Raw genomic sequence first — 144,179 nt, 5'->3', positions numbered from 1 at the left:
CAGTGATGTGTCTAGTAAGAAGTTGCTATGGCCGATGTCAAAGAGGTTGCTGCTTGTCTTCTAGGATTTTGTTGGTTTCCTGTCTCACATTTAGATCCTTCATCCATTTTGAATTTGTTTGTGTATGATGTAAGCAAGTGGTCCAGGTTCATTCTGCATGCTGTTGTCCCATCTTCCCATACCATCTGTTAAAGACAGTGTCTTTTTTCCATTGGATATTCTTTCCTGCTTTGCCTAAGATTAGTTGACCATTAGTTGTGGGTCCATTTCTGGGTCTTTAACCTGTTCCATTGATCTGTGTGTCTATTTTTGTGCCCTTCCCATATAGTCTTGATGACTACAGCTTTGCAATACAGCTTTATGTTTGGATTTATGATGCCTCCTGCTTGGCTTTTCTTTTTCAAGACTCCTTTGGCATGGGAATCTCTCCTTTCAGCTGTAATTTCCTCAAATAAACCTTCTGCCCCTTTTTCCTCTCCTTCTGGGAGTCCTATGATATAAATGTTCTTATATTTCAGGAAGTTGCTGTGTTCCCTAAGTCTGCATTCATGATTCAATATCTTTCTTTCCACCTTCAGCTTAATTGTTTTTCACAGTTTTATCTTCTATATCATTTATTCATTCCTCTGCTTCTTCCATCCTTGTGGTCATTACCTCCAGTTGGTTTTGCATCTCAGTCATAGTATTTTTTACTTCAGCCTGACTAGTTTTTATGACTTCTATCTCTGTAGTAAGGGGTTGCCTGGTGTCCTCTATGCTTTTCTCAAGCCCAGGTAATATCCTTATTATTATTGTTTTAAATTTTGGATCAAGTATATTACTTATATTTGTTTCGATTAGATTCATGGCCATGAACTTTTCTCATTCTTTTTTGGGGGATAAATTCCTCCCTCTTGGCATTTTGTCTAGGTTTTTGCTTTCTGTGTATTAGGAAAACCTGTTATGTTTCCTGCTCCTGAGAGTAATGGCTTTATTAAGAAGAGGTCATACACTGTCTAGTGCCTCCTGCTTCAGGAAATGTTTCTGGTGTATGATCTGCTGCTGTGCTTTGGCTGCTCTTTCCCTCAGGTCAGTCCTCTGCAGAGTTTCTCCTTGCCTGCAGTGGGGAGGGTTTGAACCTTTTCCAGAGTCTGGTGAGTTTTAACTAGGCGCACTCTGGTTTGCTTGTTAAAAGAGGCCTGCTGATATTTCCACTAGAGCTGAAGCTTTGCACACTCTATAGTCCATAGACATGCTGCGTGTTGGGGGTTTGTGCTGGTGTTCTGGGGGAGGGGCCTGTTACTCTAGTTCTCAGGCACACTTGCCCTAGTAAAGAGGCACCTGCAGAGCACAGAGAGGTAGAGCTTGGTGTGAGCAGCCCTAGCCTCCAGTGTTGACACTGTGCTGTTCACTGAAGTCAGTCTGTGCTATTGGGTGGGGGAGAAAAATGGCACCAGGCCTCTCCTTCCCCAAAGAGTGAAGTTTGCACCCCCCCTTCTGTCTGAGAAGCCCTCCCAGAAGAGCAATCTCCTTTCCTGTGTCCCAGACATCCCTCATATTTGTGCCTTCATTCTGTCTTCATCTGGGCCATCTGCCTGCCTGGCCATGCAGGGCACCTGTGTTTTATTCCAGGCAGGCCAGGTGAATTCCCAAACTCCAAACTTTAGGGACCTGGCATGATGTGAACACATGCTTTGGGGGAGGGTCTCACCTCGCTGGGGCTGGTGCTGGTTTGTCCCAAGGCAGTTGCAGGAGCTTAAAGTTTGGAGTAAAACACAACAAAAATCTGGTGTCTAGGTTAGCCACACTCAGCAGATGTCTCCGCCCCTATGCTAAGGAATGGGGCAGTGCTATTGTGCCTGCTCGCTCTTTTGTCCCCTGAGATGCCTGCCCTTCCCAGATGTGATCCAAGAAGGGAGAACTCTCTCTCCCCGTCCATACCAGGGGATCCTCAGATTGCACCCTCCACTCCTGAGCCTCTGCCCTCCTCCACAGGAGCACTGCGGTACCTGCTGGGCTCAATACTAGCCAAGGCACTGACTTCTGACATCCAGCCTTTGAGCTCTGCTGGTTGAAAAACTGATGATAATCAGCCTGTCTGGTTTTCCTAGTCAATGACTTTGGGGAAGTGTTTACGTTGTGTGATCCCCCATATGCTGTCCTCCCTGTCTCTCGCTCACCTCTCTCCATGATCAGGGCTCAAGTCAATTTGATTAATAGATCAGTCACAAGAACATAGAAGAGTAGAAGAAACTCCCTATGCCCTACACCCAACAAACTCCCCAAATGGAAGATTAGCTATTTGGTCCTTATTGAGGATGTGTGCTTCTCATTCTAAGTTCATAACCATTCTAACTGCATGACAAATGTCTCAAAGCTAATGAGTAGGAAAAAGGAACCTGCTAAGTTATGGCAACAGTTTCCTCCTCTTTATTTTTTTATGTATGTCTTTAAGTTTTTTTTATCTCCACACCCATATGAGGCTTGAACTCACAACCCTGAGATCAAGAGTTACATGTTTCACCAAATAAGCCAGACAGGCACCCCATACTTCCTGCTCTTTAAAAACAATGATGAATATGACCTGAAACAAAAGGCTCTACTTCTCACTTCTGGCCTCTGAAGCCTGAGAAAAGCAGGGTATGGACTTCTGACCTATTAACCCTACCAAGTTCGTAAACTTGAATTCAAACAAAAACAAAATGTTTTCTATTCATTGGAGAAGGAAACAGCTCTAGAAGACATTTGTTGCTCAACTCATAAATATTTAATTAAATCCAAGAGTGATTATTTGGGATAAACTCGGAATAAATGAGCTATATAATAAACAATGAATAAATCTATCATCTTAAAATATTTCTGCTCACCCACCTCAAGCCCCCTTAGCCAATTGGATTTGCTTTCACTTCTCTTCCTGGCCCTACTGCCAAATTTTGTTCCCAACCTGCTACTTAAGCTTTCAATTTCCTTCATCCCTGCTACTTACTCCTACAACCTTAAACAAAACCAAACAAAACCAAAAACAAACAGGCCAAAACCATCACCCCTGCTTTCCCTTCAAAATAATCCAAGTGACTCCAACCCTGCTGCCCACCATCTGACTTTCCTGCTAGGCCCACACCCCACACCCACAACTGGCCTGTTGGAAGAGTTTACCTTTATTTCCTCCTATTTTAACAGAAACCAAGCTATCTTGATAATACTTCATGCCTGACTGCCTTTTCTTATGAAATCCCTACCGTCTACTCCTACTTTTTTTATGATAGAAGAGAAATTTATATCCTGTTGTGCCTTTAAACCCATCAATCTACTTTCATTTAAAGTCTTTCCAACCCTAGATTTAATTACTTCCAGAATATAAACACACAGTCCATATGGCTCTTATGATCACATTTGCTCTCCAATTTTTTTCTTTTTTTTTTTTTCTTTCTTTTTGTCTCAAGGAATCCATCTTCTCAGCTGAAGCTGGGATAATCTTTCTAAATTGCATATCTGATTATATTATTTCCCACTTTGAAACTGTTTAATGATTCTCTGTAACCTATTGGGTAAATTCTAATCCTCTCACATGCTTGGAAGTCACTTATTATGGCATTGTTCTAATTTTACTTTCTGCCATGTTCTACTCAAAATTTCATACCTTTCACTCCAGCCATGCCAAACTGCAGTCCATCCACATCTACATTCAGGGGTCTGCTTCTGCCCAACACCTTCCAGGGTAATTGATAATCCTCTCCATTTCGACACACACATCGGGGAAGCCCGTTTTTCACTTTTTAGGTGTCATAAGTATTTTCTACTATGTGTGTCATGCCACAAAAATTCCAGTATGACTGCGGCAAGAACAGAGTATATCTGGGGATGGATGGCTGGTTCATGGCTTTTCAACTATATGTGATCTGACCGGGGTGGTAGCCAGAACTCTCTTAGGGCCACGAGTTCTCTGAGCCTCCTGGACCAGAGTGTGACACATGGGTATTTTAATAACTGGCACCACCTTAAGTTGGTATTATTTAAACTATGGTTCAGTAATTATTTAGTAAAATGGGAAGAAGATGATCTTTAGTAATAAAAAAATGTGTTAAATTATGTTAAAACTTGTAATATGGGATTCCTGATATCATCATGAGTATTCCCATCACCCTAGCTAATACTGTTTGCAATATATCACATACTGATAAGTACGTTATATCCATTATTTCCTTTGTTCCTCAGACTATTTAATTCTACTCTTACCGCACTTCAAGTCACACCTCCACTCACTTCTGCTATTTCTAATCACCCTAACCTGCCATACTTCTCCTTTTCGATAGCAATCACATTCTAATGTATCGTTTATCTATTTATGGTGCCTACTGCTCTTTTTCTGTCTTTTCTTTACAGAATATAAATTCCACAAGGCATCACGCTTTAAAAAAAGTTCTACCCGATTGTAAAAGCACGTAGTAGGAATTCTATAAATATTTGCTTCTCTAGTAGCCAAAGTTCTATGAAATACACAATATTTTTTTAATACACAATATTTTTAAATCATTTTACAGTAAGGAAATTGAGACACAGAGAAGTTAGCATATACAGCCTCTTTCTTGGAAGACTCAGATTTTGGAGTATTCCAGAATCTACTTTCTTAACATCACACGGAAAGTAACATAGCAATTTATTTGGAATTATCATCCGTCTTGCTCACAAAGGCTAGCAGCCCCTTTTACAGATACAGTCATTGAATATTATTTAAAAACTCATGAAAACATCAAATATTGTTTAGGAAACTTTATTTCTGGTTTTTATGTTCCAAAGAGTGCTTCCCTTTTTAACATTGTTTATATTGTCTCTTTAGGTTTTATTTGTCTCTGTTGTGGTGGTAATTTTCCAAACCAGGAAACTATTTTGGGAGTATATTTAGGGTGTTTAAATTTAGATAATAAACTAAATTGCTTGTTCCAGGCAACGGAGTCATGCTTTCTATGGTTTCAGAATTCTAACTGCCAAATACAAAGGATTGTCAGCCAGATGGTTCTTTTTGGTGGTTACTGTCAGAGCTTTTAGCAACATGCATTCCCATGTCACAAATATCTCCACAGAGACAGGATACAACCAGCAAGGGCCAGTGAGTTCATTTTTTCTAAAGGATGTCAGCATATAAATGCACCAGGATGAAACTAATACGGATTTTTTTCTACTAAAGAAAAACATATTCCTCCTGTGTCTTCTCTATTCTCAATACTTCACCATAATACTACTTCACTTGTGACATCAGGTGCATGGGTTTTCCGCACACTAAGCAATTTTGCGACACCAGCTGGATACCTGACGATTCGATTTAATCCTGACACTATCTACCTGGTGATAGTGTCAGATCCCTACTTTAAGGGGTCATTCCTACCAGATTGCTCCCCACCCCACTTAGATGCCAATCACAAGTCCAGGTCGTCACCTGTGCTTCTGACCTATTGGTATAAATTGGAGGTCCCTAGGACACCCTCCTAAGGTTCCATTAATTTGCTACTCAGGAAATCACTTTACTTACTGGATTGCCAGTGTATTATAAAAGGATATAACTCAGAAACAGCCAAATGGGAGGTATGTTGGAAGGGGTGAGGACGTTCCATGCCTTCTCCGGCACCACCTACCTGCATTTCCACGTGTTCACCACCCCCAGATGCTCTTGGACCCAGTCCTTTGTTGCTTGTTTTTTTATGGCAGCTTCATTACATAGGAACAATTGATTAAATCATTGACCATTGATGATTGAACTCAATCTCTAACCCCTCCCTTCTTCCCTGAAGTCAGGTGGTGGGGCTGTAAGTTCCAACCCCATTGTAGAAAAAAAACCCACTGTGCTGGGAAATTGATAACATTGTTTGCTTTCTGGATAACTGTAAGGAATTATTCCAGCACTACTTTGATATACTGTGTCTGACCCTGTTCAGTGAACACAGATGTGGAGAGCTCTGAGGAGAGCTTTAAAAATGGATAGTCACATATAAATTGTGAGCCTTGAGAGGTGAAGCCATTCAAGTGGCAAAGTGGCCCCTAGAAGCAGAATGAGCTGTGTCCGGGAAAGCTTGAAGTTTGGCTTTAAGGTCAGAAGTGTACCACTTTTGAAAGGGTGTCTCCAAGGGCGCATCAAATATCTATTTTGGCCTGGTGGCAAAAGGCCAAGTGTCAGAGTATAATATTTGATCAAAGTGGAAGCCAAAGCTTGTTATGAGTACCATGGAATGTATTTGGATGCTGGAGAGAAAAAAAATTAGATATTTTGGGTAAACCAAAACAGTGTAACAGTTATTGCAAATACATCATGAAAATGTAATAGTCAAACATTTAATATTTACTGATCTCACACAGGAACAAAAATTTATCAAGATTTTATCAGCGCTGTCAGCTGCTGGACTGTTCCTCTGGCTTTTGGGCTGCCTCTGTGTGACACTTAAGAGATCTTCATTTTTGACCGAGGTCAGGAAAGCAAGCAACTACATTTTTTCTTACCAATTTCATTCTTCATATGTCTTATAATAATTTATTATATTACAATTGATGATACTTTATCATGAATGTCACATAGGATTTGGAAGTTTTTACCTCTTTTTGTCAAGCTCAAAGTGACAGCATTGACGTTCTTCTTTCTATTCTGCTTTGGTGAATTCCTCAAGGACTTGTGTAAAAACATAGTGGCCTAAAGGAAATAAAATAATTCAATACAGCTAAGAAAGATCTTTTTGTTTAACACAATAAGTGCTATTCCAGAACAATTCTCACTCTGATGCAAACTATTGTTTTGCCTTGTATAATGATTTAATTTCATTAGATGTTTGTTGGTTGGAAAATTATGTTTTCCTTAAAGTTGTCCTTATTATGCACTGTCAATATTTAATATTAACTGTCAAACTATTTCCCTACTTATTTAAATATTCAAACATTTTTGTACATACAATCAATAGGTTTAACAATGACTTATCACCGTAATACACATAAAGCATATTTGTAATAATACGTGTGTAGTATATATCCTTCAACAGACTGATAGAATCTTAATATAAAGCACATAAGGAGACTTTTCACCGAGTTGCATCTAGAATATCTACTGCCCATATTTAAAAGAAAATGTTCAGCAGTCAGTATACACTCCCATATTTAAAAGAAAAACTTCAGTAGTGACTCTACATTTCAACAACATTCTTTTTTCTTTACATTACCATCATTGTTATTTGGATTAGATGTGATCACATATAGCCTTGAGACATGCCAGAAATTATACTGCAAGAGGCATTCAGCTATTTGGCCTTTTACCAGACAAGGCTGAAAAGCAAATTATGATCAAGTACTGAGGCTACTAGGTGCATCTCTGGTATCTGTACCACTGAAATGGTAAAAAGGGGCTGGAGGGGAGTTGCTCTATTGTGAAATCGAATGTGATAGTGTTTCCGGGACACATGAACGGGGGTAGGTGCATGCATTCCTGGTCTGGGTGCATTGTCAGAAGTAGTAATGAATGGAAGGATGTCAGTTGTAGGCACATCACCAGAGACCCCCTGGGCCCTGCTCAGCATTTTGTAAGTGCACCCTAATTGTTTGGATTATCCGTTGACAGGTTCTAGGTAAGTAGTCATCAAATATTGTTTACCATGAATCTTTTTACTTTGGTAGAAATAAAAAAATAATAGCCTTAGTCACGACTCCCTTTTAGACATGCACCCAAATAGTGTTCAGAACCACCTGTGACCTCTGGGAGCAGAATGTTAGGTTCTATGTGTATAACTGTTAATTTCTTCCACCTTCCCCATGAGTCAGGGTGTTAAAAATACCATCTCTTCCAATCATTCTAAAAGCCCATATTACTCATAAAAGATAGGAATTGCATAATAAGCTTTACATTGACTTTATATTTCCCTCCCATATGAACTCTGAAGTTTGGAATAAGGGCAGCCCTGGGAGGGTTGGGAGGCTGTAGAGGAAGGACTCACGAGAGGGAAAACATCTCCAGCAGAACTTTGCCTAATTAGCCTTCAAGGATTACTACCTCCTGGAGCCAGTAGGCTTGATCCTCTCTTGGGATCATATTTTAGGTGGGTAGGAGGTGGCAGGGAATAGAATGTGGCCACAAACTAGACTTAGTAAATGGCATGATAAAGGAAACATAGATTTACAGCAAAATACCTGAGCTCCCCTCCAGCCCCTTTGGAGGACCAGGCACCCTCATCAACCAGACAGACCAGTGATGGAATTGCAGGCCCCAGGAGGCAAGAGCTAAGGCAGAGAGTCCTGATCTCCAGAGGGCCAAGGATATCATTATTAGAGACCACTCAGGGATTTGGATGGAAATAAAGAGCCATGTGCCCAAGGGACTCAGGAATACCTGAATTATGCCTTGCCAAATACACCCTATCTTCTTTGTCATCACTCTATCCCCTCCCCTGCTCCCTTGTGTGGCTCCCTCACAGGGAGATGTAGGATCAGGAAATTACCCTCGCTAGTGCTTGGCCTCTCATTTCCTTGAGTTCCACAGCTCCAGTGACATTCTCCTCACTCAGCACCTTTTCCAATGGCCATCCTAGACTTGGTCATTACCCAGAACTCTTCTACTCGAAGAATAAAGAATTCAGATATGCCATTCTATGACTACAACCTTTTGTCTTTCCAGTTTGGTCATCCCTAATAGTTTCCTGCCATTGAACTTGTTTCTCCCCACAACATCACTATCTATCAGCCACTCTTTGGACTAAGGGTCAATGCACCATTTCAGTCTTGCTTAATATCTTAAGCTGCTTTGTCTTTTGGCCCCTTTGTTATATTCATCTAACAAAATCCAAGCCTTAAATGAATCAGGGCTCTGCTGTTTTAATCAGCAGAGGTCCTGGGGAAAAAAAAAAAAAAAAAAGCCCTTAACATTAGCCAGATTGGTACCACTATAAATTGATGTCTACCGGCTTCACCAGGGCCCTCAACTCTTTTCAATAAGGTTGCTCTTAATAGTTTCTATAACACTCTCAACGCTTTTTTTCCTTTCTTGAGATGCAGACCTTATTTCTTCCCTCTCTTTGAGGAAGTGTTCTTACCTCCTACTTAAGTGGGAAAACAGAAGCCGTAACATATACCTCATATACAACCAAACAGCATCCAGACCTGTTCTTCCCTTTTCCCCCCATGCCCATCCTCCCATCTGAGGTCATTTTCAGCAACTGAGTTCTGAATCTCATCCATAGAGTTCTGAATCCCATCCACTATGGCTTTCTCAGGAGAACCATGTTACTCTCCTGTGCCAATCTCCTCCACACTACACTGTCTAGTGCAACCAATCTACCCTTTAACCTGATGCACCACTCCAGCTACTGCCCTCTGTCTTTACTCTCTTTAGCAGCCAAATACAATTTTTGTTAGTCTTTAAAATTATACCAGTGTTTTCATTATGTATATATAAAGTTATGGTCATTATATATAAAAAGACACTCATATTACATGAGTATAAAATGCCAAATAAATACTCTCTCTTCCCAGACTTCCCTCACATATATATCCAGGAGATAACCACTACGAAATTGTGCATATATGCATGTAATGGACATGGGTGCATAAGAATTTCTTACGGGGGGGGGCACCTGGGTGGCTCAGTCAGTTAGTGTCGGACTCTTGGTTTCGGCTCAGGTCATGATCTCAGGGTTGTGAGAGTGAGCCCCAACTCAGGCTCTGTGCTCTGTAAGGAGTCTGCTTAAAGATTCCCTCCCTCTGGCCCTCCCCCCACTTGCATGTGCACTCTCTGTCTCTCTCTAAAATAAGTAAATAATGATAAATAATGATAAATAAATAAAAGCATTTCTTACATGAATCGAATCATAGGATACATGCTGTTCTGCAACATGCTTTTTTCATTTTATGTATTTTAGATATCTTTCCACAGCAGTACATATAAATACATCTCATTCTTAATGTCTGCGCTAAATTTTAACTGTTTTTTTTAATATTCACAGCTCTGTCTTCAGAGACTGTAACAGTGCCCAGCACGTAGTAGATACTCTGTGAATATTGGTGAATGAGTGAATAAATTCCACTGTTTATAAGCACATCGTATTGGAAACTCAGTCCTCTGTTGATATTTGGATTATCTTCAGTGCTATCTTTATTGCTATCATCGGTAGACTTGGCTTTGCTCCACGCAAGACCATTCCTCCTCTATTGAAGCCTCGGGCTCCTTAGATCCTCCTGACTTTCTCTGCCTGGACTCCTGTGCCCATGCTCGTTAAAATAGGCTCTGCTTCCTCTGTGATCAGCCAAGAGATTGCCCTTAATTGGCATCAACAAGAAACCCAAGAGGAGTAAGCACGTATGATTATGTCGGTTTTGGAGGAAATTTGTGTAGTCACACATGTGGTACTCGTTAGTGTGGGTCACCAGTGATTCTGATTCCTCGCCTTCCAGGCACATAGTAGGATTGTTCTTCCCTGTTTCCTTTAAAGTGACTTGCTTTTTCCAGTAAAATGTGCAGTCTTCTTAAAGAGCCTCTTAAAGAGAGGCCCATGTTCCAGATATATGACTCTTCATAAGGGTGGTCATGTCATGTTCCCTGTCCCCCGTGGCAGAGGCTCATTTTGCGTGGGTCCCAGTGCAGATCCCACCTCACTCTCTGCGATGCCTGCCAACACGAGGTGGGCATTTAGCATTAGTAAGAAATACATCTTGTTTTTAAAGCCCCTGAGACTTGGGGATTTTTTGCTATGGGAATAAACCTAGCTCCTCCCAACTAATGCACATAGCGAAGGAACACACTGGGTGCTGTACAGCTTCTGAAGGCATCCTGTAGGGCCACTGCTTTATTTCTTCCCCCAAGGCTGGGCTGGGCACTCCGGGCACCTCCCATGGGGCCCATGTTCCAGATATATGACTCTTTTTTAAAAATATTTTACTTATTTATTTGAGAGAGAGAGAGAGAGAGAGAGAAGAGAGAGAGAGAGAGCACAAGCAGGGAGGAGAGGGAGAAGCAGGCTCCACACTTGAGCAGGGAGCCCTACATGGGGCTCCATCCCAGGACCCTGAGATCATGACCTGAGCTGAAGGCAGACACTTAACTCACTGAGCCCTCCGGGCACCCCAATATATGACTATTCTTTTAAGTGCAGTCCATCCATAGCCTCTGTGACTGACTTTTTCTGATAAACATGTTCTCTATCCACTGCTACTTCTCTTCAAAACATTGTTATCTCAACAAGTCTATTACACATTTCTCTCTCAGAGAAATTGCAAAAAGACAAAATATAACAGTTATTTTCAGGCATATTCTTATCTCCCCCATCACCCTCACCCAGAACAACAGTTCCACCAGGGCCCTGCACGTAATGTCTCTGAAACTCGTTTCCTGTTCCCTCGCTGGACCTGGTTCGTCACTGCCATGGGGAAATCCAGTCACTTGGGGGACTCCTGTTCCGCCCAGTACAGAGAGAAACTCCTTGGTATCAGAGGTTCTGTAACAACAGTAGAACAAACGTTTCATCACACCTCCTTTCCATCCCCACTCACATCCTGAGCCCAGGTCTCCCTCCCTGTGACTGGAAATAATGTGTTGGGTGAGTACCTCTTCAAGGTCTGTCAATTTTGCCTGAGTAGTCTACCACAAAGGCCACACCAACCACCATTTGAACAAAATAATAAAAAGTAAATTATTTCATGTGCGACAGCCCCAACTGGTTCTTTGTAAGCTGAATGTGTCCCATATATAATGAGCCCCATGAAATGCCTGGGGCTGATACTCGACAGATCTGGGGCAAATACTTGAAAACTGCCAGATTGATAACTGCAACCCTTTCTGTGCTTTAGCTTAACAAACTGCTAGCAAATTACCAGGGTATTTTGATTGGCCTTTGCAGCAAAACAATCCTAAAATTTAGTCCCCTAAAAAAACTACTTATACTCAAGGATACTTCCTGGTGGTCTTTCTGGTATGGCTCAGGCTCTCCTGGTCTTGGTTAGACTAGCTCATGTATCTGTGGTCAGTTGGTGAGTTAGCTGGGGACAGGCTCGTCCCAGTGGCCCACTCACGTGTCTGGCAATTGGCCGCTCTCAGTTGAGCAAAGAAGGGGAACCTGTCTTTCCCCACCCTGCAGGTTAGCCTGGGCTTATTCACATGGTGGTGAACATGGGGTTCTAAGAGCAGCAGCAGGGCAATAATCCTCATGCCTAATGATTTGCAAGACTGCTTACATCATATTTGCTATTTTTGTCCCGTTGGTCAAATCAAATCAAAGGCAGCCCAAACCCTCAAAGGGTGAAGAAAGACTCTACCTCTAATAGGAGGGATTATTAAGGATGTGAATACAGTGACAGAAAGCAGCCATGGCCATTTTTAAAATTAATTTATTATTATTTTTTTGCCATCTGCCATAAAGAAGGTGGTCTCCATCCCAGGCCTCAGGCTTCCTCTGCAGATTTCCTGCTGAGAGGTGGTGAATCCACTCAGTATATTCATTCCACTCTCACTAGGACCCTTCAGAGGCCTAAGTCACTGCTGCCTCATACCCAGTTCCACAAATCTGCACTGGTGTTCATAGCACTAAGCGGCTATTCTCTATGACTTGGGATAAAAGTCTGTCACTCACACAGTCATCAAAATTGATTTTGAATCAATAACTTGATATTCAAAGTTTTGGTAAACTCACCATTACTATGTACATTTTCAATAGCTGGAGGAATTAGAGCAGTGAGGAATTTTAATTTCTATTACCTCCTCACTTACGATACTGGCATTCCTGTAATATTTCACATTCTACTTTTAGATAAATACACTTCTCTCTTTTATTTGGCATTACATTCTCTGCACATTTCTCCTTTAATGGCTTCCAGATTCCAAGGTACATTTTAAAAAGTTAAACATGCCCCTAAAAATATGAAAACATTAACACATATTTGTTAGCATTTACATTGTAGAAAACCTAGAATTGCATTATATAATACAGTAGACATTAGCCATAGGTGGCTATTGAACACCTGAAATGTGGCTAGCTCAAATTTAGATGTTCTGTGAATAAAAAAAATATAAACTGAATTTTGAAGATAGGAAAAGAATGTTAAATATCACATTAATACTTTTATGTTGGTTACATGGTAATGTGAGAATATTTTTGCAAATTTGGGGTTAAAGAAAATATATTATTAAAGTTAATATCACTTGTTGATTTTTATTTTTCTTCATGTAACTAATACAAAATTATACAAAGTAGCTCACTCTCATTCTCAGAACTTATTTCAGAATTTAATCTAGGAAAAATAAAGGTGAAGTGCTATATATTAATACCAAATTATATTTGCAAACAAAACATTATCAAAGATAAAGTTTATTACATAATGATAAAGGGGGTCAGTTCATCAAGAAAACATACAAATTCTAAACATTGGTGCCCCTAGTAATAGAGCTACAGAATACATAAAGCAAAAAATGAAAGCTGAATGGAAAAATATATGAATCCACAATTAGAGTTGGGAATTTTGATATTCCTCTCTCAATAATTGGTAGTTCAAGTAGACAGAAAATCAGCAAAGATAGAGAAGACTAGCAGCCAACTTGACCTAACTGGCATTTATAGGAAATGCCATTCAACAGCAGCAAAATACACAAGTATTTTTCAAGTGCACATGGAACCTTAGAAAGATCACATTCTGAGCTTTAAAACATGTACACATTTTAAAAGGATTCAAATCACACAGAACATGTTGTCATACTGGAATTAAGTTAGACATCCTATAACAAAAGTACACTTGGAAAAGACCTTCAAATACTTGGAAATTAAAAAACACACTTCTAAGTAACCCATGGATCAACGAAGATATTGGAAAGGAAATTAGAAAGTATTTTGTACTGAATGAAATTGTAGCACAACGTATTGAAATTTGTGGAATGCCAGTATTGAGGTTCTCACAGTGAAATTTATAGTATTAACTGCTTATATTTGAAAAGAAGAGGGGCACCTGGGTGGCTCCGTCAGTTAAGCACCCCGTCTCGATTTAAGCTTAGGTCATGATCTCAGGGTTGTGAGATCAAGCTCTGTGTTGGACTCTGGGCATGAAGCCTGTTAGAAGTCTCTTTCTCCCTCTCCCTCTACCCCTCAACCTCATCTCCATCTCTCTCTCTCTCTAAGAGAAGAAAGAAAGAAAGAAAGAAAGAAAGAAAGAAAGAAAGAAAGAAAGAAAGAAAGAAAGAAAGAAAGAAAGAAAAAGAATGACCGACTTATGTCAATGACTTCAGCGTCTATCTTAAGAAACTAGGATCAGAGGACCCAATTAAGGGATGCCTGGCTGGCTCAGTTGGTAGAGCACACAACTCTTGATCTCAGGGTTCTGAGTTTGAGCCTCATGTTGGGTGTAAAGATTGCTTAAAGATAAAATTAAAAAAAAAATAAAACCTGATTAAACCCAAAGTAAGCAGAAGAGATAACAATCACAGCAGAAACCAATGAAATGGCAAAGAGAAAAATAAATTGAATACAAAAGCTGGTTCTTTGAGAAGATGAACAAAATTGGTAAACCTATAGCCAGGCTGCTCAGAAGGAAAAAAGAGAGAGAGAGGAGAAGCTATGAATTAGCAACATCAGGAATGAGCATCACTACAGATTCCGCAACTACGAAAAGGATAAGGAAATCATCATTATGAAAATTAGTAAGGTAAATGCTACAGCATGTTACGTGAGTGTGGACAGAAAAGAAGTCTCCCACACAGTGAAGTAAAGTGATTCTAGAGCAACTTTCCTGAGCGTAGATCCAAGAGAAAGCCCCAAGCAGTATCATAAAGAGACACGTACAAGGATATTCACCACAGGGTTGTATGGGGTCCAGGGGAGTTGAAGGGAGCTAAGAGCTCATCACAAAGGAAGTGAATAGGCAAATGTAGGAGATACAGGTGTGGAATATTATGCCGCATTCAGGAGCAAGGACCATGAGAAACATATTCACATCCCAAACCTGTATGCGTGTTTGAGGGCATCTATCTTGAATTAAAGTGGGTTCCTGGAATTAAAGCAGGAAATGGGAATGGCAATCAAGAGATAAGAAAAGGCAGAGGGATGTTTACAGTCACCACAGATAACAGTTTCCTGTGAGCTAAGGAATATGCACCTGGTGTCCAGAAAGAGGGAAATAATCGCCTGAACACTACCAGGTAAACCCATTGCCCTTTACAACCACTAGGATATAATGAAATGAAAAGGAAACTTAACTCACTTTAGGAAGTAGACTTGTGCAGGGCACTCATATTATATGACATAGATATCCTAATGAAAACTAGGACAAGGAAAAAAAGAAAAGAAGGACAAACTGATTTTTAGTAGGTGATCATTTACTTCGGATAGCCTGACAAATCCAGAAAAGTACAACTCTAAGCTGAGCGATATGAAATATTAATAGTTCCACATTCCAGGGCCACTATGTGTATTAGCAAGTTTTACCAAAGTTGTATATTGGAATAAATGATGGCATTTCAGTGGAGCTGATAAACGAGGTTTTCTTTCTAGAGCTGTAGACAAAAGCAAACCTTTTCTCCATCTTCTCGGGGGGAAAAGGTGCAGTATTATCTAAATGATTTTCTCCTTGCCTCTCTTGCTCTAGTTTTTCAATTTTCAGAGGCAGTTTATGTAAGTCTAGGACCGTTTTGAGTTCTGGAGACTTGAGAGACAGGGTAAACACTTTTTTTTTTCCCTTTCAGGACTATCCCATAATCTTCAGGGACTTCCTAAAGAAGGAAAATCAAAAGGATGATTCCTCAAAATTTCTCAAAATCTCCATCCTTGTAAAAGGTTGTGCTTCTTCCGGAAATTGTGTGGTAGGAGGAAGATCAGATGATGAAGAATGACCACAGGACTGAGTCATGGACAGGACACTCCAGAAAAATACTTTGGGTCCTTAGCAAAATATTTCCCTGAGAGCTGAGGCCACATCTGTTCGTTGGTAATTAGAATCAGCTCAAGCAGAGAGGGAATTTAATCAGCGAGAAGATCCCCTGAAAACATCTATGAGAACAAGCGGTATGTCAGTTCTGTTGACCAACTAGAAATGGAACAAAAACACATCAAATACTGGGGAAAATGCGAGGGCTAAGGCCAGGATACCTGGTCAGTAGACTGTCCTGTTCACAGACCCAGGCTGAGCTGTGATAAAATCCATGCAATAAACTTTGCTTCCACTGCAGACTCATCACAATTCTTCAAGGGGGAAAGAACCAGTAAGCACCTTATAAACTAACCCCAAGAACTGAGATAGTCCTTTAGGATATATTATTACTTTTCCTATTTTCTGAACCGTTCTATTTTCCTGTAATTTATTTCAAGGTGTCATAAGACATAAAATTCATTGAACGAGTGTAGTTCACCCTCTTGGACTTGGGCACATCCAGCTTCCAAGGTTTGTTCTCTAAGCAAAAGATACTGTGGGAGCCAACCATCCTATAGCAAGGATCACACTAGATGGTGACAGTTTCAGGGGAGACACACTGATCTTTCTCCACAGACAGATTTCCATTCAGTATATCTGGTTTTAGGCACAAAGGTATAATCAAAACACATTTTCTTAGCATCTTGAGTATCTCAGAGAAAACACATTTTTTAACACTGATAATTTCATCATAAAAGGGATAAGAAATATTGCTGAGTTCTACTTTTTTTGTACCCTACTGGATCCACTACTACTTCCTCCAACAACACCAGCTCTACCAACACTCCCACCGGCTAGTATTTACTGAGCACCATGTGCTTTGCACATTACATGTATTATTTCATGAAAGCCTTCAGAGACGCCATGAGGAAAGCAAGGCACTATGGTTATTCCCATTGTAGAAATGAGGAAACTGAGGCACAGGGAAGCTAAATGCTTTGCTCCAAATCACATAGCAACTTTTAAGTGGCAGAACCAGAGTGTGAACTCAGGGGTGTTAATTCCAGACTCTGAGCGATTCTGCACCATTGGACCTCTCTTCTCACCTCAGTTTACCCCTGTGTAAAATGAAAGCAATGACAGCAACTCAGCTCTGGGAATCACTATGAGTAAAATGACCCAAACAACCTGCCTAGGAACACTTTGCTTAGTCTACTATTATCTTCACAGTGTCCTTGTTTCATTCTGGGTGATGCTGCCTCCTTGATTGGTAAAAGAAAGAGGACGAGAGACTTGTTTGATTTTGGTTTTTGACTCACTAAAGAAAATAGCACACAAGTAAGGGGATTTATTGGAAGACTTTCATCCTTCCTAATCAATGTCATTGCCCCATAAGACAACTTGGAATAACTCACAAAGTAGGGGTGCGTGCCAGGTTACCATGCGGCCGTGAATTAAGTGGGTATATGGATGGATGGGTGGATATCTGGGGAAACATAGGGACTCCTCACCTTGTACAGAACAGTTTTTTTTTTTTCGATAAATTTAAGTCTTCAACAAAATGTGTGCATGTTTACTATAGTGTGCACATTTTAAACACTTAACAAATGTTAACTCATTTAATCACCCCAAACAACCCTAGGAGGCAAGCGTTATTATTATTATCCCCATTTTACAAAGGGTGCAACAGAGAGGTGGAGTGGGCAGGAGCAGAGTCGGTGCTGTGGTCTTGGCAAATATACTGTCCCAGCTGAGAGAATGGTTACTTGGGAACAGAGAGGAACCTTATAGATGATAAGGCTTAGAGTCAGCCACTAAGGAGTCCTTTTCTTTTTTCTTTTTTTCTCTTTTTCTTTCTTTTTTTTTTCTTTCTTTCTTTCTTTCTTTCTCTTTCTTCTTTCTTTCTTTCTTCTTTCTTTCTTTCTTTCTTTCTTTCTTTCTTTCTTTCTTTCTTTCTTCTTTCTTTCTTTCTTTCTTTCTTTCTTTCTTTCTTTCTTTCTTCTTTCTTTCTTTTTTTGAAACTGAAGTTACTCAAGAAATACCTGTGACAAGGAGACATTGTTCTGTGAATACTTGTAAGGACTGTGCAAATCCAGAATCGCCCAAGCACCTCCCTCCCTCTCCATCACCGCCAACAATGCTCTCTGGTTTTGAATCTTTTCTAGAAGAGAATCTTGGGAGAGAAGTTTTTTAAATTACTTGAATGGTGAACTAAGAATGAGTTCACATGAAAAGACATTGTATAAGATTTCATAAGCTCTTATTAGAGCACTTAATAATACATTTTAGTGCATTGGTAAATCCAGATACATTTAAAGAAATAGCTTTTAGGGAAGATGTCTTACTGAGATTAAGAAAGGTTTCATAATTGTGTATTTTCTGTAAATAAAAGGTTGAAACCACAGTGCATCCTTGAGGTTTTTAGAAAAGCTTTTTCCTGGTCTTGCTCATTGAAAATGCATGCTCAGCATTCTGCTATCATGCTTTGCGTTCCTATGTCTGTATCTTTACTTATGCAATCCCTTATCCCTACCATTTCCTTGATCCTTCTTCCCAGTATCTAATTCAATTCCCACCTTCCCTGCTCTTTTTGGTGTCCTTGGGCCCAAATTCAACATGTAGGGGGGTGGGCTAGCTTGGGCCGCGGGGGCCAGGAAACCATTCTCCATACCTTCAGCAAGCAGTACCCCCAACACCAGCGGGGTGTCCTACCACAGATAGCATAAGATCCTGCCAGACTGCACCTGCCCCCAACTTCAGACACCAGTCTCAAGCCCAGCAGCTTACCTGCACTTCTGACAGACTGGCTGTAAGTCAGGTTTCCACAATCCCCTCATCAGGTTAACTAATTTGCTAGAGAAGCTCACAGAACTCAGAGAAACATTTTACTTACTAGATCACCAGTTTATTGTAAAAGGAAGTAACTCAGGAACAGCCAGACAGTGTAGAAGCACAGGGCGAGGCCTGCGGGAAGGGCAGGAGCTTCCATGCTCTCTCCAGGCAGGGCACTCCTACCATCTCTGCGTGCTCACCGAGCCAGAAGCTCTCCAGATTCTGTCACAGTAGATTTTTATGGCAGCATCATTCCTTAGGTAAGATTGATTAAATCATCGGTCATTGGCGTTGATCCAATCTCCAGACCCTCTCCCTTCCCTGGAGGTCAGGGGCTGGGACTGAAAGATTCAACACTCACAGCATAAGATTGGTTCCCCAGGCAACCAGCATGAGGTACTTCACAAAAGTCATTACATAACCCAAGACACCTTTGTTGTTATCACTTAGGAAAAACTCTGGGTTTGTGGAGCTCTGAGCCAGGAACGGTGATCATCGGAATGACCAAATAGATGTTTTTCTTATAAATTACAACATCACCTCTGTGAACCTCTTCGACTGCCTTTAGCACGCAACAATCTTTGGTTTTTCTGAACTACCTTGTTAGTAAAAACAAGAATATTTATCTACGTAGCAAGCAGTGTGTTAAGCACTTCACTTACAATATTCCATTTAATCCTCAGAAGAACTATGTTAAGTATTACGATGGTCCTCATTTGTAGATGAAGAAACAGACTAACAGAATAAATAAATTATAAATAAAAAGAGTAAGTAAATACATCACCCAAGGTTACTCAAGGAATGGAGTACAATTCAGGTCTATTTGCCTCCATAATCTGTGCTCTTAGCAAGATTCTTTGTCTCACTGATTTTGGAAGTTGTGGTGTGTGTGTGTGTGTGTGTATTTGTGCATCTATGTCTATGGATAGATAAATAAATGGACAGATTTTTACTATAACTTTTGCACTTTGAGAGCAAGGAGCATATTTCACACCTCTCCATGCCATGGACACTTAGCATACTCCTCTGAGAAGAGTAATTCTCAAATATGTATTTGTGTGAAGTTGATATTGTTACCTGTGTAGGAAGTCTAGAGCTGAAATATGGCATTTTCTGAGCTTCATACAAAATAAATTTTTGTTAACAGAATGGACACAAGATTGTTGCACCAAAATTCATGAAGAATATTAAGGCATATGCTGGCATCTTGTTGGGATCCTAAGGCACAGCACATGAATAGTTAAGTCAAAATACTAAGCAGAGTCTGGCAAATGTCAGAAGGTAGCAGACAATAGGTAATATAGGAAGAGAGAAAGAATACCGAGGGTTATATAGGTCAGGAAAATGGCTCCTGATATCAGGAATCAGAACGGGGTAGGTAGCTGTATTGGATGGTAGAAGGCATTTTGTATTAGGGGAGAATTATATTAGCAAGAGGGAGAATGAGTGAAATGTATGGAAATATTCATAGTAGATGAACTGGACTAGAGAATCATATGGGGCAGAAGTGAGATAAGTTGAGATAGAGTACAGCAGGTTTTGAACAACACGGGGTTAAAGACATAATTCCATAAACAATGGAGGGATTTTTAAAGGAATGAAAAATAAGGAATTTATTTAAAAAATAATTGAATAACTCACAAGACTTATTGACGAATAGTGTGTGGCCTTCCTTTGTTGACTTAGTCAACATGGAATAAGAAACAATGAACATGAAAGATTGGTAGAATAAATATACCACACACATGTGTGCAAAAGAAGAAAGAGAATTTGACTATTTATTAAATCTGGTCAAAACCCACCAGATCCAATTCTCAGCCACAAACTTGAAGGCATTCATGATTCCACATTGACTCCTTTGCCTAACTTTCAGTCTTCTCTTGATGATTTTCATCTTTTGCTATAAAAGAAATTTTCAAAAGAAAGATGTCTCCATACCCTTCTTTGAAAAAACTGCCCCAATGTCACCAGGGTATTAAGGCATTTCAAAAAGTCTAAAAAATGATAGTTCCAACTTTAATTTCTTTAGGCCTATAGGAATCAATCAGCACATCTTCCCTCATATACAAAATCTTGTATTTTAATGCTACAAGAGCTGGTATGGGAATCTCTGAATAAATATTTTAAATCTCAGGTTAAAAATTAATGCAAAAATCATAAGAGAAAAGGAAGGTTCTGTAAGTTCAAAAAGACTTGAGAGATGTATCAACCAGTTGCAATATGCAGACACTATTTGGATTCTAGTTTGAACAAATAAACTGTTCGAAAAACATTTATGAGACAATCAGGAAAATTTGAACACTAGATATTTGATCTTACAGAATTTTTATTTAATTTAAGGTATGATAATAGTTTGTGGTTATGCTTTTAAAAACAGAATGCTTATCTTTTTTTAAAGATTTTATTTATTTGAGAGAAAGAGAGCATGAGTGAGGGGCAGAGGGAGAGGGAGAAGCAGACTCCTTGCTGAGCAGGGAGCCTGATGCAGGGCTTGATCCCAGGATTCTGGGATCATGATCTGATCTGCAGGCAATGGCTTACCCAGCTGAGCCACCCAGGTGCCCCAGAATGCTTGTCTTTTAGAGATTTTAGAGATACCTATTGAAATAATTAGAGCTGAAATACTATATCTAAGATTTCCTCTAAATAACTTAGAATGGGCAGTGAGTGTAGGTGTGGCTTAAAAAGACTGACCATGACATGATATTTTTTTAGGGGAGGTGGGGAGAGAATCTCAAGCAGGCTCCATACCCAGTGTAGAAACCCAGTGAGGGGCCCTGTCTCATGACCTAGAGATCATGACCTGAGCTGAAATCAAGAGTCAGTCACTTAACCCACTGAACCACCTGGGCTGCCTGAGTTGATAATTACTCAAGTCAGGACATGAGTACATGGAGTTTTGTGTATGTTTTAAGAGGGGAAAATGTAATCATTATTGCCTAATTTAAAAAATCACCCTTAATTCATAAATATTCATTTATTTAAAACTTAATGAAATATTTCAGTCACCATATTTCCCCATGGAGTCCTACAGATACTGACTGTCTAACTTTTTCAGTGTTGATTAATTTATATATCCTTTGTGGGAGGTATAACCTGTTTTATTAATGTTAATCCTTATTAACAATAAAATTGTTTTATCAATGGTAAAATACATTGTTCATTAATTTCCACTTTGTTAATGAAAAGATTGAATTCAAAAGTATTTTCAAAAGGTTTTAATAATTTTTGGCATATGTTACTACCATTCCTAGAGAAAACAGTTTCTTTAGGAATTTTTTTTAATTTATTTATTCATGAGAGACATAGAGAGGATAGAGAGAGGCAGAGACACAGGCAGAGGGAGAAGCAGACTCCACGCAGGGAGCCTGACGTGGGACTCGATCCCAGGTCTCCAGGGTCATGTCCTGGGCTGAAGGAGGTGCTAAACCCCTGAGCTATCCGGGCTTCCCGAAAACAGTTTTTGATATACATTCCTTCCTTTATTTTTTTTAAGTGAGTTTTTTGTCCCAACTATTTTTGTTTGTAATTGTCACATTTTTACCATCTATAAAGCAAATTGAAATTGGAATTGTTTTCACTAATCATGAGAAAATTCATTAAAGTCTAAATTTATGAGTCATGTGTATAAAAGCCCTATGTAAACTATTAGACATTTCATAAGTGTAGTTGTACTTCTTGCAGTTTGGTAAGTCATTGTCATAAATTAATCAACCTTGAAAAAGTTTGACATACTGCAATCTGATCATACTTCTAGAATTTCTAGTAAGGAATACATTTGCAATTATTGGTCTAAACTACTCTCTCTTCACTAGTTGATCATTTCTCTCCTGTTTGTCTTGGGCTTGAAGCCAGTAACTGCCTTACTCACCAGGTAGGCGGGCTGGGTAGAGGAAGCCCAACAACCCGCCCGCCCCAGGAGAGAGGTGGGGAGTGGCTCCCTGGAGAGGCCTCATGACTTCTGTGGAGCTTGCACCAACAGAAGCTTCAAAGTGTCAGATCTCCCCTGGAAATTTATCTGGAAGAAAGAGAGTCAACGAGCAGCAACACTTGCCAAACTGGAGTTGAAATGTGTGCAATCGTCAGCAAAACCCTAGGGCAAAGTCCAAGACTAAGGTCTGAGTTAGGGACAAGCTGAGCGGAAGGGGGTAGAATTAGGGCTCTAGGAACCACCTGAGTCAAAGGGCACTTGAAACCTCTATGCCAGCATCCGTGGTTGGATGCCAGGTGCATGTAGACTTGTAGGACTCTGGCGGTATTTAGAAGTTTAACCCTACTCTTTTCATGGTAGGAGTGAGAAATCGCTATCTAGAAATGTAAATAATTTCTTTCCTTTTAATAAACAAGGGACGGTAAAAGAGCACTTGGGTTCAGAGTGGGCAGCCTCAGCAACCCCCAGAGCAAAACTTGAGTAAGATCAAGCTGAGGGCTAAGTCCAGTGGAGTCTGAAACTTAGTAGGAGAGCAAGCTATTCCTGAGAAGCAGTAAGTATCAGGAAAAGGTGTGACTTCAGTGACGCATTTGGTCTGGCAGCAGCAGAATGAAATTAGAAAACACACAAAACAAAACAAAAAAAAATGTTAGAGAAAGTTAAACCTCTTTCCTGAAATTCTAAAGCCTAGTAGGGAGAGAGAAGTCAGAAAAGACTCAGCATACGGGCTGGCCTGAAAAAAAAATTTCCTTGGACAATCTTTGAGTGGGACATTCATTTTTCTTATTCCTGATTTGCCTAAGACACCTAATGAAGCACCCTCGGGTGCCATTCTAGTCTGTTAGATAAGGAACAGTGGTGCCTGAAGCATCAAGAAAACAAACCCAGGACATTGAAGGGGTTTGGGTGGTGAACTATGAAGAGAAGAAAGTTCCATAAGACCTTAAGAATATTTGGAATGAAAAAACAAAAACAAAAACAACAACAACAAAAAAAGAATATTTGGAATGTGTTCAATTGGCCAATAGATAGATATACCCAGTCCTATGTTATGTCCCTGGCTAAAGCAACAAATAGTAAGTATCTGGAAACAATCTTCCTGAGGTCAGCTGCAGACCATTATAGGGTTCAAAATCCAAAGTGCTTAGATCTCGCTAGAGATAAGTGGGTAAATTATGATGTAGTATTGGTTGCGGCACAGTTAAATTTCAACCTTCCTGAAAGAAAGGCAAATAAATTCACTAGGAATTTGCTTTACTTTAGAAAAAGTATCCAAGACAATACTAAACATAAGTTAGAAGAAAATAAGCAATTAAAAATACTCACTAGACTATTTTGAATTATTCTACTAAGCACCTAATATGTTCTAAGCATTTTCTACAAATATTTCCATTTAATCTTACAACAATCCTGTGATTTTGTTTTTAAGTAGGCTGCATGCCCCACATGGAGCCCAATGTGGGGCTTGAACCCAGCACCCCGAGATGAAGACCTGAGCTGAGATAAAGAGTCAGATGTTTGACTGACTGAGCCACCCAGATGCTCCAGTCATGTGATTTTTTAAAAATTTTCTCAAAAAAGGTTAAGTAACACTTGTCAAAAACTTTACAAACAATCAGTGGCTGAGCCAGAATCTGAACTGAATACATGCTTTCCACCATTACCTAGTACTTTTAAAATAATGTAAATAATTGTCAAAAAAATAGATAACTATTTAGAGACAAGGGACACAGGAAAATGTGTTAAGATCCAGAATGCAGAAACACTATCTCCTTCCTCCAAACCACAAAAGGACTCAATCAAGAGCTATTGAGTGAATGTTTACATTGATACAATCTACTGTTTCTTATTCAGAGCTTTACACTCATGTGTGAGTGTATGCAGTTCTGTACAATTTCATCACACGTGTAAGTGTGTGTATCCACCATGACAGTCAAGATACAGAACAGTTCCATTACTAGGAAGATCCCTCATGTTGCTTTTTTATGACCACATCCACTTCCCTCCTGGCCATCTCTCCAGCCCTAACCCCTGGCAACCACGAATCTGATTTCCTTTTCTAACATTTGGTCATTTCGGGACTCCTGGGTGGCTCAGTGGTTGAGTGTCTAGCTCAGGACATGATCCCGGAGTCCCCAGATCGAGTTCCGCATCGGACTCCCCCCGAGGAGCCTGCTTCTCCTTCTACTTGTGTCTCTGACCATCTCTCTGTGTATCTCTCATGAATAAATAAATAAAATCTTTTTAAAAAATGTATCATTTCAAAACTGTATAGAAATAGAAGGATGCCATAGGTAATCTTTCGGAATTCGATTTTTTTTTTTTTACTTAGCATAATTTCTTTGACATCCATTCAAGTTATTTTATGTGTCCATAGTCTGTTCCTTTTAACTGCTGAGTAGTATTCCACAGTATGGGTGTAGCATAGTATGTTTAACCATTCACCTATTGAAGGACATCTGGACTGTTTCTAGTTTTTAACCAGTAGGCATAAAGGTGATAAGAACATTCATGTAAGGTTTTGGTGTGAACATAAGTTTTCATTTCCCTGGGACAAACAAAAGGAATGTACTTGGTGGGTCATGTAGCAGTTGCATGTTCATGTTTTTAAGAAACTGTCAGACTGTTTCCAGAGCAGCTGTACCATTTTACCTTACTATGGACATGTGCACATGACCTAGTTTCTCTACATCCTTGCCAGCATTTGATGTTGTCACCCTTTTTAATTTTAGCCTTTCTGATAGCCATTCTTGGAGTCTTAATTTCCATGTCCTTAATGGTTAATAATGTCAGACATCTTTTCACCTGCTCATTTGCCATTTATGTATTCCCTTCAGTGAAATGTCTATTCATGATTTTTGCCTATTTTCCAATTGGATTGTTTTGAGAGTTCTGTATCTATTCTAAATATCAGTCCTTAGTCAGATATGGTTTGAGGATATTTTCTCCTAGACTGTAGCTCATCTTTTGCCGCTTTCACATGATGTCTTGCAGATAAAAGGTTTTCATTTTAATGAGGTCCAATTTTTCCATTTGTGAATTGTGTTTTTGGTGTCAATTCTAAAAACTCTTGGCTTAGCCATATATGCTAAGATTTTCTCCTATATTTTTTTCTAAAACTGTTACGGTTTTGGAGCACCTGGGTGGCTCAGTCGGTTAAACATCTGCTTTGGCTCAGGTCATGATCTCCGGGTCCTGGGATCAAGCCCTGTGTCAAGCTCCCTGCTCATCAGGGGGTCTGCTTCTCCTTCTCCTTTTGCTCATTCTCTCTCTCCCTCTCAAATAAATAAATAAAATCTTTAAAAAACAATAAAAAAATAAATAAAAGTGTTACAGTTTTATAATTTACATTTAAGTCTTAGATTCATAATGTTTCTCCAGTGCTTTATTCTAAAAGTTTTTCTTTTTATGTTTTATATGTAAGTCCAAGATTGATTTTGAGTTCATTTTTATATGTGATGTGAAGTTTAGATCAAGGTTCATTTTTTGCCTCTAAATGTCCAGTTGCATACCATTATTTGTCAAAAAGGCTACCTTTCCTCCATTGATTTGTTTTTACATTGTCAAAAATCAGTTGAACATATTTGTGTATAAATTTGTTCTTCATTGTCTAGCATGGGCTACTAATTTAATGAGTATTTATTTGAGCCCCTACTATAAGCCAAGAATTCTAGGTGCTGAGGAGGCAACACCACCCCAAGCAGACAAAAATTCCCATATTCATAGGGCTTATAGTATAGTGGAAAAGAGGATCTACACAGAAATAGAAATTAGTGTGTAACAAAGTCAGAAAAAGAAATACTATGGAATTAAAATAACATAAGGTGGTAGACAGCCATGTGTGAGCTCTATGAAATAATGTGGTTAAAGAAGGCTTCTATGAATAACTGATATCTGAGCAAAGACTTAAATTAGTATGGGAGTAAACTGTGCAAATATCCAGGGGAGATTTTTCCATGAAGAGAAAACATGTTCTGCAAGTTTAAAAAACTACGTAGGTGTAAGAGTCTGGAGAATATGTGTGTGAGTTTCTGTGAGTTTTATCCTCCCACCGATAACTGTTAAAAATTCTAGAAAAGATAGAAGGTGAGGGGAAAGCCTACTTGAAGGGACCAGAGCATGAACCAACACAGAGTGTGTTTCCCATTTGTTATGGCAGCTAAGCTAAGAGAAAATGGCATTTGGCATGGTGAGGGATGGCTAAAACTTAATGGAAAACCAGTAGTCTTTCTGTCCTGAAGAAAGTTCCTGTTGCTTCAGGACAGAAAGAGTTTGGAGCAACAACAGCCACTGCAAAATGAAAGGACACCTAGTAATTAAAGAGCCAGAGAGGGGGGCCATACTGTGTAGAAACTTTGCCCAAATGGCAGCTGATTTCTAAATTGCTCATTAGGGGGGGGGGACATACTGAAAATGGCCCAGCTGAGGAAAAAGAACAGATTGGAGCTGCTATTTAAGACAGAATTTTCAGTTTGGATCCAAATAAATTGTCTGCTTAGACAAACAAACAAACCCCTTCCTTTTAGGGGGCTACCACAGAATCCATTCCCAATGTCCAGGATACAATCCAAAACTAGTCAACATATAAAGAAACTACAAAGCCTAAATAAAATAAACATGTAACAAATAACCAATAAAGCCATATTATAGAAAAATTCCCATAATCCTAACATAATTTTTTTCCCATTCTCTCAAAAACATTTCAAAGGAAGAAGCAATTAAATCGCATGGCTGATTAGATATAGAGGGCAAGAAAGACGAGGTCATGCAACCTGTGATCGTTAGTCATGGAGAGAATGGTACTATTCTAGAGAAATATAATAACTTGGCTGCAGAGAGTTATCAAGATAGGCCTAATGGCCTGTTCCTTTGATTTCAGGAGGTGTCAGTAAGTAACCCTTGTTCTCATTCAGGAAGTATTAGCCAGGGCTTTGTTAGCCAAGGAGGCCCTCTCCATCTTCATACCTGCGGTCACCTTGTATACTGATGAGGTACACCTGGCCTAGATGAGTGGGCTCAGCATTTATCAAAAGCAGCCAGTGGGGAGAACTGTTCCAATGTTACAAGGCAATGCTCAGAAAGGAACATTTGAATTTCCAGAAATTCTGATGAGACTCCTGCTCAGAGGAAACGATCTCAACAGTACATTGACTATGATTTCGAAGTCTAGAAACTTGACCTTTGCCTAACTTGGAAAATGTGACTGATCTTTCTGCCCTATGCCCTGACCTCGAGGACTTCCTTCCCCATATTTGTATCTTTTCTGTAAGTACGTGGTTTGATTATTCAAGCATTTGACCTTCTCATCATTCTGGACTTCCTCTTAATAATTGTCAATACTGTAAATACCATCACTGTGTAGATTAGTGCTAACAGTAGGAATGATGCAGAGTCTCCACCTTTATTATGTCTAAATTTCTGTGAAGAAGTTGGGACAATGAAGCAATATGCTATTGTGCACCCAGATTATTTTACCATCCATAGTTTGAGCTACCTAAAGCCTTGAGATGTTTAAATGGAGGTAGAAATTACCAGTGGGACATAAAAACTATACCCCTTGTCCTAAGGATAGGAAAAATGTGGAGAAGACTACCAACAGAATTGAATGCCCTGGCTATTGTTTACCACACGAGTGAAAATCAGTGGGCCAATAGGGGGCAGCCAAAATAGCACAGATAAAACTTCTGGATACTGGGTTTTGTTTCTTCACCAGGATAGTGATACATGGGTTGTTTTGTTTTATATAGTTGCTTTTTCATTCTTTTTTTTTTTAAGATTTTATTTACTTATTCATGAGAGATACGGAGAGAGAGAGGCAGAGACCCAGGCAGAGGGAGAAGCAGGCTCCATGCAGGGAGCCTGATGTGGGACTTGATCCCGGGACCCCAGGATCACGCCCTGGGCCAAAGGCGGGCACTAACCACTGAACCACCCAGGCGTCCCTCATTCTTTCTCAGTACGTAACCACTGTATCTATACTTGAAATTTCTTATGAAAAAGCTTGATCCCTGGTGTATTTATAAGTAGGGGATGTGTGTGTGTGTGTTTTCTTGACCAACTTTAATTCTTAGGGAAATCAACAAACACTTAAAACATCCAACCAAATTTTTCTCTCCCAACTTTGCTCTCTAAGAAACAAAATTCAGCTGCAGCTTCTTTATTTCTGCAAAGCCATATTACATTTAAAGTTCATAGTCAAATAAGCAAATGCATTTCTAGAGAGGTCATTTGTTTTTTGCAATTTTTATGCCCTGTGGTATATTGAAATCTTGTTCTTTTGCTATCTGCATACATATTTATGGAAAAATATCTCATCAGCTTATGATGTTTATGCTTTCATATTAAAGGGCTTTTTGTTTTATTTTTATTTTAAGAAATTTATTCAATTTTTTTAAAATAAAAAAAAAACAGTTTAGCCATTTCTCTTACCCCCCTCCTTACCCCTTATCTCTGTCAACTGCCAATTCCTTTCCCTGCATCTATGAGCTTAGTTATATGTATATTAGATTCCACATATAAGAGAGATCATATGGTGTTTGTGTTTCTCTGTCTGACTTATTTTACTTAGCCTAATGGCCTTGAGGTCCATCCATGTGGTAGTCCAACCATACACTGTTGTTTTAATTTTAATTTCTCTGGTAATTAATGAAATTGATCATCTTTTTATATGTCTATAAGCCAGTTGAATATCCTTTATTGTGGAAGCTCTTCGGGTCTTTCTCCATTCTTTTGGTGGGTTGATTATATTTTTCTTATTTATTTGGAAGAATTCTCTGTGTATTTTGAACAGAAGTCTTTGGTTGGACATGGGTACAAATACCACTTCCCAGCCTGGGGCTTGCCTTTTCACTCCCTTAATGGTGTCTGTAGTAGTGTGCTGGTACTGCCATAGCAAACTATCACAGATTGGGGGTCTTAAACCACAGAGATTTGTATTCTCACAGTTCTGAAGACTAGAAGTCTGAGATCAAAGTGTAGCAGGTTTGGTTTCTTCCGAGGGCTGGGAGGGAGAATTTTGTTCCAGAATATGGTCATCTCTCTGCATGTACACATGGCTAAGCTCTGTGTGTATGTGTCCAAATTTCCTCTTCTAAGGAGGACACAAGTCATATTGGACTAGGGCCCACTCTAGAGACTTCATTTGAACTTAGTCACCTTTTTAAAGACCTTATCTCTGAATACAGTTATATTCTGAAGTACTAGAGCACCACAGGCTTGAACATATGAATTTGTGTTGGGGGGTGGGGGGGCAATTTAGCCCAATTTTTTTTTTAGAGATTTCTTTTTTGAGATATAATTAACATTTCACAAATTCAGCATTTTATAGTGCATAATTCATATGGTTGTGTGACCATTACCACTAATTCCAGAACATTTTCATCACTCCAAAAAGAAATCCCAGACCCTTTAGTAGTTACTCTTCATTCTTTCCCCTCTCAGTCCCTGGCAATGGCTGATTTCCTTTCTGTCTCTATAGATTTGCCCATTTGGGACATTTCATATAAATGCAATCATCACCTTTGTGTCTGGCTTCTTTAATGTAGCATCATGTTTCAACGTTCATCTGTGTTGTAGAAGGTGTCAGAACTCCATTGTTTTTAATGCTGAATGGTATTCCATTGCATGGATAGGTCACGATTTATTTATCCACTTATCGGGTGGTTTGTTTCTACTTTTTGGTTATTATGAATAATGCTGTTATGAATGTTTGTATTTGTATGAAGATATGCTTTCAATTCTCTTGGGTGTAGAACTAGAAGTGAACTGCTGAGTCATAGAGTAACTTCAAGTTTTTGAGGAGCTGCCAAACAGTTTTTTTTGTAACAGCCACATTATTTTCCATTCTTCCCAACAATGTATGAGTGTCATCCTAGATGGTGGAACATGGGGTGTCATTATGGTTTTGATTTGTTTGATGATGCTGAGTAGCTTTTCCTGTGTTTATTGGCCATTTTTATGTCTTCTTTGGAGAACCTTAATAGTGTCTTTAAATGGACGGAAATGCTTATTTTAATATTGATAATTTATAACTTTTTTGATAATACTTTTTATATTGCTGTCTGTAAGAGGTATTGCCTACTTTAAGGTCATAAACTTTTTCTTCCATATGTTACCTTTCACATGTAGATCTATAATCCACTTTGGATTTCTTTTGGGCAGAGGTAAGGTAAGGATTGAGATACAATTTTTCCATATGGCTTTCCAATTGACCTAGAAAATATGAATTGGGGATCCCTGGGTGGCGCAGCTGTTTGGCGCCTGCCTTTGGCCCAGGGCGCGATAATGGAGACCCGGGATCGAATCCCACATCGGGCTCCCGGTGCATGGAGCCTGCTTCTCCCTCTGCCTGTGTCTCTGCCTCTCTCTCTCTCTCTGTGTGACTATCATAAATAAATAAAAATTAAAAAAAAAAGAAAATATGAATTAAAAAAGCATCCTTTCCATCACACTGAATTTGTCACAATTTATTTATTTATTTATTTTTTAATTTGTCACAATTTAATATTATGTTAAATATTATATATAATTTATATTTGCCTTAATCTATTTACTTCTGGATTTTTTATTCAGTTGCATAATCAGCTTGATTTTATTTGTACCAGCATCACACTATCTTAATCTAGCTTTATAAACCCGTCTTTAAATCAAGCAGTATTAGTCTTCCAGCTTTGTTTTGTTTCAAGATTATCTTGATGATTCTTGGCCCTTTTCATGACTCTGGGCTTTCCTGTTAAACCCAGAAAAGAACAACAGATCACTTATTGTTGGTTTGTGGTATCATAGAAGGAATTACATTCAGCAGAGAATTTTTAAAACTAATCTTTTGTACTAAGTCTTACCTCATGGAACTTTAAACATCCCTTTATGAAATGATTATTGAACACTTACTGTGAACAAAGCCCATAAATGAAATAATAAGTGTACTGTGTCAAAGGTTAGTTCTGCCATCAATGAATAGTGGTCATGTCAAAGGTGTTCAGTAGAACCAAAGAGCTAGAAATGTGCAATATAAAAATAATAGTATGTAGACAGAAGTTGACAGGTGTAAAGGGCAGTGAAATTGGATATAGACTTAGAAGCACTCATTTTTTTTTTTAATTTTACATGGTACACATAGGTAGTAGAAACTCAAGGGCACCTGGGTTCCTCAGTTAGTTAAGCATTTGCCTTTGGCTCAGGTCATGATCCTGGGATCCTGGGATCCTGGGATCAGGAACTGTATCAGGCTCCCTGCTCAGCGGGGAGTCTGCTTCTCCTTCTCCCTCTACCCCTCCCCCTTGCTCATGCTCTATCTGTCCCTCAAATAAATAAATAAAATCTTTTTTAAGAAAAGAAAGAAAGAAACTCAAGAGAAAAGAATGAATTTGATATATCTATCCAGAGGGAATTACAGAAATCTCAGGAGACAATGAGCATCCCCAAAGAAAAACACCTATAGATACATGTCCTATTTAAAAAAATTTTAAAAACATACACATAGTTAAACCTTCTTGCTGCCCATCTTGCTACAAAGAGGTTCACCATTGGAAAAGCCTTGCTCATTCATTCAGAGACATCAGTCAATATGTAAAGGTCTCATTCTTTTTTATGAGCAGAAAGCCAACAATATAAAAAAAAAAAAAACAACCCACCCTATGCTTAATACTTTCAGAGACAGAAAAAATTATATTGTATCCATTAGGAAAGAATAGGATACCACTTAAAAGGAACATGTAGAGACAACTAAAGGCTCTTGGAAATTAAAATGAAATAGACTTTTAAACTTCAGTAAAGGTCTTAAAATACAAGATCAAGAAGATCTCCCAGAAATAGAACACAAAGAAAAAAAAAACATATGGGAAGTAAGGCAGAAAAGGTTAAAACAATATTTTACTGAAGCAAATTCCAGGGGCAAGAGGAAGACAGAAACAAAGAAGACAAGACAAAATAAAACCAGAAAATAACAGAAAAAAAATTCTAAATTCTAAGACGTATGTGTTTCCAGATCAAAAATTCCCAGAAGGTACCCATGTTGATGCACAAAGAGCACCCTAGAGCAAGGCCACAGAGATAAAGAGTATATAGTAAAAAAAAAAAAAAAAAAAAGAGTATATAGTAAAATCACTGGAGCTGGGCGGGGGGAGAGGGTGGAGATCAATAACACTGTATCAAGGATTGGAATACCATGGACTATTTTGTAGCAGCACCAGAAGGCCAACTACAATGGATAAATGCCTTCAAAATTCTGAGAGAAAAAAAAAATTCTGAGAGAACCTGGACTTTTATGTACAAGTAATCTATCAATTAACCATGAGGGTTAAAAAAAAAAAAAAGATTTTAAAACATGTAAGGATGTTAATTCTCAGGCACCTTTTCTTAGGCATTTTGTGAAGGATCTTTTCCAGAAAAAAAAGGAGGAAATAAACCGAAATACATGAGGACTTGGAATCAAAGTAATGAAGAGCATAGCGAAGGGAAGACCTAAGATTTAAAAGTAAACACTTCATTTCAGAACCACTGAGTAGACAGCCTGGAAAGGAAATCTCTAAGAGGGGTGGTATGGAGGGAGGTGGTACTGAAATGGTATCTGCAATATCTGAACATACTCAGAAATTAATTGCTAGACTATAAAAGATCTATTGGAGCACATAGCAAGAATCAATAACAGAAGCAGAAAACAGCCAAAAAGCAAGATAAAATATTCAAGTCATAAAAATTAAAGCATTTTCTGGTAACAAAATACATTCATGAGTATTGAATGCTTGGCTTCAATACTGCTTGGCTTACTGTGTGTTAGCAGAGATTACAATTTTCTCAGTCATAATAAGGTAAACACTGAGTATAATTCAATCAAGGGGTAGGATACAACTACACTGAGGGAAGATGATAATTATAAAAAAACCTAAACTCTATTCTCTCCAGATTGTAAGTTGATACGTAATGTTGAAAAAAATAAACATAAGTAGAATGAGAATATCATTTGGAAACCTGTAGATAAATACCCTAAGAAAGTGCTAAAGGAGTTGAAAGTGGTTATTTTGGGGGCATACGACCAAGAGATAGGATTGCCAAAATACCAGTTTCCATTACAAATCTTTTTGGATTGATTATTTGACTTTTTAACTACTTGCTTGTATTACTTTAGTAAAACAGTAAATTACTAAAAAATTAGAGTTGCATAAATAATAATAGAGGTTTAAGTCAGTTATTTAAAGCCATAAAGATAAATCACCAATAAGAGAAAATAAAATTAAATGAGACTGACCAATGGAGAGAGAGAAGTGAGGAAAAATCAGAGCTAGACTGATCATTTTATAGCAGGAAATCAAAATATTTGTGTTAGAGAGAAAAAGCCAAATGACATAGTGTGTGCTTCCTCTTCAGAATAAATAAGTTCACCAGTAGAAAAACTCAAAACAGAATGGGACTTAGGCAGAAGGAGAGAAGAATTTCATTTTCATTTTTTATATATACCTTCATGAGGCTTTGGGTCTCATTCATAAATATATATATATTATAATTATGTGTAATTAATTTGGACTTAACAAATACAAAGGTTACGATGTAATTCACATCAGTGTGAAAATGTCTCCACAAAGCCCTCCAGAGACTGCAGGGAAGGACACATGGAAAGGTTCATATTTCAGAGATTTTCCTGAATCTTCTCTATAGCTTGGTGTCCAGACCTGGAATGGATGGCCCTTTGTTTGTGTACATTCATGAATTTTTGGATATAAAAGCCCTGAGACTAGGGAAAGATGGTGAGCTAAACTGCTCTCCTTAATAAAGTGAAGGGAAATGAATTTCTGGGGCAGTGGTAGCAAGGATAGATAAAGTCTGACAAGGAGAGATTTGAGAAGGGTAATTGGCAGCCCCGAAAAGCCCAGAGGCTGACAAGGTCATGCAGGGATAGTCAAGAGATTCCTGGTGGCAGGAAAAGGCAACGGTCTTTTAAGATCACCGTTCTGGAACATTCACTGGGGAAGTCCTGTCTTGTGTAGTCAACCCTATTAGCCCTCTGCGAACTCTGAAGTTTTAGGAAAAGTCTTCTACAAAACTTTCTCGTGTGACAGCTGTTTTAAAGAAATCCAAGAAAAGAGGCGATGTTCTGTATTATGGATCAAGATGTAGTGGAGAAGCAGAGACCAGGAAAGCAAGCATGAGTAGAAATGCGACTTCAGAGGAGGTGAAGGATTGACAGGAGAGGTGACGTCAGAAATAGAACTTTCCCAAGAGTATCCAGAGCTATAAGAGGGATACAAGAGGGCCAAGCCCCCAGGAGCTCTGCCTACCACCCTCGGTCCCTCCTAGCATTTCTGTGGGCTCCTCTGCAGGCTTCCATGGGTTCTGGTTTCTCATGGTCCTACCTTCTCTTCTCTTGAGGGCATTCCCCTCAGGCTGCTAGACAGTTTTGTCTCACAGAGAGAGCTGGATGCCCCAGGCACTTGTGTGCACCCAGGGTGGCCCTTCACCAGTATCTGATAGGTACTGCAGAATGAAAGCCCAGTTCTTTTACCTGGAATTGGGACAAATTAAGCAAATTCATGATCCAGAGTTCCCTTTGGGGACAAGTCTAAGCCACTTTCTGTAGGACTTTCCCTGATCACCATGCTAGGGTCCTTCTCTGTCCTGTCCTGCTCACTCTACTCCTTTTCCTGTTTCTCCTTAGAACAACTCCTTAATAATTACTTGCACATGATTCCTTTTCTCAGGGTCTGCTTCTGGAGAATCTTATCTAAGAGAGACACTAAAGCCATTTTAATTGGAATATTAAGAAGAGAGTTGGAAGCCTTGGCCATGCCCAAGGGGAGTGCTGGGTGGCACCAAGATTAGGCTTTCAAAGACCTGCAAGGTGGTTAATATTGGGTGGAAGGGATGTCAAGCAAAACGAAATGTAAAGAAGTAATAAGTTGTTCCAGAGAAATACTGGTGATCAAATAGAGAAGGAAAGCAGAAGACCTGGAGGAAAATGTGATGTTTGGCCCTGGCAGTGAAGGATGGGTAGGAAGTAAAGATGTAGGGTCAAGACAACTCAGCTAAGGCACAAGTATATATTTTTGAGGACGATATACACTCTGTGATACAGTAAAATAGGAAAGGAAGTTAACTAGAGAAACATTAGGAAGTGATTTGTATAGGGCCCTAATTTTTCATTTTACAGGTTTCAGGGTGAAAACAGGGACCCTGGATTTTTGACAAGTGGTTATTTATTTCTGTCATTCCACCATGTCCTGGACAGCAGAAGCGTAGGCTGAGCAAAGATACAAATCAATAGCTCCACATTATTGGTGGCACTTAGAATATCAACAGATTCTTCTACAATGGGTATTTTTTTTTTAAGCAAACAGTACTTAAGGAATGATTAGTAGAGTTACTAATGACAAAAGTATACCTAATTCTCTATTTTTTGGGGGGAAGGTAGAAGGAGAGACATACTGGTTTCAAAATGGCATTCCTCTTCATATCCGACCCTTGCCTGGGTGTTCAGTCTCCAGAGACAGCTTATGCTCCTCCAGGGCCTTTTCATGTCCTCTGGTAGGGGAGACACTGCAGGAGCTTACTGCGGACTAGCACTTGCTCCCAGCCCATCTGGACTTCCTAAAAGAGATAAAAGGATAGATTTGGAGACTTCTCTCCAACTGTGAAAGTATCAGATTTCTTCAGGATGCCTCAGTGATGACAGGAAAAGGAACATCAAGCCCATTCTCAGGACTGGTGAAGGAAAAGATAGCTAGTCTGGGCAGAGTGCCCAGCACTGCACCAGCACTCCTCAGATGGGGTGAATAACAATTGAAGCAGGGAAGGAAGGAGGCAACTGAAGGAATGGTTCTGACCATTCTATGCAAAAGCATAGCATGCATTGTAGAAAATACAGGACTGGGGGCCAGGTCACCTGGATCTATGGAACCCTCCTACCTCGGGGCTTGGTTCTTCTCTCTATAAAATGAGAGAATCAGGACTTGCTTTAAGGAGTTCACCAAGTGCTGTGAGGATGATTTCCAAAGTGATCTAAACAACTCGTGAATCCTAATACAAGTCAGAGTCCATCCATGTTGGTTGACAGGGCTCTGACACTGGCTACGATTTTGAGACCATGGTAGGACATCCTGAAATGTGTGCCACTTACCCACTTACACTTGGGCACTGCTGGGAACCAGATTCCATTCTCTGAGCAGGTAATACTTTGAGAACCAACTACACCATTGCCAGTGTCACCGGGGCAGTAATACTTTCAGGCTCAACATACTGGTCCTTATCCACAGATCTCCATTTTCCATGTCTGGTTTCAGACACAGAGCTGTAATGGAAACACAATTTTGATCATCTTATGATTCTCAGCATAAAATCTTATAAAAGTGAAGAATCCTGAGGGGGTGAGAAACACTGATAATAAATTATACCTGCATGCTGAGAGTTGTTCTCTACTTCCATTAATTGTATGATAATAATAACAATAATAATAATAATAATAATAAATAATGTTATTTTATATTCTATTCTCAACATAATACACTATTTTTTTAAAGATTTTATTTATTTATTTTAGAGAAAGAGTGAGAGCATGCAAGCTGGGGGTGGGAGGGCCAGGGCAGGAGGGAGGGAAGGAATCTCAAGCAGACTCTACACTGAGTGTAAACCCTGACTCAGGGCTCAATCTCATCACCCAGATATCATGACCTGAGCTGAAACCAAGATTTGGATACTTAACCAACTGAGCTTACTCAGGTGCCCCATAAAACACTATAACTATCACCATTTGGCTAGAGAAAAAAATTAAGTACAGTTTATGTGACTTGTTTAAGGTTCCATAGCTTTTAGGTGGCATGATTATGATATAAACCTAAGTACTGTGGTCCTAGAATTTGAGTTTTTAAAACTACTGTATCTCAAAACGTCACTCTTTTTGTGATCCTAAATATGTGACTTTTACTCACATACTCTTAACATCTTCCTATGTTAAATGAAAATAATGATGGGAAATTAGCCCTTTGAGTTGTTATTAGCAGTGTGATTTTTAGAAAGGCACACCTCATCTTGGTGGTCAGCCAGAAATCTCTTATTAGGTCAACCTCACCATGAGAAGATGAACGGCATGCATGAGGCTCTCTAATGGAGATAGCAGACACCTCAAGGAGGTTTGGATTTTATCCGTAAGAGTAGTCATTTAAAACGGATCAGGTACTTACTAAAATGTTGCTAAATCCTCACCGAGTGTCTCAAATCAAAAATTGCTATCTCTGTGTGCCTACATACACAGGCACTTGAATTATGCCAAAGGTAGTGGTGGAAACTACGGTTCACTTAATAAGAGGTACACAGTTAATTGATTATCCGCTGGGGAAAACCAAACTCCCCCCCCCCCCCCACTTTCTACTATAAACACATAGGGATGTCAAGTGGTCGGTGATATCATTGTGAAAGGTAAACAGTAAAACTCTGTAAGAGAACATTGGTGAATACTTTTTGTTGTATTTTGTTGTTGTATAGAATATTGCCTTGTGGTAGGCAAACATTTCTCAAACAAGACACAAAGGTTTCTAACATCAAGGAAAATACTGATAATTTGAAATAAATTGGAATTTATAATTTACGTTTATCAAAACTAGAACACTCATAGCCTATGGGTAGAAATAGAAATTGTTATGATCACTTTTGAACAAAATTCAGCATCATCTATGAAAGATGAAAATGTGTACACTTCACAAAACAGCAAATCTACTCCTGAGTTTATGCCTAACAGAAATATGAGGAGGATCCTTGGGTGGCTCAGCAGTTTGGCACCTGCCTTCCACCCAGGGCGTGATCCTGGAGTCCTGGAATCAAGTCCCATGTCAGTGTCCCTGCATGGAGCCTGCTTCTCCCTCTGCCTGTGTCTCTGCCTCTCTCTCTCTCTCTCTCTCTTTCTCTGTGTCTCTCATGAATAAATTTTTAAAATGTTAAAAAAAAAAAGAAATATGCACACATTAGTACCAAGGGACATGTACAAAGTGTTCATAAGAGCATTATTCATAATAGCTAAAACAAGAAAAACTCAGACTTTTATAAAATACCTAAAATGTAGCATATTAATCCAGAAGAACATTATAAAGCAATGAAAGTGAAAAAAAACAAACAAACAAACAAACAAAAAAACTATCACTATGTGTAAGAACATAGATGACTTTCCAAAAGTAATGAAGAAAGAAGCCAGGCACAGAAGAGTACAAGCATGATTTCCTTTATACAAAGCTAAAAAGTTGGCAAGACTAATCCATGGAGTTAGAGGGTGGGAGAGAGACAATCAAGGATTTCCCAGGATGAAAAGGTACTTTGAAACCAAAAAAAAAAAAAAAAAAAAAAAAGAGCAAGCCATTGTGTGCGCTTTACACAGTTTTATTCAGGATAATTTACTGACAGGAGGGGAATCAGGAAGACAACAATCCAGGCCCTGCGCAGCTATTCTCTGGAAAGTCTGGCCTTGAGTCCACATTATTTTTCAGACGTTTCATGGGCCACTGAAGGGAGATGGAGGGCTCCCATGCACCTGATTGATTAGATCTTGTGGCGCCATCTATAGGTCAGTAAGAGGAAAGACTATTTTATCTCTAAGACTCAAGGGAGGCCAAAACCGGCCTCCCCTCCATGGGCCTTGGTGGGCATTTCTAAGGATGAGCCAGGAACACACAGCCCCGGGGGAGGGCATCAAGCGAACATGAACAAGAGGTAGGGCCAAAGATGGGGTCAGGATTGTCATCACTCCTACACGTGGTGTCGGTATAGCGACGTCTTGGGGGAGAGTCAGGAGTCACTGCAAGAGGACATGTGGTGCTTCAAGGGTGGGTTCCCCTTGTGGTAATTGTTCACCTTCACACCTAAGATTTGCACACTGTTCTGTAGTAGGTTACATTTCAATTGAAACTTTTATTAAAACGAACAAAAAGTGGTCCTCTAGGTTACCTCTGAAAAGGTATGCATTGGTAACCATGGTTACTTCCAAGAGTGATAAGCTGGGTGATGGTTCAGACTTTTAAAATATTGTACCCTAGGCATGTGTTAACTACACGAAATGAACAAATACGGTAAAAAAAAAAAAAAAAATTAAGTGTTTCCCTAGGCTGGGAAGAGACTGTATGGTCAGAACTTTCACGGAGGCCCCATGGTTTTTGTCAGGGGCCATCAGTGAGTTTGAAGTTACCTTTACATTCAGGGGCTGGAGAGGACCAGTGGGAGTTCCTGCAGGTGATTTTAGGCTGTCCAACCAGAATGTATCCTTCGTCACATTCATATGGCACCACGGTAGGTTGGGAGAAAAACGAACTCACGTCTTTATGGGATCCATGGGCAATGCATGGAACTACTCTACAATTTTGAATGGTAAAAAGAGAAGGGTGGGAGACAATGAGCTAGAGTCTAATTTAATTAACAATTCAGAGTGAGGGACTCTTCCGATTTGATAGAGTGAAATCAAATTATACTGCAGAGGTATATCTCATTTCCTTGACAAAATCAATAGGAATGATTTACTGAGATCTTAGCTACTTGCTGTATTAATCATCTTATATATGTTAAGCAAATTAATCCTCACTCTAACTCTCCGAGGTAGGTATGATCATCATCCCAAGGAAACACAACCTTAAAGGGGTCAGATATCCCACATAAGGTCACAGCTGGTAAGTGCCGGTAACATCCATCACACTTAGGGATTAAGCTGAGGTTTGTATCAAAGTCCACTGGTACTTTCTGGAATGTGACTATTTTCTGCTCTCTGTAGCAATCATTGGGTACTTACTTTATATGGCATCAATGGATATTTAAGGCCATAAAATGGAAGTTTTGGTTTAAGAACAATACTCATGCAACGTCAAGTAACATCCCATAATTAATGAAGTAGGTAGCTCAGAATCTGTTAGAAAGCTCTTAACTCCTTCACCCAAATCAAAGGTACAGGAAGATTAGGAATTGTTTAAATTCAGATTAGTCCCACGTAAGGCAAAGTGTGGGTATATTTCTCCTTCACACTGACAGAGGGGCTCCGAGGAGCCCGCTGAGAGAAGCCAATATATCTCTTATTAATTTGGAGGTTACATCAGACACACTGGCTTCGCATCAAGCTCCTGCCTGGGAAATCTAAAATGCAAGAGTGGGCTGCCTTAGAGGCTCTGCTGGTGAGGGTGGAGGACAGATTTCTGTTGCTTGGAGATTGGCCTATATTCCTGATGTTATTGGGAATAAAGAATGAGCAAGTACTTCCAGTGAATTGGAAATGGGATCCATGAAAAGGACAGCCCTGGTGGCTTTGCCTTCAGGCCTGTGCAAAAGGACCCCCTGAGGTGGGAAGAAAGCCTCAGTAAAAGTAAATCTCCAGGAGTCACGAGGTATTTAGGAGATAGGAAAGAGGAAATGATCAACCAGAGTTGGAGATGGATCCAGGGATCAAGCGGACCAGAAAATTGCAGTTAGCAGATCCTCGGTGATGATGAAGGACCCATGGGCAAACCACAACAGCAACAACAACAAAACACAAGAGGGAGAGCAAGCTTGAAACACTCTTGACGTGAAGCATCAGCGCAGCTCAAGCACTGTTTCCCTTACCTCTGCTCCCCTCAAAGCTTTAACTCTGAGGGGTTCAGAAAACATAAGAGCAGTAATTCCATAGAAAATTCTCTTTTAGTAAAGAGGAAAAGGAATTCACCTGTGTATGAGTCAACAGCTTCCATATAGCATTTCTTAAACTGCAGATTAAGCCCTTCCATAGACATAGAAAAAAAATGGCTCTTAATTTATGACCAAGCACACATAGAGAGTTCTGTACTCCACTTTCAGGTACTATCATGGAGGAATACTTGCAAGGGACTTAAAAAGATAAGGTGTCGCCACATATGTAGTTATACCGCAGCACCAGTCACTCTAGTGCCAGATTAGGACAGGAAATGAGTTCTGTAGGAGAAGGTGTTCGCAGTAATGGAGGGGAGGCCTCCAAGGGTAAGCTGGAGATACGCCTTGACCGCCGGGTGGAAGCTGAGTGGTTGATAAGATAGGAGAGGCAGAGCAGTATGGGCAGGGAGCAGAGTCTGGCGTCAGGAGCTGGTTACTGTGACCGGAGGGTGACTCAGGTCAGACATTAAGTACCTTTTCAGAGGGTTGGGGCCATGGGAACTGGGACAAGATGAGGGAACAGAAGGGAAAAGGGGAAGGGAAATGGAAACCTGAAGAAATAATTGAAAGACGTGACAAATTCGATGAGGCCTTCCTCTGCCACCTCAGACTGGAGGAGAAGAGAACTAAGAGATGAGGCTGGAGGACCGGAAGATCCCCTGAGCACAAAACCCTTTACCCGGTAACAACTCTACCACCTAGATCAACACTGCCGCTCAATACTTTTCATGCATCTGATGGGAAAAATCTTCTCCCAGATATTGCTTCCTTAATTAGCGCATGCTGCCCCCCTGCCCACGCTCAGGGATGAGGAAAGCATGGCTTCCACATTTTTATATCCACAGGCCACCTCACAGAGGAGCATTTGGCTAATTATGTTAGGGTCGGGATTTTCCCTCTAAGCTATATCAGATCCTCAGTTTTTAGGCCACAATAGCTGTTTCATAGAATATGTTTATAAATATTTTTAAGTATGAAAATTAATGACCTCAGATAAATAATGTCAGTTAACAAAAGAGGAAAAATACCACTTTGCTTAAAGGACATTTCCACTTAAATAACAGAGCAACAAATTAATTTCCACAGCAGCAGGCCTTCCATCTTGTTCTTTTTTTTTTTTTAATAAAATAATTTTTTATTGGTGTTCAATTTACCAACATACAGAATAACACCCAGTGCTCATCCCGTCAAGTGTCCCCCTCAGTGCCCGTCACCCATTCACCCCCACCCCCGCCCTCCTCCCCTTCCACCACCCCTAGTTCGTTTCCCAGAGTTAGGAGTCTTTATGTTCTGTCTCCCTTTCTGATATTTCCTACCCATTTCTTCTCCCTTCCCTTCTATTCCCTTTCACTATTATTTATATTCCCCAAATGAATGAGAACATATAATGTTTGTCCTTCTCCGACTGACTTACTTCACTCAGCATCCAGTTCCATCCACGTTGAAGCAAATGGTAGTTATTTGTCATTTCTAATAGCTGAGTAATATTCCATTGTATACATAAACCACATCTTCTTTATCCATTCATCTTTCCATGGACACCGAGGCTCCTTCCACAGTTTGGCTATTGTGGACATTGCTGCTATAAACATCAGGGTGCAGGTGTCCCGGCGTTTCATTGCATCTGTATCTTTGGGGTAAATCCCCAGCAGTGCAATTGCTGGGTCGTAGGGCAGGTCTATTTTTAACTCTTTGAGGAACCTCCACACAGTTTTCCAGAGTGGCTGCACCAGTTCACATTCTCACCAACAGTGTAAGAGGGTTCCCTTTTCTCCGCATCCTCTCCAACATTTGTGGTTTCCTGCCTTGTTAATTTTCCCCATTCTCACTGGTGTGAGGTGGTATCTCATTGTGGTTTTGATTTGTATTTCCCTGATGGCAAGTGATGCGGAGCATTTTCTCATGTGCGTGTTGGCCATGTCTATGTCTTCCTCTGTGAGATTTCTCTTCATGTCTTTTGCCCATTTCACGATTGGACTGTTTGTTTCTTTGGTGTTGAGTTTAATAAGTTCTTTATAGATCTTGGAAACTAGCCCTTTATCTGATACGTCATTTGCAAATATCTTCTCCCATTCTGTAGGTTGTCTTGTAGTTTTGTTGACTGTATCCTTTGCTGTGCAAAAGCTTCTTATCTTGATGAAGTCCCAATAGTTCATTTTTGCTTTTGTTTCTTTTGCCTTCGTGGGTGTATCTTCACCGATGACATGATACTCTACATAGAAAACCCAAAAGCCTCCACCCCAAGATTGCTAGAACTCATACAGCAATTTGGCAGTGTGGCAGGATACAAAATCAATGCCCAGAAATCAATGGCATTTCTATACACTAACAATGAGACTGAAGAAAGAGAAATTAAGGAGTCAATCCCATTTACAATTGCACCCAAAAGCATAAGATACATAGGAATAAACCTAACCAAAGATGTAAAGGATCTATACCCTCAAAACTATAGAACACTTCTGAAAGAAATTGAGGAAGACACAAAGAGATTGAAAAATATTCCATGCTCATGGATTGGCAGAATTAATATTGTGAAAATGTCAATGTTACCCAGGGCAATATACACGTTTAATGCAATCCCTATCAAAATACCATGGACTTTCTTCAGAGAGTTAGAACAAATTATTTTAAGATTTGTGTGGAATCAGAAAAGACCCCGAATAGCCAGGGGAATTTTAAAAAAGAAAACCATGTCTGGGGGCATCACAATGCCAGATTTCAGGTTGTACTACAAAGCTGTGGTCATCAAGACAGTGTGGTACTGGCACAAAAACAGACACATAGATCAGTGGAACAGAATAGAGAACCCAGAAGTGGACCCTGAACTTTATGGTCAACTAATATTCGATAAAGGAGGAAAGACTATCCATTGGAAGAAAGACAGTCTCTTCAATAAATGGTGCCGGGAAAATTGGACATCCACATGCAGAAGAATGAAACTAGACCACTCTCTTGCACCATACACAAAGATAAACTCAGAATGGATGAAAGATCTAAATGTGAGACAAGATTCCATCAAAATCCTAGAGGAGAACACAGGCAACACCCTTTTTGAACTCGGCCACAGTAACTTCTTGCAAGATACATCCACGAAGGCAAAAGAAACATCTTGTTCTGATGAGTTCTCTCAAACACTTTCGCTTCTCAGTCTGGCAAAGGTTTCCCTACATTTCCATAACAATGTCTTATCATTTATGTAGCGGTTTACAGTTCACAACGTGCCCTGTAATAATACCTCAGAAAATTTACTCAACATTGAATAACAGAAAATGTATTTTAAAATTTTTATTTATCATTACTTTTTAATCCCAGTGTACTTAACATACAAGATTAGTTTTAGGTGTACAATACAGTGACTCAACACTTCCATAGGACACCCTGGTGCTCATGAGGACAAGTGCCCTCCTTAATCCCCATCACCTATGTCACCCGTCCCCCACCCACCTCCCCTCTAGTCACCATCAGTTTGTTCTCTAGCGTGAAGAGTCTCTTTCTTGCTTTCTTTCTTTCTTTCTTTCTTTCTTTCTTTCTTTCTTTCTTTCTTTCTTTCTTCCTTCCTTCCTTCCTCCCTTCCTTCCTTCCTTCCTTCCTTCGTTTCATTTCTTAAATTCCACATATGGGTGAATCCTATGGCATTTGTTTTTCTCTGACTTATTCTACTTTGCATTATCCTCTCTCACTCCATCTGACAACAGAAAATAGGTTTGCTTTTCAGATGGAAATTATTTCTAATCAATCAGTAACCAAGTTTGGGGATGGCATAATTAACCTATCTGGAAAGAAGATTGGTTTGAAGGATTTTGGAGCAAAAATATAAGAAATTGATCTGAAAATTCAAGATTATTCCTTGCCTAAAGCCTCATAAGGATTTTTGCATATCAACAACACTTTTTTTTTTATTCTGGACATAACAACAGCTGAATTAAAACAATTTCCTTTATATTTAAAAATTCTTCATTTTTATTAATACACAGGTCATTAGATGCTCTCAAAAACATTATGAAGTACTATTTGCCTATATTCAGTTAATTCTTAATTGGGTACTCATCCTCCATATCATAGAGAAATTACTCTCCTTTCCCCATAACTACTGTACCCACCACACAGGCCAGAAGGGCACATCAGTAGGGTCAAGACCCCAAAGAGGTACAGAGCTGGGAAGGTGTTCTGCAACTTGGGGGCGGTGGCACAGTCCTCGGACACTTGAACCAGTATGAAGAAAAGAATTCTAAGTAACAATTGAAATGGTGCCCAAGCCAAACTAACCAGCCTTGGCAAAGCCCAACTGTGTGTCACTAAAGGGGAGAGACGGGGGAGTGACCAGGTGCTAAGCACAGCTCTGACAGGGGTAAACGGATAAGGTCCCCTTCTTGGAGAGAGAAATGGGAGGTCCTCTGGGATCTGTCTATAGTTACTGTTATAATCCTCAGACTCCCTTGCTGTTCAGATGGAGCACCTGTTGAGTTCCTTTCTGGATATACCCATGATTCCTCTCTGGGTAAACAAGAGTAAAAAAGGCACAAGGCACTGTGGCTCACAAGGCACAGTGTATGTTGTGGCTTCTACAGGAATTAGAAGTCATAGCATGAGACACAATAGAATGTCTGAGAAGTGGTGCCTGTTTGGGAAATGGTTTCTGTGAATAGAAGTAGGTATAACTTTCCCATAGAAGAATGGATTTTTTTTTAATTTTGAAAATTAAATTTCTTTCTAGATCACACATAGTCTAGTCAGAACAGAGTAGTATGAGTCTCTCAGTGTGAAAATACTCAAGGATCCAGTCCACACAGTTACAATTACAATTACAGTACTTCAGTAGGCACTGCTTTTTCCTAATTCCTGGGTTTTATAAGGTACATAAAACACCAAATGATTCTCTCTGTGAAACTGTTCTAGTGTGGAAGTTATCCTAGTCGGTGTTTGCAACACAGAAAAAGCATGCACTGAATGTTAAATGGTTGAGGATGATTAATTAAGGAGAAAGAAAGATTTATTATGACTCATCTGAATGATGAGAACCCAGTATTTTGCTTCCAAGCATGAAAGACAGCTGAATGGAAGGCACATTTGTTACTCGTCTTGGATTGTTAACCCCAAGTCTAAGTTTCCCTTAACTCTGGGATTGCCTGGCTAGTCATCTAGATCATTTCCTAAATTTAGTCTGAAGTGGGACAGATGAAGCTACCAACTGGGATTCTACTTCTTGCCCACCAACTGTGGATATCTGTTCTGGGAAGAGACAGAGATGGTTGTCTGAACAAAGAGTAAACTCTGAAAATTGTCCTAACATGAGCTTCATCACTCAGCTGAACTGGAATGACCACTACATACCAGCAATAGCCAAAATGCTTATTCCTCAGAAATAAGAATTACCAAATATAGCTGAACAAAATTCTTTGGAATATTGAGGGAAGCACAATTAAATTTCAACTTCTTAAAGAAAAAAGAAAGCAAGTAAATCCACTAAATGATTGCTTCCTTTAGAACAAGGAACCACAATAAAAAGAACTAATTTAAATAATCAGTCAACATGTTGCATTAACTTACTTTTAATATTTAAGCATGTAGAGTACCATTACTTTACATAAATTATTATAATGAATCTTCAAAAACATGTGACATGGCTCTTGCCTTCCTTGTTGCATAGATGAGGAAACAGGTTCAGATAAATTAAGTAAACCATCTCCCCCAAACTCCTCAGATAATTAGTGGCTAAGTCAAATTCTGAACCCAAGATTTATACTAAAATCCAAGTTTTGTCTCTAAACCAAAATAATTTGTACTTTTTGGCCAATAACGTTTTCCTGTCAGGGCACAGAACTAGCCATTTGGGAGTAAATCAACACTATTGGCTTTTACCCAATGGTATGTCCATCCTCCAGACACTGCTGGCACTGCAATTAATGGCTTAGACTTGTGACCTCCAAAACATGAACTGTGAGGACAGAAGCCACCTCGTTCCTAATATAGGAAGTTACACCCCACTCCCCCAGGAGAAACCAATGCCTGACTGAGCTTAGGATACAAAAACACTTGCCTCAAGTCTGGATGACTCTGTGGTAAAATTGATGCCTTAGAGCCCACAGTGGATCAGGTGAAGTCTACACTTAACCTGTGAGTACATTTTTGCTCAGCTACCCTCTTGTTCCTTTTCTACCCTGAAAAGCACACATCAAAAATTCATATGCATGTGAATCCCTTCTAGAGAAACTCACTGAAGACAGTTGATGCCACAAATGGATCTAAAAACCAAACTCTAAGAATGAGATTCTAGAATGAGATCACCCACCAGCCAAATGACAATCAAGACTCCATCACTAGTGAGAGGTAAAGTATCCATAGCCCTGTCTTACTGTGGCATTGCAACTATGAACATTTTCACCTGGTAAACTGTCATGAAATATAGATGGGAAAAGATGCATTGGCTAGTGAAATATCTCCGACATTTGAGAAGTGCAGTGGAAATAGGATTGTGAAAAAGAGTTGTGAAATTGAGTGGCTGAGTACTGTCGATGCAAGCTCAGCACCCCTTAGCTTAAAATGAAAGTTCAAGGCAATCAATCACAATTCAAATCCAAGTGTGAAATCCAGAAGTTCACCTCCCTCCCAGCTAGTATTTAAATAAATTCTTATCTTAGCTTGCTTAGAGACTAATTATGCTACGAGCTAGGGACAAGATATAATCTTAAAACAATAGTAAAACTTCAGTAAAAAATAAATTCTTAGCCTTGGCAAGTCTCTACTAAAAGTCAAGACCCTCATGGAAGGAGTGGTATCTCTAGACTTGGCATTAGGATATCTGGGTAGATGACCACAGAGCCTTGAACTCCAGATTTCCCTAAGCCCAAGAGCTTATATGATCGGCCCACTTTCCCTTGTTGTAAGAGAGTGCTCCTGCTGCTTGAAGACCATGCAAAGGAATCAAATACATCGGATATCTTATGAGATCATAACTACTCTCCTCAAGATCTGCCACCATCTCACCTCCAGACATCAGACCAATAACTGAAATCAAATCTTGGTATGAACTGACTGGGGACACGCTGAGTCTGCTAAGAGAGGAGAGGAATCATATACAGGATCGGTGAGACCAAAGTAGCATGTGTTAGGACTTGGGAGGGTATGCCTACGAGGGGATCATAAAGCTCTATAAGGGAGAGTTTGTCAGGATGGAGACACTGTTCCACAACACAAGATAGCAGTGCAAGTGCCCTGGGAGTCAGTTGTTGTGTGCTTCTGGGATGCTGTTGGAAGCTTAGGGAAAATAATGGTCAAAAATGATATAAAGATGCCAGAACTGCTGAGGCAAACTAAGTAGAAAATGATTAAAGACTCATAGACATAGGAACAATCTATGTTAGGGGCACCAGTGGCTCATTCAGTTAAGTGTCTGCCTTTGGCTCAAGTCATAATCCCAGGCTCTGGGATCAAGCCCTGAGATGGGCTCCCTAATTACTCAGTGGGAAGTCTGCTCTTCCTCCTCCTGCTTGTGCTCTCTCTCTCTCTCTCTCTCTCAGACAAAAAAAATAAATAAGTAAATAAAAAATAAAAAAATAATGATTTATTTTCTAAAACCAGAAGACGTGACAGCTATTTTCTTTATGAGAACCCTAGGATGTACCATTTACCAGGACAATAAAGAATGCACCAATGGCAGGGACCAATATTACAGAGCAACTATATTCTGGCTACCTATCTGTAGGCTGCATTTTTGGTAAGAGATGCTATTATCAAATGTAGCTGCCTAATAGCAGTGGGGATTATAGAACCCAAGAATAGCAGGACTAAGTAATAGCACTTAAGCTACAGAAGCAGACTAGGTGAAAAATACTGGAGGGCAGGACTAAGTGATACAAGACTGTGCCTAGGATGCAAAATCAAAGAAGGCACTCATTCTCAGGGCTGTGCAAGTACTGACCCCCAGAATGAGTGCCTACTTCAGAATAAGGCATGTAAGGCACCAGGGTTGGGAGACAGCCAGGAGAGAGGACATCCTGACCTGTAGGAATCTCTGAAGAAGGTTAATAGAATATGGTGTTCCATAGGGTAAAGGTCTGCCAACATAGGTATCGCATGATCAAAAAAGGCCAAGAATGAATGATCTAAAGACTGAGATAAGCCATTCCAATAAAAGTCATGATCTCTTGCCCAAGTATTTTTTTTTTTTAACTTGGCAATTTTCTCCCCCCATCCTCAGGCTTAAAGTAAGGACAGATCCCTATGGGGAAGGACCATGTAACACCATAGGAAGTACATATAGTAGTATTTCTCCAATCCTTTCCCAAAGGAAACTTCAATGATTTACTCTAGTAATTGTGTACTAGGATATTTTAGAGAACTTGTTGGATCTGAGCTGTCTGTAATGCCTGGGAACAAAAAGTATCTCCATGACCCCAGTTAAAATAGGAGCTACAGGAGCCAGGCAATGAAAGGATCCCTAGTTCATGTTTATCTCACAATGATCCATTGGGTTTATGGGCCCACAGGGCAGTCATTTCTGTGGCTCTTAAGTGTATATAGTTTGCAGTAGTTTGTAGGACACTCACATTAGTTCTCTGACCTTTGAAAAGAGAGCTATCAAAGCAAGAAAATCCATGTAAAAAAATTTACAAATAATATTTAATACTGAAACACTGAATGATTTTCCCTTACGACTAGGAATCAAAGCAGGGATATTTATTCTCATCATTTCTATTCAGCAATATATTGGAGGTCTCAGCTAATGCAATAAGACAAGAAAAACAAATAAAAAGCAATCAGTTTGGAAAGACAGAAACAAAACTGTATTTTCAGACAACATGATTGTTTATTTGGTAAATGCCAAAGAATTTATAGAGAATTCTGTGAGTACTTATGAAAGAATCTCATAAGGTCACAACATACATGATCAATATATAAAAGTCAATTGTATTTCTATATACTAGCAATGAAAAATTGGAAATTAAAATTTAAAAAGTACTACCATCTTAAGAGCAATATGCTACATGACAAAGGCCATTTCCAAAAGATCACACAACATAGAATTCCATTTTGTAAGACTTTGTCAAAGTGACAAAATGATAGAAATGGAAAAGATATTAGTAGTTACCAGTGGTAGGTATGGGTCAGGGGAAGGAGGTGAGTATAAATTTAGAAAGGTAATTCAAGGGGGATTGAGTCCCTTATCAGGCTCACTGCATGGAGTCTGCTTCTTCCTCTGCCTCTGTCTCTGTCTCTCTCTGTCTCTGTCTCTCTCTGTCTCTGTCTCTCTCTGTGTGTGTCTCTCATGAATAAATAAATAAAATCTTTCTTAAAAAAATTAACTTCTATCTCTTTCATAATTTTGATTTTTCATTTTTATTTTAGCAATTTAAATTATGCATATCTACTATAAACTGATATATTCTAACTCTTTTTGAAATTATTATGTTTCTACTGGTTACTGAGTTTTAAACACAGAGGAAAGAAAAACTACTTAAGAAAACTCTTTAGCAAGAAAAATTTTCAGTTATATAAATATGCGTTATTTGTTAATTATAAATATTTATAGTGAATGATGTTATTTTTTTGACAATGTTATTTTTAAGCCTAAAAATATCAGTATCAGACAGTTGATGATCTGCTCAAACGATGAGAATAGAGTATTAGGAGCTATTCACAAGACCATTTTTGAATCGGATAAATTTTTGGAAAACACTGTTCCTTTTCTGACCATTTGCATCCCTCATTAGAAAACAGCAGCTCAGGGCACCTAGATGAATCAGTCATTAAGCATCTGTTTATTGATTTCAGTGAGTCAATCTCAGTGGATCTCAGTGCCCTGAGATGGAGCCTAGTGCTGGGCCCACACTCAGTGGGGAGTCTGCTTAAGATTCTTTCTCCCTCTTCTTCTGCCCCCCACCCCGCCCTGCTTGCACACTCTCCCTTCTCTCTCTAAAATAAATAAATCTTAAAAATAAAAAAGGAGTAAAGAAAATAGCGGCTCAATCCATAGTCTCCATTCATATATTCTTTTTTCATATATAAATTTTCATCTGAAAGTCTCTGATTTACCACCTTCTTTCTCCCCAAGATATTTTCTACGCATGGGAGAAATCACTTCAAGAAGGATAGTAAAGCCTATCAATGCTGACAGGGTCAAAGTAATGTTGCATTAGAAACAGGCCAAGGTGGAACACCTGGGTTGCTCAGTGATAGAGCCTCTGCCTATGGCTTAGGGGTCAAGTCATGATCCCAGAGTCCCAGGATAGAGTCTGCCTTTGGATTCCCTGCAGGGAGCCTATTTCTCCCTCTGCCTGTGTCTCTGCCTTTCTCTATGTGTCTGTCATGAATAAATAAATAAAATATTTAAAAAACAAAAAAAAACAGGCCAAGAGGTTTAGGAAGAAGCAGAGATGCAGTAATGCCATTTTACATGCAAAAAATTCTAGTTAATAAAGAAGCAGGCAGGAAACTGGAGATCTTTTTTGTAAGAAACTAAACAGCAACAGAGAAGACACCAATAAACACTGATATTTGGGGAATCCTCTGAATGTGTTAGGGTCTAAGTTAAGTTGCTAAAAAGAAAAGCAGAGGTTTATATCTCTCTTATGCAACAATCTAGAGGCAGAGACATATTCAGGGTGGTCAGCCACTCTGTTCAAGGAGGTCATCTCCGGATGAGGCCCCTGCTTCCCTGTCACTCTAACATCCCCTGGGGCGTTATCCTCATCAGCATGGTACAAGCTTACTCACCAGCACCCTTTAGGCATTTCAGAGTGAAAGACGTAAAGTAAGCAGCTTCCTTTTTAAGAAAATGACTAGGAAATTATTCCAAGGGATCATGTGTACTGCTGACATTTAAAGGAGTGGGAGTAGTTCTATTACTTAAAGAAGGTAAATCCAGAAAATGGATACCAGGAAACAATTAGCAGTCTCTGCCATAGCTCCCCGAAAGAAAAGCTTAGCTTACTGTCTAGTCTCCTCATATACATAGAACTTAAATCATCTTATGTGGACATAAGAATGAACATATAATATAGAATCATCAATAACAGAAGTTTGCTAAGACTGGAACTTCCAAGGACACTATTAGCAATATTCTATAATATCTATGAGTAGTCCATGTATTCATAGCTTGTGAACATTTGTAAAATTGATAAAACAATTAAAATACAAAGACAAGGAAATATTCCCAAAGAACATGGGGGGGGGGGGAGGCAAAACAGAGATGAAGGTATAGGAAACAGGAAGAAAAAATTATAAAAATTATAATTATAAAAATTATAAGCTTGACAAAGAGATCCAACATGTGACCAGTAGGATATCCATAAAGAAAGAGAAAAATTAGAGAAGAGAAAATTACTGAAAAAACTGTACAAAGAAAATTTCTCAGAAATAAAGAATGAGTTTCCTTATGGAGGAAAAGAGAGAAAGAGAAAAAAAAATCCTGTACACTCTATAATAAAAATGGCTTCTGACTTTTCAGCTTGCAATATTGGAAAATACTATACAAAGTAGATACTCTTGAAAAGTCCTAAAAGAAAACTATTTTTAACCAGTTTTCTACACTCAATGAACTTATCAACCGACTATTCAAATAAAGACAGTTTCAAATATGCAAAAGTTCAGTATTTTACTCTCTAGGGACCATTTCCTAGGCAGCTCATTGAGGAAGTCCTCTAGTAAAGAGAGGAAATAAGCCAAGAAAGAAGGAAATGTGAATCCAAAAGCAAAAACAGAGCAGGAAGGTGAGTATTACAGATGTGAGAGCACCTGCTCATACTGAAGTGTGTGGCAGACACTGTCAAGTTCCTGTTGATATCACTAGGGCTCTACTGCTTTGGCACACTCTGGACAACTTCTAGAAGTTAGTATCTGCTTTGCTTGTCCAGGCTTTTTCAAGAACTATTGAAGGCTATTCTGACAACATAACAGCAGGTCAAAAATACAGGTAATTAAAACTTCCCAGTAGCAGATCTTAATATCCATAGAAATCACTGTATCAATGCCCTAGCTCCCTTGCCCTTTGAGCAGGATAGCTCTCAGATAGTGACATCCCTTCATAGTTTCCCCATGGATTCAGTTCATCCAGAGGTGAGTGGCTTGACAATGCACCTCTTATTGGCTCCCTTCCCTTCTCTGTCTCAGTGCTCCACTCAATTTCTGAAATATTCATACAAACATTTTGAGCACATATATAGCTATCCATCCAAGTATCCATCCATCCAAGTATCCATCCATTCAAGTATCCTGAATATATAACGCATTTAAAATATCAATTTTCTAATTATCTAACACTCAATGAACTCAAGAATGAGTTTTTACAAGCAGAATGAAGTATGACACAACACAAAATACAAGAAGGTTTCCATTCTATTCTCTTTTTTTTTTTTTTAAACTTTTTTTTTTTTTAATTTTTATTTATTTATGATAGTCACAGAGAGAGAGAGAGAGAGAGGCAGAGACACAGGCAGAGGGAGAAGCAGGCTCCATGCACCGGGAGCCCGACGTGGGATTCAATCCCGGGTCTCCAGGATCGCGCCCTGGGCCAAAGGCAGGCGCCAAACCGCTGCGCCACCCAGGGATCCCATCCATTCTATTCTCAAAAAAGTTTATTCTAATGTAAATGAACAGTGAAATACTTTGTTTAAGACATAAAACGAGTTCGAAAATCACCTAACAGAGAAAATCGGTGGCTTTAAAAATTACTTTTTAATGATTGAAGACTTCTGGGAGATGCTAGGTGGCAACAAGAAGGAGGTGGGGAGGGTTTAGTCACGCTGGCTCGTGGGAGAAGATAAGTGAAAATTAGTGAGAGCAAGTAAATGAAACAGATAGTTACTCATATCTAACCCTAAGGAACTGGTTAACATCCTCTTTTTTTCCAGGCTATGCAGACCTTGGAAGTGCATAGAAAGCACCACTGCAGGAAGCTGGATACATAAAATGGACATCTGTCGGTGGCGTGGCCACACACGTGGCTCTCCAGCATCTTAGGGATGGTGGAAGTGGTAAAAAAGATACAAAAGATACCAAGAAGAGACATGTCACTGAGGAAGAAGTACATGAGGCTGTGGAGATGAGGGTCCAAGAGGATGGCCAGGATAGGGGGCAGATTCTCCATGCACCCAATCAGATGCAGGCTGGAGGACAGAGCAAAGAGCCCCCACTCTGCAGCGGCTGCTCAGTAAGGCCGAGGAGGGTGAATGCAAAGATTCAGGACTGTTTGTCCATGTGCAGGCAGTTCTAAAGCCAGAAACAAGGTCATCAACTGTGAGTGCCCCCACCCGGGGTGGGTGAGAGAGGGGGGAGAAACAGATTATCGTACTCATGTCCTTCCCATCCACCTTTTGTGGTGCATCTCACTAACCTCCTGAGCCTCGGCTCCCTCATTGGATTCAGGGGACTAATAATTCTAACCTTTTGGGATCATCACCAGGATTAACTAAGAAAAAAATGTGTAAGGAGCTTAAATCCATGCCTGACATATACAATATGGGCAACTACTTTGTTAGTGGGAACTTCTAGTGATGCTGTCAAAATAAAGAGTGATATGTAAAATAAAAAATAAAATAAAATAAAATAAAAATAAAATGGGCATCTGGTTGAGTTTCCTTGGCTTACAATAAAATAGCTCCTGCTAACATGAGACTACACTGGCAATCCAGTTTTGCTTGTGTTTTTGTTTTTTAATGTGATACAGCTGCCCCCCCCCCATGGCAAAGAAAAGGCAATGATTTTTCTGTATGTTCTAAAATTTATTTTTAATATTTGGTATAAAATTATTCAGTCTCCTTCCCTTCCTCTTCCTCCAAGCATCACTGAGCATCAGACAGAACAAATTCCTCTTTTATAAATTCTCTGAGAAGGCTCTTCTGTGCATCCTTAGCCTCACCTACAACCCTGGTTTTCAGGAAATAAAGTGGAAAATGATATTTAAAATGCATATGAATTTAAACAACAAGTAGCAGATTTCCTCCTCTTGAGAAAATGGCTGAGGCACCCCAGGGGCTCCTGGGACATCCTCTTGCCCCAAACCAGCAAGGAAAACTCACTCTTTGTCATAATGGATTTTTAACTTATTTGTAAATTTTACTCAAGGTATTTTTCAGGCAGGCTTAGGAAATGTTTGATTTATGAGGCAGCAGGTAACAAAAGATACACTGTAAGCCCAGGGTCCAATGGGAGATGGAAAGTTGAATGACTCTCTAAGAAAGTGAAGAGAATTCTGTTTGGAGCCAACTAATAGCACATAATGCAAAGGTCTGATCATGGGAGAAGTCTGAGTAGAGAGAGAGACAGGCCAGGAGAGATGTCAGAGGAGAGCCAGAGAGAAGAGGCAACTGTGGTAGAGGCCAGCAGAGCTCTGTCCATGTCCCTGCCCTGGAGGCTACAGCAGGCAGTGCCATTGGGCCCTGGGATACCAGGGTCTCTGCACCAGATGGCGATCCCTGTCCACAGGAGCCTGTTCCGGGGGCCCACAGTGTTGGCTATCCAAGCTGTTGGAGCAAGTCTTCACCAACGAGAGGAGGGAATTGGTAGCCAAATGCCTCAGGTCCTCAGCCTTGGAAAGACTACTCAGAACCGTGTCCCACGTGCTCTCAGAGCACGGTCGGCATTGTTGAGCTCTGTTAACTAACCAAATAATCACCCCCCAAAAAGCTCCTTCCTTCACTTGTATACTCTCTGCAGAGTATAGTTGGTGAAATTAAAACAAAAAGAGGCCAACATTCCTCCCTAGAGGTGTGTGTACAGAGAAGAGACAACCGAAGGAATGGGGACATGAATGAGAGATTTCAGAGGAGGTAAACCCTGGAGGAGGTGGTGAGTAGAAGAAACAAGAGTCTCCAGGATACCCCCAAGATATATAGGTATCCAGCTATACAGATGGGGGTTGCTCCTCATGAGTGGGATACTTGCTCAGGCCGTTTGACTTTTCTATTAAGGAGAATGGGGACCAGATAAGATGGAGGAGCTGGGAACACACAGAGGCCACCATGTGGGCCTCATCCATCAGGCTTTCAGAGTTTGTTCTCTCAAAGTGGAGTAAGGAGGCCCAGACACAAACATGAATCCCTCCCCTGTGAGGCAGAAGTTGAGAGGTAGTATCAGTGAGGCAGAGGGTGAGTGCATGGGGTTTGGTAAAGGGCATGACTCCCTTCAAATGGGGAGAATGGAACAGGATTAGGGAGGGTGTTGACATTTAATCTCAAATCTCAGGATATGCACCTGTGGAAGTGTGCAGGGAGGCAATCGGGGAAATGCTTTGCTGGGAGCCCACATCCGTGTCCAAGGCCCTTACAGGAAAGGAAATGTTTTAGCTTTATGTAATGGCTCTGTGTGGGGACCTCATTAAGGACAGAGTCCTAATGACCACAAAGACAAAATCATCTCTGACCCATAAATTTTACTTGGAAAAGCATGTGCACTTTGTGTCCAGAAGCAAAGGCATGAACTACAAGATAATTAATAAGTTTACAGTCACAAAGCATAGATGTGAACAAGTGATTCTTTCTAGACATTTATTGCCTTGAATGGTGGTGCAAAGGGGACCGGAGAGTTGGAAACCTGAAGTGGTCTGTATTGTATAGAAGGCAGCACATTTTTCTCCCTCTTTTGAGGGAAATCAGACTGGTGACTGCACAGTCGATTCCTTTGCCCTGTCTCTCTGTAGTTCCAGTAGTTCAATATCCAAAGACAATTTATATATCTCCAGGGCCATTTTCACATCCTCTGGGTTGGGGAGACACTGCATCGTCTTTCTGCCTTTGAGGATATGTTCACAGCCTTCAGGGACCACCTAAAAGAGACGTAGGTGTGAGTGGGATTGAGTGGCTTCTCTCCAGATCAAGAAGGAGCAGGGTTGGGGGTATCTTCTGACAATGACAGGACTACAGGCCCAGGGTCAAGACCAAGCCCAGGACTGCCTGGTGAGCAGGTCCCATCACCATTCTCTCCAGAGGGATAGGGACCTGTTCTGAGACAGCTTCGCAGGGGGCTTCTGTGAGGATAGAGGCTGTGTCTGAGACCATCCAGAAATGGAACACAATCTATTAAATAGTCTAGAAAGAGTCAAGTTAGGACTCAGTACTCCCAGGCATCTGAGACCAGAGGGGCTCAGCTTTTCCTTATTTTCCAGTGAAAAAGGAATACTCATCACTCCCACCTGAGCACAGGGCTTCAAGAAAAAAGGGAGTTCCTTTGAAGGATTCAGATGACTCCCGACAAGTCAGATCTCACCATTGCTGGCTGGAACAGTGCTTGCGGGGAGGCCTCATTTTTAGGGTTGGATAGCACAGGATATTTTTTTTGAATCGTGCCACTTACCCATTCACACTTGGGCATCTCGGGGTACCAGGTTCTGCTCTCTAAGCAAGTGATACTTTGGGGACCAACCAACTTATACTTAGAGTCACACTGGATGGTGACATTTTCGGATTGAATATACTGATCCTTATCCATGGACAGCGTTGCGTGGGCTATTTCTGGTTTCAGACACAGAGCTACAATGGAAACATGGTTTTAAGCAATATGTGAATCTAAGAAAAAAAGACATGACAACAGGCTAGGATTATAAGAATTGACTATCTGAACATAGTAATGATTTCAAATAAACCAAATCAAATCAAATCAAATGTTTCTGTGCTTTTGTGATACTTCCACCACCTGACTGAAAAGGGAGCTGGAGTTACCTTTACATTGAGGGACTGCAGGTGACCAGCGTGAGTAACTACAAGAGAGTCTAGGCTCCCCAACCAAAGTGTATCCTTGGTGACATTTATATATCACTTCTTCTTTTTTGAATACACTGAATCCATTTACTCGTTCATGATATCCATGGGGAAGAAAAGGAGGATAATCACAACCTTGATGGTGAGAGATAAAAGTGAGAGAGCATGAGCTTGTAGAATATAAAAATGACATCCCAGAATCTGTGTGTTTTAGAAGGCTTCATTCTGTCCTGTCATATTCTCTATCCATAAGATCATTCAGCCAAAACCAAGACCTGTGCTACCCTCCTGTAAGCCTCAGGCTGAGGAACCATCATGGCTCCACCATTAGGCCACTTGGTGGTCATCTCTAACATCTTCAAAAATATAATGAGAATGGAAAAAATTACTACTTTGTTCAACCCCCACATTGAGTTCTTGACCTATGGGGTAAGATCTGTCATATCTAAGAAGTCAAGTAGAAACCACTGATACTGTCCTTACCCAACCCCCTTGAAGCAAAGACAGTATATTTAAAAAATACATCATATACCAAGGTGGCAGATGAAATGGAGCAATTGGTGCCACTCTTAAAGAACTAAAGCTGCCTTCCCATCATATTGCCACTTAATTCCCCAATCAGTCTACAAGAAAATTAAGATTCTGAGAATTACAGTAGACTATTGAAAACTCAACAACATTTTAGTTCTCATTTCAGATATGGTATCTTTGTTAGAGTAGATTTTTTTGTATCTATAGGTAGATGGGGGCCACTGGTCTAGCAGATGCCTTCTTTTCATCCCTATCAGAAAAGAGGGCCAGAAACAATTTGCATACACACAGAAGGATCAAATCACACATTTATAGTTTTAGCTCTGGGGTATGATAACACACTTGCCCTTGTCATGATAGAGTCTGAAAATACTACAGTTATCTGTACATCTACATTGATCCAGTATATCAAGGGCATCACGTTAATTCTGTAAAATTTGTCCAGGTTCCTGGTGCAAACTTCCTAAAATAAACTCTTATAAATTCCTAGGTGCTGAGAACACTAAGAACATCTTTTGTTCTTTTGAGGCAACGCTTAGTGGCTCCTGGATTAGTGCTAGTCACCAGAAAGATCAAGTCATGATGAAAAGCTTAGAGGCTTAGAATTTTTCAGGCCTTCTCTCCTCTCCAAAGAGGGGAGAACTTGGAAATAGTATTAATAATTGATCAGGCCTATAGTGAGCAAACCTTCCTAAAATCTCCCTATTGTTCAGAGAGCTGCCAGGTGGGTGAGCACATCCATGTACTGGTGGGGGATACACCCCAAATCCACAGGGACAGAGGCTCTTGTGCTTGGGACCCTCTTAAAATTCACCCTATGCATCTCTTCATTTATATCCTTCACTATATCCTTTAATAAAATGGTAAATATTTCCCTGAGTTCTGTGAGCCACTCTAGCAAATTAATGGAATTCAAGAAGGGAGCCATAGGAACCTCCAATTTTAGCCAAGTTGAACAGACTTTGGTAATAACCTGGGGACATACTACCCATAATTGGCATCTATAGTGGGAGGCAGTTTCGTGAGACTGAGCCTTCAACCCGTGGGATCTGACACTATCTCCAGGTAGATAGTGCTGGAATTGAGTTAAATTATAGCACACCCACATGGTGTTGTAGAGAATTCTTTGTTGCAAGAAAAAAAAAAAAAAAAAACCCTCAGGGCACCTGGGGACCTCTGTGGTTGAGCGTCTATTTGGCTCAGGTTGTGATCCTGGGGTCCTAGGATTGAGTCCTGCATCAGGATCCTCACAGGGAGCCTGCTTCTCCCTCTGCCTGTGTCTCTGCCTCTCTCTCTGTGCCTCTCATGAATAAGTAAGTAAAATCTTAAAAAAAAAAAAAACCCTCAACCATTTGATCACCAGAAATGTTGAGTATTCTGTGTGAGTAGTAAAAGAGACACACAAGAAAAACATGGGAAGTGAAGGGGAAGACTGGGTTTTTCCAACTCCCATAATGATGCTCCAGAATATAGAAGATAAGGATTCAAGGGTTGCCATATCAATACAGTCTTTAGAGGTCCAGGACTCAGGGCTTGCTAGGCTATCCCATCCAAACTAATGGGATGTGCACATTGCACCATAAAAAAGCTTGTATAACATCATGTAGAACTTTCTAGACTATAGAGGCAGTACATTCTGTACTTGACCAGTGATGTCACAAGAAGAAGAGGAGCAAAGCAGTGGTATGGATGAAGAACAAGCATGGGCACAACAACATGGACTCCCATTTACCACGGCTGTCCCTGAATCTTCTAACCAGCCACAATGCTGAGCCACATACCCCTAATATGATACCAGCCCTTGAGATAACAACAAAGCCACTTGGTAGCTAGTTGACTGTATTGGACCCCTTCTGCCTGAAAGGGACAAATATTTATTTTGACAGAAATAGACAAGTATTCTAGGTATGGGTTTGCCTTTTCTGCTTGTGGGACTTCAGTCAGCACTGTTATCTGAAGGTTAGAGTGCTTAAATAATTGGCATAGAATTATACTATGTGGGACTAGAAGACCTACTCACAGCAAAAGAGGTGTGGTACTGAGACTATGGCCATGGAATGTACTACTCACATTACAGACTACATCACCCAGAACCTGTAGACCTGTTGGACATTGGAATGGCCTGATAAAGGCACAGCTGAAGTGCGGGTTGAGGGGCAATATTTAATGGTGATGAGACTTTACAATATGACTTTGCCATATCTTTCAGAACACAGTATCTTGAACCACTTTAGATCTCCTTTGGGCTCCTACCTACACACAAGGCAAGAAGAAAAAGCATTGCTATTCAGCAGGGGTAATTGTTCTTGGTCATCAAGAGATAGAGCCATGGAAAAACAATGGGAGAGGTAGAACTGTGTTTAGCACTGACGTACTCTTGGTGAGGGATAGGTATCTCACACTGGGGGATCGTCTGAAGGAGGACTTAGAGGTAGCAGAAGGAAGGAAGTTTGAGGAAGACAGGAAGCAAGTTTAGAAAAATGGGTTCGAAGAAATGTGAGTGGGTCTTCAGCCATAGATTTAGGCATATGGACAGAAAGAAGAGAAGACAATAAATACCAAGAAACAGAAGGCAATCATGGAAAAGTTCAGCTGATCTATTTGATGTGGCCTATTTTTCCTGATCCAGGAAAGAAAAGAAAAGCAGCAAGGTCAAGAGAATGGGAATAAATAATGAGAGGGGGAGGGGAAAGAAATTTGGACCGGGGGTGGGGGGGGTGGGGGGAGTGGGCAATGCTTTTTAACAAATTTATCCACTCCAAAAATCATGCAAGGTATACATATTCTTTTTACCTAATTTGAAGCCTTCCCTTAACAATCTCCATCACTTTGATATGAAGAAACATGGAACAAACTGAGGGTTACTGGAGGGGAGCAGGAATGGGGGGATGGGATAACTGGGTGATGGACACTAAAGAGGGGGCACTTGATGGAATGAGTGCTGGGTGCAATATGCAACTGATGAATCACTAAACTCTACCCCAGAACTAACAATACATTCTATGTTAACCAACTTGAATTTAAATTTAAAAAGAAGAAAAGAAAAGAAAAAAATAACATAAAATTCCATAAGCTCTTACTTTCATCACATGTTGGTGTTTTGGGATTCCATGTGCCATCTCCTTGGCATCTAGATTCACGTTGGTATTTCTTATAACACTTGTATAAAATTGTGTCTCCAAGGAAATAAGTACAGTTATTCCTAGAACTAGTTCTTGATCTAATGATTTCACCATTCTCCAGCTTTGGTACTGGGCAACATATCTCTAAAAAAATAAAAAGTGAGGCTAATGGTTAGTAAAATCACTGCAACGAAGATCCTATGGATAATAAGCTCATTTCTGCCTTTTGAAGATTTCACCACTGAAGAGAGATTTGGGAAACAGAAAAGGAGAACTGAGACACTTTGGGTCTGCTTTCACTGTCCCTGATTGCTAAGGTATTCCAACCCAGTCACTTCCCTCCAGCTAAATAATTTCACTGGGAGCCTCCAAAATGAGACATTGAATGAAACTTGCATGAAAATGTAAATTTTCAGAAATATTCAAAAGCAATAACAAATAACATCATCCATTGCTTATGGCTTCATTAGGGTTACATCACTATTAACCTCTCTTAATACCTTACACTTCCTCAGTCACGGGAGGAAAAATGTCCTTGAAAGCTTATATCCACCTGACAGCTAATGCACAAAAATAAATTATTGCAAATGACCAGGATTTTACTTTTTTGATGCTGAATATAAGAGAAATAGCTACTCAAATTTCATTTTTAATGCAATAAGAGCTGCTATGAAGATATTTTTTATTCATTAGTAAAAATACTTTCAGGTAGAACTTGATATTGCTTGATTTAAGAGAAAGTATCAGAGCAGATTAAAATGCCCTATTCACATAAGGAGCTTGACTAGCACTATATATAATAGGGGTCTTTTTTGCATATGCAAATATTATTACCACTCATTTATTTGTGAATTACAATAAAAATACCCAATATTCATGTTTTCTAAATTATAACATTAGTGTATATGTAATACTGTAGAAGATACTTTTAAATATTTAAGTCATGAATCCAAATCCACACTGAATCAGATTTTCTGATACCTAGGACAAATAACCATTTCACTTCTGCTTTTTAAGTGGTTAAAAAATATCCTTTATTAAATAATTAAATCAATAAAACTATAGTTTCTAAAATAAATATAATTTTAAAGTAGGTTTTTAAATTCCCAACAAACAATTCCAGGGCCAAATGACTTCACCATTCACAAGTGAATTCTATCAAACATTCAAAGAAAAGTTAATAGTTATTTTTCTCAAACTGTTCCAAAAATAGAAGAGGAAGGAAAACTTCTAAATTAATTCTACAAGGTCAGTATTACCTTGATACTAAAACCGGACAAAGACACCACAAAAAAGAAAACTGCAGGCAATACTCCTGATGAACAAAGATGCAAAAATCCCCAACAAAATTTTAGCAAATTAAATGTAACAATACTTTAAAGGGACCATTCAGCATGATCAAGGGGGATGTATACCAGGGATGGAAGTATGGTTCAATATTGGCAAATCAATGAATGTGATATATCAAATTAACAAGAGGAAAAAATTCTTAAAAACATATGATCATTTCGAAAGATGCAGAAAAAGTACTTGACAAAATACAACATCCATTCATAACAAAATGTCTCAACAAAGTGGGTGTAGAGAAAACATACCTCAGCATAACAAAGGCCACATATGAAAAACTCATAGCTAACATCATACTCAGTGGTGAAAAACTTTTCCTCCCAGATCAGAAAACTTTTCCTCCAAGATCAGAAACAAGACAAAGATGCCCACTCTTGCCACTTTTATTCAACACAATACTGCAAGTCCTGGCTGTAGCAATCATACAAGAGAAAGAAATAAAAGGGATTCAAACTGGTAAGAAGAAGTACAGCTGTCACTATTAGCAGATGACATGATACTGTATATAGAAAACCCTAAAGACTTCACCAAAAAAACTATTAGAACTAATAAATTCGGAACTGTTGCAGGATATAAAATTAATATATAAAAATATATTGTGTTTCTATATACTAACAACAAAGTAGCAGAAAGAAAAATTAAGAAAATTCCATTTATAATTGTACCAAGAAGAATAAAATACTCAGGAATAAATTTAACCAAGGAAGTGAAAGACCTCTACTCTGAAAACTATAAGATATTGATGAAAGAAATGGAAGATGACACACAAAGAAGGAGTGATATACCACGCTGATAGTTTGGAAGAATTACTATAATTAAAATGTCCATACTACCTAAAACAATCTATACATTTAATGTAATCCCTATAAAGATACCAATAGCATTTTTTCACAGAACTAGAACAAGTAATCCCAAAATTTATATGGAACCATAAAGACTTCTAACAGCCAAAGCAATCCTTAGAAAGAACAAATCTGGAAGTATCACAATCTCAGATTTTAAGACACACCACAAAACTATAGTAATGAAAACAGTATGGTACTAGCACAAAAATAGACACACAGATCAATAGAACAGAATAGAGAGTTCCAAAATTGGAACTACACTGGGGAGTAAAGGCATGCTTATAGAGGCAGGTAATCTATAGCAAAGGGGGCAAGAATATACAGTGGGAAAACACAGTCTTTTCAATAAATGGTATTGGGAAAACTAGACAGATACGTGCAAAAGAATGAAATTGGACCACTCCCTTACACCATACACAAAAGTAAACCCAGAATGGACTAAAAACCTAAATGTGAGACCTGAAACCATAAAACTCCTAAAAGAAAACATAGGCATTAATCTCTTGGACACTAGCATCAGCAACATCTTTATGGATCTGTCTCCTCAGGCAAGGGAAGCAAAACCAAAAATAAACTATTGGGATTACACCAAAGTGAAACACTTTTGCACAGTGTAGAAAACCATTAACAAAACAAAAAGGCAACCTACTGAATGGGGGAAGATATCTGTAGACAATATATTCTATAAGGGGTAAATATCCAAAATATGCAAAGAACTTATCAAACTCAACACTGAAAAATCAAGTAATCTGACTAAAGAATGGGCAGAGAACCTGAATAGACATTTTTCTAAAGAAGACATACAGATAGCCAACAGACACATGAAAAGACGCTCAGCATCACTCACCATCAGAGAAATGCAAATCAAAACCACCATGAGATATCACCTCACATCTGTCAGAATGGCTAGTATCAAAAAGATAAGAAATAGCATGTATTTGGTGAGGATGCAGTGGAAGGGGAATCCTTGTGCACTCCCAGTTGGAATGTAAATCGGTGCAACCAAGATATGCGGCAACCCAAATGTCCATTGATAACAGATCAAGAAGATGTAGATAATTGAATATTACTCAGGAAAAAAATAAAATAAAATCTTGCCATTTGTGACACATGGATGGGCCTAGAAGGCCCATGACAAAGAACCGACAAATCAGAGAATGACAAATACCATATGATTTCACTTATATGTAAAATCTAAAAAACAAACAAACACAGGCTTTTAAATGCAGAGAACAACTGGTGATTGCCAGAAAGGAGACTGGAGGATGGGTGAAAAAGGTGATGGCAAAAAAAAAAAAAAAAAAAAGTGATGGCAATTAAGAGGTACAAACTTTTAGTTATAAAGTAAACAAGTGGGATCCCTGGGTGGCGCAGCGGTTTGGCGCCTGCCTTTGGCCCAGGGCGCGATCCTGGAGACGCGGGATCGAATCCCACGTCAGGCTCCCGGTGCATGGAGCCTGCTTCTCCCTCTGCCTATGTCTCTGCCTCTCTCTCTCTCTGTGTGTGACTATCATAAATAAATAAAATCTTTAAAAAAAAAAAAATAAAGTAAACAAGTCATGGAGATGAAAGGTACAGAAGAATATAGAGAATATAGTCGGTAATATTGTAATAACAAATGGTGGCAGATAGTGACTTTACTTCTTGTGATGAGCGCTAAGTAATGCACAGAATTGTTGAATTCTGTTGTACACTTGAAAGTAATATAACATTGTATGTCAACTACACCTCCGTAATAAGAAAGAAGAAAAGAAAACGATGGAGAAAAAAAGAAGTAGGTTTTTAAACATGTATAAATAAATATTCATTTATATAGAAAAATTAGGGTATAATTACAAGTCGCTATTTTGTATTCATTAAGGAGAATCCTCAAAGGCTTGCACTTATTAATACTTTGTTATTTAAGTGGTGGCAATCATTGTTAAATATATTTTAATTCAGTAATTTTGTTAAAACTTTTCAACTTTTCAATCATTGTTAAATATATTTTAATTCAGTAATTTTGTTAAAACTTTTCAACTTTTCAATCATTGTTAAATATATTTTAATTCAGCAATTTTGTTAAAACTTTTCAATAAAACTTTTCGGTTTATTGCCCCCAAATGAGTCTAAATAACTGCAATTAAACCTTGAGTCCTACTGTGAAATGAATGGTCTTCCATTGGGTTGATCTAAACTACTGTTTTTCATTACTTGTTCATTTTATACACTTTTCAAGTTCCAATCTGCAGACTAAAGTTCTCTATATCCTGGGCCTCTGTGTCTTCACCTCTAAAATGGCAAGATTCTGATGTGTGGAAGGAAACATTTTCTCCCTCTGTCATCAATTCCACTGAAGCCCATAAAATTGCATCTGCCTGTCTTTCAGCCCCTCACACATTCTCTCAAAAAGAGAAAAGACATCTTGAGATTGAAGAAAGTCTCCTTTTTATCCTTCTGAGGCAGGAGTACTGGGTCAGGGATCAGGGGTCAGGGGTCAGGGTCTGTCTTCTAGAGGCAGGTCACAAGACCCAGCTCCTGCAGCCCGCAGTCCCATAGCTCAAAGACATGAGACACAAGTCACTTTGCAGCTGATTGAATTCATGGCTGTTTCACACACTTTCTTTCTATTAAGCACCCCAAAGTCTACACTGGGGAGTAAAGGGTGATGATGGAGGTCTGGCTCTGGTCATTCTTGAGCAGTATTCTCCATGCTACTTTCACCAGTGATGAAGCTAATACTCAGTCTGCATAATGGTTCGCTTCTGTGTTCCTTCTGTGTATCCATGTCTCATTTGATTTTGAAATGGGATAAGGAAAAAGGTTATCGTTTCTCAGCCCCTCCAAGACTTTCATGATCCTTTCTGACAATAATACTTCGCTCTTCTGTTGAATTATAATAATGCTGAATTTATCTCAAAAGATAAAATTGCATTCATTTTAAGAAAAAAAAAAGTCTATGCTGGGCACTTGATATACAAAAAGATTGAAGAAACAGAGACTCACCCTTACATTCTATGTGTGGGGTCCAAGTCAAATTTTTCTGACAGGTCAGAGTTGTAGGACCATCTGAAGCAGGTTCATAGCCAAAATGGCACCTGTAGCTCAATGTCGTTCCAATACTAAACATTTGCTGTTTTTTTGACAAGAACGAGTTTTGTCTTTCCCAGTAGGCATTTGGGATGTTTGGTAACTCAGGACAACTATCTGTTCGTAAAGGAAAAACAAAGGGAAAAGACGTTACTGAGAATGCAACAGTGATCATCACCAAGCCCGTCCTATCAAAGGATGCTATGTGTTCATTGTGCAGCAACCCTCTTGCCATGGCTGATGCAGCAGCCACATCAAAAAACAAACTAGCACCAAGTTATCATTATCACTATTAACATAGTTTTTAATGATCCACATGGTTTATAGTTGCAGAGTGTCAGAATCATAGCTAGTCCATATAATATTTTTGTGGAAGTTAGAAAAAGGCATCTCCCCCACAGTCACTTTGCTATTTATCTTTCAAGTCACTTATCATAATGTAATGATTTTGATAGAACAAAACAGTTTCCTACTAACTGCAAGAAAATTATTGAAATAAATACACTAATCCACAATGTCTACAATGCTGATGTCTCCCTTTAGGGTTGGAGTGTTCACAATCTGTACAACTGTATACGGGAGCCTTTTGTGATATTATGTAAGTCCTTGCCCAGTGTACCGTAACCTTTCTTTTTTCCAACAACTAGAAAAAATAGACCCAATTACTGTTCTAAATTTAAATTTCTACTGTGGTTCATGTGAATTTAGGCATGCAAGTATGCCCCCACCAACATTTTCTGGGTCATTTAGATGCCAAACATTGAAATTCCTTCATGGTCCATACTTACTGAGCTCACAAGTGGGAGGAGGAGGATTCCATTCACCATCTTCTCCACAATAGATTAACTTGCTTCCCTTGAGAATATAACCTTCATTGCACTCAAATACCATGTTGTTTTGGTAATTATAGGTGGGTCTAAGTCCAGAGATTATTTTTCCATTTCTAACCTCTGGCCTAGAACAGATGATTTCTAAAGAATCACAAGAAAAGAGAAGTGGGTTGTCAAAGAGAAAGGGCAATAAGAATGGTACTTGCTATTGCTAATCCAGTTTCAACTATAACACAAAAGCCTCAAACAGTATATGTCAGGTAGATACAAGGAAAACTTTTTTTTTTAAGATTTTCTTTATTTATTCATGAAAGACACAGAGAGCCTGAGACACAGGCAGAGGGAAAAGGAGGCTCCTTGTGGGGACCCCGATGGGAACTCAATCCCAGGATCCCAGGATCACAACCTGAGCCAAAGGCTGACGCTCAACTGCTGAGCCATCCAGGTATCCACAAGGAAAAAATTTTAAAGCAAACATAATTGCAGCTTTTAAAAGCCGCGGTAAAATGAGGCCCCCTCATATTGGTTCTGTTATGATACGATTGTGAATAACTCCAGCTTACTCAAGGAAAACTTGCCCTATATAACCTAGAAGAAACACATCCCTCAAAGTCCTCAAATCCTCCGCTTACGGTGGCCTACTTTTCTGCATGATTTTGGTATGGGACAGTGGCCCATGGTAATGATATGGTGGTCATGAGGAGGAGGCAGCCAGGCATCAGCAATCGGTGCTCTCACAAAGAACCAACTGCCCACCAGCTACCATATCAGTCCTGCCACCCTGATTCGTCATGGCTAGGATTGAAGCTACCTCCGCTACTTGGCTAGATGGTTGCAACTAGTGTCTATGTGTTGAATTTTGTCCCACTTTGAATCGTTGTCCATTCTGTAGTCAGACTTGTCTTTCTGAAACGCAACACATTTACTTCCCTGGTTAAAGCCTTTCAATGTTCACCTTTGCTCCGAACTCCTCAGAGTGACACATGAGGCCCCTTCGTAACCTGCTATTTCAGTCTCTGCCATTTCCACCTCTTGCTGTCTGGATTCCTGGCATTTTGAATCGTTTGCAGTATCATGTTTTTTCATCCCCTGATTTGATCGTGTTCTATGGTGAATCAGAATTGTAAGGGATATCCCATAGGCACTTAGGAGCAAAGGAAGATGCCTCATATTAGCCAACTAACAATACACAATAGAGTTTCTAATTTAATTACCATTGGCATTGTTCTATAAGCACTTGAGATGGACATTATAACCACTAACCAATATTCCCACTTACTCTCCCTGAAGAGACAAAAGGCAATATTCCTCAGTTTCCTCAAGGTAGGGTCTACACATTATTAGTTTGGAACAAAAGGCTGTAAAGTGATAGGTGTTCACTTCAGACCAAAGCTCTTTTAGGGAGCCAGGGCATAATTTACTTTTCTCTCTTCACCTACTGAACAGATTTTGAAAGCACGTTTTGATGTGGAAAAACCACAAGATCAAAGTAACCTGGATTGCTAAGCTTCTCACTAAATTAACTTGTAGACTACAGCTGGCCCTGGATGAGCAGCAGACTCCATATGAATGAAAATCAACTTGTACTTTGCAAAGCCATGAGATATTGGTGCTGTTTGTTACTGCACACCAGTACATCATACACAAATATTGGTTGAGCAAATAAATGACTGTGTTGCAGCAATAATTCATCTTGGAATCATTCCCTTTCTCCCAACAAATTTACCTACCTTTTTCTTTTAAACAAACAGTTCAAACCAAAATTCATCACTCTGACTTACTTTTACAAATAGGAGGACCTGGGCTCCAGACACCTATTGTTTTATTTTCCACCATGCAAGAAATGGAGGCTTTGCCTAACATTGAGAAGTTGGGGTCACATCTGTAGGTGACAGACGAGCCATATGTGTAGAAATCTTCATCTCCACCACTGTGCTTCCCATTGTCAATGTTGGGAGGTGGCTCACATTTAGCAACTGAGGGTGAGTGAAGAAGAAATAATCAGGGCACCTAGTATCTATCGTGGCATCTAGCATTCATGATGAAAATTCTTTTTGTTTTAAAATTTTTATTTATTTATTCATAAGAGAGAGAGAGAGAAAGAGACAGAGAGAGAGAGACAGAGAGAGAGATGGAGGCAGAGGGAGAAGCAGGCTCCATGCAGGAAGGCTGATGGGGACTCAATCCCAAGACTCCAGGATCACGCCCTGGGCCAAAGGCAGGTGCTAAACCACTGAGCATACTGAGCCACCTGGGAATCCCCTAAAAATTCTAACAGAGGGTACAAGAAGCAACAAAGATGCACTAGAGTTTTATTTTCTAACATGGCTTAGGTTTACAGTTAAGTCAGAAAAAGTCTTTACTTACTTATACATAGTGGGAGAGGATCACTCCAATCAACTCCTTTATCTTGGATCTCACAATAACTAGTAGCTGGGCCAATTAAAATATATCTGAATGAGATAGTATTGAAGATTTTAATGAAATTCTTCTTATCCTAAATTAAGTTGAATAAAAGGGTCTGAACAAATGAACAGGTTATTCAATAGTAAAAAGGAAGAAAGAATGTTTTCCAGAGAACATTTGCCATTGAGCCTTCCATACAACTAAAACTTCATCATTGCAATGAGCTCTGTGTGTGTGTTCATTCCCTCTTATATTCTGGAATCTGTTATTGGGGAGCAGCTATATATTATGCATGGAGTTCATCCAGAGCTCAACCAGCACAATGTCGGGTAAAAGACTCATTTGAATGTGTTCCACAATTTTGTCTAAATGACAGTACCAGCCAGGTTACCAGCCCCAAACCCTCAGGCCCTCTGACATGCAGCCTCCCTCTGACTTCCAGATCTCACCTTCTCCAATATACCCTTAACTCCCCCATTCACGATCCCCATTTTTATGGCTCTTGGCAAATTCTAAGCCTTCTTCAGTTTGTCTTACTGCCCTCTGTGTATCATGGTAACAGAAAGAGCTTTGTCCGTATGTTTTAAAATGATAATCATCAAGGAATAAATGTACACTATGATTGAATACTATCTTCAGCAAACTAGAGCCCCTGGGATTTATTTAGTAATAACTTAAAGAAAAATGAACCTTTTAATAAGATACAAGACAGTGAGAATCAAGCATTTTTTTATCTTGAAATTTCTTAAAAATCTAAGTTTTCTAAACTACCCAGGAAACCAAGGGAAAGGTATGGTTTCCGGTTATTCCAGTAGGAACACTTCAGCATTCCAACAGCACTTCCCTTCTGAATCGTCTCACTTTCCATCTGGGGAGCCATACACAGTAAGAGATAAATAAGGATTCATGTGAGAAAACCAAACAAAAGGAAACAACATTAGAGGAAAATGTTAAACGCAGATGACAAGCAAAGGACAATCAACATATACTTAGTTGGAGAACCTGAAGAAGGAACACAAAACAGAACAAAACAGGTATTTTAAAATGTATTTCAAGTAAGCCTTAGAGAAATAAAATAATACTTAATCTACATTTGAAAATAGCAGTACATAGCAACAAAGTATTGAACTCAATGGCCTGTGTCAAAAAAACTAAAATTACTAAAGATCATTTTGAGTGAAAACCACATAAAATACACAAAGGAAGGGTACCCGGACTTCCCCTTTTCTTCCTGAATTCAGGAGATAAAACTCTCATGTGAAAGATGCTCTCCCTATACAGGAGGAAAAGAATAATCTTATCACCAGAGATGGGGAGGTGAAGCCAAGAGAAATCTGTACAAATAGACCTCGTCAAAATAACTCTTATCTTCCTGTAGCCCTCCCATGGATTTTTGTTCCTTTTCCACAATTGCTACTTTTGGTTCAATCTACTATATAAAGACTGTGGCCTAACCACTTTTTGGGTCTTAGTTTTCATGAAGGTTCCCATGTACATCAAAAATAAAATTTGTGTGCTTTTCTTCTGCTAATCTGCTTTATGTCAATTTAATTCTCAAGCCCAGTCAGAGACCCTAAGACCATAGAGGAAAAGTTTTCCCTTCCTTATACTAGCCTATTCTTGTCCAGGGAGATTCAACGTAAAAACAAACAAACAAACAAACAAACAAAAAATCTATTCTTCAAAAATTAAGTTAAACACTAATCCAGCACTGATTTTAAAATATGCCTAACTTCTTTAATATATAGAAAAATAAACAAGTACTGTCAGGAAATTTTTTAAAAAGCAATAAGGTGGAGTACTCAAATTGGGTATTAAAACATATTATAAAGCCTGAAATGTGTATATGAGTATGTAGACAAAATAATGGCATTGAATAGAACATATGCAGATACATACAAGATACATTTGAGAATTTAGTATAATATTAAAAAGCTTCCTCAAATCAGTGAACTGAAGATGGACTTTCGAGATAATGTGAAAGTCATATGGAAAAATATAGCCTAGGATATTTACCTTACACTGTAAATTATATATTGACTCCAAATGGATCAAAGCTTTAAACATTAAAAAAATATGAAAACATAAAAATAGCAGAAGAATTCTAGGCAAATAGTTTAAAATCCTGTGCTGGAGAAGGGCTTTTACATGAAGACCTAAGGGATGCCTGGGTGGCTCAGCAGTTGAGCGTCTGCCTTTGGTTCAAGGCATGATCCTGGAATCCTAGGATGGAGTCCCACATTGGGCTCCCTGCATGGAGCCTGCTTCTCCCTCTGCCTGTGTCTTTACCTCTCTGTGTGTGTGTCTCTCATGAATAAATAAACAAAATATTAAAAATAAATAAATAAATAAATAAAGAGCTAAAATCCAGAAGCCATTTTAAAAAGAGAATTTTATAAATTCGAAGCATAAAACAATTTTTCCCTGAAAAGAAAAAATGTATCAATAGCCAAGTCAAAAGAAAAATAATATACTCAACTCCTACCAGAAACAAGTCCTAAACCCTAATATGCATATATATATGTTCATGTATGTATGTATCTATCCTAGAAATTAATAAAAATTTCATGAAATTAATTGAAAAAATAGGCAAAGGATATGCCAAATAGTTCAAAAACTAATACAAATATCTCTTGAACACACAAAAAAATATGCTCAACCTCACTCATAATAAGAGAACTATACCTTGACAGTATACCATAAGATTTCATTTTTACCTCTTAAATTGGAAAATTTTTGAAAATTTCACATTTTCAAAAGATTGACAACACAGTTAGGAAAGTTTATGAAGACACAGATGTTTACATACTCTGTAAAACATTGTAACCTCTAAGGAGAGCAATTTGGCAAAAATCTTTCAAATTTTCAAATATGTGTACTCATTGACCCAGAAAACACACTCTAGAAATTTACCCTACTGATATAACTACATCTGTGCAAAATTATATATGTACAAAATGATGCATCAGAGCACCGATCAGAATAGCAAAACATTGGAAACATCTGTGGATCCATCAGATTGTTAATCCGCGACACATCACAGGATAACATTCTGTGAAGCTGTAAAGGCGAATCAGTGAGGTATTTCTATGCACAAATGCGATACGATGTCCTATGCATATTGATGAGTCAAAAATAAAGCAAGAATCAAAACTACACTTGTCATTGGAGAGGTGTAAAATAAAAACGTACTAATTTTTAGCTTGAATTTGTAAAAGCAAACACCAGAAAGATACATAAGAAACCAATAAAAGTGGATCCCTGTATAAGGACATGAAAGAATGGGGTGGATGGCAAGAGGGTAGAAGTGAGAATTCTCAGTGTATATGGTTTTACATCATTTTTACTTTTGAAAAATATGAGCTATTTATGAAAAATTAATTTAAAAGCATTGTATCTAGACGGCTTCACACTCACCCTTCTGAACAAACGAATTCCAAGTGTGATCCAAACAAGTGATCTGGCTTAGCTATCACTTGCCCATTTTGTAATTCTCCTGGGTTTTTGCATCGTCTCTCTGACAGAAAAATTAAAATGATAATTAGTGATTCCGAGTACTCACAGATAAGGCATTAGAAAAGAAGACCGAGTGATTATCTTCGACAGAGGCTTCCAGAAAGATCTGGAGGTTGAGATCCAAATTTATGTCTGATCCCGACTCACTGAATTTTTACTTTGGAGGATAAATGATTACAAAATTTGATCTCATGTTTTTCTGGTACATTTCACCAACAGTGAAAAACAGTTAAAACTCTGTGGTAATGGAGTCTGTGGTCCAGGACAGTAGGTCACTGTTCAGGGAGCTACGCTCCATTCCGGATCTGTGGTACGTACTTCATATTGAGGCATGCATGTCCTTGGTCGCAAAAGGGACAACACAAAGTGTAAATACCCTCACTGTTGGGAGGATATTACAGAATTTATTCTCAGCTGTAAGTGAATCACAGAATCTTCTCTCAAACATAGCAGATATTTTGGGTGAAGTTTCTTTGGAAACCACACTGCCTCTCTCTAGCTACATAACTTTTTGTAACTTTGGAGAGAATGAATCTGGGTCTCAAAATATTAAAATTCAATTTGTAGTTCATCTCAGAAGGAAGTGTTTAGTGAGTTACACTGTAAAGGATAAGCTTCTTTTTCACTGCAACTAGGTAATTCATAATTTCTGCTTTATTTGGTTTTTAGTTTATGCTTTTCCAAAAAGCAGCACATGTATGTACTTTGAGATCAGTGACTTAACAACGATGGTTTCTTAGTGATCAAAGATTCTCATCTGGTCATTCTCTTAATTCCTGAGACAACTTTGCAAAGAAAGGAAAAGTATAGGTAAGAAAAATAAATGTTCATACTTACTGGTACAGAATTCAGAGTAGTTCCATGTGTCATCCAGACAGGTAAGAGTCGAACTTTTATAACTAACCCTACCGTAGCCGGGACGGCAGGTGTATTTTACGGTAGCTCCAGGGTTGAAGTGTGTCTGATTTACCACAGTTGTCATTGGAAAAGCAAAGAGTAAATTTGGTGGAGGGCCACAATCTCCTGGAGAGTAAAAAGGACAAAGAGAGCCATCAGTTATGGCTTGAAACACACATCTTAATGTTTCAGTAGTATGATTTTCAGATCAAGGGCCATGCTTTTCTCCTCTAATTAAGAAAAATAACAACTCCTATTGTCCCCATTGTTCGACGAATCCAGTGAGTGATCACTAATGTCCATTTGCTGACAAATGATAATGATGAAAGGCAGAAATGTTTCATTCCCTTTCTACTGTAAATGAGATAATTTATCCAAAGGATGGCAGACATGATTTTATCTACCCATCAGATTCCTTCTATCTGCTGACCCAGAGATAGCTGGACAAAGCCAGTAGTTCCTACAATTTTCCTCAGTAGAAACATTATTTAATCAATAATAACATTATGTAAGATTGGTTGTCTTGGGAAAGGGAAACTAGGTGGCTGGGAGATGGATAAAAACCACATTTTTAATCTGCATCTTTTTGTATATGTTGGATGTTGAATGATGCAAAGGAAGATACATGGAGTCCTGGAAACATAAAGATTTTAATTCAGCTTTCCTTGCAAAAATTAAATAGGGGACTAAATTACCTTACAGGAGACCTAGGAGAAGTCTTTACTTATTTCTCCTCTCTATTCTGGATAGACCTAGAGGCAGTGAAAATTGTTCAGTTGGGCTGATAGATCCCACACACTTGTTTTAAGTCATGGTTGGGAGACAAATTGTTTTGGAAACTCCTGGAGGAGAAATGCTAGGGGGCATTCTAGAAATGCTAGGGGGCATTCTAGTCTAGAAAACTATCCCTTTTGTGGATAAAACAAATTCTCTCTACATCCCAAATAATTCCAAATCCGCTTAAATGCCAAATTCCAAACTCCTGGTGAAATAAACCTCTTGTTGCTGAAGGTGGCTTTTTACCAAAAGCTTAATCATCTGTTCATCTTAAAAGCAAATGGGTGGATGATCTTGAAAGTTTGTTGCTGATCTGAACTTATCTCTCTATTATTACTCACCAAGAACAGTAGCCAATAGAGCAGCGACCAAGGTCATTTGGAACAGAGTTGGATCAGAGACTTTCCATAACCTAGACAAGGGCCGAGCTGCCATTTTCTCATTTCTGTGAAGGATCCCATTTGGAGCTCTGAGGTGCTTGACCTGATGATTCCCCCACATTTTTCTGCCAAAAGAACTCAGTTTAATCAGCAGTCATTGATTCCTAGTTGTCATAAAGCATGAGGATAAATACTATGGGTACGGTCCACATCTTCAAGGAAATCATGGCCTGGAGTAGAAGGAAGCACATGCACATAAATGTTCCAACACAAGGCAGGGGGTGTCAGCCTTGGCTCAGAGGAGAGATGGGGAGGTGGTTGCTAAGAAGGGACAGATTATAGATGTGTCTGAATGGGACACAAGAGGCAGGTTTAGGAATGTATAGATGCTACCCTTTAGGGAATAAAGAACCACTGTTTTTCATTTTGGATTTTGTTTTCCCTTTGTGTTTTTAAGATTTTGTTTATTCATGAGAGATACACAGAGAGAGGGGCAGAGACACAGGCAGATGGAGAAGCAGGCTCCCTGTGGGGAGCCCAAGGGGGACTTGATCCCAGGATCCTGGAATCAGGACCTGAGCCAAAAGCAGATGCTCAACCACTGAGCCACCCAGGCATCCCTTTGTTTGCTTTTAAGCTAAGAAAGGACTCATGATTGCACTTTAAAAAGATCATTGTGAAATCAATCAATCAATCAATCAATCAATCAATCATTGTGGCAGATGTGTACCTGATAGACCACAGTAAACAAAGAGAAGAAACTGGACGGTTGAGGAAGAAGACTATTGCAATTGTCCAGGTGAGCCGCAGAGATGGTCCAAACCCAGAAAATGGCAGAGGAGGTGGAGAAGAGGGAACAAATTGGAGACAAAATAATAACAAAGGCAAGAAAATGATGAGATGGAGAAAAGGAGTCAAATCTTTAGAGTACTGAGAGTTCCTCATGACAACTGTCGACAGAGGCAATAGACATTCATGCAATTTGCAGTTTTAAGAGAATGGTTTATGGAGAGATACGTATATATGTATGTGTGTTATACATGCAGCTGTATAAAGAGAAAGAAAAATATTTATGACAAATTGTACTTTCATATTTGATCAGAAAATTTAAAGACTTCTTTATTTTTTTAATTTTTTAATTTTTTATTTTATAGAATCTTTTTTATATATAAATTTATTTTTTATTGGTGTTCAATTTGCCAACATATAGAATAACACCCAGTGCTCATCCCATCAAGTGCCCCCCTCAGTGCCCGTCACCCAGTCACCCCCACCCCCCGCCCACCTCCCCTTCCACCCCCGTAGTTCGTTTCCCAGAGTTACGAGTCTCTCATGTTCTGTCTCCCTTTCTGATATTTCCCACTCATTTTTTCTCTTTTCCCCTTTATTCCCTTTCACTATTTTTTATATTCCCCAAATGAATGAGACCATATAATGTTTGTCCTTCTCTGATTGACTTATTTCACTCAGCATAATACCCTCCAGTTCCATCCACATAAAGACTTCTTTAAAGCAAAATCACGAAGACCCCTTTTCACTGCCACTCCTGTTCCCTTTGGGAAAAACAATCTATCTTAAATTTACATTAGAAAGAGTCCTTGTCCTTAAAGGAATATTCAAAGTTAACTCCCAAAGAAATACTGAATTTCATTGTTTATTCTGATACCTGTTATAACCAGGCGATTCTCTATGCCCCATGTGTTCACAATTCATACGATGCGTGAATCTTTTGAGGGCCTTCAAAATTTCCCTCAAAGATGCTTCTGTCCCACATTTTACAGGAAGAGACAAGTTTCTAATGACTCTTCATACCATAGGGGTGGGCCTAACTTCTTCATTGAGTAATGACTCATTTGGTCTTATCTTTCTAAAATTCAGTTCTGCTAAAGCTATTCTTCCAAAGACTGTCAGTCTACCTTGACAGACACCCTGACCCCTGAGCTCTGGACGTGGCCACTAGGACAATTCCACCAAAAAAGAAGTTCAACCTGATGATCCACTTGCCAAATGCATTTGCTTACTAAAATATGTTTACAGAATCTGTACTGAATACCTTGATGTGGTCTAAAGAGGTGTTAGGAGTCAGGATCAGCATTTGGGGCCCTGACACACCTCCTTTCTTTTTTGTTTGCCCCCTTCCTCCTCTCCCAACCTCTGGACTCTCTTCCTCTTGCCTTAACAATCCAGATGAGATGGAAGACAGATGGGGATAAGGGTAGTTCCAGGTAGTGAAACCCAGTCCATTAAATCATCCATGAAATTTGCAAAATATAAATTTCTCCCATCCAATGAAAACTGTTATGAATTGTAAAACCTATAGAAATGAGTTTCTTTCCTTTTTTTATGAGTTCAGAGAGTTGGTATGGTTGCTGAATTTCAGTGAACTTGGAGAGATTTAAAAATATACCACTAAAAAATAGAGAATAATAAAAATATACCAATATAAAAATATACCAAAAATATACCATGTATTTTTTTAAAATTTCAAAATAAGCTGGAAACTGTTTTTAATTTTTTAAAAAATGAAGAAAACTAAAATAAAATAAAAATACCAATATATTGACATCATAGAATTTGACTGTAAAAACTCAAGAGGCTGATAGTATAAAGTGCAAATTGCCCATATGAATTGTTGCAGTTCTTATGTTCACAATAGAAGCATATACATTGTATATACTCAGGAAAATGAGTATATATACTCATATACTCAGTATAATATACTCCTGAGTATATTTATAAAAATATAGCCATAAGACTACATCCTTACTTTTAAGAATTGAAAAGAAATACTTAAAATGCTGCTACAAAGAACATATTCATTAGCTGTGTTCGAAGAGAATATATTTATAATCATTGAGTAGACTCAAAATGAGTATTTAAAATGATGTTCAGTAAGTTGATCATCTGATGAACTTAGCAAATTGATCTCAGCGAACTGATCCTTCAGGAGTTGGCATTCACTCAACTGGCTTCTGGCAAGGAGTTTTTCAGTTGTGTGGTATGAGCCCCCAGGGTTTGGCTGTGCTGGACAACCTGGAGCTCTCATAGTCCCAAACATTTTCCTGTAACGCACCCCTGCCCATATCACCTGCCCTCTTGTCCTTCTTCCCTCTCCAATTCCTACTCGTTCTGCCCGTCTTTTCTCCAGTGATTCCTCCTTTCCTCCTGGCCAGCCTTCATATTCTAATTACAACTCGGTGTTTATCATTTTTGTTCAGCTGTGGCCTATCACTGACATCTGAAGTCTGTCTTCAACTCTAGGCCATAAGGTCCTTGAAGTCAGAGGTGGGTTCCTACTTGCCTCTGCCCCACCTAGTACCTAGCACCCTGCCTCCCACAGTTAAGGCGCTCAATCCATGTCTGTTGAAGTTACATTCAAAAGCACCTAGTGATAAAATGCTTTGAAGAACAATAATACTGTTCCACGTCCATAGTTACTCTTAACAGCATTTGTTTTGTCAAGGTCAGATTTTAACTGACTTTAATAAGCAAGGCACACCTGTATCTTCATGAAAAAAGACCCCAGTGATTTTACTCTAAGCTCTTCCCCATCCTTAAACTGAAGCCATCAAATCCTCAGTCATTCACCAGAGGACAGTGAGGAGGGAAGGAATGGACAAAGACTAGTTCTCCTCCCTCCACAGGTTATAAAAGAGGAGAAAAGGCAGCCATCCATACAGACCCTGCATTGTGCTGAGGAATTCATGTCACTTGGCCTCACACTGAGGCCACAGACACAGTGCTGGAGACACAAGAGGAAACTATGTGGCCAGACCATGAAGCATGGACTCTGGAGTCAGATCCAGGCTATGTGGATTGAATCCTGGCTCCAGCAGATGGGAACCGGGTGTCCCTGGGCAGGATACTCCACTCCACTAAGCTTCAATTTCCTCCTTTATAAAATAGGAATGAGGAATATACACATCTCTCAGAACTGCTGAGAGCCACCTTGGCTCGGTGCACAGATGGCACACAGAAAACATTCAAAAGAAATGTCAGAGAAGAAAGTGAAGGGATTGGGACCATGTTCCAATCCCACCTGAAGTCAAAACATCATCATCAAAATGATGTATGTATGGGGCACCTGGGTGGCTCAGTCAGCCTCTGACTCTTGATTTTGGCTCAGGTCATGATCTTAGGGTCTTAAGATTGAGCCCAGAGTCGGGCTCTGTGCTCAGTGCAGTCTGCTTGCCTGTCTCCCTCTGCTGCTCCCCGTGCCTGGTCTCTCTCTCTCTCTCTCTCTCTCATAAATAAAAATAAAATTTAAAAAATTAGTGATGAAAATTACAATGACATTTGGCTGCATCACCAGGTACTTCAATTAAACTCCAGTGCAGAGGAAAGCCCACTGGACTTGGGCCAGAAGCCATCAGTTCGGTCTTCACCGTGGCCTTTGGCGATGGTGACATGCAGGGCCACCTGCAAAGCAGAGACTCTGGAGCCCAAAGGGGCCTGTCCTGGGGCTTCTTCTTCCCCCAGTTTTCACTGTCTTCCTGAGAGGAACTCGCGTAGTCCCATTGATATTGACCATCACCCATGAATCACTCACAGACCTCTGGGCCCAGCTGTCTTCTATAAGTGCAAGAACTTACAGGCTTCATAAACTCAGTTGTTAATAAAAATCTTACTTGACCCTATTCAGTCCCATACATAAATTTTGAGTCTTTGGGCCCACCTCCATTGATCTTGTCACTAGCAACTGGAATTCCAGTGTTTAGCTTTGAAATAGTGAACATTTCTAAAAATCAGTGAAAGAAATCCCAGCAAAGTAAGGAGAAGCTATTTTGTCTTCCCCTGTAGCTGCACAAAAGACGACATCCTCATCAAAACGATGACCTTGCAAATATTATTTCGGGACTTTAGAGATCATTGCTCTGCCACTTGAACAAAACTTTTCGATTATAGACTCCGGAAAAGTCTATCATTCTAACTGGTTATCTTCACAAATTACTTTTTTGTCTGGGATAATATTTAAATTACATTTCTGTTTTTGAGTGTGACAAATACCTGTGAGTGTTCTTTGCAAATCCAGAAATAGATGATTACAATTTTCATTTGTAATTCTGAAAGTAAATTCAAACTTGTCTCTTTGTTGGACTTCTCTCTCTCTCTTTCTTTAAAAGATTTTATTTGTTTAGTTATTTACTCATTTAGTGAGTGAGCTGTTTGAGTAGGAGGAGGGGTAGATGGAGAGGGAGAAAGAGAATCTCAAGCAGACTAGACTCGGGGCTCAAGCCCAAGACCATGAGATGAGGAGCTGAGCTTAAATCAAGAGTCTGATGCTTAACTAGCTGAGCTACTCAGGCATCTTGTTAGATTTCTTTTTTTAAAATATCAGCTTTATTGAGGTATAAGTGCCTAAACTGTGAGATATTTAAAGTGTATATCATGGTGATTTGACACAGGTACACCTAGTGAAAGGACTGCCTCCCTTTCAGCCACCCATTTTGTCAATGAACATGTCTATCACCTCAATATTTATCTTTTTTTGTGTGATAACATTTAAGTTCTACTCTCTTAGCAAATTTTAATTATACAGTACAGTGTTATCAAATATAGTCATCATGTTTTACATTAGATCCTCAGAACCTCTTTATCTTACAGATGAAAATTTGTATCCTTTTACCAAGCTCTCCCTATTCCCTACCCCCAACCCCTGGCAACCGATTGTTGAATTTCTTATTTAAGCAAAATCCTTTTTTTATTGTTTTTTACGCTTAAGGTATAATTTCCAAGGTTTACATCAGTTTTCTAACTGCATCATTAGTATCTCCCATGTACCTTGAATCCAATGTATCCCAAAGGAAACCCACTATCTTCTCTCCAACACACTTGACCTCTGTGTTTTCTGTCTGGGCTAAGGTAATCATCTCCATCCAGCCCCCCTGGACTAGAAACCTGAGCCATCCTGGCCTCCTCTCTCTTGCCCACCACTGCCCCCCATGTTCAGTCTCCAAGTCCCATTACGTTGGCCATAGCAGCACTAGAATCTGCACTCTTTCCTACACCCACCCCCCTTCCATAGTCTGGATTTATGTACTTATAATTTCCTTCACCCACCCTAGACCACCACTAAAGCCCCTAAACATTTGTAAACCAGCTTGTAGGCTGATTCCAAAAAAGCAATTTACTTAAAAACTCCAATGGTCCCAAATTCACTAGGTTTCCATACCTCTCCCAACCTTCCTCTGCTTCTACTCACTTGAAACACTGTGCCTTAACTTCGTGAAGGTTTCTATCTTTCTCAAACACATTCTGGATCTCTTTAAAGATTTTTTTAATTAATTAATTAATTTATTTATTTATTTATTTATTTATTTATGAGAAAGAATGCATGCGAGAGAGCACAAGTAGGCAAAGCAGCAGGCAGAGGGAGAGGGAGAAGCAGACTTGTCATGGAGCAGGGAGCTTAACACTGGGGCTGGATCTCAGGACCCTGGGATCATGACCTGAGCTGAAGACATATGCTTAATGGATTGAGCCACCCAATTGCCCCATCCTGGATTTTTTTTTAAACTCTTACAAGCATTTGCATATAACATCTCTTGTGCACGGATGCTCTTGATTCACTGTCCAGATCAAATGTCACCTCCTTAATGAAGAATTGTCCAAACCCATCGAGAAATATGAGTCACTTCTATGCTCCCCTAGTATTTCCCTGATACCTTAATCGTAATACCACATTGTATTGTTTCTATTCACTATTCACTTACTTCCTAAAATAGATTGCAGGTCCCATGAAGACATGAAGATGTTAATTCAACTTCTTAATTTGCTGACCTGATACTGTAACTATAATAGTTATCCAATAAATGTGAAATAAATAAAACTCAATATAGTTTTATCTTCAGAGCAAGAATGACTAACTGCCTTACTGAAGACCAAGTGGAATAATGTCTATGAAGTGTTTCATAAATTTTGGAGAGATAAATAATACAGTGATCCCACTTCCCTCACTAGTTCTCAGGTTGTACGGTGGCTCAGTGGGCCAGGGGTGGCATCCGCAGTTCACCATCATGATGCCTGTGGTCCATCAGTAGAACCTGCACAGGATTCAGCAAACCACAGAGGATGGGGAGACTAGGACTTGAGAGTTAAGGAGACCCGAATTGGAGCCCCAGTCACACTACAGTCTAATCCTATGATCTTGAAGAAGCCATGTCAGCTCCGTGGGTCTTAGTTTCTCAACTCTCAAACGATGACAGTAAACTTATATCATCTTTCCATTCCATACAAAGTCTGGAATGCTATTAGCTGCCCACTGAAAAGCTTAGACTTCCCAGGCAAATGCCCTAATATTTTGATGACATCTTCACCTTTTAAATTCCTATAGAAGTGAAACCAACTCAAGAGTTATAGCCAACATGGCATGTCTCTGATGGCTTGCACAGTGCAGCACAATTTGAGAGGCACTGGAAAAATCCTCAGCTCCCAACTTTCTCCTTCCATTAAAGATTACTTTTTTAAGTCCATGTATTTATTTTGTCTAAACTCTAAAGCATACATACGTCCTGGGGTGCCTGGGTGGCTCAGTCAGTTATGCATAGCAGTAGCAGCTTCAGCTCAGGTCATGATCCCAGGGTCCTGGGATTGAGCCCTGAGGTTGGGCTCCCTGCTCATCAGGGGAGTTTGCTTCTCCCTCTCCCTCCTGCTCATGTTCTCTCTCAAATAAATAAGATCTTTAAAAAAAAAAAAAAAAAAAAAAGGAAAAAAGCTTGCCTACCTTTGGAAAGGGTAATATTTTTCTCCAGTCTCAGCTCCTTTCTTATAGCTGCACACTCAATCACATCACTTCCAGATCCCAGAAAGAAATTGCTTACACACTTTCACTTCCTTCCTGGAATCTCTTTATCTATCAGCTTCTTCCTTGTGTGCTCATATTATATTCAAGTGTATCACTACACTTAAGCCTAACCTTCTGTGATGCTTCTGCTCATTCTAGATATTCTATTTTTCATTCTCTTTGTAATACTGTATTTAGAGAGACAGAACAGGAATCAGCTAAGAGTGGTTGAGGAGTCAAAAATAAGAACAAGAATAGTACTGTGTCTTGCCCCACCAAGGGAGAAGGAAACTTCAAGAAAGAAGAGTAATCAACATTGCTGAATTCAGAGAAGTGAGGAAGAGAAAGGAGGTGAGAACAACTAAGGTTTCTAGCTTCAGAAAGCTAACTGGAGGCTGAGCAACATCCTTCTTATTACCAAATCAAAAGATCTTTGCTGTTGATGGTGGAGAGGATGTGAGGGGGGTTAATTAAATCTCAAAGGGCATTGCATCAATTTTTAGGCTGTAGCCTATACAAACCAGGTCTTCTGTGAAACCCTTTGGAAAGTCTGCTTTACCTCCTGCCTCAACTCCTGTGTGGAGTGATGGTAAAGAATCAATGAACCAACACTCTTGACTTTTAGATACAATAGCGAGAGTCACCTTTCACTTCCTTTCTGCTTTAGTTTATTAGTATGCATTATTATTCCCCATTTATAATTTAAAAAAATTTAAAATAAATTTAAATTTAATTTAAAAAAATTTAAAAAATTTTAAATAATTTAAAAGTACATTTATATGTACTTTTCAAGTCATATAATCCACTAATGCAGTACTCCTGAAAAGATTTCAGCTGAAAATACCCTCCAAGTGTTTGTCTTATCTTTCTAATCTTGTCCTCCTTAAAAGGCCAAACACACCGGCCTTTTCCTCAAGGTACCCCAAGTAACCCACTGACCTGCAGGTAGCTGAAGAAGAAGTAGAAGACTCTATTGTGGGGCCTTGGGTCGTTTCTCCAGGGAAAAACGGTCTGGATCTCTAATAATTTTAGTTCCTCCCCAGATCAGTTTACCAGAGTCCCCTGAAGCTAGCTGGTAATTGCACCACCACAAAGTCCCTGAATTCCAGGCATGTGATTGGCTGATCAGGGATGGCTAAATTGTAATGGATGGGCAGAGACTTTCTACTGGCCCAGTGAATGATTAACAACAGAAATAAAGCACTGGTATTTACCTAATCTCCTTTTCTGGGCACTAACCCTTATTCTTGATAACATGTTGCAATCATTTGTTTTCTTCTCTGCCAAGCATTTCCCCTAAGTGGAAAGGCAATATGAATTTGATGCCAAGATTCTTTTTTCTTTTCATAAATACAAGGCAGACATATATGTTGCAATGCAGCTAGCCTAGAAAACTTGGGTACTGTAGGGTTGCGACTAGGTCCACTTTGATCCACTTTCCACGATGCTAGGTCCAGCAGGCCTTCCTGGGGCTCAGTGACTGATGACTTTGCCCTTGTTGGTCTTCATTCCACCCCAAGAAAGCACAATGGTGGGGGAGTTTAACAAATTTACCCAATTTCTGCAATGTGCAATACATGTTCATTGACTACTACATTTGTCGGACACCAAATTATTTCCAGAAGTTGATCTGTCACGGAGCGCTGTTTGTGATCATTCAGATCTAGGAAGAACCTCAAACTCTGACATTTATCTAATTAAGGTATTATTCCTCAAAGTCGAGGTTTGTGTGCTCGGGAGATGGCTATTAAAGGGGAATTTTTCCTGAAAACTTCACTTTTTCTGTCATAAATATCAGAAGTCTCTTAAGGGTCTCAGAAAAGAGCAGAATCGAAGCATCTCACAAGCTTTGACAGAGATACGAGATTTGAGCTGGGCTTTGAATGAAAAGTAGCAAAATTATTAGATAAAAATGAGAAGGTAAAGAGAACATGGGCCAAGTCACAAGGTGAGACTGATTTGCTGATTTGCCGAGAATGAGTGTAGAGGATTCCAGATTATGCCAAATCTTGAGAGCTAAATTGAAGGAAATACCACCTTTAAAGTTGAGTTTTCGAAATACCATTTCCCAAATCTACAGTGCTTTGCTTTCCTTTCCACAGTGACTGTTCCAAGTTTTTCTCTCCAGGTCACCGAACTGTTTTCCTCTCAGCTGGTGATCTTGCCTCCTAGTCCACTAAACAATCATTCTACAGTAGCTTCTATTCACCTCACATTTCTCTCCTAGTTTTTTTTTTTTTTTCAAGATTTTATTTGAGAAAGAGAATGAGAAGGAGAGGGAGAGAGAGAGCAGGAGGAGGAGGGGCAGAGGGAGAAGGAGAAGCAGACTCCCCGCTGAGCAGGGAGCCGGATACAGGACTGGATCCCAGGAACCCAGGATCAAGACTTGAGCCAAAGGCAGACCCTTAACCGACTGAGCCACTCAGGTGCCGCCTCTTAGTCACTCTTGCTTCAGAAGAGATCTCTGTTCTTTTCTTATTTTCAATGCATCTTTCATCCTGAAATATTCCTTAAATCTTGCCAAAACCTCAAATTTCATTTTTGCTCGGTCATGAGATAATTAAGTTCTTAGGTCTCCTGAGTTTCCTGCTTACTTTCTCCTTAATCCCCCTCCTTCCGCCCCTCCTGTTGTGGCCTCCCATTCTGGCTTCTTCCCTTGCTTAGGGACACACCTCTTTCAGGCATGCTCTTAATTTCTTATCTCCTGATTTCTCATCAGCCCTGCTGATAATCTCCTTTCTGAAACTCTTCTCCTTTGACTTCCATTTTCATGAACTTTTCTGATTCACCTCTTTTACAAAATGCTTATTTGTTCTTACCTCTTCTTGTTCTTTCTCATCCCTACATATAGATATGTCCCAGGTTCTTCTTTTCAAAAATATTTCTCTTCATTACCTTTATCGTACCTGCCGTCATGGCTTTATTCCTTATAAGAGAACTACCCCATGACCACCTCTGTATCTCTGATCACTCTCCTTAATGCAGACTTACTGTGTTTGTTGCCCATCGGACACCTTAGAAGCACCTTACATGCCGCACATCCAAAGGGGAACTTCTCATTTCCTGCCCAGAAAGATGCTTCACCTTCTGACCCCAACAGTAATTTGGACTTCCGGGAATGGAATTTCAAATTCACCTTTAAACCCTTCCTCTCCCTCATCCTCCAATGTTTGATGAGTTGATAAGTTGTTTTTATTTGATTTTCCAATGTCCCTCACATATTCTCTCTCTGTTTCTGCTGCTCAGGTTATCATTGTCTCCTGCATGGACTACTGCAGTAGCCCTTAAAATGGTTCCTTTCTCTCTATTCTTTTCCTACTTCTACAGGTACTACATACTGTTGTGAGCCAAGTCTGTGTTCGGTGCTTATCACTTCCTTTCTTGGATGTCTTCGATCTCTTCTCACTGTGTACCAAATAAAGTTTAAATTCTCTAACATGCCCTTTAAAAGCCTCCAGAAACTGGCCTTAATGTGTCTGTCCAGACTTCTTTCTCATCACTTCATGCTTTATCCAGGCCAACCTAGGCCATGTCCCATTCCCTAAACATGCTCCATCTCCCTTGCCTCTGCACGTTTTTTTTTTTTTTTAATTATTATTAAAAACTCAACTTAAAACATTAAAGATTTTTAAGAGAATAAACACCTGGAGTTTCATCATCCTAAGACAATGGTTTTCATCTGTGCCTGTTATTGTCTGGTCTTTACAAGAAGAAAGGTTTTATAGAAATGCAATCATAAGTTCTTATTATTCTGTATTCTACTTTTACGTAGAATTATATTTTTAAGATTTTCTGTTCATAAGTAACTTGTAAAAGGTTGCATTACATTTGATGTACCATAATATACTAAAAATTTTCCTAAGATTGGACATTTCAAATGTTCACAAGGTCTCCCAGTACAGAAAATATATACAATGATAGAATGACTAGCTTCAAACTAAAAATAATAATCTGAGGAGTAGATTTACTTGGTTCAAAAGCTTATGACTCTTTATGATGCTCTTACTGCATCTCACTTGTAATATCCTTTGCACTAATCTTTGTCTCTTAATCCTGCTTACTTTTAAAGGCCCAATAACTGACTCTCCTTAACAATTTTCCTGCCTCCTCCTCTTCAAGGCTGAGTTCCCTTAGCACACTGTTCTGTAAAAAGTGTTAATTTTATTCGAACCACCCTGAATTAATGATATGTGTATACCTGTCTTGTGTCTTAGTAGACTGTGGGCTACTCGAGAGTTTCTTTTTTTTTTTTTTTTAAGATTTTATTTATTTACTCATGAGAGACACACACACACAGAGGCAGAGGGAAAAGCAGGCTCCCTGCTGGGAGCCCAATTTGGCCCGGGGCGGGGGGACTTGACCCTGGGACTCTTGGGGGGTCATGCCCTGAGCTGAAGGCAGACACCCTCAACTGCTGAGCCACCCAGGTGTCCCTACTTGAGAATTTCTTATTCCTATTTCTTATTCTTCTTCATAACTTCATCTAGGGACATTCCATTATTTCAAGTTCTCTTCTGTATTTTGTTTGTATTTCATCCAAATTTCCTATGTGGTTTGGTAGAGGTCAGAGTGAGAGATGGGAGAAGCTTGTCATATCATCTCAATATGGCATCCTGATAGGAAAACCTACGCTACCTCAGGATTCTTGCTTCTTCTGCCCTCTAAAAAGAGAAGAAAATATATTCACTTATATTTCACCATCTCAAATTTACCTTGCAGGGCTGGGTTTCATCCAAAGGTGGTAAGCAGTATTACTGCAGAAGATTTAGGAACTTGGTTCCTTAAACAGAATATAGGGGAGACTCAGAAGAGAGTTTAGGTCCTAATTCTACTTTTGTCTCAACAGATCATTTTAAGGATATAACTATCCTGAATCTATTTTCCCAAATTGAGAGGTTAATTTTTGCTTCATAAGTTTTGGTTAATTTGAAGTTATTTTTTGCCTCATCATTTGTGTCTCATTAAAATATGAGGCATACCCTTAGCTGTGATCTGAGCTTCCCATTCTCCTTACAGACAGGAAATTAGACCCTTCACTCCCCATTAATGTGCTGCTAATTCTGGTCTTAAACAGACAACCACCATACTTGATCTTTCCACATTGTGAGAACAACACAGACACACACACACACACACACACACACACACACACACACGTTGTTACTATGAAGTTGCTTTCCAATCCAATGAGAAAAAAATTTGAAAATAGTTTTAGAACCAAGAGGAAAATTTATTCGTAGATGCAATTCTATTACCCAGTCTGCTCAGCTACAATGTCAGGACATTTTGGCCAACAACACAGCTTTCTTTATTTCCAGAGAATGTTTTAGCTCCTCCATTGTTAAGCCATTTTCCTTTAGTCTTTGCATAAAGTCTTCTATGGCTTTGCAATATTCTATGTCCTTCTGAAAGGCAAACTGAAGAAAAGAAAAAAAATTAAGTTAAAATGTAATAACTGAGATCCAGCTGGATGGTCTGAAGCTAATGAGTAAGTAGTGCTCAGGCCCGTGACTGGGGGCTCAGAACCAGGCTAGCTTAAAGACAAATCGGAGTCTTCAACATGATGAATCATTTAAATTTGCTGGCTTTTATATACTTATTATTATCGCAGTAATAAATATAAATAAAAGAGGGAATTTCAATGGAAATTTATCTGTTCAGTGGTTTTTGGATCCTAGAAGAATTTGAGACTTTTCACAGCAATACACACAAGTCTAAGACACGAGTTTATAAAACTTGTTCTCTAAAGTCCATGGGACAACTCCTACCAATAGGTCCTCATGAGGTGTTTGTGATGATGGTAGCAAATGAGAACTTCCACATATGAGTTAATAGCTCATGAGCCCCCTTCTAACAGCCCTTCAAAAACATCCCATATTGAACAGGTATTTACTGAGCATGTACCAGAAATGATGTTAGGCTCTAGGGATACAACTGTGAATAAGACAGACAAAAGCCTACTACTTACAATTGTCTTCTCACACTCAGTCTGTGGAGTCAGGTTTGGGAGTTTCTTGGATCAATTTACAGACTGGAAGTGCACTGTTCCACTCCCCATCAATGCACTGTTGGTCCTGTGTGCCCACTAAGTGGTATCTGAACAGAAATCAGAAGGGCAATGAATTTAGCCTTCTCACCTTCTGAACTGGGCAAGTAAGGCTGGTTTTGTGTAGTTGTATTTCATTATTTCCTACTGTGATAGCATCCACCCCTGACCCTTAATGCATGCTTAAGTTCTATCAGTATTACAAAACAGTAAGCAACTAAAACTGTTCTCCTTGGGGGTGGACAGGACCCAAGTGCCAGTTCAATCTATAAAACATGGAGGAGTGAGATTCTGAATGTGTGTGTTTACAACAGTTGTTGGGTGGAGAGCGTGAGGGAAAAAGCTTGTCATCATTCAGTAACTTAAAAAAGCATCTGCTATCTATACTCTAAAAGGGATTGGGAAGCTAGAGATAGCCCTCAAATAAATTTTATGAAGGAGTTACAGCTTTTAATCAGAAAAACATAAAAGTTGACTGCAAAGTCCACTAGAAGTATATAATGAAATTGAAATGCTAATGAGGAGACATGACCCTGAATAAAGACTTGAAGTCAAGGAAAGAATAGATCTGTAAGGTGGGTGACCGGGTAGTCTAAATTAAAATTAGCCTTTAATTAAGATGTATTAAAGCTCTATAAATCATTCTCTAAATCTTTCTTTTTCTTTAAAGGATTTTTTTTTTTAATTCAAGTAACTACCAACAGGAAACCAGATGGGGTGGGGCAGGATGGAACAATAAATCATTCTCTTTCTGCAGTTCCATATGTTCTATATTTCTTTGAGTTTGTTCTGAGATTATTTAGAAAAATATCCATTTTAAATATCTTCTCTAGGATAAATAAGAGGATCAGTCTGTCTTCTAGAGATTGAGGAGAGCTGGCAATGGGCTAAAGCAGCTCTCAAAATCAGAATGAGCTCTGATACCAGAGGCAGTAGGAAATCAGGGCATTAGGTGAGATGGACTGGGTCATTCGCCAAAACAATGCTAGCAGTCAATGGGCAAGATCTTGCATTTGAAAGGCTGCATACACTTACCCGTCTTCACAGTGATAAGTAATGGTAGATCCTGAGCTGAAATCTCCCCCTTCAAAATAGCCATGAGCTGGATTCTCAGGAGGGCCACAGTTTCCTGAGAAACAGGAGTACAGGAGTGACAGTCATGGGTTGTACTCAATTAATAGTACCCCCTAAGTGTAACTGTCATCCACGTGGGATCTGGGGACACATTCTCCATTCATTTCCTTCTGGTCAAAATCATGTTTTTCCATTGGAAAGACTCCTTCCCCCTGCTTATCCTCTGAGTCATTAACAGTTTAAGAGTACTTCTTCATTGGCATGAGCTTGAGGAAAGGAAGTTTAAGTTGTAGAGATTGTCAGTGAACAAGAAAAGAAAAAAATTGAGGGGATCCCTGGGTGGCTCAGCAGTTGAGCGTCTGCCTTCGGCCCAGGGTGTGATCTTGGAGTCCTGGGATCGAGTCCCCATCGGGATCCCCGCAGGGAGCCTGCTTCTCCCTCTGCCTGTGTCTCTGCCTCTCTGTCTGTGTCTCTCGTAAATAAATAAATAAAATCTTCGAAAAGAAAAGAAAAGAAAAGAAAAGAAAAGAAAAGAAAAGAAAGAAAGAAAGAAAGAAAGAAAGAAAGAAAGAAAGAAAGAAAGAAAGAAAGAAAGAAAAAAGAAAAAATTCAAATCAGAGGTAGAGGTGGGAAAAGTTAACTCCCTAAGTTGGGAGATAAATGGCGCAAGTTCAAATGGAAGCTGACATTCTCTGTAGGACAGAATTGTGCAATATGAGAGCTTCAGAAACAAGGAGAATACAGCTGGGAGGAAAGAAGGGGAGTGTATAAAGAGAGTTGAACAAAGTATTAGATGTTGTGAATTTCAGTTCTGGTTCTTCCACTAACCACCATTTCATCCTTCTTGGCTTCCTTCCTAACCTGTAAGATGAGCAGTTTATTTATTTTTAAAAAGATTTTTTTTATTTATTCATGAGAGACACAGAGACACAGGCAGAGACAGAAGCAGGCTCCTCACCGGATCCCAGGACCCCACGATCATGACCTAGGCCAAAGGCAGATGCTCAACCGCTGAGCCACCTAGGTGCCCCGATGAGCAGTTTAAATAGTACTACCTCTAAAGTCCCTTTGAGCTCTGACATTATGAGTCTAAACATGGTGATCAAGATTAAAAGATAAATTAAGAATAATTAGGTATGTATATATCTATAGAAACAAATGCCTTCAAAACAAATAGTTGGGTAAAAACAGCAAAGCATAAAAGAGCATGCATTAGTATAGTACATAGTATAGGATACTATGTATAATAATGCATACAAATAAAAATGTAATTATAACAATAGCATAGAATACTATTTCTGTAAAAAATACACAATATGCATAAACATATATGAACAGAAAAAAAAAGCCTGAAAATTACATATCAAAGTATTCTATTATTTCTGGATAGTAGGCTTGTAGATAATTAAATGTTTCTTTTATTTTCTGTATTTTTTCCACAACACAGATGTTTTCTTTGAACAGTTAATAAATAATTTTTAAAGGATAAGAAACTGAGTTCAAAAGCTGTATAGAGGAAAGGAAAAGAATTTCAGTGAATTGATCATAGGCATCCCAGTTTATACAGGGCTCTACTGGTGACTTTGAAGAATATAGTTGTGAACTGAAAGAGATGATACAGATCTTGGGTCTAAGCAGAAAAGGATTTGCTTTACTCAGGGACCCAACAAGCTTCCCCTAAAATTGGGCAATGAACTAACATAAAAAGACAGAAATCCTGCATTTTAGAGCTAGGATAGAATGTATTAAATTAAAGAGAGTGAAACAGAAAAGGTCTTTGAGAAATAAATACTTCAAGCTTATGTCCAGCTAATGATAATGTTATATGCTTGTAGTTTAACTTCATGTAGCACGTATGCACGTTTTAAGTAACCACAAACTCCTTAAAAGAAGTTAGCTCTAGTTTGTGCTTTTAAACTGCCTATCTACTATTTTAATAGCTACTGCCAAAATACATCCACAGAGTGTTATCTCTTTCTCTGACCTAAGTGGCTAGTCCCTCGTATCCTGAATGATGTTAGATCAAATCAAATTTTTAAATTATTTGTCAACCTGATCAGTAAAACATGTGTACCTAATATTCATTTCTGCAATTATTAGTTACATTCACTGTTCTTCCATAAATTTGAGGAATATAAATGCTATTTGGGGCTTATCTTGGAATTATCTATCTTTAAAATCTGCCATTTTGCTATTAGGTTGCCTATTTGTCACAGATTTTAGGAGGGGGGGTGTCTTTGTATATTAAAAACACTAACTTCTTAGCCATCAAATATGTTGCAAATATTTTTCTAAGCCTATTATCTTTTACTTTTTATGATGTCTTTGAATAGATAAAAGTTTTGATTTAAAAAATTCGTTTAAATCTGTCCATTTTCTTCCTTTAGGACTTCAGGGGTTTTGTTACTTCTTAGGAAAACCTTCTCCAATCCAAGATAATAAATTTTCATACTTTCTTCAATAATTTTGCTTTTTCAGTTATACACTTAAACCCATTTGGAATTAATTTTTAATATGACATGAGTAGAGTTCTAATTTTGTTTTTTCTTTTTTTTTTCTTTTTTAAATATATTCTTTATTCATGAGAGACAGAGAGAGAGAGAGAGAGAGAGAGAGAGAGAAACAGGCAGAGGGAGAAGCAGGCTCCATGCGGGGTGCCAGATGTGGGACTTGATCCCAGGACTCCAGAATGACATCCTGGGCGGAAGGCAGGCGCTAAACCACTGAGCCACCCAGGGATCCCTAATTTTGTTTTTTCTAAATAGATAATTATCCCATTATCATTGAATACAGACTTTTCCCACTAATTTAAAATAAACTGTTCTACTTTTCTGTGTCATTACTTAGTTGTTTTAATGATATATGAATTATAGCATCTATAATTTGTCATTTTAATGCTCTTTCACTTATAGTAATTTTGTTTTACATTTTATCATCTGATAAAGGGTTTCCTCCCCTTTTATCTAGCCAAATATATATATTACTCATTATTTTCCAAAAAATAAATTTGTAAAATGTTTCCTCTCACTATTCCTTCAAACAATCATATTGAAAGTCCTTGCTAGTGCAATAAGAAAAGGAAGGAAAATAGAAGGTATACATATTGGGAAGGAGATATAAAACTGTCTTTTTCACAGATTACATGATTCTTTATGTAGAAAATCCAAAGAATTGGCCAAAAAATCTCCTGAAACTTATAAGCTATTATGTCAAAGTTGCAGGATACAAGTTTAATATACAGAGCTCAATTATTTTCTTATATATCAACAATGAGCAAGTGGAACTTAAAATTAAAAGTATAATACCATTTACATTAGCAACCACGAAAAATTAAATACTTACGTATAAATCTAAAAATACATACAAGGTCTATTAGAGAAAAACTATAAAATTCTGATGAATGAAATCAAAGAAGAACTAAATAGATGCAGAGGTATTCCATGTTCATGGTTAGGAAGACTCAATACTGTCATGATGTCAGCTCTTCCCAATGTGATCTATATTAAATCTTCAATGCAATATTAATCAAAATTCCACCAAATTATTTTAGGAATATTAACAAAAGGTTTATGTGATAGTTTTATAAAGGAGGCAAAAGAACCAGAATAGCCAATACAATATTTAAAATGTAGGACAAAGTTGCAGAATTAAAGCTACCTGACTTCAAGACTTACATAAAGCTACAATAATCAAGACAGTGTGGTATTAGTAAAAGAATAAACAAATAAATCAGTGAAATGGAATAGAAAACCCAGAAATAGACCCACATAAATAGAGTCAGGTGATCTTTAAAGGAGCAGAGGCAATACAATAAAGATAGTTTTTTTTTTTTTTTTAAACAAATCGTGCTGGTACAACTGAACATCCACATGCAAAAAAGCGAATTGAGATATAAATTTTATATCCTTCATAAAAAATTAACTCAAAATGGATCATAGGCCTGACTGTAAAATATAAAAATATGAAAATCTAGAAGATAATGTAGGAGAAAACTTATATGACCTTAAGTATAGTGGTGCCTTTTTAGATACAGCAGTAAAGACATCATCCATGAAATAATGGATCGGCTGCAATTCATTAAAACTTAACACTTCAGTGCTATGGATGACATATCAAGAGAATGAGAAGATAAGCCACAGGCTGGGAGACAATAATTGCAAAAGACGAATCAAATAAAGGACTGTTATCCAAAGCATACAAAGAACTCTTAAAACTCAACAAGAAGATAACCTGATTAAAAAATAGGCCAACGACTTTACAGACACCTCACCAAAGAAGAGACACAGATGGAAAATTAGCGCATATCATCAGGAAATGCAAATTAAAGCAACAATGGGATACCACTAAACATCTATCAGAATGGCCAAGATCTCGGACACTGATAACACCAAATGCTGACAAGGATGTAGAGCAACAAGACCTTTCATACATTGCTGGTGGGGATGTAAAATGATATAACCACTTTGTAAGACAGTTGGGTGATTTCTCACAAAGCTAAATACACTAAAATCCAACAATTGCACTCCTTGGTACTTATCCAAAGGAGTTGAAAACTTTTGTCCCCACAAAAACCTGCACCTGCTATATCTATAGCAGCTTTGTTCATAATTGCCAAACTTTGGAAGCAACCTAGATGTTCTTTAGAAGATGAGTGGATCAATAAGCAGTGGTACATCCAGAAATAGGATATTATTTAATAAAAGAAAATGAGCTATTAAGCTATGAAAAGACATGGAGGAATCTTAAATGCATATGGAATCTTTTTTAAAATTATTTATTTATTTATTTATTTATTTATTTATTTATTTATTTATGATAGTCACACAGAGAGAGAGAGGCAGAGACATAGGCAGAGGGAGAAGCAGGCTCCATGCACCGGGAGCCCGATGTGGGATTCGATCCCGGGTCTCCAGGATCGCACCCTGGGCCAAAGGCAGGCGCTAAACCGCTGCGCCACCCAGGGATCCCCTGCATATGGAATCTTAAATGCATATTACTAAGTAGAAAAAGCCAATCTGAAAAGACTACATACTGTATGATTCCAAATATAAGACATCTGTAAAAGGCAAAACTATGGAAACAATAAGAAGATCAGTGGTTGAAAGGGGTGGGGTGAGTAGAGAGATGAATAAACAGCACAGAGGATTTTTAGGGCAGCAAAAAAAATCTGCATGATATTATAATGGTAAATATGTGTCATTATGCATCTGTCCAAACCCACTGAATGTACACCACCAAGAGTGAGTCCTTAGGTAACTATAGACTTAGGGTGATCATGATGTGTCAACATTGGCTCATCTTTGGTAAACAATTAAAAAAAAGTACTATTCTGGTGAATGATCAATAATGTGCATATGTGGGGGTAGGGATTATATGGGAAATCTCTGTATCTTCCCTTCAGTTTTATTATAAACCTAAAGCTGCTCTAAAAAATTAAGTCTTTAAATAAATAAATCTGTAATGTTAGATAGGTACCTTTCCAAATGAGATTTTAAACTTAATTTTTTTATTTTATATTTTTAAATTTGAAATTCTGGTCAGAATTACATTGTAACGTGTAATCTATCCATCCAGGATCATGGAATATATTTTCTTTTATTTAAGTCTTATTTTATGTCCTTCAGTAAATTTTCAAATAGGTCTCATGAATGAAATTATTTTACATTTCAGTATTCATCTCATAACTATTATTAGCAAGTAATACTATTGATTTTTCAATATTTATTTTTGTTCAAGAATAAAGTTTTTTGGTAGAATTTCTGGATCTTTTAAATATATTTGGCAAGTAAGTATACCCTGTGACCCATTGATCATTCTAGGAATCTAGACTACAGAAATAAGAGCTAGATATAAAGATATATGTATATGTATACAAATATATAACAATCATTTCAGCATTGTAATAGCAAAAATACAGAAATAGAATAAATGTTCATCAATTATGGCATATCCATATTATTATTTAAAAGTTTAATATAGGGGTACCTGGGATGGCTCAGTCGGTTAAGCATCTGCCTTTGGCTCAGGTCATGATCCCAGGGTCCTGGGATCCAGTGATGTATCAAGCTTCTTACCCAGCAGGAAGTCTGCTTCTCTTTCTCTCTGCTCATGCTCTGTCTCTCTCAAATTAATATTTAAAAAATAAATAAAAGCAGAAGATAAAGGGATGCTTGGGTGGCTCAGAGGTTGCACATCTGCCTTCGGTTCAGGGTGTGATCCTGGAGTCTCCTGGGATCGAGTCCCACTTTGGGCTTCCTGCATGGAGCCTGCTTCTCCCTCTGCCTAGGTCTCTGCCTTTCTGTGTCTCTCATTAATAAATAAATACAATCTTAAGAAAAAACAAATAGGGAATAGAGCAACATATACTGATCTGAAAATGGTTCCCATGTATAATGTTACACCAAAAAAGCAATTAAAAAATTACATAAAGTCCCATTTTTGTAGGTGTATATGTGTGTAGATATGTGTGAGTATGCTTTTATTAAAATGTCTGCACAAACATAAAAGTCATGAAACAAACACATCCAACTAAGTACCTCTGAAAGCTGTGAATTACCGTGTTAGAAGGAGGTACTTTCTTTTTATATTTTTTCTTAAAGATTATATTTATTTATTCCTGAGAGACGCAGAGAGAGAGGCAGAGACACAGGCAGAGGGAGAAACAGGCTCCCTGTGGGGAGCCCGATGTGGGACTCGATCCCCAGACCCTAAGTTCACGACCTGAGCCAAAGGCAGACGCTGAACCATTCAACCACTGAGCCACCCAGGCATCCCAGAAGGAAGTACTTTCAACTCTTATTTTATATAACTTTGCAATGGATGAGTTATGATCCTTTCCCCCTGTTTTTGTGTATTCCTCAAATAAGAACTTTAAGTCAGTATTGTGAAATTAAAAAAAAAAAGTCAGATGCCTCAAACTAACCTTGTTTTGGACTTAGTGGGTGGGATCTGAATCCTACTTGAAAGGGGTAGAAAAAGAATTTACTGTTTGGAAGCTATTCTTTTCACTGAAACACATTGTTTGAGGTAGCACTTGGCTCTGTGAGCTCCACTTGTTTCTTGGTTGCTTCCTAGTTCCCAAGCCTTCCCAGGTACAAAAAAAAAAAAAAAAAAGATATCTAATTGGTATCTAATTGGTACCTTTGGATTTGCACTTGTTTCTCTCATACTTACTGCTTTTGCAGGTAGGCAAGGGAGGCATCCAGGTGTGGTTGTCCAGGCACTGACTCCAACTGCTGCCCTTGAGGATATAGTGCTCATTGCACTCAAAAGTGATTTTGTCACCCACATTCACAGGACCCAGGAAACTGGAGTTACCATTCACCAGCACAGGGACAGGACAGTGGCCCACTAAAGGAGAAAACAGGAAGGGATCTGAAAGGACACCACTGCAAAGGCTAGACCTCCTCAGACCTCACTGAGAAAATAGAAATCAGAACTAAAACTGCACTTTAAAAAAAAAAATTTTATTTATTTATTCATGAGACACACACAGAGAGAGGCAGAGACACAGGCAGAGGGAGAAGCAGGCTCCATGCAGGGAGCCAATGTGGGACTCGATCCTGGAACCCCCAGATCATGCTCTGAGCTGAAGGTAGATGCTCAACCACTGAGCTGCCCAGGCACCCCAAAACTGCATTTTTTCATAGGGACTACAAACTGCACTTGTACATGGCACTAAACCATGTCAATGTCCGATGAAAGACTAGGTTGGTATAAGAGAGACTGGAAAGGTCTCCAGTCATGCACTAGGGTGACAGTTGGCAGTTGGTACTTGAACTTGCTAAAAGAAATTAATTAAGCATATAACTGGAAATGACCAATAGTGTGTTCATCCTCCTGTCAAGCACTGCTGAAAATTCTGCACCCTATGTCTGAGGCAAGTGTTCCCTTCCCCTTCATCCAATCAAATGTTTGTCATCCAGTCACTTTGTTTCGTTTTGCTTTTCCCAGGTGAAAAAACAGGAGAGAATACAGAGAGATGAATTTGGTTATACAAATAAAGGACAGACATATTGATGTACTTTAAGTGTAAGGGAGAATGAACCCAGCTAGTCCTACAAATAGTAATAATAATGAGGATATTGACCAGTGGTTCTGTCTCTACAGACTTCACAAGTGAGTTTTCTATACTTGAGCAAATCACTTGGATCTCAGTTATCACATTTGTATATTGAGAACATGAATTTTTCTCGGTTCAAAAGTTATATAATGGATGAAATAGACTATGACATATTTACCTAAAAATAATAATAATAATAATAATGGGGATGCCTGGGTGGCTCTGCCTTTGGCTCAGGGCGTGATCCCGAGGTCCTGGGAACGAGTCCCACACTGGGCTCCCTGCATGGAGCCTGCTTCTCCTTCTGCCTGTGTCTCTTCCTCTCTCTCTGTGTGTCTCATGAATAAATAAATAAAATCTTAAAAAAATAATAATGCAAAATAGGATTGTAGAAAAGATTGGTTATAGGTGGATAATTGTTGAAGGTAAGTGGTAAGTAATATGAATTGATTTTACTCTTCCATCTTTTGTATGCTTAAAATTTCTTATAACATAAATATTTTAAAGGCGTATGATACTAAACAAATGATAGCCCCCCAAAGGTTGTTTTAATACATGGAAGAAATTCTTTTCTTCCTGCAGGGTTGATAGTGTCTATTCATTCCATCAATTAATTAGTTAATTGCATCAGTACTGAGCAAGAGCTGATCATGTAGCTTCTCAGAGAAGACATTCCACCCTAGAGTGCTTTAAAAATGAATTCCTAGAAATTGAGAATTTTTGTCTTATAAAGTTTGAACATGGCCTCCTGGAAGTGGGATGTGAAAGCATCGAGTGGGACGGAAAGCTGTACGAAGAAACAGAAAGCTCAAACTTACACTGACATGTGGGAACGGGGGCGTTCCACTCCAGAGAGGCATTGCAAAAAAAGGTTTTCTTTCCGACCAGGTGGTAGCCCTTGATACAGACATAAATTCCCTGAATTTGTCCTTCTGACTCCTCTGCAACGAATATGCTATTTTCCACCGGAGGAAGTTCTGAACAGCTCTCTGTTGGAAGAAAAAAGATAAGGGATTCACCTGACATACCCCATGCCGGGAGGAGGCCCCTCAAATTGCCAACCAAGGGTCTTCATGCAGGAGTACGGCTTCTGATTCCTTGTCCTCTTCCACGTCCAGGTCTACCCACATGCCTCCCTTCCCGATAATTCCCAAAGTTGTGTTTTCGAAAGGCTAATAGGATTCACTCAAATTCAGCCATAGGTCATCTACCCCCTAAAGAAACAGTCCCCTTTCTAAGGAGCAGTCTTGGGGGGTTACAACAGATCTCTCAAGATTCTGAAATTGGTACTCTTTGCCCCCAGAACAGAAAGGGAAAGTAAACAGTTAACCACCCACTTCATAGAGCAGAATCATCATTAAATTTTACTAAGCTCCTACTGAGTACAGAGCATTAGGCCAAGTAATGAGATTTTTCAACAAAGGAAATGCATTTCAGAAATTTAAGTTTCATTAAAACCCTAAGACAGAATGCCTCATACCCCCCCAAACTGGTAGCAAGTGGCTTGTAAACCAATCTTAATCAGGCATACGCACCATCTGAGGCAGGAATCAGCCACACAACCACGAGATAGCACACGAACCGAAAAAACATTTCGTGATCGGTTGCTTGAGCCAGGCTGGGATTAACCCAAACCAGCCAACACCTGGTTCGGATCAAAGCAGATCTTCTAACACTGCCTGCGATACCTCCTTTCCAGGGAAGAGGTTAAGAGGTTGTCCTGATTTCTCTTCCCTGGAAAGAATTAAAAAAAAAAAAAAAATCCTACAACAGAAAATAAGAACAGCTATGAGGAAGTTAGTACAGGGAGGGATTCTGGTGGCTTGACGAGCTGCCAGTTTTAAAACTCAGTTTTAGAACTTGCCAGGGTCCATTGTGCAAATCCAGTTGACCAGTTCCTTTGGATCTGCAGGCTTATCCCTCCACAGCCGACTTGGCCAGAGGGTGTTACCCTGACCCTCGCTTCTGTCAATATTTGCTATCGTTTCCAGTCCAGCTTCTGCAACTCTCTTCAGCTCTACAGGTGGAGGAGGGCAGGCCGATGTCCAGTGCTTTCAGGAGAGCAACACAGCTCTGAGTGCCACGTTCCCCCGGGCTCTCAAACGCCAGGTTGTCTACAAGCAGCACTGATCACTGCAGCCTGGAAGGCTCAAGGAAGTGAACTAACCTTACCTGGTCTTGGATCTTCCAGATCCGAGGCTTCCCAGCAAGGAGCCCACCCTGATAATGTCCCAACCTGAGAAAAACTCCAAAGCCCTACAGCAACACCTGGTCCTCATTTGCCAGGCCTGCACCAGGGTTCCCATTCTGCAGGGCTTTGGGCCTCAGGCTTGAGCCTGAGTCCAGGGTCAACCAAATGAACTAAGAGGGAGATGAGGGAAAAAACCTTGGTTTCAGGAATGAAAACATGTGAAATTGTTTGGGTGCTCCTGCCTTCTTATTCATGACTGTTACAGCGATCAGCTGGTTGTCCTTGCTCTGGTTATGAAACTGGGGTAAAAGTTCCTCCACGATTTTAGGTTGTAATGAACTAATATAAAGCATCATAATGAGTATAAAGCATTAAGGACACAGAAAGGTCTTAAGTGTTTTTTTCTTCTCTGCCCATTACCATTACCTATGATGATTTGCTCATGCCTTTTTCCCACGTGAGGCTGTTAACTCTAGGACAAGGATTGTGTCCCACATGCCTTTCCTTCCTCAGCACTCCATAATGTAAAGCAGAATTGCCTGCTAGGTAAATAAGAGCAACAGGGGACCAATAAAAAGAGCACAGTCGTCATACAGAAACTCTCCCAGAGCCGCTCAAATCCATACTGATATGGATTTGCAGTGCATTTGCTGTGCACTGCCCTTTATGGGGTTTCCATAGCTTATCCTCACTCAACAACTGTATGAGTTCCTATGTGCAGACACCTTTTTAAGTATAGTTCTCGAAAGAGTAAACAACATGACGTGCCTATAAACATAAAATGAATTCATGTCAAAGATTTTATTCAACTCCTTCATGAGAAAACCTTGAAGATGCTAGAACTAATTCAGAGAATGAGAGGAACAGAGATTTACATATTCAAGGCAAAGGCCTTCTGAGGTGACTTTCCTAATCGATGGCAAACTGGTTAATAGCATACATGGTAACAAACTGTAATATTTGGAATGAGCTTTTCTCATTGGAGATGGAAATTAATTGAATTTCTACTGGACAAAATTCACTGGCCTCATTATTAGGAATACTTTGTGTTGCTTTCAGAAAGAATCATTTGTATTCCCATCTATTTCCTACAAATTAACCTCTAGTCTTCTGGAGTTGTAAAAACGACTAATTAGGGCGCCTTTGGCTCGGGATGTGATCCCAGGGTCCTGAGATCGAGTCCCGCATCAGGCTTCCCACAGGGAGCCTGCTTCTCCCTCTGCCTGTGTCCCTGCCTCTCTCTGTAGGTCTCATGAATAAATAAAATCTTTAAAAGACTAATTAATAGAAAGTCAATAAAAATTACCCCACCCCCATGAAATCAATAATCCCAGGGAGGGTCTACAAAACAATACTCAGTAACCCACTGAAAAATTTCTCCAGTGATTTCTTTTTGTCTCTTTTGTCAGGTTTTGAGTAATTTTGCTTAACACATCACATATTCTACTTCTTGAGGCATATAAGTTCCCCTGCATGCAAATGTGTATGTCTGTAAAATAAATGATTTAAAAAATAGTGAAAGAAAATTTTGTTTACTCTTAAAATTAGGAATTCTTTCATCGCTGAGAAATTCCTCAATTCCTAATAAAATAGAGCATTCTTACAGGAAGTAACTGCCAATAATTCTTCACCTCAATTCATTTCAGATTCCAATTAGGGCCTTAGAAAGGTACTATATTATTCATAATATTATCTTAGTAATATTTTTCTATGAAATGTAAAAATCTTTAAGTGAGATATACAGAGACTATAAATATCCTCACAACGGTTAGGTCAGATTTTCCTGTTAAATAAAATGGGAGAAAACTTTGCTTTCAAAGCTTTGTGGATTTGGGGATTGCCTATAAGGGATTTTAGGATTATATGCTTTATTATGAGTGTCCAAGCTTTAGAAAAATTACTAAATGAGGATTCATGGGGATCCCTGCGTGGCGCAGCGGTTTAGCGCCTGCCTTTGGCCCAGGGCGCGATCCTGGAGACCCGGGATCGAATCCCACGTCGGGCTCCCGGTGCATGGAGCCTGCTTCTCCCTCTGCCTGTGTCTCTGCCTCTCTCTCTCTCTCTCTCTGTGACTATCATAAATAAATAAAAATTAAAAAAAAATAAATGAGGATTCATAAACCCCTCTAGCCCTTTGGACATTAACGGCAATTTGATCTCATCCAGGTTGTTTTCTGGAGAACTGAGGTAACACACCAAACACAGAAGCTGTACTGACCGGTCGGCTTGCTCGTCCAAGGAATGAGGAGACCGCGATTGGTGGAGGAGACGCGGGAGTGAGCAGGGAAGTCAGCAGGTGCCTAGGCTGGCAGTAGAGTGGGGGGGCGGGGGGGGTGGTTAGACTGCAGTGTGTGTGTGTGTGAGATTTCAAGAGAATTGGGAAAAGAGGACTTTAAGAAGTCTCTAGGATGTTACAATTAGATTCCCTTTGGTCTTGGGCAAGATAATTCAGAAGAGATTGAAAATGCTTCTCCAACTATTTTTTTAATGTATTGAGCTGGTGTTTCTTGAATGCCTTACCAGGAACAAGCTGGGCCAGGAAAGCAGCCTTTCTACAGACTACATGAGACTAAAACGCATATAAATGTCTAAAAGCTCTAATTGTTCGTGAAACACTGTGTGGTGTGAGCTGTGATGGTGAGTCAAGACCGACGTGCACCAGGGCCTGAAGTTAGTGTGGCCTTGAGGCCCCTTCCAGGTGCTTGGATAGCTACGCTGTGCGAGGGGGTAGGCTCCCAGCGCATTTTGAGGACGATGGGTCAACGTGATGGGATAGAAGGACTGCAGGACGGAAGGTCCTGGTGACTGAGGAAGCAGCTTTCCGGCCCGGGGCTGCTCCTCTCCACACCTCAGTGAGACCAGAGTAATCTGTCACATAAAAGCTGCTGCTCTTCTGGGTTTGCCAGCACCTTCACTTGCTGATCTGAATCACTGACCAATGCAAGCAAAGGGAAGGTCTACCACGGTTTGAGCAAAAGGACCCAGGAGTTGAAACTCGGGAAATAATTGTAATAGGCTTTCTTACATTGTGCCCACAGACTGTTTCCCTCTCCACCCACAAATTCTGAAAAGGCAACGGGCAGAAGAGGAGACACTCTGGCAAATGAAAACTGAATGTGAACGATGAGGAAAGAGGATCACTAACAAAGAAAATCCAAAGGGATAAAGAAGCTATTCCCTGAAAGTGGGCTGAACACTTGGGGAAGGCACTGCCGGTGTTGAGGCGAGGCCCTATAAGCTCTGGAAGGCTCTTCCCAAGGGTTCTCGTGCTGGTGGAATTACTCAACTGCCAAGAGCAGTTTGTCTCTCGAAACCGACCAGTTTTCACAGGGAAGGTACTGCACAGCACACCACCAGGAGGGAATCTGGGTGCCCTTGGGCATTCAGAAGGGAGCCCGCAAGTGAGGTGTTCTGCCTGTGGTGACTGGAACGGTGTGGCACTGGCTTGACAAGAACATACGTGCTCCGTGCCTTGAGGTTGTGGAGAAAATATTGCCCCCCCCCGCAGACTCCCCCCCCCGTTAGTGATTCTATCCTGTTATAATCCATTCAAATTCCTGAATAGCCTACAATGTCCAATTTTAAGAAAGTAAGCATTTCAGAATCCCACATATTCTTCCCCTCTGCTTAAAAAAAGTTTTTTTTTTTAATGTCAAAGAAAGGGACATGGTGTATGTGTGTGTGTGTGTACATTATCATCTAGTTCCTGCTTTGCTACCCTGAGGTCATGACTCCCGCTCCACTGTACGCAGAACTTATATGCATCTATCTTTTTGGGGTGGGGGAAGAGAGGCCTTAGATTTTGTCAAATTCTCAGATGAGCTCAAGACAATGAATGTAGGTTGGATGGCGTGGATACTTCAAGGCTGAAAAGCATGGTGATGGGCGACTGCTGGACTGCCATGGGACGTGCCTGTGGGGTTGTCACTTACCAGGCCAAGCTAGTGAGGCTGGCCTCCTCACAAAGTCCCCAGTAAGATCCTGGAGAGGCTGATGACATGAGGAAATAATTAAGTCTACAGAAATAAGGTAAATAATGACTGTCACCCAACACTGGAGACTTCCTGAGTCATATCCTAATTCTTGATTAAAATTCTAGCTACATTTAAAAATAGTGCCTTGATTAAAATTCTAGCTACATTTAAAAATAGTAGTTATAGGTTTGTTGGACCCTCACTATTACACATCTTACCATTTACCCTGTTCTGAGTATGGGATTTGACAAAAAAATCCATCAGTGTTGAGGTAAGTCACTTAACGGAGGCATTCATTCACCTACGTGAAATAAGAATGATCCCAGACATGCTTATCCTTCTACGAACGATGGCTTGACCGCTGGGTCAGATAACACTCGCAAAAGTGCTTGGAGAGCTTTCCAAGGTCAGAGGACGGGGACTGGGTTTTACTCAGTGCATGGCAACCAAGAGGTGGTCATTAAATATTTGTTAAATAAATTTTTAAAAGCTCCAGAATGTCAGTAATTACATGGCAATAATGATCTCACTCTTAATCATTTTGAAATGCTAATGTAACTTAATAAAGGACCAGTTCAAACACTAGCTTGAAATATACATATATATGATCTAAAAATTTGAGAATCACTTTAAAGAAGCTAGTTTCAAAGACATTTTGCACAATGTTATTAACATTTTGTGTGTTTAATGCACCAAATGCTATCCTATTTTGTGATTTCAAAAAGTAATTACATCTTTAAATTAAAAATAACTTTTATTTCTTATTACAAAGCAATACATATTACTGACGTATTTTAGCATGATTTTTATTTATCCAGGAGATAAACTTCTCACCAGAGAAATGCATCTCTTGGCTGATACTTATAATACAAATCAATCAGAAAGAAAAATATTCAAAAGAAATCCACTGTGCCCTACCGTAGTTGTCATCCTTTTCAGAAGGCAGGTACCTAGACCCTGGAAATTTAATTTAAGGTAATACTATGGACATCAGACTTAAAATCTCAACCTCCCTAAATTTCTACTGAAAAACATACAACACCAATTATCTAACATTCCGATCAACATACATGCAGACACTACTACGGGATTTAAAAGTATCTCACATGGATGAATAAATAGCTAAATAAAAACATTATCTGATTATCAACAGGCATTGCGTTCAGATGCAGAAAGAAACCTGCATCACAAGAACAAAATCATCACAGTACCGCACGCTACGAGCGGCCAAATGAAAAGCCCCTGCTACAGAGCAGAGTCAGGAGCCTTTCTGAAGGCAGCTTTGTGCGTATAAAATAAGCTCCTGGTTGCTGGATGCTGAACTGCCTGCAGCCCAGCTCATCACATCTTAGGTAACAGAGCCCTGTATCATCCACAGTATAAAAGAACCATTAAAAGCTGCATTTCATTACCTTTCTCTTTACTTACCCTCTTGCCCAGCAAGTGGGTATCTGCATGAAAGGAAAAAAGTATTTAGAAAGCTAAAAACTTACTATTCTTAAAAAAAAAAAAAAAAAAAAAAAAGGATTTTGCTTATCTTTATCCTTTGGAGCTTCCATACCCTCCTTTGGAGTAGTGACATATTTAAATCACATTGACAGAGAATCACATTGCTCTAGAGAACTACCTGGCTTAACTTCACAGGAAACCAAATGATGGATGCACCAAGGACTTGGCTCTCCCAGCATAAGACACCTACATAAGAGGTCTGCGTAAGAGACCAGCAGACCCAATAGTGACAATTAGCTAGGAGGTAGGCATCAGAACCAGCTGCTTTCTTAGAGACAGACCCCACAGAAAGTCATGTCCCCCTGCACTGGTTGTGAAGCAAGAACTCCCAAGGAACCCTCTTTCATTCTTCAGGTAATGTCAACGGCACCCTACCTTTCTCTCCAGCCCTCATTCCCAACTGGTAGAGGATGACCTAGCCCTCTGCAGCTATGAGGGGACACAGCATCCAGTAGAAAATACTGGATGTAGCTACTTGTGAAACAGGAACTTTGACGATGGGTACTCGTTCTGGGGAGCCTTGCAGTCAGGATGATCCTACCCTTATGGGGCCTGGAACAAGGAAAAACTTCTCTAATGACAAGAAGGCTGACCGAGACTGCTCTTCCATCACCGCAGAAGAGACAATTCAGGGACTGAATTTCTCAGATACCCGCTATTCACCTGGTGAGTTTGTCTCGTTTCCAATGTGACAAAAAAGGGACTGCTAGCATGCATCCGTTGTGTGCGCGCCCGCGAGCCTGGAAGGGATGCAGAGACCAGCTCTCACAGCACAGAACAGGCTTGCGGCAGTGCAGCCCTCCCCTTGGAAACACATCTCAAGAGGTGCGTTCACATTTCAGAAAAGAATAGGCAGCCAGGGATACAATCGCAGGTGAGAAGTGAAATACAGAAACAGAACAAGACTGGCCAACTGGGCTCACACCCCAGCAGAGATAATACAAACTCATCGGCTCAGGCTGTTGGATGTTTTGAGGCACAGGGAAGTCAAGTCTTCCTGTGTAACAGACATTCCCATTAGGCCCGAGGGGAAGAAATGTAATGTTTTTCCAGGCCTCATTTTGGTGGCCCCGAATGTCCAATCCCAGCTTAACTTCCTGATGGAGCCCCCGTGGAGCTGGCATCCCCAGGCTCTGCAGTAGTAGATCTCAGAGAGGTCTGGCCTCGGCCTTCACGTCATCGGCAAAGCGGGGTGAGGGGCGCTGAAGGGGAGTGAGTGCCTAAGCACAGCCAACCCAGTTTCCGCCTGGGAGCTAGAGGGGAAGAGAGACAGAGCCATTACACCACACCGACAAAGGACAAAACACAAGAATCCCTCCCCTCCCCTCCTTTGCACTGGCCCCCCCACTGCCCATGACCCCACGTCCACACACACATGCATGGACCCTCTGTTGTGCTCCCCTTGACCCTTTACCAAACTCCGACAGCACAGTCAGGGGCTTCTTTCCCTGAGAAACCAACCTTTGTGACCTTGTTGGATCAGGCACTCCTTCCAGACCTAGACCATAAGCTATATACCCAAGATAGGAGGCAGAGGCTGTGGGAAGCCCTGTGGTAAAAAGGAGAGCATGTAGGCTGCTATCAACCAAAAGACCATGGTGACAAAATGGCACTGCAGTCAGAGGCTCCTCGGCTTCTGAGGAGGCTCTCTACGGTCCCTTCCGAAATCCGAAATCCGTCAGGGCAGAGATCAGCTTCTTCCCAGAAGCTGGGGCTGAACTTTTTGTGAGGAACTCTTCCCCCTAGAGCAGTGAATCCCAAGTGTTAAATTTGCATGTGAATCACTTGGTAATAAGTCTATGAAGATGAGGATTCCGATGACAGGGCCGAGAGTCTGCATGGCTAATGAGTTCCTGCTCCTCGTGAGGCTGACAGGGAATGAGGCGCCAGGCGGTGACACACTTCCACCTGTATTTCCTGTCCCAGAAGTTTAATGCCATTTCATTCTGTTGACTGCAAGGTTTTTAGAAACAGGCAGGTCACGTTCTAGAAGGGGCAGCCCACTAAATTCTAAGAGATCTCCACCTTTTTTTCTTTACAATAATGAGTTACATGTTGCTAACGGGAGTCATAGTACAGTGTAGGCAAAGGCAATTTTTTCTTAATTCTTAAAGAGGTGCCAAAAACGTACACACAGCTTCTACCGGAGTTCACGTGCCTTCCATAATGTCCTACTACCCATCCTTCCCAGAAGGTGGTGGAAGAGAGCCATGCCCACACCAAGGAATCCAGTCATGCTGCCAACTGGCTTTCACGAGTCTGAGCTCAATCATGGAGCAGCAGCACACAGCTTTGGAGGTGGGGTAGTGGATGGAGAACACAACTCAAAATACAAAACAAAAAACCCAGAAGCCTTCTGATAGGTTCAAGTTACTCAACGATTTTATTTACCCGTTCTATACACACACACACACACACACATACACACAAAAGCACATTTCAAATATAGTTATAAACACCTTCTGTGGATCTGAGTGCATATTTTGATATCATGTCACCACATTAAATCAGAATGCTGGTAAGGACTCACATTACTGTTTCACCAGAGCTGTGCCTAGAAAATCCGCAGGATAACTCTAGTACATGAGTTCCCAATTCAGTCCGTTCCCTTCAACCATTTCCTATTCCCTCCAAGGGGCACAGCTGGTGATCAGTCCTTTGCTTTTGCCACAGTAAAACCATCACCATATCAGACGAGTTGATTTTGTTATTTCAACACAATAAAAAAAAAATGTACACAAGCAATTCAGATACAAAAACATTGAGTTGATAGATATTGGTCCTAGGTCCCCAGTGAAAGGCTGATTGGAAAGAATACTTTTGCCACCTCTTAAAATCCATTTTTAAATGTAAAATTTCCTTTGCATTTTTATTTATTAGAGTAAGAGCTAGATGCATGGGAGACAGAAAACAACAGCATTATCCACTGCTGTATCCCGGGACAGGGAAGCTGAGGACACAGCAGGGTCAGCAGCCGCTGGTGAAAGGCAAGTCGTGCCTACAAGTGGGTGAGTGAGTGGAATGAATGCAGGCAGAGGTAACAATTTCAGGCTTTGAGCAGGCATCTCCTTCGCTGAGTTCACAAAACATTATACACAAGTGATGTTCAATCTTCGTTTGCTACAAAATGATGAGAATTTGGCTGCTACCCTAAATGAAATGTCTATTAAAAATCATAGTATACAGAACTTCCCCCTGAAAAAACATGTGGAGTGTTTACGTCCTTTTGTTGAAGGACACATGCGACAGACACAGAATTCTAGTAATACACATCTGCTACTAAAGGGTACAATCAGCAAACAGACTGTTGGATGACAAGAAACCTACTGGAGTCCGTCAGCCAGTCAGCCAGCATATTGTTATCGCGAGATACAGTCTTCTAGACACCAGGCGTCTAAATTAAATTCCTGGGAAGTCAGAGATCCATCCTATCAATGCTGCAACCTGGCTCAACTGTTAGATCTTTTTAAAATTAAAATTTTTAAAACATGACCAAGTCAAAATGTATGCTAGGAAACCTGGGTAAATTGGTCAAATTTCTGGAAAACAAACACAACATGGCTTCTGAACTCAGCACAGACAATGGAATGTCCGTAAGACTGTATAACCCAGACACGGTCCCTCAATCATTAGACTTTCTTCCCCCTGTCCTTTGGCTACCCCAATGGGTTTCTCCAGAACCTAGACCTCCTACTCAGAGAACAACCGTAAGATGGATTTATTTCCACAGTTATGTCAAGTTTCTTGAGAATGCTGGTGCCACTGTAGATCTGTTTGTGGGTTACAAAGAGGAGCACCCAGAACATCACAGGAAACACTCATCCATTCAGCCTGGGAATACAGACACATTGTATTCCTAACTCTAACTTCTTGGGGGGGAACAACCAACCAACCAACCCTGAGACAACAAGATAGGACAGACCCAACAGCACAATGCAATGTTCTTAAAAGATTTTCTTACTCTACTTTGGGGCTAAATGTAAAACACTCTCCTTATCAAAATCAAACCAAACCAAAGGCAATACAGATTAAGAACTAAATTCTAATTTGAGGGTTAAGAAACAAGAGAAGCTAGTTCCCTAAATCTGCTTCAGATTCCTCTTTCAAGTCTGTCACGAAATTCATCATTCAGCTTCCAAACAAGAAAATAAAGTATACAGGGATTTTCCTTTCCCCATTTACTGGATTAAATAATTTAAACAGGCTAAAGCCTTCCCTTATTTCTCCCACAATGAAACTTGAAAGCCTCAGCAAAAGGTGCTCTGGGACCCCTCCTTTCTTTGTACGATCTGTGATCTAGACGTGATTATGGTAACGTGTAGATACAACTAACACATGTTCCAGTAAGAAAGGAAGAAGAGGAGAGAAAGGGCAGGAAGCCGAGTGTCTCTGAAATGTGGAGCAAGAGCTCTGTTCCGCTCTATTCTCCTGGCTTCTTGCTGCTCAAACTTCTCTGGAGGGATCTTGCTCTAAAACCTGAAGGGTGCCGAGAGCCTCACTACCGTCAAGTTCTAATTTCTCGTATCTTAATTTCTTGTGTCACCTCGGGCTCTCCCTTTGGGGGAAGCAAACTAGCACGGGGGAGGGTGGAGAAACGAGGAGCAGGCTGAGGGCCACAGAGGACATCCTGGCAACCTGTGTCTCACGCTGGGGTTCACAAAAAGGGTAACACAAGGCTCGTGCGCTGGAGAATCCTCCTCTAAGAGTATGCACAGCTCAGATCCAAAGTCTTTGGATCAAAATGCTCCTGCTTGTCATTCATTAGCTCTGAATTTTCTTAGTGCACAGCAGGAAAAAAAAAAAAAAAGACTTGAATGAATAACCATTTGGCCTAAGGGTGCTGCCGGCCACTCAGGTTCCACCAGGGCTTGTAAAAGTGCCCCACCTTGTGCCTAGATCACATCTCATCCCCACCTGCGGGAGGAGGATTCTCACCTCCTACCCCCTTTAGTCTCACAGGACAAGAGAAAAGCCAGAAGTAATCTAAACTCCACTTTGATGTCCACACTTACAGACTCAAGGTGTTGCTCTTTCACAAACGTTCATTTGTTATAATTATATAACCTGTCTTCAAAATAACCTTCTTCAGGGCAAGAACCTTCTCTTCTACTTCCCTGTCCTCTACCATCATCACTGCCTCCCACCCAGCCCGAAGCCCTCACGAAGACCCTACGTACACGGAATGTAACGGCAAAGCTGTACGGCAGCTTAGATGCAACGAGGGGCAGAAGCTAGGCATGCAACCTTTTTGGAAACACTGTGATGTCCTACTCGGGATGTAAGAATAAAGGACTCCAGGTCACAAGTCAGCTGCTTGTGATGATAACCTTTACCATCTAAAGGGTGGGGGGGGGGAACCCTGGATGGCTCAGCAGCTTAGCGCCTGCCTTTGGCCCAGGGCGCGATCCTGGAGTCCCGGGATCGAGTCCCGCATCAGGCTCCCTGCATGGAGCCTGCTTCTCCCTCTGCCTGTGTCTCTGCCTCTCTCTATGTCTATCATAAATAAATAAATCTTTAAAAAAAAAATTCTAAAGAGGATTCGAATGAATGCTCCTAGATGAGAACCATGACAAAAGGTCTTCTATTAGCAAACAAAAACACCCTTGGCCTAAAGCTCACTGGCTCTTGCCGGTTTCCTCTGAATGACAAATTGATAACTTTAAGGTGTGGATTCATCCCATCACTTATAAAAATCTCATGAGAAATCGGGACTTCCCTCTCAGAAGACTGCACATATGTTCATGTTTTATATGCACAATTGGAGGGCCACCAAGGAGCTAAGAATCCCCTGCTCTAAACATTTCCTGTTTAACCCTGCGGAGAAAATAAAATGACAGAAGCAAATAGGCAATTCCAGACAACTCAGAGCTAGACCCCTCAGGGTCCCAAAGACTCCAGGACATTAAGATGGAAGAAAGAATACACCCGTGAGAAGATTAAGTTCATCATCAGGCCTCTCCCAGATTTAGGAGAAAACAACAACAACAACAACATTGCTCATGCAAAATTTTTTTAATCTAAAGTGGAGTGTTGAAAATTCCAGGAAAATAAGCTCTAGTGACCTCTTCCCTGCTGTCTGCCTTGAGCAATGCCAGCATCACTGGTGACTCTTTAACCTAACTCTGTCCTACACAGCCCCAGAGGTCACTGGCCTCGGCAGGAAAGTTGCTGTGGATGGCAAAGCTGGGAGCCACTGGAAAAATAGGCATGGCTGCCCTACAAGAGACCTGCAAGAGCTAGAGAATGTCCCCTTCACCTAAACCTCACTCTACAGCTGCCAAAACAACCTATGCCTGGCTTTTGAAGTGAAAAATACCAACCAAGACATTTTGCACACACTCAGAGCCAACTGCCCCCAGGGCCTCGTAGATTCAGGACTGGTTCTCACGAAAGGAGGCACGTACTCTCACCCTACGTCCACTTGCAGGCTCCAGAGCATCTGTGGATGTTCTACAGCCTAGACTGACCCTTTCAGGACCTGGCTTGAGAGGAAAGGAGAGGGGGAAAAAAAAAAGCTCCCCCAGTCTGGATCCATTGAGGCCCCCTGCCGAGAGCATCAACAGAGCCTAGACTTCTCTCTGGCCACCCCTCCCCTGCTCCACAGACACCACGACGACAATGCCATGCACCACACCGGACAATCCAAAGGGGAGGTGAGCGAGGGGGGGCACAAAGCAGGCAAGTAAGGACTGTGAGTAGAGCACACCTCGAAGAGACAAAGGTGAAGGAAAAATGGGCTTCTGCATCCCCCTCCGCCCCACCCCCCACTTTACCAACACAAGGACGTTAGGGGTTTAGACACCAGGGACAAGAACCAAGTCTACGGGGCAGGCTTAACCTCAGACCCAGCTATGCTAAGCACCCAGGGGAGCGTATCCCTTTTCCTCCTTCTCCAGACCACCCCAAATGAGGACGTGTCCTGAAATACCCACTGGTCAAATGGCCCCTGGGCGGGGACATGTTTCACACTGGAGAACAGCTAAGATTGGTCTGGAAACACGTGAGCTCACGTTCTGTGTTAAGATCCGTGGTGGAGCACTGGGGGTAGGGGCTGGAAGTTAAATGACTCCTTGGTGCTTAGTGACAAGGGCAGGAGGCCAAGCCTGGAGGGGACACACGGTTACACCACCGGAATGCTGACTTGGGTCTTCGGCTGGTCGGCCCCTTCTTGCGTGTCCAGGGCACGGAGAGGGCTGAGGGGCTTGAGGGGCCGGCTCCCAACACTGTAATTTCTTGGACGCCTTATTGTATTCGAACTGGACAGAGGCGTAAAGCTGTTCCTTCTCATCCTTACAGGGGTTTGGTTCTTGGGGAAGTTGTTCTGATTGGAAATGGAGGGACACCACACAAATGAAAGCCAAGCCAAAAGCTCACTCATAAAGGTTAAATAATGCTTGTAACCACAACAGTTTTCTCCACTCCTGCTCCTCTGCAGAGAGAGTCTCTCATAAGACATGGGCCATGGCCTTATCGCTAAGTCCCAGGACACTAAGGGTTGTAGAAGGAGAAGCTCCTTGAGTATCATACTCCAGAGGAGGAAGGAGGGTCCATGAAAGGAAGGGTCTTATTTAAGATCACACGAATTATCAGGACACACCTAGGAACAAACCCTATACCTCCTGACCCCACCTTACAGGCTCCTCTGGATCCTACTTTCTAAAGGGAGCACTCCCGGGGGCGGGGGGGGGGGGGGGGGGGGGCGGGGATCTGTATCTCACTTCGGCCAAACACCTGCCATACTTAACTGGATTTCCAGGAGCCAACTTTCAAAGTTAAAACTCATGAAAGAGGTACTAATTTAAAAAGCCATTAATTCCAACATCTCTTCCTTTTGGAAGTAAGCAGACTACATAGGACATGAATTCTGGATGTTGTCTTCCTTTTGTACGTGAACAAAACCCCAGTCTTGTGATGTCAAAGGTTCAAAGACTCAAGGTGGCAGGGAGCCTGCACGATCATCTGTGGGAAAATACTTACAGCTGGCTTGTCGCGGTGAGTGTTCACAGCCTCCACATTGAGTTTAATTGTTTCCACTTTGCATCCTGGGGAAACAGGAAAGAGAAAGGCCTTCAGGAAAAAAGCTCCAAAAAATATTTAGTTTCAGTGTGAGAAACATACCACATAAGAATGTATATATTCCCAAACACACATATATATCCCTTTTCTAAAAGATTTTATTCATTTATTAGAGACAGGACATGCACATGCACACGTGAGCTCTCACACAAAAGGGGGAGGGGCAGAGGGAGCAGCAGTCCTGGCTAGGCGCAGAGCCCGACTCTCAGTGGGATTCCAGGTCCCCCGAGATCATGACCCGAGACGAAGTCAGACGCCTCACCGACTGAGCCACCCAGGCGCCCCCCCATACATCCTTTCAAAAATGGAAGGCACTGATGCAATTCCTCTGGTACACAGGGGTGATGGCAGGCTTCTAGAGAAGATTCAAACAGCCTGACTTTCTTCAATTCCCCCACCCCCGCCCAGCAGCCGCCAAGCTTCTGGTTACCGTAGGCCACAGGAGTAAGTTTGAAGATGGTATGGAGAGGGCACCTCAAGTACGGTAGCTCATCTGAAAGCAGAAAGGCAGGGGAGAGAAGTCTCTCAGTACCGCGTCGTAAGGTCAAGTCGGTGGGGAAATCTAAGGAGCTTGCGGGGTTGTCTTTACCTTGACCTCGGGTTGTACAACTCCACCCCTAAACCCCAGACAATGATCAGGATGGCCACCAAGAAGCTGCCCAAGCTACTGAGAGGCTAACATCCGTCCATTTTAGATTTTTCCATGCAGCAGAACAGGAACAAGTGCAGAAGCCAGGACCCGGTGGAAGCACAGACTGTGGCCCCCTGGGTGTCCCGAAGGCCCAATCCTCAGGCTTCCCAGCAGCTCAGATAGAGGAGAAAGGGAAGGGGCAGGGGCAGAAAAGCCAGCAACTTCCTTACAGTTCTACCCAGAAACTATCCTGTGCTGCATCCAAAGGATGAAGATGCTTCTAAGACACGGCCCTCCTTACAGCCAAACAAGCCGGGAATATTCAACCACTTTTCTGATTCTGCCAAGAGAGTCAGCTTGACGCCGGCCCTTTAGCCAAGCTGGATGAAGGAGCTCCAGCAGCAGCCACTCTCCACTGGGGGCTTTTGTACCAAAGGAGTAAATTCAGCAAGTAGTTGGCGCGGTGGCTGCTGGGAGCCCCACACTGCTGCCGGAAGAATGCACTCCAATTTGAGTAGAAGAGGGGGAGGTTCGGTTGCCATCCCAAATCCAGGCCCCTCCCCATAAATGTGTCCCCTGGCCCTTTCCTCAAATGTCACCTGCACCCTTGTCCAAGAAGTAGGCCAGCAGGCAGCGCATGACAGCCTGGTGGGAGATGACGAGGACGTTGCCCTGGCGCTCCAGCTCCATGATGACGGGCTCCAGCCGCTGCACCAGGTCCTGGTAGGACTGTGGGGGAAGTGAGGCAGACTGGTAGAAGGCCAGGCTCAGGCTGGCAGCCAAGGCGGTAGCTGGCTCCAGAGTCAAGAGGCCACTTCTCCTTCCCCAGCTGGCTTTCCTCCTGGAGATTCAGCGACTTCGAGTCGCCGGCTAACTCCCCCAGCCCTGGGATCCCTTGAGAATACTCAGACCTCTCAAGAGTAAGAGTCAGGTCAAGAAAACTACAGGTCAAAAAGAGGAAATGTGAATTCAGCCTGTGTCTTATATTTCCTTCCCACAGACGAACAGGCAGTGCGTGAGGCAAGGAGAGGCTCCTAGGGGTTTCCAGAACCTCTCCCATTGGCTCTAGCTATGAAGTCGCTCAGGCCAGCCAACAGCCTCAAACACAAAAGGTGACAGGGAAATCATTCATCCCCCATATATTTACCCGAGCCTATGCCTGCTTGGGTGGGGGTGGGACCTAGGGAGTGCAATGAAGAAAAAAAAAGTAAAAAAAAAAAAAAAAAAAGATGTTGATTCTACAACTAATCAACACAGAAGACATCCTGGCACTCTCTTCCCCGGAGAGACATTCGACTGTCTAAGCTGAATTAAATGTGACCCAAAGGCCAGAGGACGAAACTACATGATGCCTTGACTACCCTTTCTAGACCCCCCACCTCCCACCCGATCCTTCCCCCAAGTTAAAGCAGTCGCCCCACATGAGGAGAAACCTCACCTCCCCACCAGGGTACCGATACAGGTATTTCTCTTGATCTCGAAGAGCGAACTCGTCCGGGTACTGCTTCTCAATCTGTGCATAGGTCATCTCCTCGCACACGCCCTGCAGGGAGCCACACGGGCTGCAGGAGGGAGGCCAGCCCCCGCGGCCCACCCAAACTGAGGAATCCCAGCAGGAATCTTACTGCGCACCAGGCACTGTGCCAGGTCCTTGCCTGGGCGGCTGGGACTAGCAGGAGGAGGGCCACTGCACAGAGGATGTGGCATCTCCAGTTTATGCTGCCACTTGCTCGGACTCTTCAGAGAAGTTAAAGGTCCGAGAAAAGTCAGCAGGATAAAGGGATCAGGAAGCAGGGGAGGAGAAGAAACTGAAGGGACAAGAAAATTCTTGCAGAAGGCGTTAAGAGTACAGAGGAAGAAAAGAAAAAGAAATGCTTGCTTTTGTGTTCAAGGACGGGGAAGCCAAAAATTGGAAAGGAGTTTTCTAAGCAGAAATTAAAGAAGTGAATTGTCAGCTATTTCTTCTTCCCAAGAGAAAAAAATACAAGGGAACCAAATGGAGCTGCATTCTCCCCAGGTGCCAGGGGGCCTAGGTCACAGAATGGTTTGGGGCCGTCACTGGCACAGGTGCTACCTGGTAGTTCTAGTCTTCTAGGTCAAACCGCCCATATCATGACTTCTGAGGGCTCTTGCTGGAATATGAGACTCTTACTGGCTTTGTAGCCATCAGAGTTCCTACTCACAGCATCGATCTCGTTCAGAATCTTCCACTGCTCATAGGTCACACCCAGGGATTCAGCGGTCTGGATAGTCCTCTTTAGCTGGCTCGTCCACACTTTGAGGTCTGCTATCTCCTGTTCCTCCAGAAACTTCCTTAAAGCCTGGGCAAACTGAGGTTGGAGATAGAAATTTTCAAAGGAGAGAAACAGGTGCGTGCGCGCATACACACATACACTCACAATTGCTAACTCGGCCTGTAAAGGATGATATGTAGGACCATGATCAAAATCCAAAAAGTGCTACACAGTTATGATAAACCCAAGAGGAAATGAACTTCCACTGGAGCATCCTGTACTGTGCTAAGCATACAAGTCGTGCCCAATAAATAACTGACGGTTGAATTAACAGCAGAAGTGGTTCCCAAGTTACCATATTACAACACAGCCAGAATGAGTGGATGAGAAGAGGTCTTCAGCATTTGCTTGACCATCTGAAACTACGGTCTAAGCCCCAATGGGATTTAGGAAGAAGGAAGGGGATAAGAGAGAGGACCTCCACCATGCCCTTCCTCCAACTCTAAGCCTGGGAAATCCAGCCTACTGCTGAACGTCTCACCTGTTTTCCCCGAGCCGAGAGGCCAGAGTCACCCCCAATCTTCCCCAAGAGGTTGAATTCGCTCTCTCCATGCCGGCAAAGGTAAATGGTACGAGGCTGCACGTGGATATTCATGAGGTAGTAGACGATCTTGCTCTGGATGTAGTCCTGGACTCTGTTCACTAAAAATCGCTGGCCCACATTTATCACCTTGATGAAAGAAAGATCCCTAGGACAGAGCAGGAGAAAGAGAGAACCTGTGAGATTGATAATTTGAGGAGAACAGCAGGAAGGGAAGGATTCCCACAATGACTTGTGGGCTCAAGGCCCCTCTTCCTCCTCTCCTGTCAGAGTTGATCCCTATGTAAGGAACCAAGCAGTAAGAGATTATACCTCGGACCCGAGGAGGTAAGATGTCCCAAACTTCTGGCCAACCTACCACTTCTTCAGTGCCTATGGTATGCCATGTAGTGTAGGTAAGTATGATATGAAGAATCCAGGCTTTCCCTCAAGAACTAGGCTAGGTGACCTCACAATTTTGCTAACCCTAAATTTTAGTGAGAAGCACAACCCCCATGTGAGGCAGTCAAGACCCGGCCCGGGGACAGCATCACAGGCAAGCAAGATCTCTGCAGAATCTTAGAGATCTCTACACATCCCCTGCATCCACCTAATCAAGCCTCTCTCAGAGGTACTTCCACAGTGGTTGCGTCATCAGAGAATTTCTCTCACTGTAAAAATAATAAATGCATATTCCAAAAAAAACTTTCAAAAAAAGGTGGAATGATGCGAACAAAAATCACCCAAACGCTATCATCAGAAATACTATCTATAAATCTACACACACTGTTCTATTCTAGAATGTTTTCCTACATAGGGCTTCAATGTAGAAGAATATACTATTACACCATTTCTAGAACAATGGTTTCAACCTCTGTAGGAAGGAACACCTCCCAATACTAACATTCTGGGCAACTGACTTGAAGGAACTTAAAAGACACAAAATATTGAGCAGACCACTGACACCCCGGAACAGAGAACTATGCACGCTTTTCTCACCATCTTCAACATGGATTTGTCATTTTACTATGGCTCTTACATCTCACACACACCAAGTTAACCCACACTGAGGACTGTGTTGCCAACAGACACTACCACATTAATAATGGCTGGCACCCCATCAGACATTTCTGATGAGCCAGGCATGTTCTTAAGGACTTTACATGCTTTATATACATATGCGTGCGTATATACATACACACCTATCTGTACATACACACATTTTATATATAACATTTATATATGTTTGTTACATTTTTACTTACATTTGTATCATGTGCAATTATACATAACATTATATATATATATATATATTTGTACGGTACATTTTACATAAACATACATTTTTACTGTTACTATTCCAAGTGTAATATGCGTACTTCTACATTAATGTATGTTACACTGTAATGTGTGTGTATATATATATAGTACATATATGTAGAGTATAAATACATACACATACACACAATAAACTTTAAAATTGATCAAAAGCTGATGACGCATCTCTACAACACCCTAGATCCGAACTACTGATTTTGCTCCTCAGGGACACATGGCAACACCTGAAAACATCTTGGGTCATCGCGGGTTGGGAGTGTTACTGACAGCTAGTGAGCAGAGGCCAGGGATGCTGCTGGACATCCTACCGGGCCCCCTAGGGCTGTAACAAAGAATAAGCTGGCTCAAAATGTCAGCAGTGCAGAGACTGAGAAATCCTGTTTTAGAGGACAGAGAGGAAGAACTGACGATAGAAGACACTTCACTGTGCGAGTATGAGATGCAACCTACACAGAAGCCACAAATCCATACCTTGTTTCTCTGGAATGATGGAAACATTACAGGCCTGGATGGTCAGCAGAAAGTATGCGGACAGAGGGAGGAAGGCTCTTTTCTCAAGCGAGACCCCTGCCTCAGGCCCTTCAAACCGTGGCCTCAAACCTTACTTGTCATAGTTGTCTGGGTCAAGGGGTCGGTAGGTGACTTTGTAGCACTCGATTCTCTTTAGGAAGTCCTCCATCACATTCTCCCTGTTCCTTTCAGGGTAGTCCGGGCTCGACACCTTTACCTCCTGGAATCAGGGAGAGTAGGGCCTGGTCAGAGGTGTGCCCTTAACAGCCCTCCTGCAAACAGCCAATGCTAAATAAAGAGAAGGAAGTCCATAGAAGGGCCCTTTTGCTGGTGCGCTGGCAGTCCTTGTTTACTGAGCACCCCCTCCCTGTCCTGTGACCCTGGCAACCAAGAAAGGAAAGACAACTGGGAGTCATGTGCCTGCCCTTGGCTGAAGGACTGAGACAGTCACACAGCTCAAACTGCTCCTGGGCCCCAATCCCTTTATGGGTCCTGCTAGGGACACAGAATGGGTTTCAATTTCTCCGTACGGTCACTCTGAATAGGGTGCATGAAGTGGCACGCCTGACTTGGACCAGGTGCCTCTTCTTAGACGTGTCCAAGTTCCCACACTGCTAGGAGAGCACTACATGATACCAGGTCTACATAGCACAGTACAACCCATCAGATGGGCACTGGTTTATACCGTGACCGGACAGGGCATGAGGCACTCAGGGCATAGAGCACTGACAGTCAGTGGGCAGAGCACTTTCCTGCATGGTGGCCCTGACAATGAAGAGACTAATCTACTCTGAAGACATCCCCAGGTCTCAGCATCCAGCTAATCCCCAGATAACAGAACCAAAACTCCTACAGTCTAAGTCTTGGCTTCAAATACAGCCCATTCTTCCTTTATTCCTCAAAGTCTCAGTTTCTTCTCCTAAGGGAAGAACATGGAAGTCTAAAATGTTGCTCTGGAAGATCAAAAAGATCACCCTGCACTGTTAACCGGGTCTCTTTCTTTCTTTCTTTCATTACCCAGCAGACTCTCCCCCCATCACCCACCAACATACACATAACCCAAGGGAGAAAGGACAGGAGATGGTATGCAAGGGGTGTCACCTACCAGGATGTTGGCAGCAATGACATCAGGATCATCGCAGACAGATTCCACAAAGAATACCTGGCCAGGGAGAGAAGGCGGTGATAAATGAGCCAAAAATGCCCAGGCTGTGCATTAACAGCCTATGTTCACGCCTACCCCACTGCAGCCACCACAGCCCCCAGGATTTTCTTTCATGGATGTGGCCTTCAAGGCCTCTTCATTCAGAAGTAGCTCTTACCACATCCCCCAGGCCTCAGACATACAGGCTAAGGGGCTGAGAAAGGACCTGAAAGAAAACACTCAAGGAGTGGGGGTATTCCCCAAGAGAAGCAAAGCAGATAGCCAATCCAGTCCTCACCCGCCAGAGTCAGATCCGCACGTCCCTCCTGACTCCCCACCTCCACTCATCCCTTTCCTCCAGCATGGAGCCAGATCCTACCTTGAAGGAATTCTCCTTGGCAAAGCTCAAAATCATGTCCCTCCTCTCCCTGGTGGTATTGGTGGCATCGAACACCTGGGAAGAGAGGCCACGAAGTAGATGAGTAGGCTAGGATAACTGCAATCCCACCAAGGCAGACCTAACGTGAGGCTGTGCAATCTCTTGGATGGAGATCGAGATGGGGAAGAAGCAGGGAAGGCTTACAGCAATCTGCCCGTTCTCCTCAGTAAGATATGCCTTCACATCTTCCAGCGCCACCAAAGCACACTGTCTGCCATCAGAACAGAGGACATCATAAGGGTAGTACCAGGTAAGTTCAGGCACAGCCAGAGACACGAACCACTGGGCTGCTGGGGGAGTCACGTGCCTTCCCTCCTGGTTTTCCCTGTGGTCAAAATTTTCCCCTAACTAGACTTTTCAACTTCCCCACTGTTTTTGGACCAGCCTAGATCTTTCCCCTTCCCCTGCCCCATGCATATAAGGTATCCCTCTATAGGTTTACTCTGCAAACATACATGCATCTCCCTGAGCCTGTTCTTCTACGTACCTAAGCCCAACGTGACCTGTCCACCAAATAATTTCCAGTTCAAATTCCCACTGATCTTACTGAATATTTAGTGAAAGGAAAACCCAAGCCCTGCAACATCCAGTCTTATGATGGCAGAGAAAGAGCTGGCTGGGAGGTCAGGCCTAAGAAGACTCACTTGCGGATCTTCATGGCCTCCTCATTGTCGTGTCGGAAGAAGTCGTAGGACTTATAGGACTTGACTGCTTCACGTCGATATACCCCAAGATTAAACACTGCAGATGACACCAACAGCCTTCAGCAGTGAAATAATACAATGGCCCCACCAAAGGGGACTTCTTGATCTAACGTCAGAGTGGCCAAGGAAATGAAAAAAAAAAAGCACCATGGTACGTTGGGAACAATACCAGATTTAAGAGTCAAGTTAGAATCAAGTTCAGGCTTATTAGACCTTGAACAAGTCTTAAACTGTCTGAGTTTCAATTTCCTCAGCCACTTTGGCTATTTCACAGTAGTACTACTAGGATTAGACAAGATGATATAGAAGGACGTAAAGCCCTATACCGTCAAAGGCATGCCTTCAAAACTAGGGCAGTCCACCCAGGCGAAGAGAAAACAAGTCTATAAACAGAGAATAAATCTAGTAAATCAGGAATCAACTACTATTTCTTCCAGGAGCACCCTGTAATCCTGATGCCAAGGAGAGTGAGTCTCCCAAAGGCCTGGGAGGCCCAAGAACTAGTCCTTTCCCTTCCCAAGGAATAAATGACCTGCACCTACCTTTGGTGGGCACCCCAATCCAGTTGAGGTAGCGTGTGAGTTTCTTAGACACATAGGTTTTGCCCCGGGCTGGCAAGCCAATCATAACGATGAGAGTTGGGGAGTTGGTCATATAAGATGCCCACGCTAGAATGGAAAGAGAACAGAACTGAATGGCTTAGGGGCTGCGGAAGGTTTGTGCCCTGGGCTAGGAACTTATAGACCATAACCTCATTTAATCTTCATACACTTCAGTAAAGCCAGGGGGAGGACTGGGATGGCAAATAGAAGAGCTATCAGATCAACCTCCTAAAAGAAAACTAAAAGGTCATATAAATTTCCAAGTACCCAACCAAGACATGTCTTCCCAACATGGACAAAGTCTCCACAGAGGTACCTAAGGTGGAAAGAGAGGCAAATGTGGCAAGGATGGAAAGATTAAGAACCACGGCACCTTCCTTAACATAAAAATATCTAATAACACAAGAACAATAGGGCTGTGGAGGCACGCCTTGTGCCTGGAGATTCTCCAGTGATGAGCCAGCCTGACTCCTACAATAGGTCCAACAGAGTTTCTATCCTGAGGATCCCATCTATCCCTTCAGAGCCATGGGCAAGAACTAGCTTGCCCACTGTAAAAAGGGCCTGGTCTCAAGCCGTTCTGGCCTTTGTGCTCAAGACAAGCTTAAGCCAGAATTTCTAAACCATAGTGCAGACTGTGGCAAACCCTACTTGACACAAGTTGTATCTGTGTCCTGAGGTCTATGAGTAGACCTCCGGAAGCTTCACAGTAAAGCTAGCCTATAAGGGCATCATGGCCAGTCGGCCTCATTGGCCATGTGAAAACAAGACATTTAAAAGCAGGAACAGCCACTCATCCATCCTTCCTTACGAGATTTATTTCAGGAACGCTCACGTACAGAGCTAGGGCTCACTCGACAGGCAGGGCAACCTAGATGGTCAAGTGACTTGCCTAAGGCTACAGGATGAGTCATGGAAGCGCTGGCATTAGAATCCAGAGCTTGTGCCTCCTCCGCAGCTTGCTCAACAGGGGCTGGTTCCTCCCTGCCCATCCTGCCACAGAGGGGTGGGAGGAGAGGGGCCTCCATTGCGGCTGCCCACTTTCCTGGGGCCAGCACCCAAACTGAGGTTGGGTAAGGAGGACTCAGGCTCTGTGGGCTCCTGTGAGGGGAGGCCCTGCCCAGGGATGGGAGGGAGAAAGAATGGCCTTCGCTTTCCACTTCCCAGCACTGCTTTCCGGAAGGTGTCCTGCAGGTTGCTGCTGCTTCTCTGCTCTGGGACAAGGTGACCCTGTGAAGCTAAGAAACCATTCAGTAAAGCTGAGGTACTTGCATGGGAAAGTCATTTTCAACAGATCTCATCTCACTGGAGAAGCGGGCAGAAGGACCTATAGTTGACCTCGGAAGGAAGAGCGTTTCCTGGGGATGTGGGGCAACAAGTACCCAGAAACCAACGAGTGGCCCCAGTGCTGAGGGAGGAGTGGATGCCCGGACTCCAGGTCAGAGGACTTGGCCTTTGGTCCTTCACCCGTGGCCCACATGGAAACTTCCTGGGAGTGGGCAGGGACTCCTCCAGAGCAGGTAAAGAGCAACGTAAGTGATTTTCATCTGTGTCCAAACAGGGAGCACGAAGGCAGGCAAACATCAGCCGGCAGCCTCAGCTCATGTGAACCCCTGATCTCTGACCAGACAGGTCTGCCCGGGGAAAGCTGCCTCGGGTGTCAGCAGTACAGTCCTCATGAATCTTCACTTTCTCCAGCTCAGCACCACACTCTGCTCAATCCCTCATGATCTGCCTCATTACCTGCATTTCTGGGTCTGCTTTGTCCACAACTTCCAGCCCATTAGGCACTTCCCCACAAAGGTCCTCTTGCTCTCCCCTAAAGCTAAAAATGAACTGATGCTCGGGAGCTGCTCTGAAGCTGAACATTGGACCAGCTGCTGCATGTTTACCTAACTGAAGAGAGAATGCTAAGAGCAAAAGAAAACCGGGGTCCCTAAGGACTCCCCAAGGCACCACACCTCCCACCTCCGGGCTTCTCGTTTTTCAGAGTACAAAACTAAAACTCACTTCCCATCTCAAACTGCCACGTTGACAAAACTAGGAACGTTCTGTCCTGCCTGTTACAAAACAAAACCACTGCCACCTTAATTTGAACAGTAGATAGTTCAAGCTGATTCATTTGAGACAATATAACCTACCTCTTGGCATATAATGGAAAGCCTGAAACGCTCTCCTACCTTCTTTACACAAGATTTAATTCACTTTCTCAAACTTGGCTCTGCCTCCCGAACATACTTAGAGGAACTGAGGGCTTGGGAACTTCCCTCCTACAAACAGAAACAAACCCAGGCAAGTGAAGAGCTTGGCCCACAATTCCACAGTAGAAAGTCAAGGTCAGGGCTCTGACCGGACTCCTGGTTTCGTGACTGCCCCATCAGCCCCAGCCACCAGATCTCGTCAGCACCTGGCGAAGGGAGCCATGTGGTGAGCATGACTATGCTCTCTAATCTAATCCTGAAGGGTGCTCTAGTAGGTCAGTGGTTCCCAGCCTTTTGGTGAACAAGGCTTTCTTCCACTGTTTGTTCTAAACAGGCCCAATATTTTTGAAATACGCAAGCTGATTAAAATGTGTTGCATTTGTATTTTTTCCATTCATGAGACGTCATAAAACTGCTAATTATCTCCTACTATTTGACTGATAGGCATGAAATAACCAAGTTCTGTGGCTAAACACTGAGAAAGTTAACGTTGCAGCTCTAGGTGACAATGCTGATTTCCATCCATGCACTTTGAAATATTAAGAATACCTAACAATATAGACCTTTTTAGAGAATAGATTAGCAATACTGATCAACATTTCAATTGTCTTTCCTCCTATTACATCTAAAGGAAAAGTTGCTGGTGCAAACATGCAGCTTTCTGTGCAAGGATGCTCCTGCAGCACTGTTTGTGATGGTGGGAAACCGGAAACAGGGCAATTCAAATGTCCATAAGGAAGGAAGCTGGCCTACCCATAAAATGCTATACTATGCAGAAAGAGGTAAATCTGGATTTACAAACACAAGGAAAACCCCATGATATAGTAAGGTTTTTTTTGTTTGTTTTTTTAAAGAAACAAAAAAAGGAAAATTGCAGCAGAACAGAATATATGCAGTGTGAATCTATTTTCGTTAACAGGATACACCAGAAGATGTCAGAAAAATCAAACTTAAGGACAGGAGAAATTGTGGGAGATTTTTTTACTTTTCACTTTGTTTTGTTTGAATTTTTCACAAACATGTCTTGCTTTTGTAAATGAGGAAAGGTACACATGGGAAGCTGTTTCGGACCTACTCAAAATCCCATAGAATAAAAGAAACAAAGAAAAGCGTGTATACACTCACCCCTGCCCCCACCTGCCTAATTCCTGAGGTGCCTGAAACCAGTCTATCTGAGCACCTTAAAGGAACCTCTGCCAGCAACCACTCGCTGATGTTCCAGTAACGCTCCTTTGGGAGGTTTTGGCTCCCTGAAGTCCTTCTCCAGTCCTTCTCTGAGTGAAGTTAGCCAACAAGGTGTAATTGGCAGCAAGGGGATAACGGCTGAGCTATTAATAAAGCAATTGCTAGGTGTGAGCACAACCAGGGGAGCCTGCTCCAACACCCAGGCAGGCGATGGAGAGAAGGAAATAAACACCTTTTTCTCCTTTGAATTTGGCTGCAGCAGTCTCCCAGTCCAACCCATGAGGGGGGAAGAGAGAGAGTAAATGAATGATGGTGGAGTCAGGACAACCCAGATGCTTCTAGTGGGGGCGAAGAGGATGGAGTTTGGAGAGGAGAAATCAGAGCACGGAGCAGGAATCAGGGTCTAGAGGATCAAAAGGGGAGACCTGGGATTACTGTCTCCTTGACTATCAAGAGCCCTCAAGGCAGAAAAACTGCAGAAGAGTTTGAATGGCACATAGCAGGTTTCTGTGGAGAATAAAGCTGACGCTGGACACTGTGCAGTCCAGGTTGCCACCTGTACTCTATAACCTTTTGAATCAAGTGTTCCAATAACACAAATGCAGCTCTCTTTAGTACTCCCAAATCTGGGTTACAGTATTGTCTAGAGGAGAAAACATTCTTTACTGAAAATCTAATCCTTCATAGGGCTCTTTTAAATGGTTAGCTCCCAGCACGGCATTTACAGTACGATTCAATTCATATGCAACGAAAAGTCACCAGTGAAAAATAATACGCTTTCGCTCTATAAACACTCTTCTAAGTGCTTACTTATATTTACTCATTTAGTTCTCACATTGCTCTTCGGGGACGCCCTATTAGCATCTTACTTATTTTATAAGTAGGCATACTAAGGCGCAGAGAGGATAAGCAACTTGCTCAAGGGCATGCAGCTAGAAAGTAGTAAAACAAGGATTCAAACCCAGGCAGTCCAACTCCAAGGGCTGCACTCAAACATCATGCTATCCTAGTTTTCTTTCATGGGGTCTTGCACTCAGTACCTGGCTTCCTGCCCTGGTAGAGGAAGGAGACCCTAATCGTGCAGATGTGCCAACCCCCGTATCACATCCAAACAAGCTGCCTCTGTCGCAGCACAAAGCCCAGCAAGCTTCATTAGTGATAGATGAAAACAGATTATCATCATCAATCACGAGACTGACAAGGACATGACATCAAGGTTGAGACTCTGGGGAAAGACTTGATCATGACAGGATTGATTTTCCAGGTCTTATTCTGGTCGGCTATTTCCACTTGCTGTATACAGGACTGCTGACGTGAGAACGGACTGACAGGGTTCCAAAGGAAAGGTACATCTGGAAGCAAGGGCAAGGGTTAGCATTCCTGGAGGGTCCCCAGAAACTGTAGGGACCAGTTGCCCAGGACCTTTTGGCCATACAGTCTATAAATGAGGATTAGGAACTCAGATGCAGAGGGAGAAGAAACGATGTTTCATTTCTATGCAAACCCACCTGCTGTCTCTGTTTATAGAACTGGCATGGAAACTGTCTCAGTGAAACCTGTCTCCAGAGGAATGAACCTGCAGGAAAGGCAGCTTGCAAAGTGCAAAGGCTAGCCCAGTGGGAAAACAGGGTGCCCAAGTCACAGTGAGAGATCAGATGTCAGAACCTGACTCTCCTGAGGCCTGTCAAAATTAACTACTACTGGCTTTTACCCGCAATTTCTGCAGTGTGCAGCACCCTCACAAAACATGGCCCCAAAATAAAGGGAAACTGTTAACAGTATCAGCCCTAAGTAATCCCCGCACCTGCCACTCTGCCTTAATCTCTGTGTGGGTAACTTTCAACATCAATCAAGTGTGCAGATCCCCCTACGAGACAGCTAGAGAAAGCAGTAAGAAAATGTGGGGATATACCAGCAGTCTGGCCCCAGTGACAGACATTTCACTGGGCCTACTCATTTGAGACAAGAAATTCCCCTGGTAGACTTGGGTTTTAAGTTCCCATGTCAAAGAATTCTCTCTCCCACCATGTATCAAAATCTAGCATTACAACTATAGCCCTAAGAGAAAAATCCCGGGAGGGAGCAGCCCCCCTCCTGTTTCCCCAGACTCACAACATTTCTTCTCTGACATTCGAAGATTGGAGGTTTTGGTTTCATAGCTGTTGTTGTTCTGTTCCGAGGAAGATTCAATATTCCCAGACATGGCAGCACTTCCGGAGATGTCTGAAAGGGACAAAAGGAATGTAAGGAAGGAGACATCCCTCAAGAGACTCAGTGAAGAGGACAGGTGCAGAGCAGTGAAAGAATCTTGGGCCAAGGGGATCCCTGGGTGGCTCAGCAGTTTAGAGCCTGCCTTCAGCCCAGGGCGTGATCCTGGAGACTTGGATGGAGTCCCACGTCGGGCTCCCTGCATGGAGCCTGCTCCTCCCTCTGCCTGTGTCTCTACCCCTTTCTCTATGTCTCTCATAAATAAATACAATCTTTAAAAACATTTTTTTAAAAAGGGGTTGTTTAAAAAAAAAAAAAAAAAAGAACCTTGGGCCAAGAATCAAGTTCAGCCCTCTTGCTCCGGGTTAGTAGCTCCGATGCCCCTAGATAAGTCCTCCTTAGCCCTGTTTCTTCATCTGTAAACTCCGTTGCACTAGAACCTTGCCCTTTTAATGCTGACTTGGGAGTTACATTTACATAAATTGGCTCCTTCAATCCTCCTAATAATACTTCGGCAAGGCATAGGTGGCTACCATTGTTACTTTCGCCCAAAATGTACAGGTTGAAAGACGGAATTCAATCAAATGAAGTGGCTCATCCACATTCCTTCCTGACCTCAGATTCTCGTTTTCGGAACTGGGGAGAAGAGCGGCACGAGTCAAGAAGTCAAGGGTGTGCGAATGGGCTGCAGAGATAGGTCGAGTTCGTGATTGTGAAGTCAGTCATTGCAGTCCAAGGGCAGGATTCGGTCCTGCCAAAAAACGGGAGAAGTGGGGGGGGAGCTCAAACACGGTCCCTGATGGAAAAGCTGTGCCCGGCCCCGGTGACGACCGCGGCGCGTCATCGTCATCTCTCCTCCGGGGTTCCCACCCTCCAGCCCTTGCTCTGCACCGTCTCCCCACCTGCCCCTCGGCTCGCAGTCTGTAAGGAACACTGGGGAGCCAAGAGGTGGTAAATGACTTCCCCAAGGTCACCTGCTGAATGCGAAGCCGTGACTCCCAGCTGGGGTGGGCGAGCCTCGTGCTCACGCCCCGCAGCCAGACAGGCAGCGCGTGGGGACCAAAGGTCCTACTGCTCCGAGCACCTTGCACGGTTCTTCCGCGGACCGCACCAACCCTCCGAGCCAAGGCACCAGCCGCCGCCCCCTCCCCCGCCCCGCCCCGCCCCGGGCCCTGCGGCGCGGCAGCGCTCACCCTCGGAGCCCTCCGCAGCTCCCCCCGGCAGTGGCCCCGGCCCCGGCCCCGGCCCCGGCCCCGTCCCCGGCCCCGGCCCCGGGACGCCGCGGACGGGAGCCGGCACATCACGTGCCCCGGCCAGGCTCCGCCACCCTGGCGTCGGTCCTCACCTGGAGAGGCTCATCCGCCAATCCGGCGGCCGCAGGCTCCCCGGGGCGGGGCTCCGATCGCAGCCGCGGACGGCGGCCGCGGAAGGTGGAAGGAGAAACCGCGCAGCCCGGAGCTCGCGAGCTCCCGAGCGTCCCCGCACCGGGGAGGTGCGTTGCGTCGTTGCTAGGCAACTCCCAGGGCTGGGGGCGGGGCCGACCAGGACGACGCCCCGCCCCCCGGGAGAAGGGCCGCGGGAAGGGGGGGGGGTGGCCTCCTCTCGCGAGAGTGGACGGAACAGACGTCGGGAGGGGCTGGGACTTTTTAGCAACCGGGAAGCCTTGCGGGGTTAACGCTTTCCTCCCTGGACCCCGGGGGGACCTCGGGACGCCCGTGGACTGCAACGTAGACTCGGGAAGGTGCTTGAGCCGACGGCGCCGTGGGGCGCGTGCGTGCCCTCGTAGGCCGGACCCCGAGGCCACTCTGGTTGCCCCCGCAGGAGCCTCCCGGGCGGTCCGCGGGTCCTCTGCCCCCCTCCCCGCGGCCCCCCGGCGCCGGCCGCCTCCGAGCACCAGATGGGAAACCGCTTCGGCAGAAACAAACGTTAAGACACGGGGTCACGAAAGGTGTCCAAAAAGGCAAAAAGCTTTCATAAAACTTAGAGGCAGGGAGGGGGGGGGGCTTGTAGGGTAGAGAGGGGAGTTTGCGAATTTCGCGTGCACTTTTCAGCTGCCCCCAGGCCTTTTCTGATGATGCTGGATTCTGTTGATAAACCCAAACCCCAGGGTACGCAGGTGTGCTGCTTCGGATCCCGGATGCCCTGCGTGCGTGCGTGCCTGCATGCATAAATAGGTAAGGACTATGGATTTCTTGGAAAAGAAAGAAATTCAGGGAGGCAGAAATAAATAAATAAATAATAAATAAATAAATAAATAAATAAATAAATAAATAAATAAGGACTATGGATTTCTTGGGAAAGAAAGAAATTCAGAGAGGCAAAAATAAAGATGGACTATGGATTTCTTGGAAAAGAAAGAAATTCAGAGAGGCAAAAATGAATGAATGAGTGAATAAATAAGGACTATGGATTTCTTGGAAAAGAAAAATTCAGAGGCAAAAATAAATAATACATAAATAAATAAAGACTAGGGGGATCCCTGGGTGGCGCAGCGGTTTGGCGCCTGCCTTTGGCCCAGGGCGCGATCCTGGAGACCCGGGATCGAATCCCACGTCGGGCTCCCGGTGCATGGAGCCTGCTTCTCCCTCTGCCTGTGTCTCTGCCTCTCTCTCTCTCTCTGTGACTATCATAAATAAATAAATTAAAAAAACAAAAAGACTAGGGATTTTTGGAAAAGAAAGAAATTCAGAGGCAAAAATGAATGAATGAATGAGTGAATAAGTAAGGACTATGGATTTCTTGGAAAAGAAAGAAATTCAGGGAGGCAAAAATAAATAAATAAGGACTATGGATTTCTTGAGAAAGAAATCCAGAGAGGCCAAAATAAATAAATACTATGGATTTCTTGGAAAAGAAAGAAATTCAGAGGCAAAAATAAATAAATAAGTAAATAAATAAATAAATAAATAAATAAAGACTATGGATTTCTTGGAAAAGAAAGAAATTCAGAGAGGCAAAAATGAATGAATGAATGAATGAATGAATAAGTAAGTAAGTAAATAAAGACTATGGATTTCTTGGAAAAGAAAGAAATTCAGAGAGGCAAAAATGAATGAATGAATGAATGAATGAATGAATAAGTAAGTAAGTAAATAAAGACTATGGATTTCTTGGAAAAAGAAGGAATTCAGAGGTGTTTATTCCTCCTTCCCCTGGGGATTAAACTCATCCTTCAAAAAGAGCTCAGGCAGGATCTCCTCTTGGGGGCTCCGCGGCTGCCTCCTCCGCAGCGCGCCGCGGCCGCCTCCATCCGTCCAGCAGGCGTTCGCTGAGCGCTTATTCGTGGGGCGCGGTCCTCGGTGCTGGGGGCGCAGCGCTGGAAAGGTGACCGCGTCCTGCATTATCGCGTGGCCGTGACAGCCAAGGGTCCTGCCCCCCCACCCCACCCCCACCCCGCCGCCTCCCGATGCGGGGAGGACTCGGGTTACCCGAGCGGCCGTGGAGGCCCCTCCCTGGCCGCGCGACCCCAGGACGGCCTGGAGTCCGGATGACACAGGTCGGTCCTCTTCGCTCCTGCTCTTAGGGCCACCACCCCAGGGAGCAAGTGCCCCGGGCGCAGGTGCCGACCTCGGGCGCTCTCTGGGGTGGCCGGGGCACGGGTGCAAGTCCCAGCGCCCTGCAGGTGGCGGGGCCGGCCGTCCGGCTCCCTCGGCCTCGATGAGTCAAAGTTTGCTGCAGCCGCGGGCCCGCTCACGAGCGTCAGATTGTCCCTGACTCACTGACCATTCTTGGCATTCGTCTGCGTCCTGAACCATGACTCGGATCTCTCCAGGTGTCGTTTGCAAGCCACACACTTTAATAGTTTCCGACCTCACCAAGTGCAAGGTCACATGCCGAGGTGCCCGACTCAGGATCCCCTCCCTCCGCCCTCTTTCCTGGAGCATATATGCCGCCAAGGCAAGAGGGCACCTCACTCGCTCTACAGGGAGCAAGGCCACCTGGCCTGTATACAGCGAAGTCTTCATCCTCCGGCTCGCGCGCGGTCGGCTGCACCGAGGGACTTGTCACTTTAAGAGAGTTCGCGCTTCTTAAAGGGCTGAGGCCCGAGCCGCAGCCAACCCTCGCGAGAACTGCAGCCCCCGGCGGTTTCTCGCGATGTCTGGCCCGGCCAAGGGTGGCCATTTTGGAGTCCCCCGGGCGGCTGGTTGCCCCGGCGGCGTCTGCCCACCTGCTGCCGGGACCCGGGCTGGCCGCGCCGCTGCCCGGAGCTGCACCCACACGATGTGGCGGCTCCGCTGCAAGGCCAAGGATGGCACCCATGTGTTGCAGGGCTTGTCCAGCCGGACCCGAGTGCGGGAGCTCCAGGGCCAGATTGCCGCCATCACCGGGATCGCGCCGGGCTGTCAGCGGATCCTCGTGGGGTACCCGCCCGAGGGCCTGGATCTCAGCGACGAGGACACCGTTCTAGGGGATCTGCCCATCCAGTCCGGTGAGGGGGGCGAGCCTGGGGCCGGGGAGAGCCCTGGGAGGACGGAGAGAGGCGTGCGGGGGGGACAGAGATCCTGGTCTGCAGAGGCGGGAGGACTGCGGGCCAGGCGGGGGCGGGGGGCGAGGATCGCGGAGGGGGGGTGAGGAGGGGGAGTGAGGGTGAGGACGGGGCTGAGGATGGGGGGGGGTGAGGACCGGAGCTGAGGATGGGGGGTGAGGACGGGGCTGAGGATGGGGGGTGAGGACCGGGCTGAGGAAAGGGGGATGAGGAAAGGGGGGTGAGGAGCAGGGCTAAGGATGGAGGGGTGAGGAGCGGGGGGTAAGGATGGGGGGGTGAGGAGCAGGGCCAAGGATGGGGGGTGAGGAGCGGGGGGTAAGGACGGGGGGGGGGTGAGGACGGGGCTAAGGATCAATTGAAGAGCAGAGGACTCTGACGGGGGCCGGGGCTGGCAACTCCTCCACTCTGTATAGGGTTGAAGGAGAGAGGGTGAGCCCAACCCATAGGACAACCCAGAGCCTCATAGCCCACCCCCCCCCTCTCAGCTTTCTAGCCTACCTGGAAAACATCTCATTCCTTTTGTTTTCCTTCTGTGTCCACAAAAGTCTGAAAAATAATAATAATAATAAGTTAATAAAATAAAATGAGGTCTGTTTCCTGTCCCGGTAGCTCTTTCCCCCTCTGTCCCTGAAGGAAGCTTAGCAGGACCCAAGGCTGCAGGAGACTTTTCACTTTTGCTGCCCTGGTTGGTTTTTGCCGTCACGTTCGTATATATGTAGCTGCACAGGTACGCTCAGTTGGGAGTATGCTTTTGACACGTCCACGGGAGGCCCTTTCAAATCCGAAAACCGTAGCAGTTGTTTCTGTCCATCACTAAAACCTGACTAGCAGCATGGGTCATTGAAGGCTTCTCAGCTGTTGTCTGGAGGATCCTTGTAAACAATCACCGCCCCCCCCCCCCCGCCCCCCATGGTAGGGATGTTAACTTTCAGAGAAGAACGAGGACCCCCCCCCCCCCCCCCCCCCGCAGTGGTCTAGTCTGGGGTAAACACATTTTTTGGGAAGACTTGTGCTCTTAGGACGCAGAGGAAGCTGTAAGGAAATTGTGTTGTCGGAGAGGTCTTTTTAAAGCCGATACGAAAGCGTAAAACCAGGGGCTCCTTCCCTCAACTGGAACGCAGCCCCCAGTGTTTCTCTCTTTGTTCTGTTTTCATCTTTATGGAGATGGAGCGGACCCCAAGTGTCCCTGGCCTGCTTGTTTGCAGAGCCGTGCTCTCTGTCCCTAGTCACCCAGGCTCTTCCTACTTCAGCTCCTCCTGCGTGTAATTTGCACACTTGGCTAGTGAACAACCCGTCTCACCTGCGATTTCTCTGCAGTTCTGGATTTGTTTTATTTTCCAACAGGCGACATGCTGATCGTGGAAGAAGACCAAACCAGGCCCAAAAAGTCGCCTACATTCACAAAACATGGTGCTCCCAGTTACGTCAGGGAACCTTTGCCCGTGCTTAGCAGAACTGTGGTCCCAGCAGACAACTCTTGCCTCTTTACCAGTGTGTACTATGTCGTGGAAGGAGGAGTGTTGAATCCTGCTTGCGCCCCTGAGATGAGACGCCTCATAGCACAAATCGTAGCAAGCGATCCAGACTTCTATAGCGAGGCAATACTGGGAAAGACGAATCAAGAGTACTGTGACTGGATCAAAAGGGATGACACCTGGGGAGGAGCTATTGAGATATCAATTCTGTCTAAGTTTTATCAATGTGAAATCTGTGTAGTGGATACACAGACAGTAAGAATTGACCGTTTTGGGGAAGATGCAGGATACACCAAAAGGGTCCTGCTTATTTATGATGGCATTCACTATGATCCGCTTCAGCGGAACTTCCCTGACCCAGACACCCCGCCTCTGACCATTTTCTCCTCTAATGATGATATTGTTCTTGTACAAGCACTGGAATTAGCAGATGAAGCCAGAAGAAAGAGACAGTTTACTGATGTAAACCGCTTCACCCTGAGGTGCATGGTATGTCAGAAGGGATTAACTGGACAAGCAGAAGCAAGGGACCATGCCAAGGAGACAGGCCATACCAACTTTGGAGAAGTGTGATCTATGCATGATGAGGATTGCCGCCTACTACCTCACAGATCCAGAAGGCTCTGGGTTTTCCAATAAGCTATTTGTAACCCTTAAAGAACAAAGGACACAATGCTTGAACCATCTTTTTAACTTAAAACCACTAAGACACTGAAATTCCTTGTTAAGATTAAAATTAGTGTGCAAGTTTACAGGTGTGTGTCTACAGTGGTGATACATCCATGCCCTTTCTCTGCTGGGGTGACAGAAGCGGTGGTCCTTGCTACCTACCGACAGTAACCTGAGGAGTTGAATCTTAGTACCGTAAACTGGCACCCAGCAGCATTAACCTGTTAGAAGAAAACAACTTCGTATTTTGAGTAATGCGGAAGGCCTCACATGAGGCCACTGGACATAAACCACAGTGTCTCCGTAATTGAATCCTTTTAAAAACTCTGCCTGAGTTAATATTGTTTCTAAATTATGAATTGATTCCTCAAATGAAGACACTCAGAATTGTCAAAATCAATTTTATATTGCAATTTGGTAGACTTTATAAATGTGTACTTAACCAGTTATAAGTACATTGCAAGCAATTTTTACAGGGATGAGTGCGTTCCTTAAGAATATTACCTAAGGAACTGATAGTGCCCAATTTAAGATTTCTAGTGTATAAAAGCAGAATGTATGAGGGAAAAGGTGCCTGAGCAGCTTACTAAAGCTTTAAAAGACCGTCGGCCTCGTGTTTTAACACAACTCATTTATTGATGTTTGTCACGTTGGATAAAAATTTTAAATTAAGCAGGGTATTTATTTTTTAATTGAAGTTTCTTGAAATTTGAGTGCTTGGTTTTTGCTTTTTTACATAAAGAGTTGTCTGGAGGGATTAACTTTTCTCAGCTTTTTCTCCAACTCCTAAAAAACAAGTCTTCATCTAAAGTGATAATGCTGTGCTCTGACTTGGTTTTTGTGAGATCTTTGGCTTACCTAAACAGTATCCTTTTTTCATGCCAGCCTTATCTGGCCACTGATGTGCTTTTGAGTAATTTAATGTTTCTGCAAATTAGCACTTTGCTCATCTACAATCTTTGACTTTCGGAGAGTTTTAAAGTAGTTGGGATAATAATGTTGAATGAATTTATTTCACTTCCAAAATAACGACAGTTTTTAAATCCTTGCCTTATTTAACAGCTCTTTTGGAATTCTGCTTCTTCCTAATAATAGACGTGTAGTCATTTGCTTGGTGGGCTAACCTGCAAGACACATCCTCTAAAATTAGCTCCACCATGAGATCTTCCAGATAAAAGTTTTCTACCTCTTTTCGTAATTCTTCTGAAGATCAGGGATGCTAAATTATAATTTGTTATGTATTATCTCACAGAATGTGAAGAGGCTTAGTGTTGTGAAGTTTTGTTATCTCGGTCTCATTTTTTGATGAAGTATCTCACTTACAAAACCGATGGTATACTTTAAAGCACTTCTGGCTCTTTCAGCATATCTTCTTGGCAAATGTTTTAAAATTGAGATTTACTTTTAGCACTTTCACGTGGTGGAGGTGGCCATATAAAATTAAGGAGCATGTGAACAATTCAGTGAACAAGTTCCTTTAAGGAAGAATTCCCAAAGTATGCTTGAAATCATTAGGTGACATTTCTTGAGTACCTATTTTGTGAATAGCTGCTTGAGATATAAGTTACCGATCGTTGTAACTTAAAAGTGTTTTTCTATTTTACTGAGCCTTAAAAATAGCACTTGTGAACTTGCGATAACGTTTGGCAATCATAATATGTACAAATGAGTGTGTTTGAAAATCTCTTTGTACCTGGCTGTCTTCTTGGTCTAAAGATTTTTCTATCCCTTATTCTACCCCACCCCACCCCTCCCCCGAAAATAATTACACTTAAAACTAGAAGTTAAGAGTATACCACGGGGTAACATACATCAAATTGAGCTTTACACATCATTATTCATAAAGCTTGCCTTTCTGTCTTTAGGTACTTCAGGAGCCAAACTTGACATTTGTTTACTGGAATTTAGAGAAGTTTGTTCATGCAACAAATATTTATTGGGTAATTTATAATGTACCAGGCATGTATTGATCTGTTTTCCAACATAAATTTCTGTCACTTTAAAATTGAGTATATTTTATCTACATTGGATTAATTTAACAAATAGAAATAGAACATGGTATTTTATAAAAGTAAACATTTACATTTTAAGTGTTTTTGTTTGCGTATTTAAGCTTCTCCTTTTATAGCAAGTGTCAGATATTCCGGGGATCATACTCAATTTTACCTGTTATCTAGGATGTCCGTTCACCAACTGGACACTGATAGTCAAATGGCTCTCAGTAATGAGTTCTAAATTAATCAGTTGCTGAAATTCAGCACTAGGACTTGAATGTTCTGATCATGGAAAATCCAAGATGATGCATTATTTGCAGGCAATGTGATTTAGTTCCTGCGGATTAAAAAACCTAAACTTGTGCTCTTTCTAAAACTCAAGCTTATAAACCTCACAGAATCTAAAGATTTTTTTTAATTGCACTTATGAAACTCTTGAAATTAGTTTATTAATGTGTGTAAATTCTAATCTTCAGAATTTTGAAAGCCTATGGATTTAGTACTTGCAGCAGGATCCAAAACTTTTTCTTAAATTTGCACTTGAGCAGAATGAAACCTTTCTCCCTATTTATTCCGTTTTTGAGTGCCATACCAGAATATTTTTTTAATTCAAATAAGGATAGTTTACATTAGTGGCTGAGTGAAGGAAAATTACACTTTCCTGTCCCCCACTCCTCTTTTATTTTTTCTTTCCCTTAACTCTTCTTTGGATTTAGAGATTTGGTATATGGCAGTGAAGATGCACTTCTAGGTAGAATGTTTTCAGAGGTTAAAATTAATATCCCTGGGAATTTTGTGATGTGATAGCCATATAAGGCCATCAGTGTGGTACATTCTTAGTTAATCATTCCTAGTTGATTTCTTGATTATTTCGCATTAATGAAAATTAGCATAGTCAAGGGGTACCCTTGAAAGTTTGGCTGCTGGTCAGCTTGACCCTATTGGCAAAAACTAATATAATCATGCCAGTTGATTATTCCATAAAGTTCAAGCCCCAGCAGAGTCATAGTCAGGAACGCATTAATGTGTTATCTCACTATAAATGCCCCTAAGTGCCCACGCCTAACTTGCTTATCTAGCATATTCTTCTTATCCTGTGTAGGCATTAAAACATATGTTGCAAGTTGCCCTAGCTAAACATAGTTTTTTCTATGTCTTTTTTGAAAAAGTTAGAATGAGGAGTATGTAAAATTAGCAGAATAATTGTTTTCTTTATGGATCAGGTGGCCTTCCAAAAACTTTCATATATTAAGATTTATGTTCTTTCATGTGTTGAGACACACATTTGTTATTATTTGCAGCACTTTAAAAAAATATGAAGTAAAAGTTTACATGTTAGCCCTCTCTAGGGATCTTGTTAAAGGCATTAAAAAATAATTCTTGACCTGCTAACAATCAGCTCTTCTTAATCAATAATTGCCATCAGTGTATAGCGTATCCAGTGGTACAACATTCTGGTGTTTTGATTACAGTGGAACTTGATTTCAGTAACTTAGGAGCATGCTCTGTGCCCTAGCATTCAAAAATTATCTGTTTCTGTAATGTGATTGTTCTTTATCATTCATTGTGCAGTGCAGTATTCAAATTTGTTCTTGTAGCACAAGGTTGGCTATACCAACTTGGAAAAGACTAAATTCTTAAAACTCTTCATTTATTTCTAAGCAAACTTATTTTAAGGGAGCTGATTTTTTAGCCTTAAAAGTATCATTTTTAAGTCTAAAGTGCAACACTTGATTTTGAATAAGCTAGTTCATTAGCTAACAATGTTCTCTTACTAAGAGTTATAATATTTCAACACATCTAATTCAACTTAGACAAAAAAACTTGCCTGATTTGGGGAAAGGGTTTTATTATTTTTTTTTTTTTCTTTTCTGAAAATCAGCTGACATTTTGTTTACAGTGCTTTGAATATTTGGCTTTGAAGAAATTGTTACATTGATACTGAGTTGTGGGGTGCTGATTTAGGTCTTGGTCCATATGAATTTAAAGGAGATTACTCTTTTAAAAAGTTTAAAGAGGAAAGGGGATAAACAGAAAGATCTTCAAATGGATACATCTCTCCAGAAGAGATCCTCAAATGGATACATTCCCTAGTCATGAATAATAGTTTTCAAAAAATTTTTCAAGCAATGCCTTTGTGTCCTCCTAACCCTCCTCACCCTTTTCTTGGCATAGAATGTAGCAGGGCCATAACTGAGAAGCTTGTCATTAATGTATAAACCACAAATAGAAGCATTTTGCTATGATGCCTTTTTATACTTGTCTTTTAAAAATACCCACATCAAGGCGCTTATGGATGTGAAAATAGGATTTGGCTAAGTTGTAGGTAACAGGTTAACCTAAGAAAGTTTTAGAATTTCTACGAAGATTACATGAGCCTGATTTTAGAGCTGGTATAGGATATGCAGTAAGTTGTAGTCCATGAATTACTTAAAAGGACCAGGGCACCTAATTCTTGTCAGGTTTCCAGTCCACCTTGGTGCCATTCATGACTCAAGCTGTTTACAGGAAATATAATTTCCATAGCAAAGAGTAGTTTTTCCCTTTAAAGTATTGAATTCAGCTTAAAGTGCAAAATAAATATGTGTAAGTTTGTCAAAAGGAATAGAGAATGACAATAGTCCTCTATTTCCTGTACTGATGTAGTAGAGGTGGAGATTCCTGAAGCAAGAAGGAAACCCCAGATTGTCAAATTTAGAGCTTAGAATATGACTTGTAAAAGTAGTTGGGAAGGGCAGAACAGAAGGAAGTTCTGTTTCTTGGCATATTTTTCTTTATTAAGATAGTGTTTTCTTGTTTTAAAAATGTTCTTTTGTCTACTTGCCAGCATTTTTTTTTTCAAAGTTAATGCACTGCTGCTACCTGGGAGATGTCTTACTTCATTTTGTACAACTCTTATGTGATTTTGCCATTGTCATTAAGATGAATTGATTTTATTTATGAGGTCTGTGATTTTAAATACCAAATGCTGTATGAAGTGACTTGTTTTGAAGGAATAAATGAAGTGAAAATACTGTTGTCTGAGCGTATTTTGGGGTGAGGACAGAGGGCCAGTGAACAGCCACCACACTCAGGTTACATATTTATCACCAAAAGCTAATAGGCCACTGCTTTGACTAGGGTGTCAACATCTGCCAAATCTCACTCTGTAGATGGAATCTTAAATGACTTTGACCGAAGAAATGAAAATGTTTCTTTTTGACACCACAGGACATTTGAAATTTTCCTTCCTTGACTCCAAATTTCCTGTAGTTGATTCGATGAAGAAATAGCACTTATATTTTAACTCTAATTCTATCCCAACAGGGTGATGTGACGTAGGCTGCAGAAGCGGTTGCATTTTGATAGTTAAACCAGAAAAAAGGAAGCAATAGTGTTAATGTACACTGCTTTAGTCATATTGCATTGGGGGTTTGAATAAAGGTTTTACATGTAAGACAATGAAAAACTAAAGAGCCAAGACTATAGCTCTTTTCCCTCCAACTTGTCTGACCACAATTGTCATGATAGCTGAAGGAACTGAGGAGAGAAGAGGTCTCAGGTCGATGTAACATCTTCACATTCTGGGAAACGTGTGAAAGATGAAGTAGATTTATTCCCTAAGGCTCTAGAGGAGAGAACTCAGACCAGTAAGGGGTGAGTATTGCAAAATAAAATCTACCTTTTATTAAAACCTAATGCAAATAGAAAAGGATGCTTTCACATTGAAATTCAAGTATTATGAAATGGCCTCCTGCATTGTGAGAAAAAGAGCTACAAGTCATAAGGTCCCTGACATCTTGAAAATTTTGTTTCCAGAGCTAGTTATGAAATAAATAGATCACTTACAAAAAGAACGTCTCCACTAGAGGAAAACCCATTTTTCTTTGTTTTGATTTTTCCTCTTTCCTGTCCCATCAGTGTTTCGAAGGGAGTGACTTGTGCTCTTACTTAGTAATCCAGCAGAGGCTGCAAAGCAGGACTTACATACTGAGCAGTAGTATATACTATGCTTATTTTATCTCGAAGACTAAAAATGAGAGGTTCAAGAAAAAAGTAGGCATCTTATTTTTCCTATTTAAAAAAATGTGTTCTAATGTGGACTGCCTTTGTCTCTGTTGTGTTTATAGATTTTGAGGGTATTTATCTGATGGAATCAAGTGCCAGGGTATCATGAACATACTTCCCTAAAGCTTACTAAACTTAAGGTTTCCCTATATGTGAGTTAAAGGGGGAAAAAAAAAAGTCAAGAATTTGTGAGGAACAAACAAAACAAGTCCTTTTTCTGCTTCCGTGACAGCCTCTCTCAGCTGCTTCTCTGCCTTTCTGTCCTCTAAAATTCCTTCTGTACACCAAGAAGAGTTTTTTGATCTTACTTGATGGCATTTCTTTGTATTCAAATAGATGGACTTCATTAGTGAATCTTCAGACATCAGAGCAGGTGTCACAGTGACTTAAGTGGTCATGTTCTAAAACCCTACAACTGAATAATTGAAGTAGGTTAAAAGCTATGATTTTGAAGTTGGAAGCTTACTCGGCTCAAAGTCAATGGATGCTGATGTTAAGTACAAGATTTGGGCAAAATTATTCCTGATAATCCCTTAATTGGCCCAGAGTATGTAGACATCACCACAACAATAAGTCCAATCCAGCTAGTGTTGAAAGAGTTCATGCTCACTCCTCCAGCTCTTTTGAGTTCCCAACCTACAGCAAAGATGGTTCACTAGATCCTATGCATTGGTGGGATTCCAGACTCCAATCCCTGATTCCCTGCTTATGTAAAGCTGTCAGAAGCACCACTCAGGGTCTCAGTCACCCATTCTGGAATAGAGAAATGTCTTCAGAGGAAAAGTGGTCCCAAATGTTGGGGCCCCACACCTATCCTTATCCTTTCCAAGCCTGGCATTTCTTCAAATTCTTCACTATAGTTTTAGCCCCCCACTACTTCAGCAAGAAGGTTTATTTGAATTACCTAGTCCAATGTTACAGGATATGAAAGTCCTCAGCAACACCTTTCACATGACAATCAAGAAACAGCTACCACAGGGGATCCCTGGGTGGCTCAGCGGTTTAGCACCTGCCTTTGGCCCAGGGCATGATCCTGGAGTCCTGGGATCGAGTCCCACGTTAGGTTCCCGGCATGGAACCTGCTTCTCCCTCCTCCTGTGTCTCTGCCTTTCTCTCTCTATGTCTATCACGAATAAATAAATAAATCTTAAAAAAAAAAAAGTAAAGAAAAGAAACAGCTACCATAAAATTGGTATTTAAAAAAAGAAGGAGGAGGAGAAATAACTTGGAAATATCAGGTATGAAGTAAATGATTTAACAATATTAATTTTCTGTCATCAATGGGGGGAGGGTAGTAAGAATTTGTCAGTGTTTATTTTAAAAAGTCCGGAAGGAAGAAGCATTTTTCTCAAGTAACCATGAATATTTCTAGCACAATTCATTTCAATTCTGTTAGATATTTATATTGAAATCAGTAGAAATTGTGTCCCTTATGGAATGAGAATAATTTTTTAGAGTCTTATATGAGTATTTCATGAAATTATTCATCCCCTAATTGCCCATGGGACATTCTACCTATTAGACTTCCAAACTTCTTTCAACTGTGACTTAACCCTTTTGCATTGGAATTGATAAGTTTTTCTCTTAGGAATTGTGTTGCCTTGGGGATCCCTGGGTGGCTCAGCGATTTAGCACCTGCCTTCGGCTCAGGCCATGATCCTGGAGTCCTGGGATTGAGTCCTGCATCGGGCTCCCTGCATGGGGAGGGAGTGTCTATGTGTCTGCCTCTCTCTCTCTTTCTCTGTGTCTGTCATAAATAAATAAATAAAATCTTTAAAAAAAATTGTTTTGCCTTGAATTACTTCTCTTGGAGCTTGAATATTAATGGAGTAAACTGATAAAACCAAGATTTTAAACCAACAAAACCACAGAACAGATTCTGAATTACGTTGATCTTCTGTCAAAGTGACCCTATTAGATCCAGCCTTATTTTACTCTTAACCTATAACAATGAAGACTGAGAAAATGATCTTGGATTTAGTCAGAATTGGCTAAAGTCAATTTATCTTTAACTGAAATATTGTTAAGCAGTTTAACAACCCACGATTGAGTGTTTATTGTAAAGTATACGGTCATATACCGTAGGATTTGACAAGGATAGTCATTTATTCAATAAGCATATTTTGGGGCAGCCTGCGTAGCTCAGGGGTTTAGTGCTGCCTTCAGCCCAGGGCCTGATCCTGGAGACCCGGGATTGAGTCCCACGTCAGGCTCCCTGCATGGAGCCTGCTTCTCCCTCTGTCTGTGTCTCTGCCTCTCTCTATGTGTCTCCCATGAATAAATAAAATCTTTAAAAAAAATTTTTTTTGAATGCTAAATTTCAGGAACTGTCCTAGGTGCTGGATATACATAGGTTGGAGGACTGGGGGACACAAACAATGCTATAAAGAAATAGAAATGAAGGTGCTATGAAGAGAATAATGGTGGGGGAGATTTTAATTTAAAGCGGTGAATCTGGGAGAGTTTTTTTGAGAAAGTGACTAAGTTGAAACCTGAAGCATGAATAGGAGATAGTCATTTGAAGAGTATGAAGAGCATTCCAGGTAAGGGGTGTAGTATTTGCAAACCTGATATTGCAGGAAGAAACATTTTCTAGGCCAGTTTGGCCATAGTGTGATAATCAGAAAAAGAGGGACATTAGGTGAAATTTTAGAAGTGAGCAAGGATCCAGATTTGCATCATCGATAAGCTATATTAAGCAGTTAACTGAATACATACCTGCCATATTTTATTTGCTTGTTCATTTTATACGTGTATCTCAAAATAGTTTGTCCACAATGGCAGGGATCAGTTCTCCTTTATTACCCTTGTATTCTCAGCACCTAACAAAGTACTGGACACATAGTAAATGTTCTTATGTATTTGAATGAACTTATGAATGAATGAATTCAATGTATAACTTAAGAATAAAATTATCCTGGCTTGTCTACGTGACTCAGTTAAGTGTCCAGCTCTTGATTTTGGCTCAAGTTGTGAGATCAATCCCTGTGTTGGGCTCCCTGCTGGCCATGGAGCCTGCTTAAGATTCTCTCCCTCTCCCTCTGCCCCTCATCACCCCAGCTCATGCTTTCTCTCTCTCTCTCTCTCAAATAAATAAATAAATAAATATATAAATAAAATTAAAAATTAAAGTTATCCTAAGATAAATGGGAGGACATTATAGCATATTAAGGAAGGGCATGAGATTTATGTTTCTCCAAGGCCTTTGAACTGCTCTGTGGACAATGGATTGAAGGGGACAAGAATGGAAGTGGAGGACCAGTTAGGAGGAGGCTGGTGCAGTCCCCTATTGAAGTGGTGATGGTAATAATTATGATAGCATTTGTTGAGTGCTAACAATGCTGTGAGCATTTTTCATGTATAATCTCATGTAATCTTCACAATGACTATGAGATTCATTGAAAGG

General features: G+C 41.1%; 4 protein-coding genes and 1 long non-coding RNA gene across 16 annotated transcripts; 1 reads left to right on the top strand and 4 right to left on the bottom strand.

The window, feature by feature from the left end:
- Positions 1–56,547: 56,547 nt before the first annotated feature.
- On the bottom strand, positions 56,548–86,500 carry C4BPA (complement component 4 binding protein alpha). Of its 2 annotated transcripts, none has more exons than XM_038542011.1 (12): positions 86,386–86,500; positions 75,573–75,736; positions 74,395–74,580; positions 73,459–73,558; positions 70,003–70,088; positions 69,417–69,611; positions 67,594–67,776; positions 66,722–66,922; positions 61,503–61,688; positions 57,853–58,026; positions 57,488–57,663; positions 56,548–56,960 (listed from the first exon to the last, which is right to left on the bottom strand). In XM_038542011.1, the coding sequence occupies exons 2-12, from the start codon at positions 75,730–75,732 to the stop codon at positions 56,787–56,789; spliced, it is 1,821 nt and encodes a 606-aa protein (XP_038397939.1). In that variant the 5' UTR covers positions 75,733–75,736; positions 86,386–86,500; the 3' UTR covers positions 56,548–56,786. The 2 variants fall into 2 exon arrangements, with proteins under 2 accessions (XP_038397939.1, XP_038397938.1); XM_038542010.1 differs by lacking the exon at positions 86,386–86,500 and adding an exon at positions 84,334–84,492.
- A 2,100-nt stretch (positions 86,501–88,600) lies between these two features.
- Positions 88,601–100,708, bottom strand: C4BPB (complement component 4 binding protein beta). The gene is given in 7 exon segments (XM_038542009.1): positions 88,601–88,811; positions 89,363–89,392; positions 89,394–89,490; positions 90,476–90,569; positions 97,688–97,864; positions 99,395–99,565; positions 100,112–100,708. Coding segments are annotated over 7 exon segments (768 nt in total). The 5' UTR covers positions 100,170–100,708; the 3' UTR covers positions 88,601–88,670.
- Positions 100,709–105,476: 4,768 nt separating this feature from the next.
- PFKFB2 (6-phosphofructo-2-kinase/fructose-2,6-biphosphatase 2) lies at positions 105,477–129,603 on the bottom strand. 10 transcript variants are annotated; one of them, XR_005361849.1, is made up of 17 exons: positions 129,448–129,603; positions 128,718–128,853; positions 128,007–128,117; positions 122,449–122,574; positions 121,847–121,943; positions 121,347–121,413; positions 121,143–121,217; positions 120,725–120,781; positions 119,715–119,839; positions 117,733–117,940; positions 117,141–117,287; positions 116,396–116,500; positions 115,557–115,686; positions 114,757–114,819; positions 114,228–114,292; positions 107,712–113,571; positions 105,477–107,503 (listed from the first exon to the last, which is right to left on the bottom strand). XR_005361849.1 is itself a non-coding variant. In XM_038541998.1 (17 exons), exons 3-17 carry the CDS (start codon positions 128,095–128,097, stop codon positions 107,471–107,473), a joined length of 1,569 nt encoding a protein of 522 aa, XP_038397926.1. In that variant the 5' UTR covers positions 128,098–128,117; positions 128,718–128,853; positions 129,448–129,603; the 3' UTR covers positions 105,477–107,470. The 10 variants fall into 10 exon arrangements, 9 of the variants coding, with proteins under 9 accessions (XP_038397926.1, XP_038397930.1, XP_038397927.1 ...); XM_038541998.1 differs by having other exon boundaries at positions 113,392–113,571; XM_038542002.1 differs by having other exon boundaries at positions 113,392–113,571; positions 128,010–128,117.
- Positions 129,604–131,490: 1,887 nt separating this feature from the next.
- On the top strand, positions 131,491–139,740 carry YOD1 (YOD1 deubiquitinase). 2 transcript variants are annotated; one of them, XM_038542008.1, is made up of 3 exons: positions 131,491–131,598; positions 132,372–132,531; positions 133,933–139,740. In XM_038542008.1, the coding sequence occupies exons 1-3, from the start codon at positions 131,509–131,511 to the stop codon at positions 134,634–134,636; spliced, it is 954 nt and encodes a 317-aa protein (XP_038397936.1). In that variant the 5' UTR covers positions 131,491–131,508; the 3' UTR covers positions 134,637–139,740. The 2 variants fall into 2 exon arrangements, with proteins under 2 accessions (XP_038397936.1, XP_038397935.1); XM_038542007.1 differs by having other exon boundaries at positions 131,536–132,531.
- Positions 132,876–134,251, bottom strand: LOC119872488. The gene is made up of 3 exons (XR_005361850.1): positions 133,889–134,251; positions 133,087–133,134; positions 132,876–132,993 (listed from the first exon to the last, which is right to left on the bottom strand). It is a non-coding gene; the product is annotated as an uncharacterized LOC119872488 (long non-coding RNA).
- Positions 139,741–144,179: the final 4,439 nt, after the last annotated feature.

This window comes from Canis lupus, chromosome 7 (genome assembly GCF_011100685.1).
Source record: "Canis lupus familiaris isolate Mischka breed German Shepherd chromosome 7, alternate assembly UU_Cfam_GSD_1.0, whole genome shotgun sequence".
Classification (NCBI taxonomy): domain Eukaryota; kingdom Metazoa; phylum Chordata; class Mammalia; order Carnivora; family Canidae; genus Canis; species Canis lupus.
The sequence above is the reverse complement of the archived record's forward strand: the minus strand, read 5'-3'. Positions and strand labels throughout refer to the sequence as shown.

What these genes read in the sequence shown, in the direction of transcription:
- C4BPA (XM_038542011.1), bottom strand. Translation starts at nt 75,732, where the DNA reads ATGTGGGGGAATCATCAGGTCAAGCACCTCAGAGCTCCAAATGGGATC. An exon ending in TCTATTGGCTACTGTTCTTG is followed by an intron (nt 74,581 to 75,572) that starts GTGAGTAATAAT and finishes TTTACTCTCCAG; the next exon opens with GAGATTGTGGCCCTCCACCA. An exon ending in AGATGCCCAAGTGTGAATGG is followed by an intron (nt 56,961 to 57,487) that starts GTAAGTGGCACG and finishes CGTCTCTTTTAG; the next exon opens with GTGGTCCCTGAAGGCTGTGA.
- YOD1 (XM_038542007.1), top strand. Translation starts at nt 132,198, where the DNA reads ATGTCTGGCCCGGCCAAGGGTGGCCATTTTGGAGTCCCCCGGGCGGCT. An exon ending in GGATCTGCCCATCCAGTCCG is followed by an intron (nt 132,532 to 133,932) that starts GTGAGGGGGGCG and finishes ATTTTCCAACAG; the next exon opens with GCGACATGCTGATCGTGGAA.
- PFKFB2 (XM_038541998.1), bottom strand. Translation starts at nt 128,097, where the DNA reads ATGTCTGGGAATATTGAATCTTCCTCGGAACAGAACAACAACAGCTAT. An exon ending in TCATTGCTGCCAACATCCTG is followed by an intron (nt 119,840 to 120,724) that starts GTAGGTGACACC and finishes CCCTGATTCCAG; the next exon opens with GAGGTAAAGGTGTCGAGCCC. An exon ending in TTCTGAACGAGATCGATGCT is followed by an intron (nt 116,501 to 117,140) that starts GTGAGTAGGAAC and finishes GGCTCCCTGCAG; the next exon opens with GGCGTGTGCGAGGAGATGAC.